We start from the raw sequence: 144,179 nt of genomic DNA on the forward strand, positions 1-144,179 counted from the left end.
AGAGTAAAACATCTCTGTCCGTGAAGCGGGCTCTTTTCTTTGCTTGATTAATAAGTCTTTTGGTGTATCCTCTATCTGCAAGACGAGAGCCTCATTTTTCAGATTGATCGTAAAAGTCACGTATATCTGTGCAATTCCTTCATATACGAAGGAACTGGCCATAGGGTAAATTGCCCCTAAGATGTTGGGGGTGATTGCTGGAATAATGTAGCAATGTATTTCTCGCAGAGGTTTTTTGATGAAGGCTACATTTGAGGTGACCTGTTCTGTGTGAAATAGTAAGGTCTAAAAATGTGATAACTTCAGCACTGAATTCCATAGTAAACTGGATATTCCTGTCAATATTTTTTAACCAGACTCGCAATGTTTTAATGATGACTCAGGACCTTGCCATATGAAATAATGTCATCAATGTAATATTTCCAATTTATTATGTTAGTTCTGTGGGGATTTTTTTTTCAGACAGTATGTTAGTTGCTTCGAAGTCAGACATAAAGGGAATTGCTGGCTAGGGGCAAATGCTGTCCCCATGGCAGTTCCTTTAGTCTGCAAATAGAATTGGTGGTTAAATTCAAAAATGTTTTTACACAGGGCTAAGGTCATAAGTTCCATGATGAAATTGTGTGGGACACATTCTTGTAAACCAGATTTTGCTTATATCTCTCGCATACACGTGAGTGCCTGATCTTGAGGTATGCTTGTGTAAAGGGATTTGATATCCATAGTAACTAGCCTCTGAGTTCGAGGGTCAAAAGTATGGTTCTCAAAAATTTGAATAGTGTGGGTGCTGTGCCTTAAGTATGTCTCAGTTTTTACACTTAATGGTTTTAGAAAAGTGTCAATAAATTTACACAGAGGTTCGAGTATGGAGCCACAACCTGATATTATTGGGCAGCCTGGGGGTTTCTCTGAATTTTTGTGTATTTTGGGTAGGGCGTACATGGTGGGTGTACGTCCTTGACTTCCCATGTGGGACAAAGACTGATATGCAAATGGGTATTTCCCATCTGTGAAAGGTACAGTGGGCAAAAAGTGATGACTACAAACTCTCAAAGTGGGAAAAAACCACGGAACAGGTTATCATGCCATGCTCTTTCTGGAGAGGGGTGCCTGCTACCATTTTTGACAGTATTTATTTTATTAAACATAATAAATGAGGACTGCGCAGAGGCATTCTGTTGCTCAATCATTTTATGTAATTGCAAGTTACTTGGTACACTATCTCCATGTGTATTCTCCTTCAACGTTGGTTGTAATGCTCCTAATACAGGTGTAAGTGTCTCTGTGATGGCTGGATCAAGTGTTATTACCTTCATTTGCTTAGTATTGCCATTTGTAGTTACGGGAGTCTCAGCAGAATATGTGGCAGTGTTACTTGGCAATGCCTCTTGAGCCAGACATTCCGTTTGAGTCCTAGCAGTTATCAAAATACGATTCTGGTAGTATTCCTGATATTTTACTATTGGATTCATGTTATCATTAAATATCACTTGTTCTTATTGTTGTTCAGGTTCATCAAGATATCAGTTAGATGATTTATTTTCTGATCTAGCATCTTCAAATAGTCTAGCTATCGCCATTTAAGCTGTATTCATAGCAGCTATTGTGTTGTTCAGATTGCTATTCTCACCTTTCGGGATGCCATCATTTTGTTGTTCGCAGGCAAGTCGGTGAACACCTGCCGGCATTGACTTAAGATTTGCCCGTCGTGGAGTGGGTGCCTTGAAAGACAGCGAATGAACAGAAGACTTCTGTGCGGACTGATCAAATATCGCACGAGAGTTAGATAGATTGTGTTCATTGAATGTCTTATTATCATTCCCATGCCCATCATGCTTCTCAGGCGAAACAAATGAGGATTCTTGAAGTGCCTGTTTTGCAGCCATATTGTCATCATCATGTAATTGTATTAAATCGCCTGTGTTTGAATGAATAAACAGAATCTCTTGTGAATCAGAGCAGATGCTGTTTTCCATGTTCATGAAGGCAAGGGCATCAGAGTCTACTTGCCCAGTCACAGTTAAAGCATTATATGCATCTCGTAGTTTCTTCTGGGCAGCAACAGTACAGAGTGCTGGATCGTTATTTGTTATTACAGAATCTGATGCGACAGTACTCATGTTTTCAAATGGTAATTCACAATTTAAATATACAGCCTCTGTTGCCGAGTCAGCAATTTCCTGAACAAGGTCAGGACAGTGGGGGAACACAAAATGTGGGGGCCCCCCTGCGAGTCATGCTAAGGCGGCCCCCCCAAACTCAGGGCCGGCCTAGATTATCACGCTTGCAAAATACAAACAAATGTGCTGTTGAAGGGGTATGCCGCACACTGCACTAGGAGAAAGATATAAATATGTGTTTTAATGCAATATACAGCACACTTTCTGAGAAAAATCATCTAAAAAGCCAGAGTGTTTGCAATTTTTTTGTAGGGTAACACCAATCCAATACATGCAAGTCACCAACAGTGCACAGGAACATTAATGCTTTGCTATTAAAAATGCCATGCCACAATGAAAACATGTCCAACTGTTTGCACAATGTAGACCAATGTAGACACATGTTAACATTACAGTAAAGCATGCCAGGCCACATTTAGACATACCTAGACTGTTTGCACAAAAATGCCAGTCGAAGCAATAACACTCATCAAGAAGAGAACACACATTCAATCCCGCGTTTCTGTGGCCTCTAACAACACGGCCAAACTCTTTAAAATCTGAAAGTAACTGGTCAACCCTGTTGCAATCTTTACCTCACCTGTTCCCTCCCTGGTCCTCTGTATGGCTCTGTTCTCTCACGTCTCCGCTAAAACTCAGGACATCCCTCCATCTCCTCTTCCTCTCCTTCTTCCACTCTCGGCCCCCCTTTGGCCATCTCTACTTTTCTTCCTCCTTTCTCCTCTTTCTCTCTGACAATACCTGATGAGGTTTCTAGACAATTCCGATCTATGAAAGTGTTGTCCAAACAGGTGCTCCCCTGCTCCTCTAGAACCATCAAGGACCATATTGACACCATCGCTCCACCGTTGGCCGATTTCTGTAATCACTTTTTCACCACCGGAACATTCCCCTCCTCTTTAAGCACTCCCTTGTGCACCCACTCCTCAAGAAGCCGTCTGCCTTTCCTGCCTGTCTGGCAAACTATCACCCAATCTCCATCACCATTTTCCTGGACAAACTGTTAGAAAAAACTGGCCATCTCCCATCTTACTCTCCACACTGAATCTGTTGGTTGTCTCCATGACCATCAGTCTGGCATCAGAGCTGCCAGAGGCATAGAAACTGCTCTCCTGAACACCTGTGAAGATCTGCTCTCTAACCTTGATTACAGCATTCCTTTTGTCCTCATCCTCCTTAATATTTCCTCTGCTTTCAACATGATCAACCACACCATCCCGATCAATAGACTCCATGGGAATCTAGGCATCACGGATCAGGCCCTTGAGTGGCTGACCTCCTTCCTCTTGGATCGCCCCTCCAAAGTGCATCTTGGTCCCTTTCTCTCTGCCACATTTCTCTATAACTGTGGCGTTCCCCATGGCTCCATCCTCTCACCCTCTCAACCTCTCCTTGGCCCCTTTGGCCCACCTGATCCCTACCTTCTCCTCTGATACGGATGACACTCATCTTTCCTTCAGGCTCCCCTCAGAGTCCTCTCCTCTCTCTCTCATTCGTGACTGTCTATCCGCAATTCACGATTGGTGCGCCTCCAACGATCTCTCCCTTAATGCCACTAAGATGGAGATCCTTCTCATTGGGACCCCTGCCTCTGCTTTCCCTCTCGCACTCTGGCCGCCCGTCTTGGGCCCTCTTCCTTCACCTTCCTTTGAGGCAAAAAACGTAGTCATCTTTGACTCCACTCTCTCTTTCTCTCCTCACATCTCAGACATCGCCAAAAAGTCCCACTACCAGCTGCTCCTCCTCACTTTCCCCCAGAAGCTCACTGTCTCCAGAGCCCTGGTTCTCTCTAGGATGGACTACTGCAACAGACTCTTTCACAACCTGCATTCCTCTACTCTCCGCCCTCTGCACCTAATCCAGAACAGGACTGTAAGACTTATCCTTGGCCTCAAGCCCAGGGATCATATCTCTCCAGCCCTGAAATCTCTCCACTGGCTCCCGGTTGCTGCAAGGATCAAGTCCAAGACCCTTTGCATTGTCCACAAAGCTTTCTGGGCCCGGGCCCACACTCCAACCAACACTCTCTTCCAAAATACCTTCCTTCTCAAGCCTTTCGCTCAGCTACCTTCAACTCTCTAAGAGTTATACACTTCTCCAGGCAGAGAGTTGGGAGGGGGGTAGATCTCTCTCCTATGCAGGTGCCTCCCTCTGGAAAAGCCTCCCAGCCCCACTTAAGCTTGAGCCGGACCACCTGAAGATCTGGAAGCAGCTCAAAACCTTCCTCTTCTCCTCTGCTTTCTCTCTCACCCTCCCCTGCTGACTTACCTGACCCACCTGTCTGCTGTACCGACTGGTTGCTTGGCTACCCTCAGAGTGCCACTGGGTCTAGGCTCTTTCTTGATCAGTCCCAGTTGCACTGCCTCTGGGCCTACCATGCACTTAGAGGCTGTAACTGTAACCCTACAGTCCCTTTTTCTTCTTGCACTACCTAGAGCCGCGCTGACCTGGCTGCACTTACTCAGAGCATTGCTGCCCTGTTTTTCCCACCCCTCTCCCTTGCACTTCCCTCCTCACTTTACGCTTGCACTTCTCGCACCTGCACGATCTGAATGACACACGGCCTAGTAAGATTGTTTGTCTTGTTCTCCCTCTATCTTCCCTCCCTTGTTTGTCGCGCCTAGAAACATTTGTGTACAGGCACGTTATAAATGACTTGTATTATCACAGATGCCCAGAAAAATATGCAATGCCGCAGTAAGAAACGGCTAATCTGGCAGCACCCAAATGCCAGTCTAGCCAGGTAATTACACTTAGCAGGACTGCTTTATCAGAAATGCCCAGTTATAAAAAAAAGCCATACCAAACTGAGGAATGACTAGACTGGCTGCACAAAAATGCCTCTCTAGCCACTAATATGATATGATATGATATGGCATTTATAACACACCTATATACAAGTGTTTCATGATAATACCACATATCATGCCTGCTTAACCTGGACATGGACAACCATTATGATTTGTCACACAATCCCCCCCATACACATCCCCTCTCCCTCAAACCCCTACCCCAACCTCCAAAATCAGCTAATTGGCCCAGAATTACCTCCACGTCCCTCTTCCTTGTCCCAGAGCTTACGTATGAGGCTCCTGGCCTCTTAGTAAGTACTGGGATGAGGAAGAGTGCGACTAGGAGTAATGATGATTACATGTAGCTAAGTCAGGCATTCCCTCCATGTACCTCTACCTCATTCCAGTACTTCTATATGAGGCAGCGTGCTTCACACACAAGTACTGGGACGAGGAAGAATAGGGCTAGGAGTAATGAAAATTACCAATAAGTAATCATGGCATGAATCACAGTGGTGCAGCACCATTGAGTTGACTGGGATTCAGCACTCCACCCCCTTTGAAATGTTGGGCTATGTTGACTCGACCTGGTTGACCTTTAGAGCAGTTGCCGGACAGAACAGGACAGAGATGTTAAACGGCACCTGTGTTTTGCTGTTACCAAGAGCCCAGCAATTACTTACATAAAGCATTTCACTGTTAATACCTGCATTCAAATGCCACATTTTTTAGGCAATTGAAATTGTGATGTGGGTTTAGTACTTGCATGCCAGGGGAGTGATTGGAAGCGTAGAGAGGGAACAGGAGACCACTCATTCTCGCAGCAGTCCATAAGTGGGAGCTTTCAACCTTAAAGGAGAAAGTTAACTGCTTGTAACATTGAAGCTGCACTAGAATGTTCTCATTAAAATGTGTAAAGAAATTAGAAGCCCCCACACAAATATGTTTGCACCTGCCCCACCGCCCATGAAGTTAGCACCTCTCCCAACATTTGAAGGGTTAACCCCCCCGTAGGTTTTGTTGCACCCATGAACGCAAGCACACACACCATTCACCATATAAACACATGTACACCTAGCAATCCACACATTTAAGTGTGCACCCTTTCACCAAACAGGCACACCCAGGCAGCCACGCATACATTTAAGTGTGCACCACTCAACCATACACTCACACACGCACACGTCATAGGGGTGAGGGCAGCCCTATTACTTCAAAAAGAAATTGTTTCTTTTAGAATTCGCTCTGACTTCATAAAGAAATTATTTCCGTTGATGACGGAACCATAAGGCAAATAATTTCTTTATGAATGCAGAGTGACTTCAAAAATAAACTTTCCTTTTGAAGTCATAGGGCTCCCTGCACCCCATGGCATGGAGGCCTCCAGCATAGGTTCTTCCATGTCATGGGGTGCGGTGATCCCTAGACTTCAAAAATAAAGCTTCTTATTGTATCTGCTTTTTGCTCACTGTACCTGTCACAGATTGGAAATATCCATTTGCATATCAGTCTTTGTCCCGCCCACATGAGCAGTCCAGCACTGAAATGCTATGGCAATTCCCTTCTGAACAAGAGTACCAACAGCAACCCCATGCACATGTTTCAGCCTTGTTGGGCCTCATCAGTGAGGTGAAGCTGTGCCTCTCTGAGCACAGTGAGCAGGGAGTCCACGTCTGGTTGCCCCCAGGTAACTTAAGGTGACCAACCCCAAGTTCCTTCCAAAAATACAAAAAAGGTAGCAGGCGCCCCTCTCTTGAAAGAACACAGCATGATAACCTGTTCAGTGGTTGTTAACCACTTTGAGAGTTTGCATCCATCTGATTTTTTCTCACTGTACCTTTCACAGATGGGAAATATTCATTTGCATATCAGTCTTTGTCCTGCCCACATGAGCAGTCCAGCACCGAAATGCCATTGCAATTCCCTTCTGAACAAGAGTACCAACAGCAACCCCATACACATGTTTCAGCCTTGTTGGGCCTCATCAGTGAGGTGAAGCTGTGCCTCTCTGAGCACAGTGAGAAGGGAGTCCACGTATGGTTGCCCCCAGGTAACTTAGGGTGAACAACCCCAAGTTCCTTCCAAAAATACAAAAAAGGTAGCAGGCTGATATGCAAATGGATATTTTCCATCTGTGAAAGGTACAGTGAGCAAAAAGCAGATGGCTGCAAACTCTCAAAGTGGTTAATAGTAGTCTCCCATAGCGACCCAGGGAGAGCGTTCCACAGAGAAGGAGCCTCAAATGAGAACAAGTGTCCCCCCCAGGTGCGCTCTTTGATAACGGGGAATATTTACCTGGTTTTGAGAGGCAGAGCACAGGGTCCTCATAGGCTGCTATCGGGATACCTTGTCCTACAGGTAGTCTGCTCAAACCTTGTGCATTGCCTGAGGAGTCATGCACAGAACCTTAAATTGGATCAGAGAATTCACTGGAAGCCAGGGAAGCTGATATAGCATGGCCTGAGGTCTTGAGAGGCGCGGAGTGAGGGAAGCTAATATAGCATGGCCTGAGGTCATGAGAAGCACGGCGTGAGGGAAGCTGATATAGCATGGCCTGAGTTCATGAGAGGCACGGTGTGAGGGAAGCTGATATAGCATGGCCTGAGGTCTTGAGAGGCGCAGTGTGAGGGAAGCTGATATATCATGGCCTGAGGTCTTGAGAGGTGCGGAGTGAGGGAAGCTGATATAGCATGGGCTGAGGTCATGAGAGGTGCGGAGTGAGGGAAGCTGATATAGCATGGCCTGAGGTCATGAGAGGCACGGCGTGAGGGAAGCTGATATAGCATGGCCTGAGGTCATGAGAGGCACGGCGTGAGGGAAGCTGATATAGCATGGCCTGAGGTCTTGAGAGGCGCAGTGTGAGGTAAGCTGATATAGCATGGCCTGAGGTCTTGAGAGGCGCGGAGTGAGGGAAGCTGATATAGCATGGGCTGAGGTCATGAGAGGCGCGGAGTGAGGGAAGCTGATATAGCATGGGCTGAGGCATTGAGAGGCGCGGAGTGGGGGAAGCTGATATAGCATGGCCTGAGGTCTTGAGAGGCGCAGAGTGAGGGAAGCCGATATAGCATGGCCTGAGGTCATGAGAGGCGCGGAGTAAGGGAAGCGGATATAGCATGGCTTGAGTTGATGAGAGGCGCGGAGCATCAAGCGTCAACTGTCCTGCCGTGTTCTGCAGAACCTGCAGATGCTAGATTTGGAATACGGCTGTCCTAAGTATATCCATTTACAGCAGTCAATCGACTCCATAATGGAGGCCATGAATACTTTTCTTCTGCCGTCCGGGGGAGGAGGGGAGGGAGAATCTTCCCGATAGTTCCCAATTTGACGAACTCGGCAGCACACACTGTGGAAATCTGAGCCTCTCTAGAGCCTGAGAGCAGTAACTGCACCCCTAGGCTCTTTACTGAACAATGCAGAACGGGGCATGGTCCAAGCATCCCAAATTATGGTCCCATGGTCAATCATCAACTGATTCTGAGCAGGTGGCACCTTCCACCAAAGCCTGCGTCCCAAGGCTTCCCTTTTGAAATGAGCTAGTGGACGGATAAATCAGTTGTTATTTTGAATTTAATAATATGTTTAGAATGTTCTTTATGCAAAGGAAGCAATGTTGTCTAAAGCTGTGGAGATAGCCTTGCCGAGCATGGTCAGTAGGTTTCTGGGGTGGACGAGTTTGCGGTTCATATGGAGGTGGATGAAAATGATGAGAGAACAGGTCTTTGGTTACTTCCTTCCTGGGTCTGAAGGTGATGGCCTAGTAAAGCCACGGCGACCCATAGTTGGTGTCTTCAGGATGCTTTAGATGAGGTGGTGGTTTCAACAGAAGAGGGGGAGATATCTGTCATGGAGCAGTTCCAGGTAACGATGATGTCCACGTGTGGTGGAGCAGGGGAGTTGCTAGGTCTGGAAAAGACCCGGGGCTAAACTGATGTCGGAACTGTTGGCACTGGGGGCTAGCTAGTCTTTTGGCTGTAGCTCCTGAGATTCTATCCGGGGCTACAACCAAAAGATCAGGGGCTATAGGCCCCTTAGCCCCCCCCTAGCAACGCCCCTGTGGTGGAGTATGTAAATGATCCCTGGATCAGTTGAATGGAGCCTGGAAGGGTCATGTTGTGCAGGTGTTCCAATGCAGCATCGTTATTTGGGTCATCCAGGAAAGTGTTACCGTCTCCGACTACTATGATCTGGTGTGAGATGTTGGCGGCTAGGATTGTGCACATGTATTATAGGATGAATTTAAGGCCAGGCCTGCGCAGCTCCATCAGTCTATGTGAGGACCGTAGATTCTCAAAGATAGAATCGCATAGGATGCGATGGAATTCAGCAAAAAACCAACATAAAGTCATGTGTTTGAACCACAACGCTCTCAACGGTGTTATAAAGGTTGAGGGACTTTGACTCTGCACACAATCCCATCTGGGGTTATGTGCTAGACAAGTCTCGGCTTGAAAAATACTCAAGGTCAGAGAGGGGATACCTGCCACCCCATATTCCGAGTTGAGCAATGGTTAAGTCAGCTGCCATGATAGTGAGCGTGGGGTCAGTCCTGGGACGAGCCCTGAGGTTTTGCGGTCAAACCTGTCTCTGAAGCACACACCACAAGCTTGTTGCACATCTGATGCCGGCTGGGCTGACACTCCTCAATGTGCCTAAAAAAGGGACCTTGGCCATGAAGCCAGCGGTGTGGCCTGCACTCCCAAATACCACGGATGTGGTATAATTATCTTTATATAATCTTTCAGATACATTTCTCAAACATTTGTCTCCATTTCGGGTGGTTTTTCAAAGTATGCTTATGTATCTTCACATCAGAGTTCCACAGTTGAGAATCACTGTTTAGGCAGATGCACCAGATGAGCTGCAAATGGCCTATGGATTTCAGATGTGCCTGTCAGCAACAACATCCACGTGGAACTATACACAGCAGACAACTTCTCTTTCTTGCCCCAGTGCCAGCCGGAGCACAGTTCAGAACGGTGGTCCGCCAGGACACTCCAAACCCCTGCACACTTTGTTACTGGCCTATCTCAGAATAATGTCTGTGCGATACGGGTTGGGGTGGAACCCTGCTGTGGAATGTGGGTGTGTGAGTGGAAGGTGAGCATGCGTGTATTCCAGAGGGTGGTGGTTAGTGGTGAGAGAGAGAGAGAAGAGAGGAAGCTGCTCGGTTCTTCTGTTTCCCTTCATGGGAGCCCCTTTCTTCACGAAAGTCTTCATCTTAACTGCCTGTTGACCTTGTCGTCCTGCCCAGCAGCAGGCTTGTGTTGGCATGGAGGATACGATGTACCGTCAGGTGTTGAAAAGACCAGTTTGTTCTTCAATCTATGGAGAAACATTCAAATATTATGGGATGGATCCAGGCTAAGCCACCTTCTGTCTTGGATGTTTGATCCTCAACAAGTATTCTGAAATCCTCTGAGCTGAGGGTGACTAATAAGGAATGCTACCTTGTGTGACTCCAGTATGGTTTTAATGTTATCTGTGTTTTTCTCAAACAGAACACTCTGTCACGCTCACCTGGTCTCCACAGGGGCACCGAACGAACCTGGACTGCAGCGGTCTCCACCAGCGTGACTCGTAGTGAAGTGATGAATGACTGCACTTTCCCACTTAGTTTCGTCTTTCTGGCACGAAGGAAGATTTGCCTAAAATGTTGAAATGATATGTTAACTAGCCGTAAGGAGGAGGACCGACTTCCACCTCCTGTGACCTCCTTGTGCCCCCTTCTACTATGTCTCACCTTAACGTTATGAAAGGCGGGCTCTCCATCCTGCGACTGTATGCAGGGGTGCTGTCATGATCTATGCTTCCAAAAGGTCAGGGTTTTTCCAACTCCCTTGGAAGCAGATCCATAAGCCAGGTTCCGAGTGCCAACCAGTCCCAATTGGGACCTTTTGGACCCAGTCCTGGCGCCAGTGGCACCAGGCTCATAAATATGCCCAGTCCCAGCGCTGGAAGCGCCGGGCTCATAATGCTTGGGTGGACTTACCTGCAGCAGACCATGCTGCTTACTTGCCTGCCAGTTGAGCCTCTGATCCTCTTCTGTTTGGAACTACTTTTCCTGTTGGGTGGGGCAGGAGCCACTCCCTAGATTCAGAACACTGGAACTCTTCTGGAAAGCAGGAACTCTTTTCTTACCAGGGCGTGGCTGTGGAAGGAGAGACCTAAGCACTACAGGAGGCTATTTAAACCACACCCGATGGATGAATCTTGCTTTGCGTTATTCTGCATCCTCTGCAGCAGAACGCTCATCGTGTCTTCTGCATCTGATCCTGGGCCTAAGGAAAAAGGCTTACCATCCTGAATCCAGTCTTCAGCAACACCTATAAGACAAGAAAGAACAGGTTAGAATTACGGTCTTCAGTGACAGCTCTTCACTTACCTGGTCCATCGGCTGTCACCAACGCCTCGCGCTGCATTCCGGCATCTGAAAGACAAAGGCTTACCTACTCTTCGTGCGCTCCGGAGGTCTTCACACTGCATTCCGGCATCTGAAAGACAAAAGCTTACCAACTCTTTGCACGCTCCGGAGGCCTTCGGCGCTGCATCCCGCATCTGAAAGACAAAACAAGGTGCGTTTAAAGACATTGGGGAACTTTAATACTCACGTGCCATTACTCCTTTCCACATCTAACCCAGTGGGTATTCCGGCACCCTGCAGCCGCTCCGAACTTGTACCTGCAAAATAAAAAGACAGTTAGAGCGCATCGTGAAGCAGGCAACAAGCGCTTACTTACGTGCTTCCAGGCGCTTCTATTCATCACACGGGCTCCATCTTCAATTCACTTCAGCCCGTCATCCGCCATCGCCGGAACCCTGCAAAACAAGAAACCTCATTACTAAAGACTTTAAAGACATTAGAATTACTCGAAACTTACCGTTCGTGCAGTAAACGACGGACAGCAGTCCTCTGAAGTCAAGAGGCCTGCTCCCCTTATCCAGTGAAGAAACTGGTTACAGCACCCTGCCCCGAGGCAGATGGAGAGCACAGCGTTCACTTACCTAAGGTGAGAGTGTTAACCTTTGGGGTTCTACAGGAGAAGAGAAAGGGAAGAAGAGAGAGACATTCAATAACCCAGTTCCTTAATCCCATATTTTCTATCTGCAGACATCTTACCCTTCAAGTCAGGCATACAGTGCACAGAGGTCCAGCCCAAAGAGCCAGCCGTGTGTTACACATCACCTTTGAAGATACGGTATACGCCCAGTCAAGACCGGCGCCTCTACGGGAATCAGGTGAGCGTTACAGGTGCGTCGAGATTCAGGGATCCAGTTAACTTCACTGATCCTGTAGCTTTATGGCAGAGTTCCAGACAACGATGACTATGGGGTAAGTCTTTATGCCAATACTAGATAGCATGGATTGCTTTAGAGTTCAGGTTGCCCAAAGTTCACTCCTCTGCCTTTTCTTTGCAGATTCCCCTTTGGGATGCACCAGATGGAAAGCGACTCCACTCCGGAAATGGTTAATAGAATGCCAAGGTAAGTTTCTATACTTGCACGATGCAGTGATGTCTAAACATGCGATATTGTTCTACTGTGCAACTAATCTGCTGTCCCTTTTCTATTCTGCAGGTGCGGTTCCTCCGGAGCGAAGATCGTGTGATGGTAACTCGTGGAACCGCAAGCAAATGCAGCTTCAGGTGAGTATTTATGCTGCATGAGATTGAATGTCTTTAGAGAGGCACAGCTCACCTGCTGTTTTCTTTTCCTTTCAGCAAGTGCGGCAGCTCCGGGACGGCGATCGCGTGCGTGTGCCTCGTTGGATCGCAAGAACGAACCGCATTCAGGTGAGTATCATGCTGCGCAATGCTCAATGTCTTTAAAGAAGTTCTCACTCTGCGCGGTTAACCTGGTGTTCCTTTTCTGCAGATGCGGAGACTCCCAGACGATCGAGATGGAGAATCAGGTAAGGGTCTTGTTCTATTCTTTACTCTCTCCTTCCTTTGCAGGCACGGATCGCGATGACCAGGATGGGCGTTGCTGACGACAGGACTGGAGCTTGCAGACACGGTGAGCGTTACGCTGCAGGAGTGCAGAATAACGCGAAGCGTGTTCTGTTCTGCAGGCGTGGTTTAAATAGCTTCCCAGACGTAGTTCCCAGGTAAAGTAGTCCCTTCAAGCACACCCTATCAAATAGTCCCCAGGTAAAGTAGTCCCTTCAACCAGCCTCAGACTGGGCTGCACGTGGTTCTGTTACTCGGAAACCTGCCTTGCCTGAGAAGGCAGTATGAGCCTGGCTCCAACGGCGCTAGGACTGAGTCCCGGAAGCCCTTAGGCAATCCTTTTGGGGCCTTAAAGGTCCCCATGGGTGCCAGTACCCTGGGCAGGCTGGTCTGCTCCTGATGTCTGGGGGCAAGCACCATGACACACTCTTTCATTGATGTTGCAAGCAAGGGTTGTAGGGGTCATGAAGGGAATTGGTGTTGGCGAGTTCAGAGCTGTCGCGTGGCATGGTTGGAGATCTGGGTGAGAGAAGCTGTATGGGGGAGGGAACAGAGTTTTGCAATATAGGTTTCTGGGTTTCTCAGGTGTTGTTGGAAGACCTTTGAGATGTCTTCCCTGGAATGCAGCAACCAAAGGAGGGTTGTTCAGGGTAGTGTCTGGATAATCATGTGTGGGTGCGTTTGAAAGGTTTTGTTAGGATGCAGATCAAGGATGGGCGGCATTGAGGCCCAGAGTAGAGATTTGATGTTTCTGTAACAAACTGTCAATGATATCATTAGGAAACTACTCACACCAGACCAACGCACGAAGACCCTACGGTCATCAGATTACAACTGCATCACACCTCCAAAGTTCAAAAGATGGCAACAAGGGGGAAACCCTTTGCAATTTTTGGGCCTCACAGGTTTGGTGGCATTTCAGAGGTAAATCTGCTGAAATACCTCCAAACAGATTTACAGCCAACAAAACTTAGTTTGGCGGAATTACGGCCAGATTACAAGTGGTGGTAGGTGGTGTTAGTCCCCATATATTGGAGTCAATAAGACTTCAGGGGATTTTGATGGAATTACCATGATGGTAATTCCACTGATTTGGCAATTTCTGTGTGGTAAAGTGGAGGAATTACCTCCAGCATTCTGGCAGAGGTTATTCCTCCACCTTACCTCCAAACCCATAGGTTGGCAGTTCTGTATTGCAGTGTTAAAGCCTAGGTAACTCCGTTAGCACTGCATTAGCACTCCATTACCACGGTTTATGGCCACACCGTCAAACTCATAATGAGGCCCAAAGTATCTACAAATTGGAATGAGCTACCCAAATCTCTGAGACTAGGAAAGAGCTTTACCAAGAGGAGACTAAACTTCCATAATTAGGAGAGCTTTCCTAGATACCAGCTAACACCAACGGGGAACGCCAACTAGCTTCCTAGACACCACCTTTAACATACTCTCAGCAATACAAGTGCTAACCTACTCTCAAAGTCTAGAAACGTACTCCATCTTAACTATGTAGCCCAAGGTTGGTTCCCTGGAACTTGCACCAATTGATTTATGAATAGACCACATCTCCTTTACATCTCTGTACTGCTCCGATCTCTATGCGCTTAAGATCAGAAGATGTTACGCTCCGATTTATTCCTGCTCTTATCAGAACCTCCCTGGCCTAGAACCTTTAGACTTTGCTTGAAGAATACACCACCTTCCCATGACATTTCTGTATCTCTGCAGCCTCTAAGCATTCTGGATCAAAAGCTGATTCAGGTCTTTAACTGTCCAGTTTAGGCATTCTCTTATGGGCCACTTTTCCAGCTTTATTGTTTTCAGCTTTCATGGACTTTTGTAATATGCGGGATATTGTTTGTACTCAGACCTACAATTGATGGCATTCAGCATTACCTGCTCTCACCCTGGTTTTGAACACCTCCCACCTTTCCTGTGTATCTTCCCCCTTGTGCTCTTTGGGAAAACGTGTTTGTGATTTTGCGCTAAACAAAACAAAAATTATATAAATAAATAAAAATGTAGACATAGAAAGTGGTTTTGAGTGTTGTTTATATCTGGTTTATCATTAAAAGGAGTACAGTTGCATAACAATTTACTATTATTGCCTTGTGCCATCAAAGGATGCATTTCTGCAGGACTGCTGAGAATATGGGTGGTGCGTGAGAGAGTGTTTCAATTGTTGATATCATCAGGAGAAAGAGCTTTCACTGTAATAGAAGCTCTCTAAATGAGAGCCTGGTACCCTTGCTACAACACTATGTTCACACAGTACAAACCAGCATATGGGGTGACGTCAGGACAACAAAATAATGCTCATTGCTGCTCTAATGGGAACAACACAGAGTCCTCTTCCTGGGTCGCCCTCAATTTCCATACAAACTATTGCCTTTTTCTGCGCATGTCTGCACAAAATAAGGGTAACGAAACACACGTTGAAGGTGAACATTTCCATTTTTATTGATTGGCACGGAAACAAATATTTTGATCATACGTATTAACAGTGAATGCATAGCAGGCACTTGAATCAAATGATGGTAGTTTGAATTAGTGGTCCTTGATCTGGAAATAGCAGAACAATTGAGATATGAAGAATACATTGGTTCAGTCGAAGTCATACATACATCAATTACAGATGGAAGCTAATGATAAGATATGTTAATTTCTTTGATTGCCTTTTCATCAACGTCATCTTATTATACCGGCTGTCCAAAGACCTGTACTTCACACAATGTGAGGAACTCCTGTCTGCCTCGTATGGCAATGTTCACATAGCGGCCGACCAGTGCACAGTAAAATGTCTGGGTAGCACCAGCTGCCATTGAGGAAATGTAAGCACACCTGGAGAAAGCCAAGAAGAGGAAAACAATATAAATACATTGAAGTGCCACAAATAGCTTCCCTTCATTGTCTCGTCTGATTGATCCACTGCTCCTGCATTTATTTTTGCATTTATTTTAAGAACAGTGATGTCAATTTCAAACAGTCCTGACTTACAATATCACATTTACAGATGGCACAGGCATTCCCTCGCAGGGTCCCCGTACAATAGGAAAAATGTGAGAACAAGTGGTGAGCCAGTTTATGAGAGTGTAAAAATGGCGGACATATCCCAGGGACAAGACAAACAGAAACACATAAATATTAAACGGCCTGCGGTAGCGGCCGCGTAGTTATGGATAAGTTGCTCAACTCATAGGAAGAGCACTTTTTGGGCGGCTTATAACTTCGCTCCCCGTGGACGAATCCTCATCAAACTTTGCAATGTATATGGCCCACTCTGAATTTTTTGCCAAGTTTGGTGAGGTTTCGTCAAGGGGGGGAAAAGTTATAGGGGGGTCACAAAATTGACAGACATAATGGGAAAAAACTTTGCGCAGGCCTACAGCCCAAAGCGCTGGACGTATTTTCACCAAATTTGCGGCAGGAGCGGCGGATTGGTCCCAAAAGCGTGCTTTTCTTACTTTGGTGATCAAAAAGTAAGTAAAAAAAATGTGTGATATCTGTGTCCGGTCTGCAGACTCATTTCCCGGACTCTGATTGGCTTAGGAGGCAATGTGGTGTCTGCGGACATCAGATGAGCCCACTGATTGGATGGTGAAAAGCATGAAGTGCGTCAGATTTTTGGAAACGCCCGCCATCTTGGATTCAATGGCAGCAGCCAGTGTCCGCGGACATCGCAGTAAAAACATATTAAAAAACACAATGTTGCTGTTGTCAAACCTATCAAATAATCTCTGGTGAGCTGAGGAGTGATGAGGATGGGATGGGATATGGCTGCAAGAAGCAAAAAACAGGTGTTTTCCTCCGTAAAAAGTCAGCGAACATTCATGTTAAGTTTGCGGACACCACTGCATTACAGGGTTGGTGAAAAGCAGTTCTTGGATGGCTTATAACTTTGGTTCCACTTAATGAAACTGCATGAGATTTTGCAATTATATTCTCGACCTGATTCTGAATGAGTCTGCAAAGTTTGGTGGGATTCTGTCAAGAGGGGGCAAAATTAGAGGGGGTCCCAAAATAATGTAAAGGCTTATAAATGAGGTGCCATTTGACGAATCTACACTTACGTTGGCAAACTGATAATAGATCTAGATATAAATGTTTTTGTGAAGTTTGGTGGGATTCTGTCAAGAGGGGGCAAAATTAGAGAGGGGTCCCAAAATATTGTAAAGGCTTATAAATGTGGTGCCATTTGACAAATCTACACAAAGGTCTGCAAAAAGATTATAGATCTAGATATAAATGTTTTTGCAAAGTTTGGTGGGATTCTGTCAAGAGGTGGGGGGGTCTAAAAATATTACAAAAGCTCATAAATGTGGTGCAATTTGACGAGTCTACACAAAAGTTTGCAAAAAGAGTTTATATCTAGATATAAATGTTTTTGTAAAGTCAGAATGGATTTTGTCAAGAGGGGGCTACGTTATATGACTATTGTATGTGCATACATTTGATACTTTTGAAAAAATAAACCATGGGTGGATTTACAGCAAACTTGTGTAAGGAGCATTGGCAAAGACCTAAAAGCATGGTTTTGCAAACGTGCCTGTGTTTTATTTTTTGACAAGTTTCACAATGGAGGTACAGAAAATAGTGATATACCTGTGGTGACTGAGGTATAGTATAGCCTGTGGCCATGGGCAATGGCCAGATTGTCCGGGTCATGGTATAAGGTCAAGACTTGCACAATCTGGCTACTGGTATTGACGGCAAGGGATGAAAAATGGTGTTAAAGTGGCCATGTCAACCTGGGACCGGGTATGTGATAAAGTTATTTGAATGAAGGATAGATTTGAAAGGGAAAAAAAAATGTGCACATGGTAATATGGTCATAGGGTTCTGACTTTGCCTTCTGCAGGCTGCCATGTAAAGGGAAGAGGGGCTCTGTACTCGGCGTCCCGCTGTAGGAAGAAAAATCTATTTTTTAGCACCCCGGGTTCCCGCTTTGGGAACCAGGGGTACTAATGGCGTTTATCCCTCATTACAGGTGCTGCAATAGAGGATAATGGTCCAGAGCCCTCATTATTTATTAATTTATTTATAATGCGCCGAAGCCCGCGAGCATCAGGCGCACACAGACACACTTCACTTTATTTTTTTACAAGTTTCATAATGTAGGTACAAAAAAAGAGTGATATAACTTTGGTGACTAAGGCATAGCCCATAGCCATGGGCAGTGGCCAGATTGTCCGGGTTATGGTATAAGGTCATGACCCGGACAATTTGGCTACTGGCCTTGACCGCGAGGGATGAAAAATTGTGTTAAAGTGGCCATGTTCACCTGGGTCCGGCTATGTGATAAAGTTATTCGAGGGTAGGATGGGTTTGAAAGGGAAAAAATATGTGCTTCCGGTAATATGGTCATATAGGGTTCTGACTTTGCCTTCTGCAGGCTGCCATCTTGGAAAAGGAATTTCCTTCCTGCAGCGCGACTTCGAATGCGTCCCACTGTAGGAAGAAAAATCTATATTTAGCTCTCCTGGTTCTCGCTTTGGGAACCAGGGTTGCTAATGGCCTTTATCCGCCATTGCAGGGGCTGCAATGGAGGAGGATAATGGTCTGGAACCCTTGTTATTTATTTATAATGCGCCAACGCCCGCAGGCATCATGGCACACACAGACACACTTCGCTTGGGCCGATAACTTGGGCTGCCGGGCCGTTATCCCACGTTTCAGTCCCTGGAACGGGGGATTAATGCCATATTATTCCAATTAGCAAAAAACAAAATGCTACTGGAAATGTTGGAAAAATGTATTGAGTCTATGTATGGTCACGTGGCACTGTCCGGAAGGTCCACAGTGACGTCAGATGTTCGCGGACATTGACAAACAAAAACTGTGGAAAAAATATAGAAGTGTTAAAAATCATGCCAGCAGGTGGGAAATGGCAGAGTGTTAAGTTGAAATGTTGGAAATTGGACAGACATGTTGCTATATTGGGGTAAGTATGATATTAGTAAGTTGTAGGAAAATAGCATGCAGTGGTAAAAACCCATGGAATTCTCTGACAAAAACTTTGTTTAAGAGACGTTATGGTTAAGTTGCACCAATACAAACCTATGCAATTCAATTAAAACATTTGTTAAAGGGACTTTATGGTTAGTTTGCACTAATAAAAACCTATGAAATTCAATGGAAAAACATTGTTAAAGGGATGCTATGGTTAAGTTGCACCAATAAAAATGTTACAATTCAATGAAAAAACTTTGTTAAAGGAAATTTCTGGTTAAGTTGCACTAATAAAAACCTATGAAATTCAATGGAAAAACATTGTTACAGGGACGTTATGGTTACAGCTAAAACCGAAAAACCTCAGAAATTTGCTAGTTATGGTAACCTAAGCAACCATAACTAGCTCCACCACCGTGCACTGCTAAAACTAGCACCCAGGACATCAAATATGACATCACAAATGTCATTGATGACATCACATGTGAAATAAATTCTGATGAAAAGTCCTGACAAGGGGTTGTGTTTATAATGTTGGTAACAAGATGTCAGGGGTGATTGTTTAATGTTCAACATGTAATAACTAGCTAACAATTCAAGACTTATTACACACTTGTGCTATTACAAACAATACATATGATGACCCACAATTCATACAAATCAGCGGCACATACAGAGAAGCTAAAGGAAGAAAGAAACAGGATCATCATAAAATTTAGGTCAGAAAATTGTCTCACATGGGGGTGCTATTTTAGTCATACCTTCTTCAACACAAGACAGTCCTCAAGGCTGCAAACAACTGCATACTGGTTTCACGCTCATTAGCGCCCATCAGTGCATACTAGTCTGACAGCCTTGTGGTTGGGGCGTCGGTGCATGTGCAGCAAACACTGAATACTGGATTCACCCGTAGTAGGGCTCATCAGTGCAGACTAGTCTGACAGCCTTGTGGTTGGGGCGTCGGTGCATGTGCAGCAAATACTGCGTACTTGTTTCACCCTTATTAGGGCTCATCAGTGCAGACTAGTGTGACAGCCTTGTGGTTGGATAATCGGTGCATGTGCAGCAAACACTGCATACTTGTTTCACCCTTATTAGGGCTCATCAGTGCAGACTAGTGTGACAGCCTTGTGGTTGGATAATCGGTGCATGTGCAGCAAACACTGCGTACTTGTTTCACCCTTATTAGGGCTCATCAGTGCAGACTATTGTGACAGCCTTGTGGTTGGTGTGTCCGTGCATGTGCAGCAAACACTGCGTACTTGTTTCACCCTTATTAGGGCTCATCAGTGCATACTAGTCCGACAGCCTTGTGGTTGGGGCGTCGGTGCATGTGCAGCAAACACAACGTATTGGTTTTACCCATATTAGGGCTCATCAGTGCATACTAGTCCGACAGCCTTGTGGTTGGAGCATTGGTGCATGTGCCGCAAACACTACGTACTGGTTTCACCCTTATTAGGGCTCATCACTGCAGACTAGTCTGACAACCTTCCTTGTGGTTCGGGCGGCGGTGCATGTGCAGCAAACACTGTGTACTGGTTTCACCCTTATTAGGGCTCATCAGTCTAGTGTAGTCTGACAGCCATGTGGCTGGGGCGTCGGTGCATGCTCAACAAACACTGCGTACTGGTTTAACCCTTATTAGGGCTCATCAGTGCAGTGTGATCTCACATCCTTGTGGTTGGGGCGTCGGTGCATGTGCATCAAACACAACGTACTGGTTTCACCCATATTAGGGCTTATCAGTGCAGACTAGTCTGAAAGACTTGTAGTTGGAGCATTGGTGCATGTGCCGCAAACACTATGCACTGGTTTCACCCATATTAGGGCTCATCAGTGCAGACTAGTCTGAAAGCCTTGTAGTTGGAGCATTGGTGCATGTGCCGCAAACACTACGTACTGGTTTCACCCTTATTAGGGCTCATCTCTGCAGACTAGTCTGACAACCTTGTGGTTCGGGCGTCGGTGCATGTGCAGCAAACACTGTGTACTGGTTTCACCCTTGTTAGGGCTCATCAGTGCAGTTTAGTCTGACAGCCTTGTGGTTGGGGCATTGGTGCATGTACAGCACGCACCGTTTACTGGTTTCACCCTTATTAGGGCTCATCAGTGCAGACTAGTCTGGCAGCCTTGTGGTTGGGGCGACAGTGCATGTGCAGCAAACACTGTGTACAGGTTTCACCCTTATTAGGGCTCATCAGTGCAGTCTAGTCTGACAGCCTTCAGGTTGGGGCGTCAGTGCATGCTCAACAATCACTGCATACTGGTTTAACCCTTATTAGGGCTCATCAGTGCAGAGTAGTCTGGCAGCCTTGTGGTTGGGGAGACAGTGCATGTGAAGCAAACACTATGTACCGGTTTCACCAGGGCTCATCAGTGCAGACTATCCCGAAAGCCTTGTGGTTGAGGAATCAGTGTATATGCAGCAAACACTGAATACTGGATTCACCGATAGTAGGGTTCATCAGTGCAGACTAGTCTGACAGCTTTGTGGTTGGGACGTTGGTGTATGTGCAGCAAACACTGCAAACTAGTTTCACCTTTATTAGGGCTCATCCGTGCACACTAGTCTGACAGCCTTGTGGTTGGAGCATCAGTGCATTTGCAGCAAACACTGCACACTGGTTTCGCCCCTATTAGGACTCATCAGTGCAGACTAGTCTGACAGCCTTGTTTTTGGGCATTGGTGCATGTGCGCAAACACTGCATACTGGTTTCACACTTATAAACAAGCCCATAGTTATTCACAGAAGGAGTATCACCTCTCAGGACCGGCCCCTGATTCGTCACTCCTACTCAGAGCTGCTTGAGTCTGTCCTGGCCAGTCCCCACCCAGGCCAGCAGTACTGCATACTCCCATTAGGCCCTTCTCCAAATCAGGCCACAGTCCCTATCAAACACCTGATCTTTGGTGGTACCACTTCAGGATCCAGATTGGGTGAAACAGGGACAGGTCAGTTGTGGCTCAGACCCAATTACTGAAAACAGACCACTGATGGGCCTTTTTCCCATCCTATCTGCTCTCACAGGACCAATCCCCAGTCTGTAGTGATACTTGGCAGTCCATAACAGAGTACTGCCAAGGGCTGCCTCTTAGCCTTTGGGGTGCTAGTGAAGGCTGGGCCTGGTATTAGACTGCATGGAATATCTATGTGTCCTGGGTGTGCAGGATTAGTAAAAGTTATTAGTAGTATTTCCTGGTCAGGCCAGAAATTGACCCCGATAATGTAGAACATGACATGTCAATATTTACCTAACAAGGGCGATGGGAAACTGCTATGGTCATAAGAAAGTTAAGATCATTATTTTCTACAGGCACTGTGGAAATCAGGCGTGAACGTATGCACTGAATGGGGAAATGTGAAGCTAGCACAGTGCTATGGAACTGGCACAGTCATTTCTTGGGGCAATGCAGATTCTTTCATGGTAATATTTGCTCTTTTTGTGGAAATGTGAAACTGGTTTGCCAATGTGGAAACAGTTAGAAAATGTAGAGATTGAAAGTATGCTTATGTAGTATTCTTTCAATTGAATAAAATATGCTTTCAAATATCATCTCATAGAAATTATGTTGTGCTTTCTGCGCAGCTTCCAAACAATATTTCGTATCCTGAGGTTACAACTATATCCTTTCTGACAAGACATACATGATTCACATGTATAAAGACATGCACTAAAGGACATCCAAAAATCACAGAAACCCTAACTCCAAAGTACAACGATTGAATTCTTGTATATCTTTGGCCATGCAAGGCTTTACATGAAGCAGCTTTACCTAAGGGCATTTACTGTCTCCAGATTTGCTATATATTGCTATTCTGTGCAAACTTGACAGTTGTCTTCATTTCCCAGAGTGATGGTAACACAGTGCATTTTCCTAATAATGTATTCATAACATTGTTGTGCTAGAATTGTAATGTGCTCCATATCTCTAGAAAAAGGACTTACCTTCTGCAATACACAATGTGGAAACATGCATGACATATTTCTGTTGGGCAAATAAAATGGCAATGGACAATGTAGGACTAAGCATATGTGAGAGCATCTAGGTTAATGTAATGTTGGAAAGAAAATACAGAAAGGCCCTGCCATTGAGGACCCTAACATGGCAGGTGAAATTGGCATGCTCATTTTCTGGGCAAAATATTGAAACTGCCACGCATATAATTACTTCCTTGGGAAATGTAAAACTGGCATTATCATGTGCTGGCGCAAAAAGATACTCCAAGATGAAGCACGCCTATATGTCCTTTACCGAATTGGCGTACAGCTGTTCTTGTAAAGTTGACTCGGGAATGGCAATTTTCTGCGGACAATGTAGGAAGGGCATTATAATATTCCCTTAAATGTGATTTTGTAAAACTGGCATTGGAAAATGGAATTTGTCATTACAATCTATAAAGAATGTGCTGAAATCTAGCCCCTTTCAAAGCACACTGAGCAATATCTCAGCGGGTAGCACCCTGGCATTGTTAGTGACCCCTAGATAGTCATTGGTGCCAGGACATATAACAGAAATTCTAATGCTATTGTATTTTTGTCCACGTTAATTTTCATGGGTTATAAACTGAGACCAGAGAAAATGTTGTGCAGTTTATCTCCTGGTACAGTATTAAAAAACAGGTGTACTCTTTACTGGCAGATGCTTCATGATTGCCATTTATCCCATGTTTTTCTTTTAGGGAATTGTCCCTCTATATCAGACACTGATTCAATGATGTCATGATATTTGGTTGGGTTCATATGTAACTCTTTGAGTCTGAGAGGGGAAAAATAATGCTTTTGTGGCAGCCCAGTCTCTAAAGTACTGACACATATCAAGTGGCTCGCTTTCAAATTACTTGGAAAATCAATTATTTTCTTTAGACTTTAGTGATGCAAGATACACCTTTCTGTTCTTTTTTTCATGTTGTCATTTCATGTGGAGTGCGCTTGATCAAGGCCTCCTAGTGATGGGGAGGGGGTAGTCCACTTTGCTTCAATTTCCTGGTCAGAGAAATCTGGAAACCTTTGCCCACATGCACAATGGCATGAGTATATCTGCTACCGCAGGTGAGCAATAATCCTGGCCTGACAAATAGAACAGGGCGTTGCATAGCCTTGAAGGAAACAATCATGAAATATTGCAGTACAGATGAAGAGGGCCATCAGTGCTGTCCCAGAGGCAGTGTTCTATGCATCAAACACAGAATACCAAATCATCCAAGTCTTCACAATTTCTCCAAATTCACAATGTAACACTTCTGGTCATTTTGGTAGGAAAATACCTCAATGGCTATTCGGGACCTGCACCCAATGGATGCAGGACTCATGTACCCTGCTTACAGGAGGTAAACGGCTTGTCTTGATGGATCAGTCCATGCACATAGTAAATCTGCACATTATTTGCCATGTGCAGTGGTGTGGATACGCACACAGAAGAGAGACACAGTCTAAGTCCCTTTTCCTGTCTACTGCCTCCCTCTGCCCACATCTGCGACCCACCTCATACCCTGAAAACCTATAATGCTCATTTGTGATGATCAATAGGCCTCAGAAATAATATTTCTCATTCCAAGATAGCCTCTCGCAGCTCGCCCCCGGCCCAAATGAAGTGTGAATTTAGCAGTCCTTACATCCCCCAGCCTGTAGATAAACACACAGGGAGTGCAGGCACCCTTCCCTTGGCAGCCGGAAAAACAGTGACACTGCGGAAGCCCGAACAGTGGAGCAGGTGGCCGGCAGCGCCGGTGCTGACATGGGGCAGTGTGGCGTTGCCCGATGACGGGCTAACGCGGCGGCGTGACACGTCACGCCGCCGCGTGCTGTTTAAATAAAGGGGGCGTTCCCGGCCGCGGCAGAGCGACCGGGAAGCCCGAACTAGCAACACCGTGTCTCCGTGTGCTATGTGTGGCGGGGCTTGCGGGACCGCATCAGGGGCGTGGAAAGAGCCCCACAACAGTGGCGACGAGGTGTAGAGGAGACCCGGGCCCGGCGGTGAATGACTTCACAATATTTTTCGTAACGGAGCGGATCGAAGATTCGCTCCGATCAAGGCCGGGTCGCGAGGACGCACACGCGGCCGGCGGCCATTTTGTCTCGAGGCCATAAATCTTTCTCAGGCTCCGGTTTGGAGCAGAAACGTTTTATGAGCCTAATTTTTGGACACATTAAGAGCGGGTAGCTCAATCTGCACGCCCATATCCTTGTTATGGATTTTTGAGTTTTTCTGGGACTCGTACGTCGTGTGGAAGCTCGGAGAAGGATTGGTATGACTGGGCCTGCCTGAAACCAGTCCATGCTCCAGGCTTAATTTTTGGAACTTCCTAAATTCGGATGGACAGTCAATAGTGGTTGCATGTCTGCTTCTTCATCACCTTCATCATCAGGGTGCGGTGCATCTCTTTCTTCATCTCCTTCATCATCAGGTACACCTGGCGTGGTGGGTCTTGCCGGATTTAACCCATGGGGACTGCTGGTGTGCTGGGGTGACCAGATTGAGGCTGCTGCATGAACGCCTGAATGATCGTGGGTTTGAGTTGCGGCCCCCAACGCAGTAGGTGGGGGTGCCTGTGCGCTCAAGTCCATGGACGGATCTGACGGTTCAGACGACGACACTTCATCAACGTCGCAACCCCAGGATCGTGGCCAGGGGGCTGCCCCGCGGACCGCCCAACAGCCGGCTGCTGCACCCCCAGGGACTCAGGCTCCTCCAGGTCTGCTGCTGGGCCAACCTGCACCCCCCCATCATGGCTCAACAACCAGTGCCCACCGCTCACGCAGCTCTGCAGCCCATTCCAGAGTTTGACGCGTCAGGTCCACCCTCAAGCATGGGGCCTCGATGGAGGAGATGGGTGAGTCGTCTTGATATGTACTTCAGAGCGGCACACGTGACGGATGATGACAGCAGAATCGCCACTATGCTGTATTCGGCTGGATCCGCAGTCCAAGACATTTTTGAGTCCCTTACGCCTGCCAACAACACGTATGATGCGGCCAAGGCGGCACTCCTTACTCATTTTCTCCCTCTTGCGAACACGGACTATGAGAGGTTTGTCATGCTCTCGGCCAAGCAAAAGGAGGAGGAGACGCTGGACACTTTCTATGGTCGCCTACGGCGTCTTTCTCTGGGATGTGCATGGGGGGATGCGGACGACATGATCCGCACCATGCTCATTCAAGCATGTTCGTCGGGGAAACTCAGGAGACAAGTCCTCAGGGAGCCTGGCATCACGCTGCCACGCATATTGGAGCTAGGCCGGTGCCATGAGGTAGCTGAAGCCCGGGCTGTCAAGATGGAGTCTGGGTCTCGTTCAGTGAGGTCGGAGGAGGTGTGCGTCGTGTGGCGAGGTGGCCGAGGAGCGAGGCGTCCGGGCGGAGGGCCCCGAGACAGGGCAGGAAGAGCCGGTGAGTCATGCCAAAAGTGCGGCTATGACCTCCCTCACACAGCGGAGTGCCCGGCGGCTGGAAAGGTCTGTGGGAGGTGTGGACTGGCAGACCACTTCTCGAGGGTGTGCCGTGCAGCCCTGCCCGTGATGGTACCGAGAGGTCAGGCTCGGATATGGGCCCCTCGCCAATACCAGCAGCCCAGCGTGGCCCAGGTGGAACAGGGTGAGGGTGATCCGCAGGCGGAGGTGGCTGATGAAGTGGACGAGGAAAACATATTTTTTGTCTCGAGTGTGGAGATGCTCAAAGCGAAGAGCAGAAGGCAGCCACGGTGTATCGTTGAGATCAACAACGCCCCGGTCCCAGTCCTGGTGGACACAGGTGCCTCTGTTAATGTGATGGCCAGAGAACATTATGACTCTCTTAGACCCCCCCCAAGTTTGGTAGCGCCGAAAGCCCGTATATTTGCATTCGGTGGTCAAGATCCCATACCACTGGATGGGGCGTTTGTAGCGAAGGTGGAGCATGATGGGTCGCACATCAAGGCTCGATTTTACGTAACCCCAGTCAGTAGCAATACCCTGATCAGTTGTGCGGCTGCGGAAGCTTTGGGGATCGTAAGATTTGCATACGCCGTGCACCGAGAGGACATAAATGACCTCCTTGAACGTTACGCTAAACTCTTCAATGGGATCGGGAAGATGACAGGAGAACCGATCCGACTGCATATTGATGAGTCCGTGCAACCTGTTGCGCTGAAACACCGCAGAGTGCCCTTCCATCTAAGAGAACTGGTGGACAAAGAACTGGACAATTTGGTGCACCTCGATATCATCGAGAAAGTGGAGGGCCCGACACCCTGGGTGTCCCCGATTGTGGTTGCCAGAAAACCTAAGCAACCTGACTCAGTACGCATATGTGTGGACATGAGGCTCCCCAATAAAGCCATCCGGAGGGAGCGACACCTCACACCGACCATCGATGACATTATTGCTGAGGTCCAAGGGGCTCGTGTGTTCTCCAAGCTGGACCTCCGAGCTGGCTATCATCAGGTCGTACTCCACCCTGAGTCCCGGTACATTACAACCTTCACTACTCATCGGGGGTTGTATCGGTACAAGCGGCTGAGCTTTGGAGTGTCGTCGGCCGCCGAGGTATTCCAGAATATCATCAGGGGCGCCCTGGCAGATCTGGAAGGCGTCCTTAATATCAGCGATGATATTCTGGTGTTTGCCAAGACCGAGGTGGACCATATGCAGAGACTGGGAAAGACTCTAGACCGCCTTCTGTCGCTGGGCCTCACCCTTCACAGGGAGAAATGTGAGTTCCTGCGCTCGTCTATCGAGTTCTTTGGGTTCATTTTTAAGGAGGGCGGGGTGTCGCCAGATCCGAAGAAGGTCCAAGACATTAAGGTGGCGAAAGCACCTGAGTCGGTAACGGAGGTGAGGAGTTTCCTAGGGATGGTCACGTACTGTGGGCGTTTCATCCAGAATCTGGCCGCAAGGTCGGAACCTCTTCGGGCGCTCACCAAGAAGGATACGCTGTGGCACTGGGGCCCCCTGGAACAAGCTGCCTTCGAAGACATCAAAGGTGCTCTCACCATGGAGGACACTATGGCATTCTTCGACCCAGCGCTGGAGTCGGAAATTGTGGTCGATGCGAGCCCTTTCGGGCTGGGTGCTGTGTTGACCCAAATAGACATCACGGGGACCATTCGACCGTTGGCGTATGCCAGCAAGGCTCTCACAGACACAGAACAGAGATACTCCCAAATTGAACGGGAGGCTTTGGCGGTGTTATGGGGCTGCCGCCACTTCCGGCTCTACGTGTTGGGGCACCCGGTGACCGTGGTCACAGACCATAAACCACTGATTCCAATACTGGCAGGGTCCTCATCTAAACCCCCGGCAAGAATCGAGAGATGGATGCTTGCCCTACTTGAATACTCCGTCACCCTTGTCTACAGACCAGGAGTCAACAATGCGGCGGACTACTTATCCCGCCATCCTGGAGCGAGTGGGGGAGAGGGGTATGATACCTGTGAAGAGGAAGCGGACAGTCATATAAGCATGGTTGTGGAGGCGGCAACACCCAATGCGATGTCCATAGAGGAACTGGAGGTGGCAGCAGCAGGAGATGAGTGTTTTCAGATATTGAAACAATCGATGCACAACGGATCCTGGAAGTCCATTCTGGAGGCAGTGGCCGGACGCACACCAGAGGCTAGAGCATCGCTGGAACAGTTGTGGAAGGTCAAGGAAGAGTTATCATTCTCTAACTCCGGGCTGCTGCTCCGGGGGGACCGCATTGTTGTTCCACAATCAAAGGTCCTCGAGGTGATCAGGCTCGCCCACCACGGACACCAAGGGGCCGCAAAGACCAAGGCGCGACTCCGCTCGAAGGTTTGGTTTCCCGAGCTGGAGAGAAAGGTCGACGAGTTCGTGGCAGCATGTGTGTGGTGTCAAGCGGCCTCCCCTCTCCAACGGGAGCCTGCCATCGAGGCCATGCCTAGGGGCACGAGGCCGTGGGAGATCGTTCATGCGGACTTTGGCTCGACGTCAGTGGGGACTCATTTCCTGGTGATAATAGATGAATACTCCAGATATCCAGAGGTTGAGTTTGTGGAGTCCGTGGCATTCGAGCATGTGGTGATCGCTGTTGAGAAGATCTTTGCGGCCCATGGTTTTCCCCACACACTCTGTTCCGACAATGGTTCGCCGTTTCAAAGCGAGAGATTCTCTGAGCTGATGGAGAGCTGTGGAGTACATCATAGGAAGGTGTCCCCTCTGTGGCCCCGGGCAAATGGAGATGCCGAGAGACTGATGCGGACATTGAATAAAACATTCCGAATTGCTCAGGGACAAGGCCAGTCCCTACAACGGGCCCTTTATCAATTTCTCCGTGTGTACCGTACCACTCCACATGCCGCCACCGGAGTGGCCCCGGCGGAGGTGCTGTTCCGGAGATGCCCCCGAGGACTGCTGCCGGAAGCGGGGGACAGGGAACCCGGGGTCATTGATGATCAGCGAGTTGAGGTTGAGAGACGGCTTCGGATCGAGCAGGAAAATCTTCGACGGGGCCTTCAACCTCAGAGGCTTGAACCAGGGGATGAGGTTCTAATCCGGAATAGACATCCCCAGGGTAAACTATCACTACCCTACGAACCCGAACCATTGGACGTTGTGGCGGTGAAAGGTTCCATGGTCACGGCCTCTGATGGCAGGTCGGCCGTCACCCGGAACGTCAGCTTCTTCAAGAAGTTGGGGGATTCGCGAACTGAAACCCCCCCTGAACCTGATCCTCCCTACACATCGTTCAACGACAGCTTCCAGGACGAGGTGCCGGAGTCTCCCCTCCGAGGTGAAGCAACCGAGGGACATCGATTGCCGGAGGTAGGCCGGAGGTACCCCCAGCGATCTGGGCGTGGGAAGCCCGCCTACCTCAGTGACTATGTTGTTGGACAGATGGCCAGTGAGTTTGGGGATTCCAATGGGGGTGGCTGCAATTAAAGGGGTTCTGTTTTCTGGGTGTGCAGTGAAGTTTTCATAAGTGTGGTTATTGGGTTAATAAAGTTGAAAGGTTTGTGTTGCTTGTTGATCGTCCCGGAAAAGGAGGAGTGTGGCGTTGCCCGATGACGGGCTAACGCGGCGGCGTGACACGTCACGCCGCCGCGTGCTGTTTAAATAAAGGGGGCGTTCCCGGCCGCGGCAGAGCGACCGGGAAGCCCGAACTAGCAACACCGTGTCTCCGTGTGCTATGTGTGGCGGGGCTTGCGGGACCGCATCAGGGGCGTGGAAAGAGCCCCACAACAGGCAGGAGAAAGAACAGGAGCTGCCGGTCCCGGAGAGTGACCAGGTCGGCTCCCGTCAGACTGGAAAGGGGAGTGCAGTGCCCGCTGTCAGCGAATAAGCGAAGAGCCGGAGAAGTGCCCGGAGGGCTTCCCGGATGAAGGTGCCGCCTCTCCAGAGCAGGAGCAGCAGGAGGGACTCAGCCGCGGTGATGACCGGCGGCAAGCCGTGACACGGTGCAGTGCCCAAGGAGAAAAGGGAAAGGAGCACCTGGTGGGAAAGGTGGCCTGCATGGCGAGCTGTGATGGCGGGCCCTGGCTGAGCCTGTCAACGGGGTTGAGAGGAGGAGTCAGCTTCTCCCACCAGAGCCGTGCTCGCAGCTGGAGTGAGAAACGGCAGCAGGGAACACCGCAGTGAGCCCTAGGTGAAGCAGAGAAGGTGTCAACTGAGCGGAGACACCGCTGGCAGGTGAGGAGTGGCGGGGTTCCCCGAACACTGCAGCTGTAGCACAAAGAAGGGATGCCTGGAGGAGTGCCCCCACTGTCCGAGCCTTAAAGTGTTCTTTGGCCCCACCAGCAAGAAGGAAGACCCACAATACAAGAGTAGCCTGGAGGGGTATAGGTAGTGGGGCTCCCTGACTGGAAGGAGCCCTCTGCCAGCAGCAGAGAAAGGAGAGCAGCCCGCCTGGTGGAAGTGTGCAGGGGCCTGGACAGTTCAGGGCCCACATCCCAGCACACTGGGTCCGCCTCAGGCACAGGAGACCTGGGTACACAGTGTCCATTGGAGTAGAAGTGACATGAACCTAGGCCATCTGCGGAAGGCTGTGTGGCAGGAGAGAGAGCAAGCCACATTGTACCTTGGAAGAGCAGACGCCAGCTTCGAGATGTGCAGTGCCTCGGTATGGCAAGCTGGGGGGTAGCCCTCCGAGGGGAACATGTCTAAAAACAAGAGCAGAAGAAGGAACAAGGAAACCCCGGCTCACCCACTGGCACTCTCCCAGGAGGCAGAGGGCACTTAAACAGGTGTTGGCAGCTGGACAAGCAGTGGGCCCTAAGGCTCACATCACCCTCTGACGCGGTCGCAGAGGGAGGAAGACCTCTTCTTCATCGAGCCCCATAGCAGTCAACAGGGAGGATTTTGTACAGTGCCTGGCAGACCTCCAGACGTGGATCACAAACTCCTTTCAGGAACAGTTCTCCTCCTTAAAGTCTGACTTCAAGGGAGCGGTGCAAGAGATCAAGGGGGAGCTCTCGAAGCTATGGAACATATAGACACCGAATGAACGGGCTCTTCAAGGATTGGCTAAGGACTCCAGGAAAAATTACAAAGCTCTGGAAGAACTAACACTGATGTCACACAACCTTGCACTCCAGTCCGAAGATCTTGAGAATAGATCCCAGCGATCAAACATAAACCTTAAGAATGTCCCGGAGGAGGTCACAAATAGAGACTTTAGAATGACAGTTCAATCTTTCTTTGCGGAACTCCTCCTGGAGGTTCCCCAGATGGTATCCACCTAGACAGAATCCACAGAGTGGGCCCTACGAGAAGGGAACCCGGCTGAGAGATGCCCTAGCTGCATTTGCGTCCTATGGTCAAAAAGGACATTTCTTGAAGCCTGCCCGCATGGCCACCTCAATGAAAATTAACGGGTCAGAGGTCAACTCTTACAAGATTTGGTACAAACCACTCTGCTTAAGATTGTTTAAAATCCTCAACCAAAAGAAGATCGACACAAGTAGACCTTTACGTTCAGCTTGCTTTTCACATGGAAAGGGAGGCAATGCAGGGTGACAACTTGTGAGGAAGGTCTCAGCGTGGTATCACCCGAGAGCTGTGATGGGGCGCCTGCACCGGATGACACGGGTCTCGGCCCCCATAGGAGGTGGAAATGGGAATGGTCAATGGTGGTGAGAGAAAATAAACATGTGCCCAAAGGCTGGAACAAGTCTAAGCACATGCCACAGGAGGAGGGAAAATAAAGAGATGAAGAGGTGACATTAGAACACGGCTGGCTGAAAATACAGGGACAGATGGGCAAGGAGAGAAAGGGAGGAGGGGATAGTATGTGATGAAGGAAAAAGGTGGGCACCACTGGATGACTTAAATCAAGATTGTGAACTGAAGTAATAACAACATTCCAAGTTAGTTAACATGTGTTCCTAGGAGCAGACTGGTAAAAAAGATCCAGGGACACCAGGATCCAAACGTCTATAATGTAAGTGAAACTGTGTGGGAACTACACAGTAAGCCAGTCGCTCTCACTCTGCTCTCCTAAAAGGTGCTGCTTGTAAGTTCCAGTATGTTTAAAAACAAGTGATAGTTCGAGAGGAACTTCAATGTATCTGATACGTTCTCAAATGGAAACTTTAATAATCAATTACAGGATCCTCTTGCATAGAGAATATGATTTTTTATCAATAAAACATGTGAGGCCAGCTGTTGCCTCGTCAGTAAGGGCTCATCAGCCAATGCGTTTCGGAGTTTACTATACACAATTATAAGTAATCATTTCAGCATTGCAGTTTGGGCAGATCAACATCAATTCAATTGTGAAAATAATACAGAAAATAATTCAATGCCAACTATTAATGGGAAATAATAAAGAGGTAAAATAGATAAATACCCAGTTGGGCAGGCAAGCATGTACATGTAAATATGAAAAAAAGAAAAAAATGAACAGGAAAATGGCAGACAGTGTCATAAATGAAACATGCGGCGCAACAGTGAAAAACACCCAAAAGGAATACCTAAATGAACAGTCTAGCTGGTGTGATCTGAAAGGACCAATGTGAAAGTATTTAAATCAGTCATGCAGGTCAAAATATAAGTGCACCAAAGTTTGCGGTGTGCGATCGTGGGGAAATGAAAGTTACCTCTTGAAAATGAGCAGAAGGGCTCTGTTCTCGGTGGCTGTACCACTTCTGAAAAGAAATGTGCATGGGGCGATTAGGAAAGCCCTTTGTAATTTAATAATAGAAATGTGCCATGGCGCATAGTGTTAATGCTTACCTGCTGCTAGTCTGTATGCCGACGTGACAACGGAAATGCGTGCAGGCAAGCGCCAGCAAATATATACAATCATTGCTAAGGGGACCGTATGGACACCAAGGAGGGGATAGTAGAACAGTGATCCCAAGGTCACTATTTAGGAGAGTGCAGTAGGGATCGCACTGGAGGGCTCTGGGTGGAGGAGGCACTAGTGGGTAGGGGCGGGGAACTGGTTGTTGTTGGGGGTATCTCCATGACCCAGTAGGCGGTTCCCGTGAGCCCCCAACCCCACAGACTCAGACACACACACACGTCTATTTAGCTCAAGCTCCCCGGTTGCACTGTTGCGGCCGGGAACGCCTCCTTTATTTATAATGCACGCGGTGGCGTGCAACGTCACGCAGCCGTGTGCACGTCCCTCAAGGGGGCAGCACCACACTCCTCCTTTTCCATGAGGACAAACAACAGTCTCAAAGAACAATAACAACAAACAGTGCAATGGAAAAAACTCCCCACACACCCCTTTGTTCACAACCACCCTGGATCCCTGTAACTATCACATGGGGCCCACGGGCCAACTATGACACATGTCCCAGCACGTAATCATTGAGGTAAGTGGGTTTCCCTCGCCCAGCCCTCTGGGGGTACCTCCCGCTTACCTCCTGCATGGGCAGTCCATCTGGTGGCACTCCCCGGGCTGGGGATGCGGGCGTGAGGGGATCGCCTCCGCCCTCGTCCGGTACTTCCATCCTGTCAGGTTCGAGGGGAGGCTCAGTTCTGGGGTTACCTAGCTTCTTAAAGAAACTCACGTTCTGGGTGACGGCCGACCTCCCGTCTGAGGCCGTCACCATGGACCCCTTGACGGCCACCACATCAAGTGGTTCAGGTTCATATGGGAGAGAGAGCTTTCCATGGGGGTGTCTGTTCCTTATGAGCACCTCATCTCCCGGTTCCAGACGTTGCCGGCAGAACCCCCTCCTCGTGTTCTCTTGTTCCATCCGCAGCCGGCGATCCAGCTCCACCTGCTGATCATCGATCACTCCGGGCTCTTTATCCCCCACCTGGGGCAGCAGCCCTCTGGGGCACCATTTGAACAGGGCCTCGGCTGGGGCGACTCCCATGGAAGCGTGGGGGGTAGCGCGATAGACTCATAGGAACTGGTATAGAGCCCTCTGCAGGCACTGCCCCTGGCCTTGCGCTATCCGGAAAGTCTTATAAAGAGTTCTCATCAGCCTCTCAGCCTCACCGTTGGCCCGCGGCCAGAGCGTCCCATTGTCAGAGCACAGGGTGTGGGGGAAACCGTGGGAGGCAAACACTTTCTCAATGGCCACCACCACGTGCTCAAAGGCCACTGAGTCCACAAACTCGACCTCCAGATATCGGGAGTATTCGTCCACGATTACTAGGAAATGTGTGCCCAGTGTGGTGGATCCAATATCTGCATGCACCACCTCCCCACCTCCCATGGCCGCGTACCCAGAGCATTGCTTTGATCGGCGGCTCTCTTTGCAGTGGGGCGGCTGCCTGGCACCAGACACATGCAGCAACAAAGTCATCGACCTTCCATTCCAGCTCAGGGAACCACACTTTGAGGCGTAGCCGGGCCTTGGTCTTGGCAGCGCCTTCGTGTCCATGGTGGGCCAGAGTGATCACCTCCTTGATCTTAGCTTGGGGCACAACTATCCGGTCACCCCTTAATAGGAGGCCAGACGCCGAGAACGATAGCTCTTCCCTTACCTTCCACAGTTGTTCTAGCCCCACCTTGGCTTATTGCGTGTGCCCGGCCAGGGACTCCAGCACAGTCTTCCATGAGCCCTGTTGCATCGCGTGCTTCAGTATTTGAAAACACTCATCCTGAGCTGCCGCCGGCTCCAGGTCTTCGAGGGGCATGGCGTTGGGGGTTGCCGCTTCAACCACCATTCGAACGTGGGCATCCGCTTCCTCGACACATGTGTCCTGCTCCTCCTTGCTGTCCACCCTGGGATGCCTGGACAGATAGTCCGCCGCATTGTTTGCACCAGGCCTGTACACTAGGGTGACACCATACTCGAGGAGGGCAAGCATCCATCGTTCAATCCTCGCCGGTGGTTTGGACGAGGACCCCGCCAGTATGGGCAGCAGGGGTTTGTGGTCCATCACGACAGTCACCAGACAGCCCACGGCGTAGAGCCTGAAGTGCCTGCACCCCCACAGTACTGCTAGGGCCTCGCGCTATATTTGCGAGTACCGCTGCTCGGTGTCGGACAGCGCCTTGCTGGCGTAGGCCACAGGGTGAACACCGTCCTCCCGATCAATTTGCGTCAACACGGCCCCTGGGCCAAACGGGCTGGCGTCCACAATGATTTCTGACTGAAGCGTGGGGTCAAAGAACTCCATGGTGTCCTCAGCCATGAGGGCACTCTTGATGTCTTTGAATGCCGCCTGTTCGAGAGGGCCCCAGTGCAGGTTGTTTCTTTCTTTGTGAGGGCCCTCAGGGGCTCCGATCTGGATGCTAGGTTTTGTATGAATCGACCACAGTACGTTACCATTCCGAGAAAACTCCTCACATCCGACACAGACTCAGGTGGTTGGGCCTTCTTAATGTCCTGTACTTTCCTCGGATCTGGCGACACACCTCCTTCCTTGAACACAAATCCAAAGAATTAGATGTTTGGGTGCAAACACTCCCACTTCTCCCTGTGAAGCGTGAGGCCCAGTGATTGCAGTCTCTCAAAGGTCCTGGCCTACTTGCGCAGATGGTCTACCTCAGTCTTGGCAAATACTAGGATGTCGTCACTTCCCTCCAGGTCAGCGAGGGCGCCTCTAATGATGTTTTGAAACACCTCTGCTGTCAATGCCAAAACTGAGTCTCTTGTGCCTATAGAGTCCACAATGAGTGGTGAATGTGGTTATGTATCTTGACTCCGGGTGCGACTTGGTGGTAGCCGGCCCACAGGTCCAACTTAGAAAAGAAGCAAGTATCTTGTACCTCCGCAATGATGTCGTCGATGGTTGGGGTCAAATGTCTCTCCCTTTTAATGGCCTTGTTGGGTAGCCTCATGTCGACGCATATTCGGACAGAGTCGGGTTGCTTCGGCTTCCTTGCCACCACGATTGGTGAGACCCATGGTGTGGGACCCTCAATCTTCTCGATGATATCTAGATTCACTAGATTGTCCAACTCCTTGTCCACCTGCTCGCGCAGATGGAACGGCATCCTCCGATGTTTCAGGGCTATGGACTGCACAGATTCGTCAATGTGCAGCCTCACCGGGTCACGGGCCATTTGGCCAATTCCTTGGAACAAGGCAGAGTATTTTTTTTTTTTTATTATTTTTTTTTTTTATTTGATTCAACTGTTTTCACAGTTTTAACAAAGTTTGTTGTTCAAAGAGTTTGTGATCCCAGAGGAATTCTGATCTATTGCGCTTCTGTGTCTAGACAGGTGAAAATGTGCTTGTCAGATTGGATCTTCTTTCTTCAAGTTTATATTCTGGAAGAACTGGCCGACTGCGATTACTGATTTTACATTTCGACCTGACATCAGGATATTCCACCAATATTCCTCCTCCCCGCAACTGCTGTTTTTGGATAAGTGGCCCATATGTATCATTCTTTTGGCCGCTAGTCCCGGGCATGAAAGCAGCAGATGCCTCAAGGTTTCTTTTGTTTCGGGTTTGTTGCAAAATCTGCAGAGGTTATTAGCCGCAGAGCCTCTGATGAATAGGATTTCTTTCGTGTGTAAAAGATTCAGCCTGGCCCTTAGAAAGGTGTTTCTAATTTGCTTACTTGGACCTTGTAGTAAATAGCTCATGGGTTCATTTTGTTTTTGGCAGTTGACTGGTAGGTCCGCGGCCAGTTTGTAATTGGCGGCCTCTTCCAGCGTTTTGATCCAGTCCATTTGTTTGAATTTTTTTACTGTTTTAGCGGGGTTGCTTTCTAATTCTTCCCATGAGCTTCCAATTTCCTCAAGGGTTTCTGTGTTTCTTTGCTCCCAGGAGGCTAAGATGTTATTCTCTCCTGTTTTGAGTTCTTCCTTTATAAACTTGAAGATCTTCACAGAGGATAGTCTGATTTTCCGGTTCAGCATTAAGATGTTTAGCTTGACTCTTCCTTTTAAAGAGATGACGTTGATTTCTCTGCGAATAGATGCCATCGGAGTAGAATTTGGGAGCATTAGAATTTTCCTCCAAAATAAGCCTTCTAGCTTCTGCCAGGTCAGTTCTGGAATCATAGGCATCGCTTCTGCACCGTAGGTGATAGCAGGTACCGCTTTCGCTGTGTAGAAGTTCAACACTGGTTTCAGTGAGAATCTTCCGTATTTTTTGTCCATGAGTCGGGCTTGTGTTATCATGATTTTGGTCTTGGCTATCAAGGATTCCTGCATAGGGGTTTCAAAGCGATTTGCGCTTATTGTGACTCCCAGGTATCGGAATGATTTTACTTTCTCCAAATTCTCTCCAGCCAAGAACCATTTAGATTTTTCTTTTTGTGTGGTGGATTTTTCCAGAATCATTATTTTTGTTTTTGATGAGTTTAGAATCAGATCATTGGTCTCAAGATATTCTGCGAGTGAAGTGAGTTTGCGTTGTAGCCCTATGGCAGTTTGGTCCAGTAATAAGATATCGTCGGCGTAGAGTAGTCTGCCAACCGTTTCGCCTCCAATTCTAGGCGGAAATGTTCTAATGGTGGGGTCCCAGTGTTGGTAGTCTCCAATGAACGCGTTGTACAGTGCGGGGGCCAGTGGGCAGCCTTGTTTCACGCCTCTGTAAGTGTTGATCTCCTCTGAAAGTTGTCCTTTTCCATTAAGTCTGACTCTCATGGATGTTCCAGAGTACAGCTCCATGATTGGGTTCAGGATTGATGTCGGGCAGTGCCCAGTCCTCAATTTAGTCCAGAGGCACTCTCTATTCACCGTGTCGAATGCGTGTGAGAGGTCTATGAACGCCAGGTGTATCTTTGGTCGTCCCTCTAGCACCTTGGCTTTCAGTACACTGAGTAGCATTATGTTAGCCAGTGTTCCGATGTTTTTTACAAATCCTGTCTGAAATTCATCATGTAGTTCGGAAGTGACTGCCCAGTTCTTGAATTTATCCAGAAGAAAGGCTCCAAACAATTTCCCAATGGTGTCCAGTAAGGCTATTGGGCGGTAATTTGCTGGGTTGCCTTTATCGCCTTTCTTGAAAATTGGGACTATGTTTGCTGATTTCCAAGATTTCGGGATGGATTGGGTGTCCGCGCATTGTTGGAATATTCGGGCTATGAGTCCGCCCCATACTTCGATGTTCGTTTTGAGATCCGTGTTAGAGATTCCGTCGGGTCCAGGTGCCCTTGAGTTGTTCAGTTTCCTTATTTTTTCGCAGATTTCCTTTTCATCCTTTTCAATGTCCCATCGATTTTTTTTGGGCCGTATTGTTTCTTGGGTGTTGCCCTTTGGTGGGGCGAACATATCCGAGAAGAATGATCTCCAGTGATTCTCTCCGATTGAGTTAGCTAGGGCCTCATTTGAGTTATTTCCTTTCGGGTTGATCAAGGCCCAGAAAGTTTTAGATTGTTTCCCACTTAGGGTCTTTAGCATAGCCTCAGAGTCTTCCTGGTACAAAGTGACACGGTGCGATTTAAGCCAGTTTTTATAAGACTTTTTCGCGGATATTGCTGCCTCCTCTGTTTGTTTTGAGGGGCAAGATTTCGCTTTGCGTAAGATTCTTCTCATTTCCCTTCTTTTCTCCACCAGTGGTTTATTGTATATATGATTTGGCTTTTTTACTGCAGATTGAGCTTTCCTTTGTTGTTGATATGGGATCAGCAGGGGATAGTAGTCAGGTGGATTTGCTTCCCCTGGCACCGCAATAGTTCTTTCGAAGTTCCTTGTAATGGTTCTTATTGCTTCATCAGAGAGTCTTCATGTATGTCCTCAAGGTATACCGAGTAGGCAAAGCTGACAATGCCTAAGGCCTCCGCCGCAGCACAACTCAGGAGGGTATTTGTGCTCACTGGTGGGACGTAGAAGCGGGCCATGATCCTCGAGCCGTCATGCTCCACCTTTGCCACAAAAGCATCGTCCAGGGGAATTGGTTCCAACCCACCAAAAACAAAGATGCAGGCCTTCGGACTGACCAGTTTGGGTGGTGTGTCCATCGCATCATAGTGTCCACGGGCCATCCCGTTGACCAATGCCCCCGTGTCACTTCTACCACACACCTTGGTTGACATCTGTTCTTTGACTTGAGAGCCCCCAACTGGACACAAAGAAAATTTTCTCCTCCTCTTCCTCCACCTCTTTTTCTGCGGGGGCACCCTCTTTGCCCTGGTTGACCTGGGCCACGTTCGGGGGGCGATTTTGACAGAGGAACCCGACTGAACTGGGCCTCTAGGCACCATCACTGGCAGGGCCGCCTTACACACGTGGGAATAGTGATCCGCCAGACCACACCTCCCACACATTCTCCCCGTCGCTGGGCACTGAGCAGGGTGGGGCAAGTCATATCCACACTTCTGGCACGACTCGCCAGCTCTCCCGCACCTGTCACAGAGGCTGGTACCTGGTCTTCTGACACCTCTGCCACCCCGCCACATGGCACATACCTCTTCCGTCTTCACCAGGCGCGACCCAGCTTCCATCCTGGATGCCCGGGCTTCTGACACCTCATGGCAGCGGCCCAGTTCAAGGATGCGGGCAAGTGTAGTGCCTGGTTCTCTCAGCACCTGCCGTCTCAGTTTTCCTGACAAACAGGCCTGAATCCGCATAGTCCTAATCATGACCTCTGCATCACCCCAGGCACATGCCAAGGACAGGCATCTGAGACGGCCATAGAAGGTGTGCAGCGTCTCGTCCTCCTTCTGCCGTGCTGACAGCATTACGAACCTTTCATAATCCGCATTGGCGAGAAGCAAGAAGTGATCTTGAAGAGCAGTCTTTGCCGCCGCATAGGAGGCGTTAGCTGGTTGGAGGGACTCGAAGATCTCTTGTACTGCAGGTCCAGCCACATACAGCAGGGTTGCCAGTTTGCTGTCATCATCTGTCTCCATAGTGGCCCTGAAGTACTTGTCCAAACGGTCCACCCACCGCTTCCACCTGGGCCCCAGGCTGGATGGGGGGCCTGAGACATCGAACTCCGGAATAGGCTGTAGCGCCGCAGGGGCACGCCTCTGTGCCATGACCAGAGGGGCCGGCTGCATGACAGGTTGTGCCACAGGCTGGGCTTGAGGCTGTGGTTGGTCTTGAGGCTGTGCCACAGGCTGGGGCTGAGCTTGAGGCTGTGGCTGGGCTTGAGGCTGTGCCGCAGGCTGGGTCTGAGCTTGAGGCTGTGGCTGGGCTTGAGGCTGCTGTAGGTCTGCGGGCTGCCCACCGTCCTGGTTGCCAGGCGCATTCATGGGGTAGACCGCACAGGCACCCCCAGGGTGAACTGGGGGCCGCAACTCACCAGGGGCCTTGGAGTGCACCAGTCCAGACACACACAGGAAGCACAAGTTCAGATCTGATGATGATGATGATGATGGGTAGCAGAAGATCTCCAAACCAACAGTGTGCCTCACACACATACACAGCAGCTGGGCATGATGATGAAGGCGACAATGAAGATGGAAGTCCTCAGCTGCAGGATGTTGTGATCCAGCATGGATGTCCCAAAAATGGAGCCAGGAAGGTGTAAGGGTTAAGCAAGCATCTTTCTCCCCTTTCCTCGCCTTCACTCGACGTAACTCACCCAAAAATAATAAAAAATCCAAAATCTGGGCATATGTGGGCAGGTACAGCTGCCCGCTATCAAATGTTCCAGAAATTAGGCATGGATGCCCTGCATGGGCCCTACCGGAGCCCCGTGAGTATCTCCTGCCTGGGATTCAAAATGGCCGCTCGCTGTGTGGCATCTGCTCGGCCTACAGCGTGGAACTAATTTCATGCAGTAATCCGATCCGGATCAAAAATTGAAATTCACATCACCGCCGGGCCCGGGCAACACACCAACCTCATCGCCACTGTTGGTGGTCTCTCCATGACCCACTAGACAGTTCACGTGAGCCCCCAACCCCACAGACTCAGACACACACGTCTATTCAGCTAGGGCTCCCCGGCCGCACTGTCGCTGCTGGGAATACCCCCTTTATTTATTTAAAATGCATGCAGCGGCATGCAACGTCACGCCGCCGCGTGCGCGTCCCTCAAGGGCGCAGCACCACAGTTGTGGGGAGTTTGCTATATTGGAATCTCGTGGAGAAGATTACCAATATCTCTCCACAGTTCTAGGACCCAAGTGGATTACCGGTACATGCTAGGGTATTTGTCCCGAGGTTGTCACTAGGACCCATGGGCCGGTCTGGGTTGTTGCTGGGGGGTTGGGCATTAAGGGAGGATGGGAGGTGGACCTGCTGTACACTCAATTTGGCTCTCAGTGAGGGAACTGGGGGGGGGTGAAAGGTTCAAGAGGGGTAGATGGGGGTCAACATCAACGCACCAGTCCTGAAAATGCAGGTCCAAGTAAAGACAAAGTGAAGAGGAGGTACGGGTGAGGGTATGGAGGAGGTTGGTGGGCAGAATGCACAGTAGTTTCAGAGTACTCATGTATAACATTAGGGGATTGAATTCCCCCGGTAAAGTGGCGCAAGGTGAAACACTTCTTGAGGCATGAGAAACCAGACTTTCTCACACTCCAAGAGACCTACATTCGAAAGAGTGAAAAATTGAGCCTCCGACTGCAGATGTATCCACATATCTTTCATGATAATTTGACTGATAAAACATTCTGGACACAAAGGGAGATGAACCGGGATGATTTATTTTTGTTAAATTCCATATCAACTCTGACACATTCACCCTAGCGATGGTGTACACGCCGATCTCCTGGGCTGAGCAGAGCTGGGCTTGAAGGGGTGGCCAAGGGGCATGTTATATTGACATGAGATCTAAATGTGGCATGGGTGCTGGGGGAATATTGCAGTGGGGCGAGACATACAACCCAGGGTACACCGTCTCAGAAGCGCAAAGAGAAATTTAAGGGGTTAGGGCTGGTGGATGTGTGTGCACATGCAGGTCCTCAGTAGCAGGGCACACATACTACTCACATGTTCATAGGACACTATCCTGCATAGACTACATCTGGGTGTTGGCTCAACTGGCGGGGCGCATGCAGAGGTGACACTTGGAGCGATTGCACTATCCGACCACGCTCCTTTCGGTGGGATGGTCGACCGGAGGCTCTGGCAATTATCCCTACCGGAATGAATACTTGCAGACACTGTCCTATCAGCAACTGTGGGGGAAAAATACAGACCTATTTTTGGGAAAATGCCATGTCCAACACCTCCACGGGTCACTGGTAGGATTCCTTCAAGGGGGTAATCAGAGGAGAGCTGATTGCCCTCAAGGCCTCCAGGGGCAAACACCCGTTGAAACTGGAAGAAGACTTAGAATTACAACAACAAAAAATGATGCCCAAATGGTAAACTGCCCAACGAGAGCCACGCTGAAAAGCTACAGGGCAATCAGGGGCCAACTGGAACTGCTGAGGGCCAATAAGGTGGAGCAGAGCCTCCTTAACACAAAGCTGAGATTCTGTGTGAGGGTGAACAGAGTGGATAAGCTACTAACAAGGCAGCTTAGACAGAGGGGTGCGACCAAGACTATCGTGAGAATCTGGGATGACACAGAGGAGGACGTGGTAGACATGGAGAGAACGTGTCAGGTGCTTTGAATGCTTTTATGGCACTCTCTATGCCTCATACAGGCCTCAATAAGACCCACAGAAAGCATACTTTAACGCAGTAGCATTAACAACTTTGTCAGAGATTAATAGAATGGTTCTAGAAGGAGATATCACAGAGGAGTAGATTGTGAGGCCCAATGCCTTTTAAAAAGGGAAATGTTAAACTAAGGTTTTGTGCTTGCATAGAAATGTGAGGGTTTTTTTTTACGTTCACCTGGTCTCTGCGGAGGCGTTGGGGCACGGTTGCAGCCCTCCCTGAATTTGAATCACCCCCTTCAGGCCTCGCCCTCAGTAGAAAAGCTGTGAGCGGTGGTACATGGTGATACTGCTCCTGCGTGGAGTGTGAGTGCGCCAATCTGTGATTGTTGTACCTCTCGAACCCTTCACCCCGAAGTACGGTTTCTGTGAGCATACGCCGGCCCATAAAGCTCACCTGTGAATTATGGAAGATAAGCTGTCCGTCCTGCTACTTCTGGCCAGAGCGCGTCAAATGGGATCTAGTTCCTTCACTGATCCCTGATAAGGATTAGTCCAGTCTAGCTGCGACTATGCTTCTCCTTATGATTGGTAAGTCTTTGAGCTCTTGTGATGCTGTTCGTTCTGTTTAATGTCTTTATATGTTGCTCCTATTTATGCCCGCAATAATGTCTCTCTTCTGTTTTCTTCACTTAGATGGAAATGCGGCCTCAATGCAGCTGTGAGATGCGAGACGTGGCCGGATGGAAGATGGATGCTACCGCAATTTTCGACAGCAGGTAAGTGATGGTTTAAGGAAAAGCGCGAAGTATGGCAAAGCGCAACCTTAAACTGACTGTTTTTTCGATGTCTAACCTTGTCTTCTGTTTTTCCTTGCAGGCGCTGCTGTCGACGATGGGGAGTGTCATGCTGTGGTGTCAAGATGAAGGTTTCGACGTTCCGGAAAGTGTAAAGATGAATACTTGGTTCGCCAAAGAGATGTATAGGTAAGAACAGCTTCCCCCAGTTGGTAAGTATGCTGACTGGAAGCAGGATCTTCAAAAGGTAAGTCAGACCTCAGGTGACGGTGAGAGTTACGCTGCTTGCAAGTGCAGAATAATGCGAAGCATCTGTCTTGAGGATCGGGGCAGCTTATATAGCTGAGATCGTGGGCACGCCCATTAGGGCCGGTTTACCAGCCACACCCTGCCACTCCTAGAGAGTGAGCATGTGGAAAGCCAATCCATTAGCAGCCACACCCAAGAATACATTTGGGGCTGCTTCATGGATGGAATGTTCAAGGTTAATGCATCCTGCATAATGGATGGAATGTTCAAGGTTAATGCATCTGAAGTGATATGCCCATAATAAAAGCTTTTTGGTGTTAAATTGATGTTCTTGTTTACTTTTGTTCATGTGCCTGGCACCAAAGGCGCCAGGACAGTGTCCACCCAGGTCTCCTGTGCATGCAACCTCTGCATGCCCGTGTCCCTGACTTCATGACCATGACAGCACTCCCCCTCAAGGCCCCTCTCAAGGGTGGTCCTCCTCCTGGTCCTGGTTTGGTGGGATTATTGCGATGGAACTGTCTGATTAAACACAGAGTTCACTGGGTTCCCAAGTTCGGTCGGAGGTCCGTAACCTTTCCAGTCAATTAGGTAATACAATTTTGATCGAACCACCTAGGAGTCCAGGATGGATTTGACTTCATATTCTGGTTATCCATCTATTACTTCGAGCTCTGGCGGAGAACTAAGCCTTGTATTGGATTTCATTGGTTTGAAGAGAGAGACATGAAATACGGGGTGAATTTGCATGTGAGATGGTAACTCCAGTTTCATGGCGACAGGATTGATTATGGACTTTATAGTATAGGGGCCTAGGTATCTTGGGCGGAAAGCTCTTGGCCCCTTCAGGGGAATATATTTGGATGCTAACCACACCTTTTCTCCAATCTGGTAGGCGGGAGCTTCCTTCCGATGTCGATCAGCAAATAGTTGTTGTCTTTCCTTAGCCTTGGTCAGATGCTCTGTCGCCTCCTTAAGAACCTAAGTGATGGTTTTATGGCTGGCATTTCCAGGGTATCGGGTGGATCAAATACTGATGTCCTCGTATGTCTTCCGTGCACAGCGTAGAATGGCGTTTGCCCTGTGCTTGTGTGAACTGAGTTGTTGTATGCATACTCAGCTATCCAGAGTATATTTTTCCAAGAATCCTCGGACTGTTGCAACATACACCTGAGATATTGCTCTAAAGTTTGGTTGGTTCATTCAGTTTGCCCATCAGTTTGAGGGTGATGGTTTGTGGACAACCGGAGATCGATTTTGGCAATCATACAACACTTTCTCCAAAAGGCAGAAACAAATTGAGTTCCGCGATCGGATACTAATATTGATGGAAATCCATGCAATCGAACAATTTGCTCTAGAAACACAGAGCAAGGGTTGACACTGTTGGGAGTCCCTTCAGAGGGATGAAATGGGCCATTTTGGAGAATAAATCCACAACGACTAATATGGTGTTGTATTCATTGCAGGGTGGAAGATCTGTGATGAAGTCCATCGACGGGGTATGCCAAGGTGCTGGCGGTAGGTACTGTTAGGGGATGTAGTAAGCCAGCGGGGTTCTGTTTCTGAGACTTGTGTTGTGCCTAGACACCAAAGGTTTCAATAAATTGGACGATGTCTTTTCGCCACGTTGGCCACCAGTAGTATTTTTTACCTTAGCCTGAGTTTTGGGTATTCCTGGGTGTGCTTCCACTAATGAATCGTGGTAATTTGTGATGATTTGCTTTTGCAGTTCTTGGTCTTAGACACATAATCGTCCTTGGAAATACAGTAAATTGTCTTTGATGGTGTACTGGTCACCTTTTAACAGTAATTCCTGTTGTGTTGATTGATCCATCGGGGATTGCAAACTGGTTCTTGGCTCATCCACACATGTGGTGGCAGCTATTCTGGTTTGAATCCTTTCCTATGGAATTATGGCCACGGGGTCGGATGCAGGTCTATAAGTGACAATGAAATCGTATTCCGTGAAAAAGAGAGCCCAACAAAGTTGACGCAAGGATTGTGCTTTGGCGGTTTTCAAATATTGCAAGTTACGGTGGTCTGTGATGACAGTAACAGTATGTCTCGCCCCAAGAAGGTAATTGGGGCGAGACATACTGCTGAATCCTGGCCTTGAATCCTGCTTTAATTGCCAGTAATTCCATATCTGTAATTGCGTAGTTCAACTTGGGGCCTGAAAATTTGCAGGACCAGAATGCGACGGGGTGTGGTTGTCCTGTTTCAGGGTCTTCTTGTGACAATACTGCTCCCATGGCTATTCTTGAAGCATCTGTCTCAACTATGTAAGGTAGGTCTGGTTGTGGGTTTCAACGGACTGTTGCTGCAGTGAATGCTAGTTTCAACTTCTGGAAGGCTTCTTCAGCTTCTGTCGACCAGAACTTTTGATTTTTCTTTAACAATGAGGTAATTGGATGTACAATTTGTGAAAACCCAGGTATAAACCGACGGTAAAAGTTGGTGAATCCGAACATGCTTTGCACTCCTTTCGTGGATGTTGGTGAGGGTGATTGGAGGATTGCATCCATGTATCCATATGTACGCCTTGTAGTGTGAGCATGAAACCAAGAAACTCGACCTCGGTTACATGGAAAAAAAGAATTCCAACTTGGCATACAATTGGTGTTGTCGAAGCTTCTGTAAGACTGCCCAGACATGGCCTACATGTTCTTCCATGGAATTTGAGTAGATAAGAATGTTGTCAATGTAAACAAGAGTGCAAACGTCCAGTAGTTCACAGAGTACATCATTCATAAAGAATTGGAACGCCGTGGGGGCATTGCATAGCCCAAAGGGCATGACCTGGTATTCAAAGAGGCCGTACTTTGTGCGGAAGGCCGTTTTCCACTCGTCTCCCTCTTTTACTCTTACAAGATGGTATACTCCTCTTAAATCCAGTTTTGTGTAGATTTGAGCATGTTTCACTTGGTCCAGGGTCTCTGGTATAAGTGGTAAAGGATATCGATTTTTTACTGTGATCTGATTGATGACTCTATAGTCGATGCAAGTTCTTAACTCCCCCTCCTTTTTAGGCACACCGAATAAGGGCGAGGAGACAGGTGACTTGGACGGGCGAATGACACCTTTTCGCCAGGTACTGACCCAGGTAAGTTCTAAGGTGCTGATTATCCGGTTCTGTCAGAGCATAAATTCGGCTGCAAGGGATCTGGGCTCCGGGTACAAGATCTATGTGACCATCGTAGGGTCTGTGCGGGGGCAGAACGTTGGCTTGCTCTTTTTTGAAGACATCCTGGTAATTTTGGTATTCAAGCGGCAAGGAGCTCATGAGGCCCAACAGGATTCCTTTCTTCGGTTTCAGATTGGTGTCATCTTTTTTGTAACATTTGTCGGCAAAATCATGAGGAAGTGTCAGAACTCGTTTTCGCCAGTCGATCCTAGGATTGTGGGTCTCCAGCCAGGGCATTCCCAATATCATCTGGAACGGAGGAGCACCGATGAGATCGAAAGTAATGTCCTCTTGATGCCCGTCCTGACACAGAAGCTTGACTTTCTCAGTGTATTGTGTCACCGGGGGCCGGATGATAGCTGAGAACCATCCATAGCAGTTACGTTTTCCGATTTCTGCTTCTGTCTGAGAGGAAGGCCTATTTGGAGAGCCAAATCTTGGTCAATGTAGTTACCCACAGCTCCACAATCAATATATGCCTCCAAGGCATGTATTTTTTATGGTTGCTTGTGATTCACCAAAAGCACTGGAAGGACTAGATGTGAGGTCTGTACGGATTCCTCTGTCATGCTCGACAAGCGGACCCCTACACTTGCCGGGCATTGGCGTTTCCCCGAGTTCTGTTCTTCTTCTTCATCAGTTGTGCCTGTTGCCCAAAGCGCTTTCTTGGATGGTTTTACCAGGCAGTCACGGAGGAAGAGACCTGCTTGTCCACAATATAAGCAAAGCTGTTGTTGTCTTCTTTTTTCCCTTTCTGCTTTGGTAAGGGGACTTCGTAATCCACCAATTTGCATTGGCTCAGACTGTTCATGTGGTTTAGTGTGATTCTCACAAAGTCGTACGTAAACTGACCATCCCTCTGATCTAGCTCGATCCATTTTCCGATTCTGCAACCTATGATCGAGTTGCACCGTCAGGTCTATGTAGTTCGCACACCTCTCAGGGGGATTCATCACTTGCGCCAACACATCCTTAAGTTCTCGATGTAACCCTTGGTAAAAGAGTGTAGTCCTCTTCTCTTCTGGTCAGTTGGTCTGGGCTATGAAGCGATTGAAGGTTGCAATATAGGTTAATAGATCTTGACTCCCTTGTATGAGTGACAACAACTCGTTGTCCAGAGCTTGTCTTTGAGTATGACTGGAAAACAATTTCTCCATCTCATGTTGGAAGTTCCCAAAGTTCCAGAGTAAAGGGTCATCTTGATTGACCAAAGTTATAGACCAGTCTGCCGCACTACCTCCTAAATACAAGAGTACAAATGCCACTTTGGGTTGGTCATTAGGAAAGGCTCAGGGTCTGCACAAGAAATGAAGGCGACATTGGTTCATAAATACAGCAAACTTGTTTGGGTCGCTGATGAAGCGTTCGGGAGGGGCTAGAGGCACTGCTCCTGGAAGAACCACCTGAACCGGTGTTCATTGTTGTGGTGTGGAAGAATGAGAAGAATGGATCACTCCAGGCAGTGGAACCTGTCCTGCTTGTGCTTGTAGCATTTGTCTTGCCAATTCGTCAGTTCTTTCTCAAGTTACAATAAGATCCCTCCGTAATGAATTGGTTTCCTGTCTTAAAGCATGTACTTAATAATTCCCCTAGTAAGAGCGCTAAATGAACTGTTTCTGAAGTTTCCATAACGCCCAGGCAGAGAGTATTAGAGGCTTCACGTTCTGTTATGCTCACCTGGTCTCTACGGAGGCATTGGGGCACGGTTGCAGCCCTCCCTGAACTTGAATCACCCCCTTCAGGCCTCTCCCTCAGTAGAAAAGCTGTGAGCGGTGGTACGTGGTGATACTGCTCCTGAGTGGAGATAAGAGTTTGCCAGTGTGCCAATCTGTGATTGTTGTACCTCTTGAACCCTTCACCCCAAAGTATGGTTTCTGTGAGCATACGCCGGCCCATAAAGCTCACCTGTGAATTATGGAAGATAACCTCTCCGTCCTGCTACTTTTGGCAGGGGCGCTTCGAATGGGATCTAGTTCCTTCACTGATCCCTGATAAGGATTAGTCCATTTCAGCTGCGACTATGCTTCTCTTTATGATTGGTAAGTCCTTCTTGAGCTCTTGTGATGCTGTTCGTTCTGTTTAATATATTTATATGTTGCTCCTATTTATGCCCGCAATAATGTCTCTCTTCTGTTTTCTTCCCTTAGATGGAAATGCGGCCTCAATGCAGCTGTGAGACGTGAGGCGCGGCCGGATGGAAGATGGATGCTACCGCAATGTTCAAAAGCAGGTAAGCAGGTTTAAGGAAAAGTGCAACGTATGGCAAAGCGCAACCTTAAACTGACTTTTTTTTCGATGTCTAACCTTGTCTTCTGTTTTTTCCTTGCAGTACCTGCTGTCGACGATGGGGAGTGTAGTGCTGCGGTGCCAAGATGAAGATTTCGGTGTTCCAGAAAGTGTAGAGATGAATACTTGGTTCGCCGAAGAGATGTACCGGTAAGAACAGCTTCCCCCAGTTGGTAAGTATGCTGGCAGGAAGCAGGATGTCCAAGAAGCAGGATCTTCAAAGGTAAGTCTGACCTCAGGGGACGGTGAGCGTTACGCTGCTTGCAAGTGCAGAATAACGCGAAGCGTCTGTCTTGAGGATCGGGGCAGCTTATATAACTGAGATCGTGGGAACGCCCTTTAGGGTCGGCTTTCCAGCCACACCATGGCACTCCTAGAGAGTGAGCACGTGCGAAGGCAATCCATTAGGGGCCACACCCAAGAATACACTTGGGGCTGCTTAATGGATGGAATGTTCAAGGTTAATGCATCCTGCTTAATGGATGGAATGTTCAAGGTTAAAGCATCTGAAGTGCTATGTCCATAATCAAAGCTTTTTGGTGTTAAATGGATGTTCTTGTTTACTTTTTGTTCAAAAGCCTGGCGCCAAAGGCGCCAGGACAGTGTCCACCCAGGTCTCCTGTGAATGCGACCCCTGCATGCCTGTGCCCCTGACTTCATGACCATGACAGGTTTGCTTTAAAATACATTTAGGATATTAATTCCCAAAAGACTTGCTTTTTGGTTTCAAGAAAGAAAAATAAATGAAAAAATAAAAGTACTTTGAGGCCAGCAGAACCGGTTTGGCAGACACTGGCTTCAAAGTGCCCTGCCTTTCCTGGGAACAGAATCACCTTCCCCCAAGTGCACCCTCATCAGACGAAGCGGCACTGCTATAGCCTGAGACAATGGACTGTCAGGGCACATAGGTGTGAATTCCTGGTGACACCTCCCCTCAACTCAAACTGAAGGGCTTCAAAGGCGAATCCATGCCAACACTGGTCTAAACTTACCAGAGCCTGACATTTGGCTGTGGGCTGCAATGCCCATATTTGGAAAACAAACAAAGCCAGCCCAGTTGATTTCAGAGACTATTCAGTTTATTAAATTTTTTTTAAAACTCTTTATTTAGGATTTTCACTAAATAATGAAATCATGTAACAACCAAACATTGAGCTTGAACTATGTACAGTTACAGTAGCCAATGTGTACAAGCAAAAGCACAGCACAGCAGTATATCCACTATTAATAAAAAATCAAAACCAAACTCAAATACTTTTAAAGGTACAACTTGACTTAACAAAACAGACAACATAAAGAGACAAGACGAGCCGAAAGACAACAAATACATACCCATACCCCTAGCCGTCCCCCTCATATTATAAGGCAAAATGTTTAATTCACACCCCAATATTCATTTGTCTATTTCTATAAAATTCATTGAAAGGACCCCAAAGACCTTCATAAAACTATTTCCTTGTGTTGTTTATAAAACAAACATTTTTCATATTTCGAAAGAATCTTTATTTCATAGAGCCATTCCTCAGCTAGAGGCTTTTTCCTTGTTTTCAAAACTTTGAATACCTGCTTAATTGCCACAAGCACACCTCTACAAATCCAGATTCTTGTTAGATAATCAATATTGTGCCGCACTTTAGGGATTGCAGGATCACCGACGAAGAATTTTGTGAAAAGTTAATGCTCCAAACCGCATCAATTCTGTCTAGCACATCTTTCCAGTATTCCTTCAGACTATCACAGTTCCATAACATGTGTAACAGAGTACCTCTTTCCTTCCGACAACCCCAGCAATATTCACTTCCTATCAGCCCTAAGCCACACATGCGGACAGGGGTCCAATAAACCCTACCCAACATTCTCTGGTGAATGTAACGTAAGTTCAAGTCAAGCATTGCCTTTATCGGGGCTCTCCAAATATGTTCCCATTCCTTCACCGAAATCTCCTCTCCCAACTCCTCAGACCAGGTCATTCTTAGTTTCTCCCATGATGTTAACCAGGGACTTGCCAAAGGCCTAAGCTTCATGAAACTAGACACCTTCTGCTGCATCAAATCCTGCAAGATTTTATATCTTCTCAATTCCCGCCTATTCAGTCAATATTTTTCAATCAGATACTCAAAGGAAATAATTTCATCATCATTCCATAGGTCACCAATCAGTAGAATACCCTTATTACTCCAACTCTTCCAATTCAACATCCTATTATTCACCTGTGGCCTCGATTACCCCAGAGCGACGCATCTTTATAAATATATAGCCCTTGGCCATTGTTTATTATCAGTGAAACTAGTGCATCTTTTGTGACAACAATTGATTTCAAGTTCATAGCTTGACGCAATAGCTTTCCAAGGGAATATAAACTCTTTATATGGTATGGCTACAACATTTTCTTTTCTATTTGTACCCACCAAGGCACCGGATCCCAATCATCATTAGAAAAGATAAACTATTTTTTAAGAGGAAACCCTTACAGTAATTCCCTAGGATGGGGTAGTCAAATCCACCTTCTTGAACTCCTCGAACTATAATATACTGTGGAATCCTAGCTCTTTTTCCAGCACCCGATAAGAATTCTTGAAAAAGGTTATCAACTCGTCCTACGATCTTTTTCGTAAACTTCAAAAGGATTGATTGTAAATTATATAATACCTTCGGAGGTAACATCTTTTTAATTGCGTTAAATTTCGCACAGATACTTAAGCAAGTACAACGCCATTTCCTAATATCTTTTAGGAGAATCTCAATTATTTCATTCACATTATATTTACCAAGTTTATTAATATCACAAATCAAATAAATTTGCAAATACTTAACACATTCATTTTCCCACTTACAATCCCAACCTAACAAATGATTTTGATTCGGGGCAATCCTTGCTGGAAAAACAACATATTTCCCCCAATTGATCTTGTATCCCAACAACCTCCCCACTTCCTCTATCATATTCTTCAAAACAGGGCCACCCTCTACTGAATTATTCAGGACTACCACAACATCATCAGCGTAAGCCAATACCTTAACTTCACCCCCTCCTACAAATAACCCTCTTATCTTCATATTCTGTCGAATATAGGCTAATAGGGGTTCCAGTGCCACATTAAAATGGAAGGGAGACAAAGGACAGCCCTGCCTTGTACCTCTATGCAGTTTGAAAGGATCTGAAAACCTCCCATTTACCCAGACCCTGGCTGATATATCAGATTGCAAAGCCCCTATGGCATTAACAAACAGTGGCCCAAATCCCATCTTTAGTAGAGTGTAATTCAGAAACGTCCAATTTACTCTATTGAAAGCCTTTTCGGCATCTAAAAAAATCAACAATGTACCCCTTATTTTCAGATCTGCCAAACTCATGATGTTCAAGAGAGTTCTGATATTATCATATCTATATCGTTGATTAAAACAAAACGGTTTGTGTCCTGTCAATCAACACTCGTATATATTTATCTAACCTACTTGTCGAAATCTTAGTAAAAATCTTCATATCTACATTCAAAATGATATAGGATGATAATTACAGCATTTATTTGCATCTTTTCCCGGCTTTGGCAAAACAGTAATTACAGCCTCTCTCACTGAATGACATTAAGTCCCACCCATTAAGAATCGATTATACAATTCACACAATTCCGGTGCTAATTGAGCATCAAAATGTTTATAGAATTCAGCTGGCAAACCATCCATACCTGGAGATTTCCCATCTTTTAATTCACTTATTGCCAACAGAACCTCTGATACAGCAACTGGTGCGTCCATGAAGTTCCTACCCTCCTCAGGCAAGGACGGAAGATCAATCTTATCGAAAAAATCATCTAAATCTTGTATCTGAGGAGTAATTTCATCAGTGTATAAATCAGTATAGAACACGCAAAAGCATTCCCCTATCTCTTTCCTGCTTACTGCTACACCCCCAATTCCTTTGTCTATTTTACGGATGTGTGACCTTTCTGAAAAACCCTTCAGTTTGTTAGCTAGTATCTTACCTCCTCGATCTCCCCCCTCCCAATACTTTTGGTTTATATAAAACATCCCTTTCGCTAGCTGAGTATCAACTTCAAGCTTTAGGCTGTAACGCTCACCTGATTCCCGTAGAGGCGCCGGTCTTGACTGGGCGTATACCGTATCTTCAAAGGTGATGTGTAACACACGGCTGGCTCTTTGGGCTGGACCTCTGTGCACTGTATGTCTGACTCGAAGGGTAAGATGTCTGCAGATAGAAAATATGGGATTAATGAACTGGGTTATTGAATGTCTCTCTCTTCTTCCCTTTCTCTTCTCCTGTAGAACCCCAAAGGTTAACGCTCTCATCTTAGGTAAGTGAACGCCGTGCTCTCCATCTGCCTCGGGGCAGGGTGCTGTAACCAGTTTCTTCACTGGATAAGGGGAGCAGGCCTCTTGACTTCAGAGGACTGCTGTCCGTCGTTTACTGCACGAACGGTAAGTTTCGAGTAATTCTAATGTCTTTAAAAGTCTTTAGTAATGATGTCTCTTGTTTTTGGAGGGTTCCGGCGATGGCGGATGACGGGCTGAAGTGAGTTGAAGATGGAGCCCGTGTGATGAATGGAAGCGCCTGGAAGCACGTAAGTAAGCGCTTGTTGCCTGCTTCACGATGCGCTCTAACTGTCTTTTTATTTTGCAGGTACAAGTTCGGAGCGGCTGCAGGGTGCTGGAATACCCACTGGGTTAGATGTGGAAAGGAGTAATGGCACGTGAGTATTAAAGTTCTCCAATGTCTTTAAACGCACCTTGTTTTGTCTTTCAGATGCGGGATGCAGCGCCGAAGGCCTCCGTAGCGTGCGAAGAGCTGGTAAGCTTTTGTCTTTCAGATGCCGGAATGCAGTGCGAAGACCTCCGGAGCGCACGAAGAGTAGGTAAGCCTTTGTCTTTCAGATGCCGGGATGCAGCGCGAGGCGTTGGTGACAGCCGATGGACCAGGTAAGTGAAGCGCTGTCACTGAAGACCGTAATGCTAACCTGTTCTTTCTTGTCTTTATAGGTGTTGCTGAAGACTGGATTCAGGATGGTAAGCCTTTTTCCTTAGGCCCAGGATCAGATGCAGAAGACACGATGAGCGTTCTGCTGCAGAGGATGCAGAATAACGCAAAGCAAGATTCATCCATCGGGTGTGGTTTAAATAGCCTCCTGTAGTGCTTAGTATCTCCTTCCACAGCCACGCCTAGGTAAGAAAAGAGTTCCTGCTTTCCAGAAGAGTTCCAGTGTTCTGAACCTAGGGAGTGGCTCCTGCCCCACCCAACAGGAAAAGTAGTTCCAAACAGAAGAGGATCAGAGGCTTACTGGCAGGCAAGTAAGCAGCATGGTCTGCTGCAGGTAAGTCCACCCAAGCATTATGAGCCCGGCGCTTCCAGCGCTGGGACTGGGCATATTTATGAGCCTGGTGCCACTGGCGCCAGGACTGGGTCCAAAAGGTCCCAATTGGGACTGGTTGGCACTCGGAACCTGGGTTATGGATCTGCTTCCAAGGGAGTTGGGAAAACCCTGACCTTTTGGAAGCACAGATCATGACAGTACCCCCCCTCAAGGCCCCTCCCAAACCGGGCTTCTCCGGGGGTTTTGGCTTGTCAGGAAATGTTCGGTGAAATCTTTTGATTAGGCGAGGAGCGTGGACATATTCAGCAGGTTCCCAGGATCTCTCTTGGGGGCCGTAGCCTTTCCAGTCAATTAGGTAAAATAGTTTAGATTTGGAGATCTTGGAGTCCAGAATGCTTTTGACTTCAAACTCGAGTTCTCCATCAACTAGGATGGGTTTTGGAGATTTAGTTAGTCGGGTTTGAGGTTGCACAGGTTTTAATAGAGAGACGTGGAAGACCGGATGTATCTTCATGTGCGGGGGCAAGTCCAACTTGACCGCTACTGGGTTTACTATGGTAGTGATGGAATAGGGACCAAGGTATCTTGGGTTGAATGTGCGTGGCCCTTTTAGAGGTAGATATTTGGTGGATAACCAGACTTGATCCCCTACTTGATATTGAGGGGCTTCCTTCCGATGTTGATCTGCTCCTTTCTTGTATTGTTCTTTAGCCCTTTGAAGGTGAGAAACAGCTTCCTTAAAGGCTTGGGTGATTGTAGAATGCAGGTAGTCTACTGCTGGTGTTTCAAGATCTTGGAGGGGATCCAACTCCGAGGTTCGAGGGTGACTGCCGTATAAAAGAAAAAACGGGGTTTTCCCAGTTCCCGAATGGACAGAGTTATTGTAGGCATATTCGGCTATCCAAAGGATGTCTTTCCAAGTTTTTTCAGTTTGTTGCAGCATGCAGCGTAAATACTGTTCCAGAGTTTGATTGGTCCTCTTGGTTTGTCCGTCGGTCTGAGGGTGGTGACTGGTCAATAGTCTCACATCAATTTGAGCCGACCGACAGCAACTTCGCCAAAAATGAGAAATAAATTGACTACCTCGATCCGAAATTAGAACCGAAGGAAAACCGTGCAGTCGGACGATGTTTTCGAGAAATTCTCGGGCCAGAGTTGCTGCTGTTGGCAAGCCTTTGAGCGGAATGAAATGCACCATCTTGGAGAATAAGTCCACGATTACTAGAATCGTATTATATCCGGAGCATGGAGGTAGATCGGTGATGAAGTCCATAGAAAGCGTATGCCAAGGGCGAGGTGGGATGTCAATAGGGCGTAAGAGGCCTGCTGGTCTTTCCTTTTGACTCTTGTTTTGGGCGCATACTCCACAGGACATTATAAAGTCTCTGATATCTTTTTTCCAAGACGGCCACCAGAAGTAGCGCTTGATCTTTTCTGAGGTCTTGGCTATACCGGGATGTCCTTCCATTAAAGCATCGTGATAACAAGAGATTACTTTTTTCTGTAAATCTGTGCTGGGCAGGTATAATCGTTCTTGGAAATACAATAAGTTGTCCTTTACTGCAAAGTCCTTTCCCTGCAGATGCCAATTCTGTATGTCTGCGGGAGTTACAAGTCGCCTGGCTTTATCCTTAACTTCCTCTATGGATTGTGTGGTGATTACACCTAGAATTCTTTGTTCGGGAATGATTGGTACAGGTTTAGGGTTGATCAAGTGTTCTTCCACTCCCATCCGAGAAAGGGCATCAGCTTTACCGTTTTTTGTACCAGGTCGATAGGTAATTATGAAGTCAAACTCGGCAAAGAATAATGCCCAACGGAGTTGTCTAGAGGATTGGGCTTTTGCGGTTTTCAAATATTGCAGGTTTCGGTGATCCGTAATCACAGTAACGGTGTGTCGGGCCCCCAGCAGATAATGCCGCCAAGCCTTAAAGGCAGACTTGATAGCCAGAAGTTCCTTGTCAGTAATCGTGTAATTGATTTCAGGAGGCGAGAATTTGCGGGACCAAAATGCCACGGGATGCAACTGATTGGTTACCGGGTCCTTTTGTGATAGAACTGCCCCCATGGCAAGGCTTGAAGCATCAGTTTCCACGATGTAGGGGAGTTCGGGGCGAGGGTGTTTTAAGATTGGTGCAGAGATAAATTTAGTCTTCAAATCCTGGAAAGCTTGTTCCGCCTCGGTAGACCATTCAAAACGTTTGTTTTTCTTTAACAAGGAAGTGATGGGCTGGACTATTCGAGAAAATTTGGGGATAAACCTGCGGTAAAAGTTAGCGAAGCCTAACATGCTTTGCACACCTTTTACGGAGGATGGTGATGGCCATTTGAGAACTGCATCGACCTTCTTTGAATCCATACGCACTCCGCCAGATGATAATATGAATCCCAAGAATTCAACTTCAGGCACGTTGAAAACACATTTTTCCAACTTAGCGAAAAGTTTGTGTTGACGCAATCTTTCGAGGACCATTTTCACATGTTTCCGATGTTCAGATTCCGATGAAGAATAAACGAGGATGTCGTCAATGTAAACAACAACACACACATCTATGAGCTCGCTGAGGACATCGTTCATAAAATATTGAAAGGCGGCAGGGGCATTGCAAAGTCCGAAGGGCATGACCTGATATTCAAATAGCCCATATTTGTTGCGGAAGGCCGTCTTCCATTCATCGCCCTCTTTTACTCGTACCAAGTGGTAGGCTCCTCTAAGATCCAGCTTTGTATATATGCATGCTTTTCTGACTTGGTCCAGGAGTTCAGGGATCAAAGGTAACGGATATCTATTCTTGACGGTGATCTGGTTCAGGGAGCGATAATCTATACAAGTTCTAAGGTCTCCTTCCTTTTTTGGAACGAAGAATAAAGCTGAAGAAGCAGGGGACTTGGAAGGACGAATAAACCCATTTGCCAGGTATTGATCCAGGTATTGTCGAAGGTGAAGGTTCTCAGGCTCGGTGAGGGCATAAATTCTACTACAAGGAGGAGTAGATCCAGGTATCAGGTCTATCTGGCAGTTATAAGACCTATGAGGAGGTAGAGAGTTAGCCTGGTCCTTCCGGAAAACATCTTGGTATTCTAGGTATTCGGGAGGTAACTGGGGAGTCTCTGAAGAAATTGCTGCCAGTGCAACACCAGGTGGAGGGTGACAAGTAGAGACACATTCTGGAAACTGGACCGTTCTTGCTCGCCAATCGATCAGAGGATTGTGTTTCTCTAACCAAGGTATTCCTAGAATAATCTGAAACTGAGGAGCCTTGATCACATCGAACACGATCTTCTCATGGTGTCCATCTTGACTTACTAGCGTCACTTCTTGAGTGGTATGCGTTACTGGTCCGGAGGCTATCTCCGTTCCATCCACCGTAGTAATGACGTCCTTTACAGCCTTGGGACAAAGAGTTAGATTCATCCTCAAAACCATTTCATGATCCACATAATTGCCGATGGCACCGCTGTCGACGTAAGCTTCAATTGCATGTAATCGATCCGGATTATCAGGGCTAATGAGGACCATAGGTATCACGAAATGCGAGTTCATGGAACTGGTTTTCACGCTCGGCAAGAGGACCTCTATTCTTGTCAGGCGAGGTCGTTTCCCTGCTCAGAGTTTGTAACTTTGGTAACTGCAGCTCCTACTGCCTTCTTGGCAGGTTTCACCGGACAGTCTCGAAGAAAGTGCCCTGAGTTTCCACAATAGAGGCATAATTGCAACTGTTTTCTCCTTTCCCGCTCCTTTTGTGTTAGAGGACCTTTCAGGCCCCCTATCTGCATGGGTTCCCCGGAGTCTACTCCTTTGGAAGGAGTTGGCGGTTTGGAAAATACTCGAGCATCAAACTTGGAACGATCGGCCTTCCTGTTCTGCAGTCTGTGATCTATTTGAACGACTAAGTCTATATAGTCCGAACAATCTTGTGGGGGATTCACTACTTGGGCTAACATCTTTGAGCTCTCCACGTAGACCTCTATAAAACAGCGTAATCCTTTTGTCCTCAGGCCATTGAGTTTCCACTATCAGTCTGTTGAAAGACGCAATATAAGCCAAAAGGTCTTGATTACCTTGTTGCAACGAAAGAAGCTCATTGTCCAAGGCCTGCCCCTGTGAATGTCTTGCGAACAGTTTTTCCATACTGAGCTGAAAAGCTTGAAAATCATGGAGGACCGGATCATCTTGATTTACTAGAGGGATCGACCAGTCTGCCGCATTGCCACTAAGGTACGAAAGCACGAAAGCTACTTTAGCTTGATCAGTTGGAAAGGCTGCTGGCCGGCATAAGAAATGCAACCGGCACTGATTGATAAATACTGCAAACCTCTTTGGGTCACCAGAAAATCGTTCGGGCGGAGCCAGAGGTACATTCCCAGGTAGGTTGATCTGCACTGGATTCATAGAGGATGTAGAAGGAAGATTTCCCCCAGATGCGGGTAACGGGGTCTGTCCGGCTTGTGACTGCAGCAATTGTCTAGCGAGATCATCTGTTCACTCCTTGGAAATAATCAGTTCCCTTCTTAGAGCGTTCGTTTCCTGACAGGCTGTATGCACTTCTGCCCTTAGTTCCCCAAGTAACTGGGCTAGCTGGTCGGTATCCGAGGCTTCCATAGCGCCTGGACGGGAGTTTTGCTGTAGGCTTTGCGTTCTGTAACGCTCACCTGATTCCCGTAGAGGCGCCGGTCTTGACTGGGCGTATACCGTATCTTCAAAGGTGATGTGTAACACACGGCTGGCTCTTTGGGCTGGACCTCTGTGCACTGTATGTCTGACTCGAAGGGTAAGATGTCTGCAGATAGAAAATATGGGATTAATGAACTGGGTTATTGAATGTCTCTCTCTTCTTCCCTTTCTCTTCTCCTGTAGAACCCCAAAGGTTAACGCTCTCACCTTAGGTAAGTGAACGCCGTGCTCTCCATCTGCCTCGGGGCAGGGTGCTGTAACCAGTTTCTTCACTGGATAAGGGGAGCAGGCCTCTTGACTTCAGAGGACTGCTGTCCGTCGTTTACTGCACGAACGGTAAGTTTCGAGTAATTCTAATGTCTTTAAAAGTCTTTAGTAATGATGTCTCTTGTTTTTGCAGGGTTCCGGCGATGGCGGATGACGGGCTGAAGTGAGTTGAAGATGGAGCCCGTGTGATGAATGGAAGCGCCTGGAAGCACGTAAGTAAGCGCTTGTTGCCTGCTTCACGATGCGCTCTAACTGTCTTTTTATTTTGCAGGTACAAGTTCGGAGCGGCTGCAGGGTGCCGGAATACCCACTGGGTTAGATGTGGAAAGGAGTAATGGCACGTGAGTATTAAAGTTCTCCAATGTCTTTAAACGCACCTTGTTTTGTCTTTCAGATGCGGGATGCAGCGCCGAAGGCCTCCGTAGCGTGCGAAGAGCTGGTAAGCTTTTGTCTTTCAGATGCCGGAATGCAGTGCGAAGACCTCCGGAGCGCACGAAGAGTAGGTAAGCCTTTGTCTTTCAGATGCCGGAATGCAGCGCGAGGCGTTGGTGACAGCCGATGGACCAGGTAAGTGAAGCGCTGTCACTGAAGACCGTAATGCTAACCTGTTCTTTCTTGTCTTTATAGGTGTTGCTGAAGACTGGATTCAGGATGGTAAGCCTTTTTCCTTGGGCCCAGGATCAGATGCAGAAGACACGATGAGCGTTCTGCTGCAGAGGATGCAGAATAACGCAAAGCAAGATTCATCCATCGGGTGTGGTTTAAATAGCCTCCTGTAGTGCTTAGGTGTCTCCTTCCACAGCCACGCCTAGGTAAGAAAAGAGTTCCTGCTTTCCAGAAGAGTTCCAGCGTTCTGAACCTAGGGAGTGGCTCCTGCCCGACCCAACAGGAAAAGTAGTTCCAAACAGAAGAGGATCAGAGGCTCAACTGGCAGGCAAGTAAGCAGCATGGTCTGCTGCAGGTAAGTCCACCCAAGCATTATGAGCCCGGCGCTTCCAGCGCTGGGACTGGGCATATTTATGAGCCTGGTGCCACTGGCGCCAGGACTGGGTCCAAAAGGTCCCAATTGGAACTGGTTGGCACTCAGAACCTGGGTTATGGATCTGCTTCCAAGGGAGTTGGGAAAACCCTGACCTTTTGGAAGCAGAGATCATGACATAGGCTTTCGTTTACCATGTTCAATTTTGCTTTATCTCTATTATTCTTAGTTGAGGCATACTTCCTTTGGAGCTCTCCCAATTCCACCTCAAGGTCTAATAACTTTGTCTCCCTTTTTTCCTTGCCCTAGCAATCCAATTTGTCAAGTTCCCCTAATGAAAGCTTTGAAGCAATCCCAAACCACCAACTCATCTGACAATTCTTAATTTTCATTAAAATAATTTACAATGGAATTACTCAAAGCTTTAGAAGCACTCTCCCCTTTTAGAATGAAGGGTTTAAGGCGCCACCTGCATATTCCTTTCCTTTCTGTGTTGAAGTCTACCTTAATCCTCACAATTGAGTGGTCAGAGAGATTACGTTCCCCTATGTTTGCCTTCACCACTGATTCAACCAACATGCCAGATACCAAATTATAATCTAAACTTGAGTATGAATCATGTACAGGGGGAAAAAAGAGAAACCCACATCTCTCAAATGTAGGTTCCTCCAAGTATCCACAAGATCAAAAACATCTAAAAATTCATTAAACGCCCTACTTGATTTTTGCCCTGTGAAGTTACATGCAGAAGATCTATCTATTATATAATCCAAGCACAATTAAAATCCCCTCTCAATATCATAGATTCTCCTCTCATGCCATGCAACATTGTTTCCAAGGACTCAAAAAACAGTCACTTCTAACTCAAGGGCCGTATACAGAACCAACTGTGAGTAACTTACCCTCATACTTTAAATCTACTAATATAAGGCAACCTTCCGCATACATACTTACTCTATCCACCCTATATTCAAAATCCTTCTCAACAGAATTCCTACACCTCTTGAATTTGAAGTGTGTATTTTGAGTTAGTCAACAGACCCTCAGAACCCTCCAACAAGTGTGTCTCTTGGAGAAAAACTGTATCTTATCCCTCCATAGTTTTGACAACACCTTCCTCCTTTTCCTCGGACAATTCAGACCCTTTACATTCCAGGTACCAACAGATAAAGTCCCCATTAGGAATTATACCTTCCTGTTTTCTTCAACCACCTTCCATCTCATCACAACCTCGGTCATACTTTTGAATACCAAGTTTGTTTTCTCATCATTTGACATTCCTTTCATATCCAATATTAGATCTTTCTACCTTATGATAATGTAAGGTGTGACATAACTCAATCCCTCCCACACAAGCAGACATAAAACAACACAGAAACACAAAAAACATAAATAGATGCATTGTTTGATCAAAGTCCACCTATCTATGGACTCAACAATTAGCCCATTATATACAATATAAACACTACTCCTAACTATACTCCCAGGGAATTGTACCACATATCTTTGAACTATCCTTCCTCTAATTATTTCCAAAAAGAACATTAAAACTCTTATATTATACATCAACATAAACTCTATAATAATACAATATTTAGGTTATTCTAGAAATTTCAGAACAATCCGAAAGTCCTTCCAGGTTTCTGTATTACACCTGGAACCTAAGTATCCACAGTCTCCTATAAGCACAGATCACACCACAAGTATACTGTGGCTTCTTTTCTGCATATTCTCAATTATAACATGTACATATATTTCCTCATCGCAAACATTGAACTAACACTGTATATATTACATACATACACACACATATACATACATACATACATATTGCTTATTAGTAACACTCCTAACCATGTCACAACCGTTTAACTAGAACTCAAGTGCCCTCACTAATATATCTACTTAAGACTGACATATTTATACATTGCCCCTGTCTATGGTCAATTCCATGCCATTAGATTAATAGTTAAATGCACCTGAAGTCTCAGTGTCATACATTTTCAGTTGATCCAGTAAATATTCATCCATACAGAACCGTTCACCCCATAGGCACTATTCATATAAATTTCCAATATAAGTTTGAATCATATGTCCAATTGTCCAGTTTTGACACCACCCATATACTTCCATGTCTTCATAAAAGACACAATAATCAACCTGACCCAGGATTCCATTACACATTACTAATATTCCAATTATGCTCAACTTCCGACAAATCAGGATATTAAAGTTCAGATGGATTTATAATCCAACCAGGCGTCTTGCGCATTACACCTTGTGTTTGACTGCACATAAAGAGTGTTTCTATATTTTCATACACAAAGTTGCCAGCTATTACGGTCTCAAAAGCACTGTAGGCATAACATGGGGGTCTCGATTACTATGACAACTCCCACATTTTCGATGTGCACTGTCCTCCATGCCTCGTTTCCAAAACAAAGCATGGTGTCGCCGCCAGTAAAGTCACAATTGCGCGCTGATCATAAGTAAGATTCAAATCCATAAGGTTCTAGGTAAGCCCCCACAAATGGCCTGCATCCCCTTCTTGGAATTCAGATGCAGTACATAGAGCAGTCTGTATGGAATTCCTTTTCCATGGCAGTTTCCAGATTATTCCATTGTATTTGTTTGAAGTGGAACCGGACCGCGGTGTCATCTATTCTATATTTATCACACATGGCATAACTTTCATTTTGTAGTTAGGCAATACCAATCATGGTTTCCCGTGGTGTACTATATCATTATTGCGGGGCAGTATGCAGGCTCGGGCTCAGGACAAGGTTAGGGGGTGAGAGTCAACACGGAAACACAATTGGTATACTGGTGTTCAAAGAAGACCCCAGAAAGGTTCACAATCGAACAGAACTGGTACTCCATATGCACAATCCGACATGCTTTGTGCATTCTAAAAACAACAATGGATGGATGCATTGATATCTCATCATGAAAAGCTGGAAAACGGGCGTGGCTTGGACAGTGTTTTATTACCTCAAATAATTAACATATGGCGAATGCAAGATTTTTATTTCTACCTTCATACTGCATACTGGATCGTGTAAAAAAAAAAACCTTGTGTAATAAGCGTACATCTCAGCACTTAGCAATCCAAATGCAGTCTTAATGGCCTTTGCAATCACATGCCAACGTATAAGACATGTTGTCTCACTCCCGCATACACATATAGGAGACAACAAGTAGAAGCAGTCATGTCACGTCACACCTCACCTCACGATCAGCACCAACATCCGCTGTTCAATTTTTGCACCTGTGGGCATCAGGTAGCTGAACTAATGCAAATCCACCAAAATGTGCATATGCTGTAGGCAGCGGCATCCAGTAATTGATCAGCATTTGCGCTCAGTCGCCACACAACCTTCTTCAGCCCGGAAGAACAGCAGGAAACGCGGGCACATACGTTACGTGAACCACGCATGAGAGAGGTCCTTTCCTCAAACCAAGGGTTACCGAGCGCATCAAAAAATGCCTGAACCGTTAGAATAACGGAAACTGGATCAAGTTAAAAAAACAATAAACCTAAATGAAATGCATTAAATGGATTAAAAGATATTATTATAACAAAATAAAAGTGAAAGTAAATCAAAACAAAGAAAACACGCTGTCCACAAGCTCATCTTTTCTTCTTTGTTTGTGTAGACCTCTGGAAACAAGGCAAGGCTGTTTCCATAAGCTCCAGATCTAAATCAGACAAAAAGGCTTCTGCATTATTAGAATCTTTAAATGAATGAACGTGGCCTTCTACCACAACCCGTAGTATTGCAGGATGCACCATGTAATATGTGAGTTTCTTCATCCTAGCTTTCTCTTTAGCAGTGTTGAAGCATTTCTTTCCATAACATCCCTGCTTAAGTCAGCAAAAATCATGATTTTGGTGCCACCCCAGGAGAGATCTCCAATTTCACAAGCCTTTCTGAGAATTAATTCTCCCATGGGGAATCTTAGGAATTTAATAATGTAATACCTGGGTCTCTGACCAATGGCTGGTTTTTGGCCCAAAGATATATGCGCTCTTTCTTTTTCCATTGACAACTTCGGATCCAAGTTAAGCATGGTAGTAGGGCCTTTTCCAAAAACACAATAGGGTTGCCCCTCTCCACATTTTCTGGAAATTCAGCTACCCTCACATTATTCCTCCGAGAAAAGTTTTCCTGCTCTGACAGCTTGAGAGACATCTTCTCATTTTGAAGCTCCAGCTGTCTCATCTGTTTAGCAAGTCACAGTGTTTTGTCATCAACTGATGTGAAGTGGTCCTCCACAGCTACAACTTTAGTCAGTAGACCCAAGTACTTTTCTTCAGCGCTTATCATTTTTGCCCTAATATCAGCGATATCTGCAGTTACTTGGATGAGCAACTCAAGCAGTTTGTCATCTCTTCTGCCACTGTCACTGTCATCTTTTCCCTTTTGCCTCTTAGCAGGCTGGGTGGCTTCAGTAGAACAGGGAGTCTCAGCCATCATTAGGAAGTTATATCTCCACAGGTGCAGGAGCTCAGCACTTAAGATGCCATCCCTGGCGCTGACAGTTACGAAATCCAGTTTATGACATTTATTTCAGTAATCAAAAGACATATTAATGTGAAGTTATGACCATTTAAATGTCAGGTTTGCGCCATTAAAATATAATATTGTAAGTTTTCCTAGCATGTTGGGGGCGCAAATGCCAAGAAAATGTCAATTCTGAGGAAAACATACCTGGTACAACTTAATTAAATAGAACATGACCAGTGATATTATTTTAGGTGAAATATTTTCCATGGAAATGGCGAAAGATTCCCAGAATGACTAAACAGCATTGCACCGTCTTGGGATTTTGATCAGCATGTGTCTTGCAAAATATGTAATCTGCCCGTATAAGTTTCCTGATTATGACATTTGTAAATATGAGTGTTTTGTTCCATAACTGATTTTGGCAAAAGTAACTTTGGTAGAACAAAGCACATTGTAAAAAACACCCACCATACAACTGAGTCACCTCCTCCAGTCCAATCTGCTTCAAGAGAGCCGGTTACATCCACAGCTGACCTATCCAATTTTAAGAGTTGTGTCCAGCTTGAGTCTGCCTCATAGTAAAATCCTGTGGTGTCATGCTGCTTATATAAAGGGGAGGCATAGGGAGCTCTGAACTCTCTTCTGACTTTTCCAGCTCCCACACATCCGGAGATGCAGACATTCCAGATTCACCCTGCAAGATTCCAGATTCCACTGCCAGGCCAGAGCTAGCTGACCCTATCTAGGCATAACCTCTGATCTAGAATTAAAACCCTCTAAAAATCCCACTAATTCAGGGAGAAAGGGGGACTAGGCCCAGCTGTCCCTTTCTAGGAGAGACCGCCACTGCACAGTGACCAAATCTTGCCTCGCTGTCCAGAAACCCGGTCCGCTGTCCAAGCTACCCCATTCAAGTGCTTGTTGTGAGTATTTCCCTTCCCCAGTAATCACAAACTGCGTCCCTTACTTTGTTACCCTGTATTAAGTCCAATCCCATAGAGATCCTATAACTGCCCTAGCAAAATCCTTGTCAGAATTCTCTGTGTATCCTGTCCTTTTATCTCCATGTGTTAGCGCCATTCTTTCCAATCCTTTTAGTCCGTTGTATAAGTCCTTAGTACTTTTTGGAATACATTCATTAATTCCCATATGAAGAGACACACGGCGTGAGGGGGTTAAAACTTCAGTTTAACCCTGTTCATGGGCAGCATTTCTCTTTTTGACAACCTACTCACTAAAATATAGTTTCTGTAAAAGAAATCACTTTACTAACAAAACCGAGTTGTCCCGTGAAATGATTCCTGTTTAAAAACCGAGTTACCTTTCCCATTAAGAATCTCATACTGTCATCCCTCCAGAGTTACCCTTTCATTTCCATATTATACCTGTGATGTGCCTTTGTCCCGTAGCATCAAAACCGCATTCCAATTTTGTCTGCTTAACCCATTTTCCAAGCTGTTTTGCCATTTTAACCCCTTAAGTGCCAAGGACGAGGGACAGGAACGAGGTATCTCGTCCTTGGCATTCCCTCCAGGTTTCCAAGGACGAGATAGCTCTTCCTTTTAGGCACGTTTCAGAAATTTTGCTCAAGCGCACACCATACAGATTTGGGGCTAGGGTGTCCAAGCCACCAAGGAAAACTGGGAACCCCATGCATTTCTGAAAAGAAGACACCTGTGGAAATCCACAGAGGTCTGACGTGCACAAATCGGCCCATAATTTATTACCCAGATCCCCCGGCAAAGTCCAAATTTGATGGAAATAAACACAATTTCCTCATATTTCACTCTGTCTGCCACCCACCGAAACACGCCGCCAACAACACATGGCCTATCGTCCCACGTTCCCACAAGTGTCCCGACAAAAATGGTACCTCACATGTGTGAGCGCACTGTTAGGCAGAATCACATGCAGTACCCTTGGGGAACACTACATGTAATTAAGACTACAAGTGTAAGTACAATTTCACCTTTTGTCGGGATTACGGGTTTGGGCCAAAGGAGCTTTAGAATAGGGGGCCATCAAGGGTCTTCATAACCGCCAACCGCCCGTGCTCTGGTGCAGGTAATTAACGTTGGACAGCACGGCGGTTTTGCAGGTCAAGGAGGAGAAATGCCGTGAACGTTTGGCAGGCCGAAGAATCGCCGGCGGCAGGTGTATTTCGCTTTCCAGTACGTGCAGCGACTGACTCGCTCGTAGAAGTTTATTTTCCCAGGCTGTGGCAGTGAAAGGAGGCAGCTTGGTGGAGTTCCGCGTCATCCTTATGGGTCCGGGCGGCCTTGCAAGGCGTCCGGACATTCAGTTAAGTGGCCACAGACTGTTTGTGTTGATCGTGTCATGCAAACCCCTAACACATAGGGATTTATGAGGCGCATGTGGGGAGTAGTAGCAAAAAGGACGCTTACTTTCTTTTCTTGACGGATTGTGAATCCCCTAAAGAACTATGGCACATGTTATTTGGGGAATGTTACCTGCCAGGCCAGGAGAGTTCTGGCAACGCTTGCTAGGAACGCAGCTGAATGTGTAATGTCATGTTGTTTGTTGCTTATGCTTGCCCAAAGGGCCATGTGTTACGTTTCATTCACTGAAGGGAATTTCCTTTTGTTTCGTGCCATCCAGCTTTTGCAAATCAATGTTATGTGTATGGTGGTCTTGGTCGTAAGAGCTGGTGATAAATGTTTGTACCCTTTAAGTGACAAGAACTAACCCATATGTGATATGTGAATTCATGTGGAAACCTTCTATTGTGTCAAGTACAGTATTTGGATTTGGGCAACAGGGATCAGTAGGATGTCAGGAAAAGGCGGGGGGTGTAGGACTGCTTATAGGAGGTCAGGTTGTGGAGTATAGGTTCTAAGGTACTAGTGTGATGGTTATTGAAATAAGTATAGTAGGATATGTGTATGTTTCTTCCGCTACCTTTCGTTTTTCATTCCATCCCCTTTCCCTAACTCCGTCTTCCCCCCATTGGCTGCCACGTGGTTACCTGTGTTATTATTATTCAGGCACCCGTGCCAACCACAGTGGAAGGGTCGATCATTTCGGCTTCTGTGGTTTGGGATAGGGGATTGATACCCTATCCCTTTTTTAGAGTTTTGACACCTTTGACACAAGCCTGTACTACACAGTAATGTGGTAGCAGTAGCTGAGCAGCCAGCCTTATATCAAGAGTTGAATGAGCAGTAGAACAAGTTACACAAAGGACCAACAAATGCAGTGATTCAAACAAACACTTACTCAAGGTTTCTTGGTAAAAGAATATACATTTATTTACACAGCCAGTTGGAAAACTTTACCCTAGCAAGATCAGCTGAATATCATATACAAATATACCACAAATACACAACCAATAAGTTACTGAACAAGTTTAGCTCCCCTGAAGTGGGAGCAAAATGGCACTTCAGTTACTTTTAAAAAGAGGTAAAAAGACAAGGTTATAAGAAATAAAGGACAAATACTTTCATAGGCAGGTTAAAGGGTTTCAGTTAACTACAACCAGCAATTCAATTCATTCGCCTGGGCCAAAGTCAATGGTTCAGAGTCTTTGTATAGGATAGCACAGTTCTGGTAGTAAACGGTTAAGTCTTTGCCACAGTTTTTAGAAGAATTTGGTCAGATGAAAAGTTAGATGAATGTTTAGGGAAGGACAAGCCTTCGAAGTCAGGAAACTTTCACAAACTTTCTCTGTGGCCGAAAAGATTTTCGGACAGCGTTTGGACAGTACCTTTAAAGTGAAGAAGAGCTGTAGCTGAGGCAGTTGTTCCTGGCAGTTCGAGCAGATCTTGCTGTTCCTGTGCTTCAGTCGTGGGTATAAGAAGGAGGATGTCAGGAGGTTCCTGCACTGCCCAGGGAAGAGACCACAAGCTTGGCAAAACATTGGTTTAAGGTGTGACTGCCTTAAAGACCACAAGCTGGTATCCTTCCCACTGGCTATCTGGTTTTCCACAGCACTCTGCAGAAAATTCGACCAGGAGGGGACAGTGTCCAGGCGGCTTACAAGTTGGTTGTTCCCACCAAACTGAATGGAAGAAGTTAACCTTGAAGGGCTTCTCTGTCGATGGAGTTTCAGGCAATTCGGACCTGCAGCAGGGGTTCACCGGTCATCTAGGAGTTGCAGCAGTCGTCTTCCTTCAGTTCGTCTTCGGTTCTTTCGTTCCAGTGGTCGACTCTGCTTTCCAAGTCCCATAGACCTGCTTTTAAACAGTTTTACCCCATTCATTCCAGCCTGGCTGTCACTCATACAGCAGGGTGTCTGTCGTTTCCGGACAGCCAGCCGGCCAATCACTTCAGAGTGCATTCAGGTCTCCTCTTTTAGCTACTGTTGTTCGCAGTCGGGAAAAATCATGGTAGTTTGATCTAAACCACTGCCACCAGCCATTTCAAGTAGGAAAGGGTAACATTTGACTGTTACCTGAGTGTTATCTCTATAAGAAGATAGTGGGTGCTGGGTCTGTAAATTTAAAGAAACTAGTAAAGGCAATTTAACTTTACATGCTCTGTGAGACAGTAGTCAGTCCCAGAAAAGGTATTTAAACCTTGGGAAGTCTGAAAGATATCCCTGTGCCACTGCACTGAAGGTGCTGTGTGACACACAGAGAAAGATAATGCTGATGGAGTTGTTTTAAAACTCCACAACCAAAACACACAAAAGTAAAACACACATCAAAATACATGAAAGAGTGGGAAAAAAAGGCTCACACTCTTTCCAGGTAAAAAATCAAATCCTAGTAATCCAGCAAAGTTGCTGGGGTTCTCAAAAGGAAATTAGCACATTCTTTAGAATTCTCCCTAACACACACCTCTTGCCAGAAATGCATGGGGTTCCCAATTTTCCTTGGTGGCTTGGACACCTTAGACCAAAATCTGTATGGCGCTTGAACAAAATTCCTGAAATTCTGCTGTGCCAAAAGACTTGGGGTTAGCCATGTTTTAGGATTTCCCCTTTGCACCCAGGTAGGTGCACCCACACATGTGAGGTACCGGTTTTGACGGGTCACCTGTGGGAATGTGGGAAGGTACGACATTTGTTGTGTTTGCGTGGTTTTCATAACGTTTCGACCCATTTGCTGCTGCCCTTTGTCACAGAACCCTTTCATTTCCCAAATGTGACCTACATTTAGTTGCTGCTTTAGGCCCTTTACACTTTTGTAATCTGCACAAGTTACCTACCCTTCATAAGGTCTTCCTGTGCTCTTTCTAAGAATGTATGCTTGCCCTTCCTAACCACATTTGTTTTCTTTATTTACACATACTAAGTACGTCTGTCCAGGCCGTAAGCATAAAACTCCTGTGTACCATGGCTCCGTTTTTGGCTTGTGGTATTGCTCGTTTTGTGAAACATTCCAAAAAATGTGTGATTTCCTAACTGCGAGAGTCGGGGAAATGTAGTGAAGCATTGTGTTTCTCAAAATTCATACAATCCTTTGCCGTACCAGGTCAACCATGTCCACCACATACCTTTATTTCTGTCATTTTCCCCCTTTTTCCCCAAACTATGTAATTTTTCCCTACACCCCAGAGAGACTAGTGTCCATGTACCTGGGGGCATCACCTGACTGCTGGAGAGGCTGCAAGGGGCGAGGGGATTGGGCTCACATATGGTGGTGGGGCTCAGTTTGACTACCTTTCTGGGAGTGGGTGCAAGAGCCATCAAAGAAATGATGAATCTAGACCTACCGCTGGGATGGAGGTGTGCACACTGGGTCTATGGGAAAGGGACATGGCGCTGCAGGGGAGGGCACACTTTAACGGCTGTACGGTTATGCTGCCGGCGGCGCATCTGGCGGTTGCCCGGAAATGGAAAAGCAATGAAGCCCCAACACTCCATGAATGGCTACTTAAGATCTAGCACTTCCTAGCAATGGAGTGAGTCACGTATAACATCCACTGGGATTACACAAAATTCTGGGAAGATTGGGGAATGGAACTGACATATCTCTGGGAGGACTATCTGCTTCAAATGTGCCTGCAGAACAATTAGGATTTTGGACATTACCTGATATCTCTATTGAGACTGTGGGCCTCATCACTAGTTGGGTGGTAGCCCTCAAATACGGTGGTAACAGTATTATTGCCACATTTAAAGGCTGGTCCTATCATGAGTTTGGCGTTAAATGGGCTGTTTAACCTCCAGCTTTTTTATGGAGGTGAAAATCCCATTTAGCGCTCTGTATCACTGCTGGCTGTATAAGCACAAGATTTTAGCGCCAAGAAATTTCCCATTGGGTCGAATGGGGATTTACGGTTAACGTCCAACCCGTGATTCGGCAGTTATACCGCCGGACCAGAGGGTGCTAACGCTATTACAGTTGGGCGGTATTACAGCCGGGATACCGCCCAACTCGTGATGAGGCAAAATGTAGCAGTAACCGTATTACCGCTGCATTTAAGAGCTGGCACTATCATAGCTTTTTCATCCCCTGTAATGAGAATAAGGATGTTACCTGGCCATGTTAAGACATCCCACTTTCCCATTTGGGCATGATAAAACACACATAGCATGCACATGGTCTTTATGGCAGCACTCCTCAGTGTTTCTGGTAAACACAATCTTGGTACCATTTCTTGGGCCGCAAGTGCTTTCTAGCTACCTGTGCATTCCCTTTTTTTTCAGCGGTAGGAAAACTAACGGGACACTTTCTGCAATGAGCGCTGATGTCCTAAACAGGCCTCAGAGGATGGAGAGAACATGTGACATGCATGGAAAGCAACGCAGGCAATAGCTGTCCTCATGCATCTGTCAATGGCCATGAGTTCAGCACCATTGGACATGTACCTTGGATTATTATTTCCCTGATTAGCCAGGGAATTTCCAATGAGAATTTCCGCCCCGTTCAGTCTTTCAGGCACACTATTTCTGTTAGTAATGATGATGGCATTAATTCTGTACGGCTTCAGCAGATCAACCCTCCACCATGGAGCATATTCACTATTAGTACAAGAACAGGAACCATGCACGAAATTAGGATCTTGGTTTCCATCGATTGCGTTGATTGCGTCAGAAAGGGAACCTTCATCTCCTCTAAGGATACTGGACTGTGTTGCGCGACCGCTCAATGCCACATTTTCACCTGGAAGTAAAGAGAACATTAGGTGAGAGTGCACCCAGCTGAGGTTGCAGCACATTTGCGATCTATGCTTCAATAACAAATCCATGAAAATAACAGCTTGAGACATCAGCAACTGTTGCTGCTTTTAAAAAGTCATTTTGGTTTCATCAAAGCAGTGCCCAATAATTCAGTTCAGTTCAATTCATTTTGACACTTGTAAGCAGGGCTCTTGAATGTGTTATGATTTTGGATCCACTGCCTCGCATACAAAGGCTTCGGGTCTGCAGCCGGCCAACTCTATGATGCTTATGGCTAACATGAAGCTGTACTACACATTTACTTCAGCTCAGGTCGGTTGCGCAGCGATGTTCACAGCAAGTGTAGCTTCAAAACAAACACTTATAGGAGTTTAATTGGGACACTAGCACATAGGTGCGCTGATATAATGTAGGAGGTATTGTATTCAGGGAGAGTCTGGAGTTTGGCTCCCTTCACGTAGGTGCAGCATTGCACTAAATGAAAGGTGTGAAAATCCTCATTAATGAAGTCATATATTCTTTTGCTGTGTGCATTGGTCGCAATCTATTTATATAAGATGATAAAATGGGGGCAGCGGGTAAACAGGATCGGGGTTTACTGAAGTGTCTTATTAGTGTGCATCTCCTGTGTCCACCTCGCCGCTGCTACTACTATTTTATTTTATTTTTATTTTTTATTAAGAGTATATGGTTAAATACTGTGCAATATGTAAAATATAACAACACTGCCACAGAGACTATGAAATAATAAAATAGCATACATCCAATCTATGAATGAAAAAACCCTTTCCAAACATTATTTATAATGCATTCAAATTCATAAAATACACTTTCAACTTTAAGATCCATTGAGCACATAGGATTAAAATTGTCATTCAATTCTTTATGAAATCTTATACAAATGGAACATTTAATTCCTTATCAAGTCTTATAAAGGCAATACAAAATTGAAATAGCACAAGTGGCCGAGGCTCTAAACCATCAAGCCAATATACTTTATAAATCTACCAACAGCCAAAGTAATGTTCACATACTGTCTGCTATACAGTAAAGTCCAGCCTTTCCACTCAGATAACAATCTCCACTGACTTAGACATTTTCCCAAGAATAGGGCACGAGCCTCAGCCAGCGATGGACAGGATAATAGCAAATAGAAAATGTGTCAGAGTTTCAATTTCTAATAGATTATTGCAGTAGCAACAACTCCTCTCCTCTCTTCCATTTCTGGCAGGAGCCGAAATCTTCTCTGGTAGGTAACAGATTCAACCGTAATCTAAGGAAATTGGCTCTATAAATAGCTAACTAACTTCACCCATGAAATTTAAAAAAGCTTTATACTCTGTACATTGTAAGCACGTATCAATCTAATTGTAAATACAGAGTTTACCTCTGGCTTTCATCAGGATGTTATGAAGCAGGTCTAAATCAATCTCAGCAGATTTCAGGCCCTCACAGCAATCCTTAACCCTTAACGCTAAAATAGGATCTGTTTTCTACTGAATCGCTTCCCTAAGGAATGGAAATAAAGAGTTCTGCTGTGCCAATAAACACTTCCTCAGAAAAGCCAATGCTTTCCATTTAACCATAATAGCCAAGCACAAGACGCCCAGCTCATAGCACACCATGTGACAACACGGTGTCATGATGCCTACCCCTGGGGATCCAGGTCAAGTCCAGCAACCCCGGAAGCAGGCATCAAGTTATTCCAAGCAAGCCCAACAACCCCTGCTAGGGGCCATTTGGGTGCAGTGCTGGCGTCTATGGCGCCAGGCTCATATGGAGAGTCAGTCCTGGCGCCATAGGCGCCAGGCTCATAGATTAAAACTTACCTGATGCAGACCATGCTGCAAACTTACCTGATGCAGACCATGCTGCAAGAGCTCCAAGCCAAAGAAGGCTTGGAAGGGACTACGTTACCTAGGGACTATTTCTTACTCGGGTTAGGGTCGAGGAGGAATACTTACCTGGGACTACTTTGGAGGCTATTTAAACCACGCTCGAAGAGCAGCACACGCTTCGCGTTATTCTGCATCCAGCAGCGTAATGCTCACCGTGCCTGCAAGTCAGCATCCAGTCTTCTGCCACGCCCGCCTCGAGTGCGGAGCTCCTAGAAAGAGGGAGAAAGAAGGAGAAAAGGTTAGAACAAGAGCAGTACCTTTGATCCTTACCTGAATTCCCGATCCACCGCACCTTCGAGCTGGAAGAAAGAAGTTGTTTTATGCGCGTCACCTCGCAGGCTGCAGCGCTGCGCTGAACTCACTGGCCTTCGCAGCATCTTCACTATCCACCGCATCCTTCTGCATGTTCCCGCCGCACTCCGGCACCTAAGGGGAACACAAGAACAGCAAGGTGAGCCAAGGGAATAAACAGAGGCAATATTAGTTACCCCCCATAGACCTATCTGATTTTACCGCCGTGGGTACCATTCCTCTTCACGGGTCAGCACAGCCTCCACCGCATCTTCGCCGTACCCCGGCCCCTAAGGGGAACAAAAGGACAGCAAGGTGAAACAAAGGGACAAACAAGGGGAATCCTTCTCACTACCTATGACTACCTAATTTTACCGCCGGAGGCATTATTCCCTGACACTTCATAATTTCTCTCAGCACCTGAATAAGGGAGAAAGCAACAGGTTACATACTGATATTATTTTATAGAACTGTGTTGGATAATACACATCCTTACCTGAATGTTACCGGTTACCACGAGGAACTCTTCGCTAGGGTCAAGCTGCAACCTGCAAGGAATCGGACAAGAGTGAAAGTCAGACATTTGAACTCTTACGAACTATATACTTACCGCATCTCGCCGGAAATCTCAGAGTCAATATTGTGCTGGAAATCACCAATTCCTTCGAACCAGTGAAGCAACTGGTTATCTACGCGCCCCTGCGCTCAATGCAGGATGCAGAGCTAATTTTTCCAAACAATCAGGTGAGACTATAAGAGGGGACATTAAAGGTGATCAGTTGGAAGAACAGCGGCGGTGGGGGTTAACACTCAACTCCACGGGTGGTTAATTCCCTTTCTCCATTTGCAGAAGAATACTCCTACGGGCCAAGCAAACAAAGCTAGGTGGGCCAGTCCAGTCTGTCATCTCAGCACTACGCGTCACATTGGTGGAGACCGCAGTTGTCCAGTTCAGATCGACGCCCCTGTGGGAGCCAGGTGAGCGTAACACACGGACACTCTTTGGCAACAGCAGAACTCTTTTCCAGAAAGGACCGGACCCTCTAATACCTTCCAGAACTTGCTGCAGAAATCTACCGTACATTCTGCACCATAGGTTAACATTGTCACAACTTCCTGTTTATAAAAGGTCAAAACTCAACACTGAGAATAGAGGCCATATCTACTTGAAAAAATAAGCAGACCTTGTGCCGGAGCCAGTCGCGCCTTTGTTGTGTTGAGGATGAACTATATTGGGCCTATCCCTACGATTGCTGCTTACACAGACACCCAAAACACTGTACTCGTTCACAACAGCCATAGGGGTTTTGTAAAGATGCCATTTAAAAGATGCCTTTTGCAAGTACTTTTTCAATGGAATTTTAAAATATAAGACGTGGCGACGTTAATTCTAAAACCATTTTCATCTGCATAAAATTCGAATGCCACAAGTTGGCTTTGAAGTCCAACCAGTGTCGGGATGTCCACTTAATCTGGGTGGAAAAGCTCTGGCTGTATTTAAAACAAGGTGTGCAATAAATAAATTAAAAAGAGCGGAGGCCAGAGTACATCTCTGCTTCAGACCGTGAAACGTTTGGATTGATTGCGTGAGCTTGCCAGAAAGATTCAATCAAACCTTTAGGGAAGTATTGCTGTATAGTTCTTGCATAATAGTTACCAAATATAAAGGACAGTTCTTGGCAAGCAGCTTTTTCTAGAGAAGATCTCTGTCAATGCAATCAAAGGCGGTCTGAAAATCAATAAAAGCAAGATAAAGTGACGATCCCTGTAGCTGGTTTCTTCTCTTAAAAAGATTTAAGATAAAAGTGTTTAAGGAAGTGCTCAATGCAGCAACAAACTCCAATTGGTTTCGATCAAAAGCAAAACTCTCCTTCACCCACCAAAGCAGTTCCCTTAAGATAATTGAGGCAAGCAGCTTTCTCGGCACATCAAGAAGGGCGATCGGACGAAAGTTGTTAGGAGATGTCTGATCCCCTCCTTGAATATAGGCACAATAATTGACCATCGCCAGGAAATTGGGATATGTCTGGTCTTAATCACATGCCGAAAAATATTAAATAGAATATCGGCCCACACTTCAGGGTGTGTTTTTCAACATGATATGCGTAAGGCCTTCCGGGCCCGGTGCACCTGACCTGCTGCATCTAGAGATCAACTCAATTATAACATCCTTATCTATCAGCACCAACCACTCAACCTCTCGATACACAACAGGTGCAGAAGAACTTGGACAGGGCAAGGCAAACAAAGTTTTAACATAGCCTAACCAAACATCCTCAGAATTAGTGGTAAGGTGAAGTGGGAACTGCTGCGAGCTATCATTCTTCAAATGCTGCCAAATATGAAGCACATTTTTTCTGGCTATAGCTGACAACATTTGCTCTGCATCACATTGGACCATTATAGTTGTGTGGCCTCTAAGCTAATTCTTAAACTTTTGTTTCCATTTCTTAATCAGCAGCCGGTCTTTCACTTGGTCCAATTGGGAAAGGTACCTAATGCCTGCTCTCAGTTTACGTGTTTGTTCTTGAATAATCCCATCAAAAGAATGCTTAAGCCTAAAGGTAAACTTGTTGTGATCAATTTCTTTTGATGAAATACACGAAGTGCAGGAGCAGAATTATCAAGGAGGTGCCCGTCAGTTATTCCAAGTTTACTAAATACTTCTAAAATTTTGGTGTGATAGTGTCTTAACGTTTCATACCAAGTGATTCGCCCTGCCCCCCATTCATTTCCACCCCAGGGACATATACATCCCTTTTCTCTGGAGAGGTCCTAATACCGCACTCCCCCATTAGAGCAAGCCCCTGCCTCCCCCGATGTTGAGACCCAGAATGCTCATTATCAAGGGAGGAGGCTGGGCCTGCTGGATACAAGCACATGCAATTTAAATCACCTGCAATATTAATAGCAGTGATATCCTGATCCACACACATCTAAAAGATCAGCCACTGCATCTAAAAACTCCTCATTGGAAATACCCGCGGGATTCCAATAGGTGTTAATTAAAGCAAAGGTGCCCAAATTGCTCAAAGTGGACTCACTCCATGAGAGCTTAGTTTCTTGGAAACAACGGATAGGAGTCTTCCAATTGATGAGCCTGAGACCCATACCATTACATGCAACTGTACGCATGCCGATGAGGGGTAGCCCTTCGGACCTTGAAGCCCAAGGGAAGCTATAATTGAATAACCCTACATAACTGGAGTAGAGGTGAGCCATGTCTCTTGTAGCAAAAACACATTGAGGGTATTTAATATATTGCCATCCACCTGTAAGAGATGCTTAAACCCTTGAGTGTTCCTAGAGCCCAACTTCAAGTTTTCTGGATCCTCCCCTTTATCTAGTTATCTATATTTTGCCTCTGGGGCTAGGGCTCTGGGGAGCCAGGACCAGTTATTGTGGTCTAGCACCTTGAAGTGTATTGTGTGCTGGGGCTAGGGCTCTGGGGAGCCAGGACCAGTTATTGTGGTCTAGCACCTTGAAGTGTATTGTGTGCTAGATGGAATTACAAATAACAATCTCAGACCCAAATAACTGGACAGACTCAGAGAATATGGAAAAGTACTACTTTGTTATCAGCATTTAATAAAGTAGGTCAATATGGTGAACAACAAGCTGTAGTCCACACACTCATCCAAATTTGATTATACAAAGGTTTTATACCTCGATATGCGTCATTTATGACATCATCCTACGTGGCAAACTGTAAAACCTATTGAAGGGAGGGACTGGTTAAAGGAACATATATACCTACATATCATGTAAGTATTAGTAATATTACTGGATGCCCCTTATCTGATGGGTACGCCTTGAACCACCTCTAAATACCGTTTAATACTGATTATAACAGAATAAAGCAATGGGTTGGCATTTGTAACATTGTATAGCATGTTGCTACATAGACCCTCTGATTGGTTGGCATGCTTTCCCAACCTTGGACTTTCGGCTTGTTAGCAGCTGGTAAGCAAAATGGACCCCAGATGCCGAGAGTTATGTCAGACTACTACCCACTTGCCCAATTAGTCCTTTATCTCTCATCAGTTCAGACCCAAGCCAAGGCTTCTCGTCTGTAGTTGACCTTGCAGCGTGTTTTCTGTTCTGCGACTTTTAATGGAGTGTAGGTACATCATTATCTTCATCTGGAGTTTAATAAATAGCCCTTGTTTTCGACTTCTGAATCACATGTGAGGAGACACTGAATTTGTCAATTTCAACCTTTTATTTACTGCTATTTGATTAAATTGTGCTAGGTGTTATTACTCCTCTTGGCCACTAGAGACTTGCTCACTCCACCTTGTGTAGGCTTTTTGCATCTTTAATTGTCCGATACGTGGCTCTTGCAGATGTTTTCCCCTTTACCTAAGCTAAGAGAAATATTTCTTACGTAGATGGCTTATCTTTTTGACTCCCCTTGTGCCTTACATTTATTCCTTGAAGTAGCATCCTTGATCCCAGGGCCAACAGACTCCTCTTTATTCCTCACACAAAGCTATTTTTCCAGCGTCTCCTGACTCTGCATCCATGGTCTGGTTTTGAGGTAGCCTGATTGGTTTTACTACGAGCCCGATGTCCATCCTTCCATCATGGCTGACCTAGCCATGTTATGTTTTCCTCTGCAGCAAGCTTCTATATGTCTCATCTACCCAGTGGAGAAACTTTGATGAAAATGTTGGGGGGGATATGACCTCTGAAGAAAAGATGCCCCATTCAAATGAATGGGGACAAAATAGTGTGCCATGAAAGTTGGGGGGACAAACACCCCCGCCCCCCCCTAAAATTACGCCCATGCATCTACCTTCTATTTCTGCATATATGCACTTATTAGTCAGCAGGTTACTTTATCTTCTTTGCGTATATGATTTCTTTATTTTCGAGTACATGTTTCTTTTGTTACTTCAGCTTTTTCAATCGCGAATGCAGCAGCAGCTAAAGCTTGTTCACAAGGGTAATCCTCTATCAGAACTGGATCTAAAATCCCACTATATTAAGCCAATGTTTTTTATCCTCGTCCTAATGTTGTTTTCTGTGTAAGGATTGCTGTCATTACTTCTCCATTTGAATGGGAAAATAAGTAAAATATGATATTCTGGAATTCCTAACACAGGGGCTGCACTGATTGCCTTTTTTCATTCCTCAAATCCTTTGGTCATCTCATCTGTCCATGTTATCTTACTCTTGTCCACCTGTGCTTCTTTAAATCCTTTTAAAAGTGGTTGAATATATGTGCTGCAATCGAAAACCCAGGTCCTGCAATAGTTTCATCTGCCTTTCCCTCACTGTTTTAGGTTTTGAAGTCTTCATATTTGCTTCTGCTCTTTCAGGTGTCACTTTCCTCCCTTCTTGAGAGATTAACTGTCCTATACACAAGACCTCTTTCTGACAATATTGTAAGTGTTCTCTGCATTTTTATTCTATCTCACTATACACCAAAATGTCATCCACGTACTGAATTATTGCACTCTCAAGCTGGACATTACCAAGATCCACCTGGAGGACCCTGTTAAAGATTGGGGGGGGACTCACAATACCCCTGGAGAAAACAAGTATGTTTTAGGTGGATATTTCCATACAAAAATGAGATCAAATCTTGTGAGTCCTCATGAAGGGGAATTGAAAAGAGCACATTTTTTAAATCTATAACTGTGAAATATTTGGCCTTAAATGGGATGCTACATAATATTCTCCTGGGATTTGGAACTAAAAGAAACTCTGCTTCAACAATATTATTTAGATGGTGAAGATCCTGAATAAATCTCCACGACCCCACAGTTGATTTCTTCACTCGGTACACATCCGTGTTACATGGGGACTCGGATGGTACCAATATTCTTTGTTTCATTAAAGCAGAAAAGTTCTCTAATATACCTTCATCTGCTTCACTGGACATGGGATATTGTTTTGCTCGTGGTAAAATGGCTCCTAGTTTAAGCTTGATTTTAACTTCTCCTACTCATTTCAATAGACCCACGTCATATGGACTTTTAATCCATACAATATTTCGCACTTTCTCTAAATCTTCATGAAATAATTACTTTTTTATTTTATACCATCGACATTCTCTGCAGTATTTCTCTATTCTCCACTTTAATCCAAAAATTGAGACTTATGAAAAATACTAATTCATCATCTTAATAATCAACCCTAAAAAGCACCTCCTCTGCCAAGTCTGTGAGCCTATATCCTTCACTGAGGGCTATCACTGCTCTCCATCCTCCCCCCTCATCATCTGTTCCATGGACAACTACCCTTTCCTCTCTGACTACTGCTGCTTCTAACTCTATGGGGATAACCTGTCCTTCTTCATCATCCAGAGGTATTACTGGTCTGAACAAAAACACATCAGGTATTCTCAATATTTTTCCTACCGTTTTGGGTAACCATAATAATAAAACAGTCACTCCATACACAAATACTTCTGTATCTTTTTGTAATGCCTTCTGGCTTGTAAAGGCTAATATAAACTCCTTCACATTCATGGAGGTGGAGCACACTAATACTTCATCAGTAAAAGATATTAGGCCTCATTCCGAGTACGGCGCTAACCAATGGCGCTATTAACGCCTTGGTTGACGCCGTACCCGGACCGGCAGCGCCTTGGTGGATGGCGGAATTACCGCCCCATTCCAAGGTCGGCGGGGCGGTAATTCCCCATTCACCAAGGCTCTTCCCCATTCCCAAATGAGCCCCCATAGGGCTCAATGGGAATGGGGAAGATGCAAATAACAGTGACCGTTCATTACGGTCACCGTTATTGGCTTGGAGGCCCCTTTGCGCCCTCGACTTTAACACCTGCCTAAAGCAGGCGTTAAGGGCGAAGGCGCAAAGGGAACTCGGAGTATGGCGGTAAGGGATTACCGCCACCGGTCTCGTTACCGGTGGCCGCTATCCCTTACCGCCATACTCGGAATGAGGCCCATTGTCATATTAAATTTTGTCATCAGGTCACACCCTAATATGTTAACTGGTGTCTGCTGAGAGCATAACAAGGGCATAGACATATCATGTTCTCCTATAGAGATTCATAATTTGTCTGTAAAAGGAACTAGGCTCATCACCCCAGAGAATCCATGCAACCTCATGGCAATGCCTGACATTGGGTATTTCCCTCACGGACTCAGGAACAAGTTGCTCCCATGTCTATAAGGAATGAAAATGCTTTGCCTCCTATCGTTACCTTGACCCTTGGTTCCAATTGGGGGTCCGGTGTCACTGATAGTACTGAACACATCAGGTCGCAATGTGGACTGTCCTATGGTGGATATACATTCATCCCTGTACCTGTGGAAGGATTTCCTCCTACCACGGTCACACTTCACTTGCAAGCCTGTGTGTGGGTGCTTGCGGGACTCCTGCATCTGTGTTCCATTGTGGTACCATGGCCTGTTGTGCCTGCACTTGCTGGTTTTGTATCTGTTGTGTTTACATAGGTACTTGGCTCTGGTTGCTCTTGTGGCGGTTGCATTTGTAGCAGAGCTAGCTGTGTTTGCTGTAATTGTGCCACATGTGTTTGATTGTGTGTGTAATCTTGCGTATAATACTCCTGTGGTTCTGTATTATATTGTGGAAGATAGCCCATCCACCCTCTTGGAGCTTGCTAATATTGCTGCATGTCCCTACACTCCTACATGTTCTACAAACGAATACCAAAATAACTAATTTCGTTTTCGTTGTTTTTGAGGGGATCCCCCAAACTCACCTTTTTTTGTTTAATAGTTTTCCCCAGCCCCATTTTCGTTTTTTCAAAAATGTGTTATTTTGGTATTAGTTGTTTTTTCATTTGATGTAATTTCATTAGTTGTTTTCTTTTCAATATAATCACTGCATACCGTTCTGGCTACATGTCCCATTCTCGCAATTCCAACATTGTTGCGGCTGTCTGCCATTAAATCCTCCGACTCCTGGAGGGTTTTAAAATCCACCTTGCCCTCCTCCCCTAGATCCATTCCCTCTTCCTGTTGGACAAAAATGATACCCACTCTGAGCCATAGGGTACAATACGTTGTTTTGCTGCACTGGTCGCATCGCTTGTGTCGCCACACCTTCACATTCGTCAATACCGCTCTCTCTAAGGCTAATTTTGTCAATTTCTTCTGAACTAACTTCGCTTCCTCCTGCTTTCTACTCTCAGCTTTTTTCTTATTCCTCTCTTGAAACAATCATCAATGATGTACAATAGTCAACTGTATTTTTAGCCATAGCTTCGCCTCTATTCCTACCTGTTTCTTCATCTGCCATTGCACAGGCTCGGGCAGTCCCTGATATAAAATGTGGTAAAATAATGCCATTGTTTTATCCAATGGTTCTCTCGTCACAGGACGCCATTGCTCTTGAATATCTTGCATAAAGCCAACAGGATCTTCATCCTCACCCATTTTCCTGGTCGTAATCGCACCCATATCTGATGTAGCAGGATAATGTGCTCTGAAAGCCCGCCATACATCTGCCCTGAAATTATTAAATGGCGATTTATCATGTATCGTGTTTTGAGTAGTCACACCCACATACCCTGCTTTTTTCCAAATGTCATCAGCCCTGATATGATATGATATGATAAGTCATTTATAACACGCCTGTACACAAGTGTTTCTAGGTGTGACAAGACAAGGGAGGGTAGGCAGAGGGAGGACAAAACAAAATATCTTACTAGGCCTTATGTCATTCAGATTGTGCAAGTGCAACAGCGCAAACTGCAGAGGGAGGGAGAAGGGGAAGTGCCAGGGAGAGGGAAGGGGGATGTGCAATCAGGGCTGCATTGCTCTGAGGACTAGCAGCCAGGAAAGCGTGGTTCTGGGTAAGTGCAAGGAGGCCGGGGACTGTAGGGTAACAGTTACAGCCCCTAAGTGCTTGGTAGGCCCAGAGGTAGTGCAAGAGAGACTAGTCATGGAGGAGCCTGGTACTCTGATGGTAGCCAGGCAACCAGTCAGCACAGCAGACAGGGAGGTCAGCAGGGGAGAGAGAGAGAGAAAGCAGAGGTGAAAAAGAAGGTCTTGAGCTGCTTGCGGAACTTCAGGTGGTCCGGCTCAAGTTTGAGGGGGGAGGCAGGGATGTCATTCCAGAGGAAGGCACCTACAGAGGAGAGAGATCTACCCCCCACTCTCTGCCCGGAGAAGCGCCTGACCCTCAGAGAGTTATAGGTGGCTGAGCAAAGGGCTTGAGAAGGAAGGTGTTTTGGAAGAAAGAGTTGGATGTAGTGTGGGCCCCGGCCCCAGAAAGCCTTGTGGACGATGCAGAGGGTCTTCAACTTGATCCTTGCTGCCACCAGGAGCCAGTGGAAGGATTTCAGGGATGGAAAGATAGGGTCTGGACCTGAGGCCAAGGACAAGTCTCACAGTCCTGTTCTGGATTAGTTGCAGAGGGCGAAGAGTAGAGGAAGGTAGATTGAGAAAGAGGCTCTTGCAGTAGTCCAGCTCTGGAAGGACCAGGGCTCTGGAGACAGTGAGCTTCTGGGGGAAAGTGAGAAAAGGAAGAATACATCTGAGGAGGTGCAGCTGGTAGTGGGCCTTCCCGGGAAGGTCTGTGATGTGGAATAAAGCCTTTTTGATGATGTCTTCATCGTCCTTTCAGCGCCTCTCCCTACTTCTTTCCTCGTCTTGTTGTCTTTCTCTCTCTCTCTCTTCCTCCTGTGTTATTTCTCTTTCCCTCTCTGGGTCTCTTCATTTTTCCCTTTTCCTTTATTCTTCTTGTACCTTCTCCCTCTCTCTTTCTGCTTCTCATCTGTTTTCCCTCTCCCTCTCTTCTTTGTTCCTTTTTTCATTCTCTCTCTCTTCTCTTCTTCACTCTCTTTTTCTCTCTTCATCCATACTTTTCACTTCTTTCTCTGGCTTCCCTTACTTTCCCCCTAGAATCATCAATACATTTTTCATCCAAATTAAGCATTATTTGCCCTCATACCCATCCATTTGGTACAAGTGCTGTCTTCCCCCTGTTGTCTTGCCTGCCTCTTTGTCTCTGAACCGTTTCCTTGGCTTCTGTTAACTTCGCTTGCAAGCCGCAGCACTCATCATATTCTATATGTGTGGCCATGCCAATTGTTTTCTTCTTTTCCCTCCACTTACAATGGGCCTCATTCCGAGTACAGCGGTAGCGGGTTAACAGCACCGGTAAGTATGCCAGTGCTGTTAACCCCCTACCGCCGCATTCCGAGGTCCCTTAGCGGGTCCCACTAGGGCCGGCTGGTTTTACTAGCCACCCTTAGCGGGAGCCGATAAGGGACCAAGGAGTTCATAACGGGCCCGCTATTTATGGGGGCTCGAATGGGAATGGGGAATGGTATTCAGAATGAGGACTTACTGGGTCCGGCAAAGTCAGAATGTCCCAGTAAGTCCCCATTCCGACACCACGGACCCGGACACGGGTTTGGAGGCAGCCATGGTGCTAATAGCAGGGTCTTCAGGTGTAGACAGGAATTCAAGAGTCAAGGGGCCGGAGTACTTTGATAGCTCTAAATGCATATATTACCTGTTGTACGTGCAGGGTCGGATTGGCTCATCAGCCGTTCGGCCCGTGGTCAGGCCGAAATTGTCTTGGAGGCGGGCAAGGGGCTAAGGGCTGGTTTGAAGCCCACGCCTTGAAGGGATGGAAGTCTTGCACCCGGGAATCTCGGCTCTCTGACCCCCTCACCCCAGGTTCGCATTTTCAGCGCAGTTTAGCATCCACCTGCCTCACTTTAACCTGAACAAGGGGGTCCGGGTATGGGCCACCGCCACCTGCGGGGAAGAGGAGGGACCTGTAATGCAAGCTGGTCGGGGGGCCAGAGGGCTGCTTTAAAAGCCCCACTGCAGCCTGAGCTCAGACAGGTCGTGCTGGGGGAGGCAGGTGCCATATGTGGACCACATCGCTCCGCCAGCCATGTCCTGAACCGAGCTGAAGTGTCAACTGGGGATGTCCTGCTCCTGTCTCGCTGTGTTTCCCTCGGCATATCAGCTGCACGGCAGGGCAGCAACACACGGGACTGCTGAGCGAACCAAGGAATCTATATAACCTTCAGCATTTGCTGCTTCCGCTAACCCTCCGGCTCTTGGCATTAAACAGAGGAGATGCACCTGCACTTTGTTGTCGGGCACTGAAGCACTTGGATGATGACAGGACAGCGTGCTATACAAAAGTAATAACTCAATCAGATGGACTTGGGTCCTGATTAGATCCTGCTGTAGGAAGTGCTGTGTTGGCAGTAGTGCTGACTGAGTGTCTTCTCCCAGTGCTGTTTCTGGTGGGAGTCCCCTGCTGTCACCTCCCCGACTCCAGGATAGCCGCACCGCGGAAGCCACACTGAGGAGGACCAGGGAGGTGCCGGGGGCACACCCCAGAAGCACTCCATGGCCGAGACGCCCGACAGCAGCGCGACCCTACGGGGCGCTGGATGGGGAATACTCCGACCCAACAATTTTGACTTGTGTATAAGCATTAAACATTTGCCAGGCACTGCTATTAGATGCCCTGATACTGGCACCATTTTGCAGATGCTACCATCAATGGCCAGTTAATACCACTACGGCGGTGCCTGGCAGGTGCCTTTCCCATGCCTACACAAGAGCCTAAACTGTTGGCATTGCCAATGCTTGTACTGTCATCATAAGAGCACTTCTATCCCTAAACAGCAATGAGCATGATAATAAAGTGTGGGTCCCTCTGGCAGTCATCCCATCTTTACAACAGGATACACAAAGTTACAGAAGGAGTTTCTACACTCCAGAGATTGTCTGGCTAGTTGGTACTTGAACCTGGATACCGTTAGTGTATACTGTATTGACAAGTGTAGCTGTGCCCCTGTTGTGTTGGAAGGATTGAACATTTCAGAAGGCAGGCAAATATACAGACGTGCTATTGTGGAGATAATGTGCACACATGATGATGTGTTCTGAAATTTCAGACCTCATCAAAACAACAACAGGCCTGTGCACCCCATCTCACCCAGTGTCCCCCTCGGGCTTATCTTGTGTCAGGGTGTTAGGCAGAATTCCGTGCAGTGCCCTTAGGAAACACTACACACAACTAAGACTACAGGTGGCAATACAAGTTTTACCTTTGGTACAAGCCTGTACTACTAGGTTATAGTGGTAGCAGTAGCAGAGCAGCCAGGCATATCTCAAGAGTATATGAGCTGTAGCAGAGATTACACAAAGGGACCACAATTACTGTGACTCAAGCAAACACTGACTCAAGGTTTCAGGTAAAAAATTATAAGTACATTTATTTTTAAACCATTTGTTATTAACACAACACTTCTATTAATTAAAAAACCACACGTAAAATATACTACAACTAACCAATTCACTTTGTACAGTATTATTCAAGGTAAGTACCCTGTGTTTGAATGGACCGGTGTTATGAAACAGAACACTTTGCCGTGAATACAATTGCGATCACTTTTTGACAGTTCGGTCTACTAGATAAACGCGTATCCGCGGCAAGAAATGCTACGTGGGTAAAAACACACTTAGCACCCGAAATACACAGAGAGAGTTGGGGGCAAAAATCACAGGCAATATGTTGGTTAGGCAGACAGAATCGAAGAACACACATAGACAGGAATTCAAGAGTCAAGGGGCCGGAGCCAAAGTCAAATGACGCCGGGTGCCTGTTGTCGAGGATCACACAGTCGGACAGTTCAAGACTCAACGTTGCTAAGAGTACTTTGATATTGTCAATGTTCGGAAGCAAAAGTTATAAGAAGGAGGGAAAAGCAAGGACGAGCCTTAAAGTAGAGAAATAGGGATTTCACCCAAAATTCCTCAAACAGGACACAGTACCTTTCTCAAAGAACGAAGCTGGTGCCACGGCAGTTGTTCCTGTTGGTTTCCCGCAGACCCACGCTTTCCTGCAGCTTCAGCACGAAGAAGGACGATGAGGGGGTCTGCACCACACAGGGATGAGGCCGGCAGCAGCCACAATGAGTAAAAGGTGCGCTCCTTAAAAACAGGAGAGGTTCTTCAGGTGGCTATCCGGTTCACTACAGCAGTGTGCAGCGATTTCGATCACGAATGCGACCTCTCGCTGAAGAAGATGAGCTGGTTATCCCCACCAGGCTCAAGGGAAGAAGACTTTGGACTGGATCTCCTCTTAGTTGTTGAAGGGTAGATAGCTCAGGACTGCAGCAGGGCTTCACCGGTACGGGGTAGTTGCAGCAGTCGACCTCTCCTCCACTTCTCATTGGTTCCTTGAAGTTCCAGTGGTGACTCTCTGACTTCCAGCTCAATAGACCTGGCTTTTTTGCGCAAAACCCCCATTCACACAGCCTGGCTGTCAATCACCCAGCAGGGGGGTTGTCCAACCCGGACAACCACCTTGTCCAATCAGGTGAAAGTGCGACTTGGGTTTCCTAGGATACCCTGTGCAGGGGGTGACTACACCCCTCCCTCACTCTAGATAGAAGCCCGCCAAAAGACAGTGAACAAAGGAGGCACACCTGGTTTGCCGCGCAAAGTAAAACACAATAAGGAGTTTAACAAAAAGAAATGGCAAATAAACCGCATCGGAGCCAAACGAAAAAGGATTTGGTCAAGCGGGTTTAAGTCTGAGGCTAACACAATAGCCTACAATATTACCACGGTTATATAAGATAACCGCAGTAGAAATTTAGGGTAGATACCACTGCCACCAGCCATGTCTAAATGCTAAAAGAGCAAAACAATGCTCTAGGAGGTACAGATAAAGAGAGTTAAGAGTTAACCCTCCCAGCACTCCATGTAAGATGGTGTGTACTGGATCTGTGGTTAAATGTGACTAAGTAAAGTTAATGGTAACTCTACCCTTTTCAGGGGGACGGTAGTCACCTCAGAAATGGAGTCGGGGGAGTCTGAATGACAACCCTGTGCCACTGTACAGAAGGTGCTGTGTGACACACACAAAGAGGGGGCTACTGAAGTGGTGTACTCCAGAGCCCACCATCACAAAAACAGGTCACAACACATAGCAAAATACCAGTAAGAGTGGGGGAAAAGCTCACACTCTTACCAAGTGGAAAGAAACAACTCCAGAGATCCAGCAAAGCTGCTGAGGGACTCACTAGGTAAGGGAAATTAGCCATGAAATGAGAATTCTCCCTAACACAGGGTCTTCCTCAAGGCAGGGCCGCCCGGCTGCCCTTCCATCCCTAGCACAACTAATGTGACTGTGTAATGGGCAGTACATGTGCGCAAAAAAGATCTGCAAACAGGAAAATACGCTTCCTCCTGCACACCGGCTGCTGCCAGACATGACGCTTCCTTCTGTGCTGGCACATCCTCTTTTGCCTGGCACATCGCCTGACCCGCTCACTAATGCACCTGAGAGTAGCAAGGGAACTTAAAGCAGTGCAGCGAACATCCAATCTTTTTTTATTTTTTAAATAATACGTGTATTGGCGATAGTCAGCCGGGCAGGAGGGGTCGGCAGAGGGTTTCTTAAGAGAGGGTGCACAAGGGAGTGCTTGAGGGGGGATGGGAAGACTCCAGAGGCGAAGGAGAGGTTGCAAAAGTCAGCCAGGGCAGGAGCCAGGGAGTCGATGTGGTCCTTGATAGTTTTGGAGGAACTGGGGGTGAACCTTTTTAGACGAGACTTTCATAGATCGGACTTGTCTGGAAACTTCGTCAGCAGAGAAAAGGGGAAAGGCAGAGAAGGAGGGAGGAGGGGTGGCTGCAGAAGGGCCGGAGGAAGAGCAGGGAAGCGAGGGAGGGAGGTGATAGGAGGAGATTGAGGACAGGATGTCCTGAGTTTTAGAGATGAAGTGAGAGGCCAGTGCAGTAATATGGGGCAGACTCAACTGATGGAGATCCAAGGGGAGGCCCCTCAGGATGAAAAGAACCTATGGAAGCATCAAGGGTGTTCTTTAAACCCCTCTGATGGCTTGTGGCGGCAAGACAGCACTGGTAAACCAGTAATGCCTGCAGCCCTACTAAAAATAGCTTTGGAACAGTTGCATTCCCCATTTCACATGTCAAAAGTGAATCTAGCAGCACCGCTCGCAGAAGACTGGTTCATACCAAATTTGGCAGAGCATGTTGCATTCTTTATGGTGAACTGCATAGTCTGCCAGCAATTCACCATTCACCATCCCAGTTCAGTGGCATGACAACATATGGACATTTTTAAAGCTGAGGCTATTAGAAAGTTATTGCTCCGGCTCTAATAATTCAAGCATGTTCTCATCTATGCTATGTTAGCTGAAAGAGTTGTTCCGGACTTTTGATACCCAGGATTTGGAGATGACAGGCTATTCTACATATGCATGTGTGCATTAAAGCCCTGCTTTGCTGTCATTCCCTCACCTATTAAAGCGTTCTTCTGCATGCAGCAGCAGGCAACACCCAGGAATATCAACAAGAACAGATTACAGTTCTAATGCATTCAACAAAAGAGTTCCAGAGTCTACACTAGAGTCTAAGAGGGTGCAGCCTGCCAGTCTTAACAAGCATTGGCAATGGCAAGAGATTTTTCTGGATTTTTTGTACTCATGGGAAAGGCCTTTGCCAGGCACTCCTGTAGTGGTATTAACTGGCTATCGATGGCAGCACCTACAAAATGGTGTGAGTACCTGGTTATCTAATAGCAGTGCCTGGCAAATGCCTAATACTCATAAACAAGCTCAACCTGCTGGCTTTGCTAATGCTTGTTTTTAACCAGACTTCATTGAAGGACACACAGAGTGGTTATAAATCGAGCGGCTGAAGGCAGATCTGGTTAAGACATTTGTATTACACCAGTGGCCCGTTTACAGCTCCAATTATGTCATTGACTCTCAGAAGAATGCTTAAAAAAAAAACACTGGCAGGCACTTTAAGTGCAAAGTTTGATGGTAAGGCTTGAGAACAGAGTTCAAAGAGTTCCAATGAGGAGGTGTTCTAGGCGGGGAGGGGCAGGAAGTGGGTGGGAATTGCCACTGGGATCAGCATGGCCATGGGCAGTCAAAGGGTGGGCCAATAACCAAACAGTACCTCGAAGCTTTGTTTCGCTCCTCACATGCCATTTCTCTCTAGCTGTACTCTGAAGCAAAAGTCTCGGCTTATAGGAGGAAAACGCGTCACCTAATAGACCAAAGTAAAAATGGGTGGGATGTGGGTCAGCATTCCTGACCTATGAGAAAGACCATCAATTTCCACAAAGACGCCTGTTGCTGAATTTCTGGTAGGGGTTGGAGGGGTCGCGTTTATCCAACACTTACACGCTCCTAGAGGCACCGCTATCTAGGAAAATTGTATGGTATGTTTTCTGTTTTCATAGTGCTTGATGTCAGTGTTATACCATGTGAAGAAAGGTGTAGTAGGAGAAGTAAAGAGAAGGGGAAGAAGTAGACTAAAGCAGACAACGGCCCTCATTACGACCCTGGCGGAAAGGGGTTTACGCCGGCGTAAACCATGGCGCCCCTTTCCGCCTGAGTACGAGTTCCCTTAGCGCCATGGTAATTTTAACGCCTGCTTTTAGCAGGCGGTAAAATCCATGGCGCTAAGGGACCTTGTTGTTAATTACGCCACCGTAATTTACGGTGGCGTAATTAACGCCTTCCCCACTCCCATTATACCCTATGGGGCAAAAATGGGAATGGGGAAGGGTAAATGGGGATTGGGGACTTACCGCCCCGCCAAGGTCGGAATGGGGCGGTAAGTCCGCCAACCACCATGGCGGAGTTGGCAGTTTAGCGCCATGGACCATGGTGCAAATAGCACCATGGTTCTCCGCCAAGGTCGTAATGAGGCCAGCATAATGTTGTGTTAGGTCATGAGAGAGATGAGAGAGACAGAGGCAGAGAGAGAGAGAGCGAGAAAGAGAGAGAGAGAGAGAGAGAGAGAGCGAGAGAGAGAGCGAGAGAGAGAGAGAGATTGGCCACAGTCCTGTAGATCCTTGCCCTGCCCATTCGCCCACCAGCAACCCCCTTTTCACGCCTATAACCAGGGACGGTGTCAGGCCTTTCAACCTTTTCAAATGAAAGGGGCCTCAAGCCTCAGGGGGGCCCCCAGCAACTGCCTCCATATTGCCAGTCAGCAGTCTAAAAACACGACAATATATTCCTTTATATATCAAATACGTTCTGGGGCTTACAGTCTGCTCTTTGCAGTGCTCGCCTTACACGCTGCGTAAGCTTGAGCCCGTCAGGCCATCATTTCCATTGGGGAAAACAAGAGTGTTACCTTTCAACACTGGTTCCTCCACGTCAGCCACTTGCTTACAAAGATGGATTGATTATTCAGTAGGCATTCAGTGTTTCAGCTCCCTGCTGGCTCGCCGTCTCATGACAATTGGCGGCTCATAACTTTATCTTTACCTACATTGTAATGTGTGCCCCCCCAAGGGTACCTTTGACTGCTTTCCACTCGAAACATGGGGGGCAACATCATGTTGAAATGGGACCCCACACATCTTCCGCCGGCCTGTCATAACAATGTTAGCAGAAACCCAATGTACCATCATATAGGGTCAGCAGGCCAGTCCTGTGCTGCACTGGCAGCTCATACCCAAACTGGGAAAAGGGGGCATCATACTTCAATGTTTCTGTACCTTTCCAAATGTAGGGGCCTTAATGCCAGAGCCCGGCCTTTAAAATAGATGAATGTCCAGTGCTGAATATTTACTTTTTTACTCGGGGATACCAGCCAGCAGAGAGGTGGGGGTGTAGGACAGCAGGTATTTTACTCACCCCCACAAACATTTGCCTCTCAGCCCCTTAGAAGATTAACCACGAACACCTTGAAAATAGCCCAGTTTCTTATAATGTCAGCAAAGTATAAAACGTGCACACCTTTTAAAGCTAAAAAATGTACTTTGTCACATTCTGTGACATATTTCGATGGCCCATGTTAATAACTCCCCCATGTTTCTTTTTCTTAAGACTTGCCCTGCCACGTACTCATGTGCATCAGTCATCAAACATTGGATCCAACAAACCTTCTTAGCGCCATTTTTCTAGGAAATTGTGTGGTCTTGATAAGCTGTAAGTAATTCTTTATTGCCCTTAGCCTTGAAACATCTTCGTTTCCAACAATACCTTCAGGCTTGATCATCTAATATTACCATTGATAGCAAAGCCTGCTGAGGAGGCCCAGCTGTTTCCAGTTAGTCAGACCCCTAAACACAGGTAACTGTAATAAAGACAACTTTAAATAAAAAAGCTTTTTCTGGAAGGTTCGCCATTTTGCACTTATAACCACAATTAACTCTGCTCACCATAAGCTCTGCCCCTTGACCTGCCCACCTAGGGCTCTTTGTCAGGTGCTGCCCACTGGGCCCTTTTCCTTAGATCTGGCACTGCAGGAGCCCCAAGGTACTGAGGGAGAAACCCAAGGACCTTTCTCAAAATATGATGTATTCATAGCTGCCTGCTGCAACACCATACAGCGTACCTAGTCTCCAGATTGGATGTTGCTATTAGTTTATGAACGGGTCATATATACCAGTGTATTTCTGTGACTATCCATGATATCTTGCAGCCCAGCGGTGCCTGGCTGTGTGCTGGGAAGCCACGTCGCTCACAGGCATCCACCTCGATGCAGCAATTCCTGAATGTGATGAGAGTGGAAAAATCTATTCATATTTTTATTTTAGGTAAAGATTTATAAAGCTTTACATTATGGAAAGCGACAGCCTAGTGGTGCTAACAATGGAATGGGTCATCGCCAATGCACGTTACAATCCTTCTAGACTGGCCCAGAAGTCACAGCCTAGCGAATGCGATCCAGTTACACTATTATCCTCTAAGTATTCAACATAAATCAGTGATATGACCTTTGGTGTGGTTGCCCCCAAGAGTCGCCACATGCAATGTGTTTTCTGAGCACTCTGTGGCTTCCCACTATTTGGATGAAGAAGAGCTGGGAACTGTTGAGACGCAAAGCCTAATGGATTAAAGAGGATGTTCATGTGGACGTGGAAACTCTATACCATATGCAATGCAAAAGTAGACAGTCTTACAAACTCTCCTGAATTTGCAAATGATGGTTTCCTCATGGAGGTGGTGGGCGGGCGTTGCAGATGGAGCACCTCTGGGCGTGGAAGGTTTCACCCACAAAGCTCTTCCCCCTGGTTGGGTGGATGTTGAATACGTTTAGGTCACTGGTTGCAGTGGTCTACGATGTCCATTAGGAGTGCAGCCGTGGAAGGATTTGTGAACAAGGCATCAGTCTTAAAGGGATCTCATCCTTTTTACCCCTGTGGGAACCCACAACTGTGACATTGGAAAAGAAGCAGGCTGTTACTGTAGTCTAGTCCGGATGTCACCACTGATGGGGCAGGGTGATATATGGGGGAGCTGCAGAAAAGGAAGTATGCATTTGGGCCAAGGAAAGGTAGAAACCGGTCTTAATGGCCATATTCACTTTACCATCAAATGGGAGGTCGCCCTCAAGAGGTATTTCCGGGGCAGTAAACATTAATGTTGGGTTTTAGCAGCGGCCCAAAGAGTTTGGCCTGATGAAAGGGGGCGGAGGGGGCAGCCAAGAAGGACTTCTATAGGGGGAACATATTTGCTATTGTTCATGGAGTCACAGCCCGTTCTTCATCCTCCAGTGTTGAACCTGTGTCCGGCGGTTGTGTCTGGCAGTTTGTGAGTTGCATGAGATTGTCTGATTCTTCATCCAGTTTCCAATTAAGCGTGGTATTGCCTGCATATGTGACGCAATGAGGCAACCATGTATTGAGGAACATCGGCAAGAGGAAAATATTTGGGAAAATGCACCATTGCAGTTAACAGGCCTGTGGAGATAGGACCCCCCCCCCCACTTGACTTGTGTGATGGGGGAAAAGGTAAAACCCTGTCACAATTAAAAAAAAAACCTGATGTGAATACTGTACATCCCGTGCTGGCTCCAATTATTTTGTAGACAACCGTGTGAACACTTCTGAGCGACCAAGTAGTATTAGTAAGCCCACATTCCTTTGGTCGATGGCTGTGAAAATGCTGTATTGGTAGAATGCTGTCTATGCCACGTAGCGACTTGTATGTGCGTAGACTTCAGTTGCGAGGAGAGATTGGATTAAGCCTGTTTCAAAAGCCTTAGTGATGCACGGTAGGATGGAGATGGAGCAATCGTTTTCCAGGGATCCTGAATCTATATTCTTCATCAGTGAAAGTGTAATGGCAGTATGTGTCAAGGCTTAAGAGACCACACCAAATGTGAGAGACTCATTGACAAAGGCTGTGATGATGGGGCCACAAGCAGAATGGCAGAGGTGAATGTCTCCTGCATTGCACATGTATGGAAGAGTTGATGATATTCAGGGAGAAGCAAACATATGAGAAATGGTTGGTCTGAGGCTGTGATGGGCAACCTGGACCATTTAGAATTCTGTAGTCCATCTTTAAGGGTATGATTTAGTTCTTGAAGGATGCAACTAGATCCAGAACAGATCAGAAGCAAATGGTGGGTTTTGCTGATGCATTAGTTGGGCTCTCAATCCCTTTTGAATACACAAGAGCACTTTGGCAGTGTTCCCAGCATCGTCCATGTAGGTTTGCAAATCCTTCTTTGGCCTAAGGAAAGCCCTGTTGGTGGACTTGGCACCCAGAGCAATCGGCTAATTGTATTTATTGAAGGTTGGGTATCGTTTTCACAAGAAATGGCGTGCATAGGAAGCAACACAGGAGAACAGGCAGCTCCTGGGTCTGGTGCTCTTGTAATAGGTAGAGAATAGGTGACAATGAGAGAACGAGTAATCAGTTGATGAGGGGGACAGATCGTGGGACAACAAAGGCCAGAGGCAGGGACTAGGTAACAGACATAGCAAATAGTTGTTGCACAGGCTAGGGGTCACAATGCTAAGTATAATATTCATTCACATATGTATACATCTATTGCTGGAACATAAGAGCTGGGTCAGGTGGCGATGGTGGAAACGGGGGCTCCTCCACATGTCAGAAGGTGGGTTCTTCAGTTTGGTATTGCACCCTTCAATAGATGCTGTTGTTTACATTGTGTTTGTGTCCATCATCGTTTCAGAATGTGAGCCCTGCTGTCGAAGTTCATTAGCAAATCAATGATTTACTTTACTGTTGTGCTGCTGGGCTTTGAATGTGTGAGTCTTTTGCAGTTCCAACCTGGTGAGAATGGCAGAAAGTTTCGTTTTTGTTGAGCGCGGATGTCCAATGGAATTCTACGAGTGGGATCTTTACTTGAGATGAGTGGCTATGTGAAGGCATCTGTTTTTCATTTCTTCATCGAAGAAGGTCCCCGTAATAGGTGAGCAGGCTTGCATGTGGGATTCAATCCATCTCTTATGGCGAAGTTGCTGAGGGGGTGGTCTGACTATGAGAGAAGCTGGTAGCTCTTGGTTGAGAGCTGAGGGAGTATTAACAAAGGTTGGCTGGGACTTTCTCCCCCTCTGGGTATGTTTAAGTACAAGTGGAAAAAAAGTCTAGATTGCCCAGTTCTTTAATGATTCCTTAAGTGTAGGATTTTGAGGGATTGTCCTCTCAAAGATGTTGTAACTCCCCTCCTCTCACCTCTCCCCACTCAAATCTGTCTACCACTCTGCCATCCACTCCCTATGCCTTCTCTTGCCTCACCACTCCATCTCCTCTTCTCTCACCTCTCTAGGTTGGCTCCCATTTCACTCCCGGCCTAAATTCAAGTTCCTCTGTCTAGTCTTCAAATCCCTCTATGGTCTTTCCCCCTCCTATCTATCCTCCCTCCTCACTTTCTATACTCCTTCTCTCCACCACCCACCGCCCATTTCAGCTTCCGCTCTTTCCAACTGCTCGCTCCGTTCCACTGGAACCGCCTCCCTCTCTCCATCCGCTCTACTCCCTCCTTCCCTACCTTCCGCACCTCTCTAAAATCTTATCTCCTCCATTCACCTCCCTAAAACCCTTTGCTTCCTCTCTTACTTCTGCTAATACTTCTACCAACACCTCCTACTCCCTTTCCTACTTCTGTACTACCTCACCCTCTCCTTTCACTCTACTCCCTCCTACCCCACTTCCTGCACTTCCCTAATTCTCATCTCTTCCATTCTTCTCCCTTAGACCCTCTGCTTCCTCTGTTACTTCTGCTTTCACCACTACTCATACCTTCTACTCCCTCTCACACCTTGGTCCCTCTCTATTCTCACCAATCCTCTTCTATAATGTAAATTGTTTTTTGTACTGTTTTCTGGTTTAATTCAATTGTTATGTAATGCTTGTTGTATCTTGCTTGTTCATCTTGTAAAGCGTTTTGCATTAAAACGCTACATAAATTCAATAAAATACAAATGCAAACAATAAAGACGGGAGGCGGGCCGTCAGCGACCCAGCCCTGGACACAGGACACGTCATTGATGGCAGGTTGAGCCTGGAGAAGTAAACTAACGAGGAAACTGCCCATGGCTGCACCAGTGGCGCTGTTTGCTTTTGTGTTTAATGGTTGCCAGAAAAGATTCTGGCCTGATTCAGAAGTCGGGGTAAACGCCACGAAGGAACACGACATTTCTCCCTCTATTCCTCCCACCTTCATCCTGAGGGTGATGGGAGGAGTGGAGGAGAGATGTCGTGGCAGCAGCCAAGAAAATACATGTAAAACATGCGCAGATGAAGCACTGCCGGGTTACCGTGTACAGAGCCCCTATGGGCAGAATGCAAAGAGCAAGGACACACTTCTGCAGTACAGAAAGTGCTGGCGAGCGTGCAGATCGTCTGTAGCACTTTCTGTACTGTAGAAATGTGGCACTGGTAATCTGATAAGGACACATATTTCAGACCACCCTTGCATTTAGACTGTCTGCTTCCTACGCGTGCAGTCAGACATCTTGTGGCCTTTTAGTGTAATGTCTTTAGAACATATTCTTTGCATACAAACTCTCTTATTAATAAAAAAGCGAAATCTTTGTAATTAATGCCACCTGTTCTCTAAACTAAGGACACCTCCAGGGTGCAGTTAATTAACACCTCTTTAGGCTTGTGCAGAAAGGGTGCTCTAAGCTTCAGAATACAGTCCTTGCCAGCCCCTTAAATGTGAGGCGGTTGGCACCGCTGTTGCTGTGCAGTAAATCACAGCGTTGCAGGAGTGATGGACTGGATTTATTACTGACAATTTGGATTACCTCAGAATCCATTGCTTCATGGAAAAGTGTCTTTTCCATTTTAAAATGCACCTCTGAATCGGGCCCTCAGTGATAACATTCAAGTATGAGGCGTTGTCGTGGAGGTGATCAGGTGTTGGGCCTAACAGAGGGGACCGAGTTGCCTGTGCAAGCTTTTTTTTGGACTGGGCATGCAGTCAGAGCGGGTTGGTGGATTGGCATCTTGGTGGTCCTCCGGCAGGATCCACTGAATTATCCATGAGGAAGCAATGTAAATGCCGAGGCCAACCCCACTCCACCCATTACACATATAACACAGGCACGTCAACAACACTGGAAAGGAAAGCCAAAGGTCTCTAAGCCATGTGATTATTTCCGATTTAGTAGCTTTCAGACATTTGCAGCGGTGGACTAGCCCATCGCCTCTGGCCAAATCAAATTCAGCCTGGGTTTGACCCCTGGGCCAGTTGTATAAACCTAGATGTGGCCCGGATTTTAGACTCGTGCTGCTTTAACTTTTAAGAAACGTTGCCCCTGCCAGCCAGCTCGCTGCACATGGATGGATTCATTTATATGTATTTTACAATGTCAATGCGCACCTGGAGTCAGGTCAGGAAGGATGAACGAGAACAATCACAGCATCAAAAAAAGTGAACACTTATTTACTAAGTGTTTACTTTGCTCTGATGAAAAAATGCACCAACCAATAGCATGCGGCCCCTGTGCTCCGTGTGCTGCACTGCCTGCCAGCCATGCACCAGTGTGGCACGAGGCAGCCGCTGCTCACTCGAATAACAATGTATGTGGGGGTGTTAAAACGTGTTTGCTTTTGCCTGCCCAGGTGGCGGAGCTGGCCCGGAGCTGCTGCTGAGCCTGACTCTGTCATGAGCCTCACCCTCAGGGCAGGGCCAGCCAGCCAGGGGCCTGTTGCTATGGAGCAGCCAGCCAGCCAGTGGTGCTCTTCTCAATCAAAACAGGGGGGGGGGGTCTGGGAAACTCTCTACCAGCACGAACACAGCCCATTGACTTGTTCTTGGGTAGATGGCCCCTGGGAAAGTCTCAACCAAGTCTTTAGCTCACTGTTCTTTTCACAGAGAAGAAATATCCCCACATATCAGTCTTTGTCCTGCCCAGGGCAGTCCAGCACCGAAATGCTAGGCAATTCTCCTCTGAACAGGAGTACCACAGCAACCCCATACACGTGTTTCAGCCTAGTTGGGCATCATCAGTGAGGTGAAGCTGTGTCTCTCTAAGAGCAAGGGGCAGGACAAAGACTGATGTGTGGCGACATTTCTGCTTTGTGAAAAGAACAGTGAGCTAAAGACTTGGTTGAGACTCTCCCAGGTGCCATCCACCCAAGAACAAGTCAATGGGCTGTGTTTGTGCTGGTAGAGAGTTTCCCAGACCCCCACCCCGTTTTGCTTACCAAGCAACTTTGTGTCTAACCCTAAGTTACCAGGGGACTCCAGGCGTGGACCCCTTGCTCACTGCTCTTAGAGAGACACAGCTTCACCTCACTGATGATGCCCAACTAGGCTGAAACATGTGTATGAGGTTGCTGTGGTACTCTTATTCAGAGAAGAATTGCCTAGCATTTCGGTGCTGGACTGCCCCTGGGCAGGACAAAGACTGATATGTGGGGATATTTCTTCTCTGTGAGAAGAACAGTGAGCTAAAGACTTGGTTGAGACTCTCCCAGGGGCCATCCAGCCAAGAACAAGTCAATGGGCTGTGTTCGTGCTGGTACAGAGATTCCCAGACCCCCCCTGTTTTGCATACCAAGTAACTTTGGGTCTCACCCTAACTTACCAGGGGACTCCAAAAGTGGACCCCTTGCTCACTGCTCTTAGAGAGACACAGCTTCACCTCACTGATGATGCCCAACTAGGCTGAAACACGTGTATGGGGTTGCTGTGGTACTCTTGTTCAGAGGAGAATTGCCTAGCATTTCGGTGCTGGACTGCCCTGGGCAGGACAAAGACTGATATGTGGGGATATTTCTTCTCTGTGAAAAGAACAGTGAGCTAAAGACTTGGTTGAGACTCTCGCAGGGGCCATCCACCCAAGAACAAGTCAATGGGCTTCGTTCGTGCTGGTAGAGAGTTTCCCAGACCCCCCCCTGTTTTGCATACCAAATAACTTTGGGTCTCACCCTAAGTTACCAGGGGACTCCAAAAGTGGACCCCTTGCTCACTGCTCTTAGAGAGACACAGCTTCACCTCACTGATGATGCTCAACTAGGCTGAAACACGGGTATGGGGTTGCTGTGGTACTCTTGTTCAGAGGAGAATTGCCTAGCATTTCGGTGCTGGACTTCCCCTGGGCAAGGCAAAGACTGATATGTGGGGATATTACTTCTCTGTGAAAAGAACAGTGAGCTAAAGACTTAGTTGAGAATCTCCCAGGGGCCATCCACCCAAGAACAAGTCAATGGGCTTCGTTCGTGCTGGTAGAGAGTTTCCCAGACCCCCCCTGTTTTGCATACCAAGTATCTTTGGGTCTCACCCTGAGTTACCAGGGGACTCCAGACGTGGACCCCTTGCTCACTGCTCTTAGAGAGACACAGCTTCACCTCACTGATGATGCCCAACTAGGCTGAAACACATGTATGGGGTTGCTGTGGTACTCTTGTTCAGAGGAGAATTGCCTAGCATTTCGGTGCTGGACTGCCCCTGGGCAGGTCACAGACTGATATGTGGGGATATTTCTTCTCTGTGAAAAGAACAGTGAGCTAAAGACTTGGTTGAGACTCTCGCAGGGGCCATCCACCCAAGAACAAGTCAATGGGCTGTGTTCATGCTGGTAGAGAGTTTCCCAGACCCCCCCTGTTTTGCATACCAAGTAACTTTGGGTCTCACCCTAAGTTACCAGGGGACTCCAAAAGTGGACCCCTTGCTCACTGCTCTTAGAGAGACACAGCTTCACCTCACTGATGATGCTCAACTAGGCTGAAACACGTGTATGGGGTTGCTGTGGTACTCTTGTTCAGAGGAGAATTGCCTAGCATTTCGGTGCTGGACTTCCCCTGGGCAGGACAAAGACTGATATGTGGGGATATTACTTCTCTGTGAAAAGAACAGTGAGCTAAAGACTTAGTTGAGAATCTCCCAGGGGCCATCCACCCAAGAACAAGTCAATGGGCTTCGTTCGTGCTGGTAGAGAGTTTCCCAGACCCCCCCTGTTTTGCATACCAAGTAACTTTGGGTCTCACCCTGAGTTACCAGGGGACTCCAGACGTGGACCCCTTGCTCACTGCTCTTAGAGAGACACAGCTTCACCTCACTGATGATGCCCAACTAGGCTGAAACACATGTATGGGGTTGCTGTGGTACTCTTGTTCAGAGGAGAATTGCCTAGCATTTCGGTGCTGGACTGCCCCAGGGCAGGACAAAGACTGATATGTGGGGATATTTCTTCTCTGTGAAAAGAACAGTGAGCTAAAGACTTGGTTGAGACTCTCGCAGGGGCCATCCACCCAAGAACAAGTCAATGGGCTGTGTTCGTGCTGGTAGAGAGTTTCCCAGACCCCCACCCCGTTTTGCATACCAAATAACTTTGGGTCTCACCCTAAGTTACCAGGGGACTCCAGGCGTGGACCCCTTGCTCACTGCTCTTAGAGAGACACAGCTTCACCTCACTGATGATGCTCAACTAGGCTGAAACACATGTATGGGGTTGCTGTGGTACTCTTGTTCAGAGGAGAATTGCCTAGCATTTCGGTGCTGGACTTCCCCTGGGCAGGACAAAGACTGATATGTGGGGATATTACTTCTCTGTGAAAAGAACAGTGAGCTAAAGACTTAGTTGAGAATCTCCCAGGGGCCATCCACCCAAGAACAAGTCAATGGGCTTCGTTCGTGCTGGTAGAGAGTTTCCCAGACCCCCCCTGTTTTGCATACCAAGTATCTTTGGGTCTCACCCTGAGTTACCAGGGGACTCCAGACGTGGACCCCTTGCTCACTGCTCTTAGAGAGACACAGCTTCACCTCACTGATGATGCCCAACTAGGCTGAAACACATGTATGGGGTTGCGGTGGTACTCTTGTTCAGAGGAGAATTGCCTAGCATTTCGGTGCTGGACTGCCCCTGGGCAGGTCACAGACTGATATGTGGGGATATTTCTTCTCTGTGAAAAGAACAGTGAGCTAAAGACTTGGTTGAGACTCTCGCAGGGGCCATCCACCCAAGAACAAGTCAATGGGCTGTGTTCATGCTGGTAGAGAGTTTCCCAGACCCCCCCCTGTTTTGCATACCAAGTAACTTTGGGTCTCACCCTAAGTTACCAGGGGACTCCAAAAGTGGACCCCTTGCTCACTGCTCTTAGAGAGACACAGCTTCACCTCACTGATGATGCTCAACTAGGCTGAAACACGTGTATGGGGTTGCTGTGGTACTCTTGTTCAGAGGAGAATTGCCTAGCATTTCGGTGCTGGACTTCCCCTGGGCAGGACAAAGACTGATATGTGGGGATATTACTTCTCTGTGAAAAGAACAGTGAGCTAAAGACTTAGTTGAGAATCTCCCAGGGGCCATCCACCCAAGAACAAGTCAATGGGCTTCGTTCGTGCTGGTAGAGAGTTTCCCAGACCCCCCCTGTTTTGCATACCAAGTAACTTTGGGTCTCACCCTGAGTTACCAGGGGACTCCAGACGTGGACCCCTTGCTCACTGCTCTTAGAGAGACACAGCTTCACCTCACTGATGATGCCCAACTAGGCTGAAACACATGTATGGGGTTGCTGTGGTACTCTTGTTCAGAGGAGAATTGCCTAGCATTTCGGTGCTGGACTGCCCCTGGGCAGGTCACAGACTGATATGTGGGGATATCTCTTCTCTGTGAAAAGAACAGTGAGCTAAAGACTTGGTTGAGACTCTCGCAGGGGCCATCCACCCAAGAACAAGTCAATGGGCTGTGTTCATGCTGGTAGAGAGTTTCCCAGACCCCCCCCTGTTTTGCATACCAAGTAACTTTGGGTCTCACCCTAAGTTACCAGGGGACTCCAAAAGTGGACCCCTTGCTCACTGCTCTTAGAGAGACACAGCTTCACCTCACTGATGATGCTCAACTAGGCTGAAACACGTGTATGGGGTTGCTGTGGTACTCTTGTTCAGAGGAGAATTGCCTAGCATTTCGGTGCTGGACTTCCCCTGGGCAGGACAAAGACTGATATGTGGGGATATTACTTCTCTGTGAAAAGAACAGTGAGCTAAAGACTTAGTTGAGAATCTCCCAGGGGCCATCCACCCAAGAACAAGTCAATGGGCTTTGTTCGTGCTGGTAGAGAGTTTCCCAGACCCCCCCTGTTTTGCATACCAAGTAACTTTGGGTCTCACCCTGAGTTACCAGGGGACTCCAGACGTGGACCCCTTGCTCACTGCTCTTAGAGAGACACAGCTTCACCTCACTGATGATGCCCAACTAGGCTGAAACACATGTATGGGGTTGCTGTGGTACTCTTGTTCAGAGGAGAATTGCCTAGCATTTCGGTGCTGGACTGCCCCAGGGCAGGACAAAGACTGATATGTGGGGATATTTCTTCTCTGTGAAAAGAACAGTGAGCTAAAGACTTGGTTGAGACTCTCGCAGGGGCCATCCACCCAAGAACAAGTCAATGGGCTGTGTTTGTGCTGGTAGAGTGTTTCCCAGACCCCCCTGTTTTGCTCTTCTCAATCATGCCGTGACCATGTTGATAGTACTGGGTGCCACCAGAGATGACACATCACAGCAGATCAGAGAGAGCGGATTTGGTCGGAGGGAACGTGAGAGGTGTGGTGGAGAAACGGTTCACCTGTAAGATAACTCCTGTCTTGATGCTTCAATAAAGCTTGCTGCTGCATTTGTGACTTCCAGGGTGGGGAAGGGGGAGCCATGCTATGGGGAAGGCCCAGATTGATGAGTGAGGTGGTGGATGCTTACAACTATGGCGGGGGGGGGGGGGGGGGCAGCTGTCCCCGCTAAGAGAGAGTAGAATTGGTTGGAGGAAAGAACGAGCTTGAGACGAGGGAAGGAGCCGGCGACCCCAGGCAAAGGGAGCACACACGACGAGGCATATTCAAGCTGCCTGCTGCCTGGGCCTTGAGCCAAGGAGAGATTACGCATGCGGCCCAGCGTGCTTGCTTACTGTCTGATACTTAAACAAAGCCAAAATTAAAACAGTAAGTAAAATAACATAACATTGAAGTGGGTCGGCCCGGACGGGAAGTCATGATGCTGCTAGTCGGTTTGTTTTTACCAGTTTGTTTTCGAAAAGGATCTTTGAACACGAGGTGAAGAGCAACGTCAGACACGCAACCATACATCTCTCAATTACAGTGTACGCTGGAAAATCAACCTGACAACATATAAGACATCTATATGGAAAGATGACAAGCAAAACAAATATGATGCACTTTTAATAGAGCATATTAAATAATGCATATATGCCCAATAACCAAAAGGCAATTCTTTATTGAACTGTTTGGATTAAAATGCTTTCATGTTGTTCTTCATAGTACAATATTAAAGTTAAAGAAGCAAAAACATTCTGAATTGGCATGTGCATACCAGATTCCAGGTGAGATTTTTAAGTAGGAGCATTTCACTCCCTCGTTTTTGACCTGGAAAAGAAACATTTTTTAGTGAGGAATAAAACATCACGCCCATTCCCAAATTGTGTATATTTTCGACAAGTGAAAAGAAATGTTAAGTCTGAAAGAGATATCATTTCTAAATGCACACTTTTTCCACCTCGAAGTTCATGCAAATTAAAACTTAAAATTCCTCTTTAAATCAGACAGGCAGCATTAATCGCCAAGAACTTCCTGCTGCACTGCTCTGTTGATTTCACTGAGCCTAACATTGAAGAGGTTTTAGAGATTTTCAGATTGAGACAGAGTACTTACTACCGCCTGTGTGGAGGTGTGGGTTGTGAGAGTATGCTTCGTGCCCACTGGGGTACACCCGACTCATAACTAGGGCATGGTTTTGCCTTAGTGATGTGGTTTAGGGCTGGAAGCCTAAAGTTGTCCGAGAGTTTTGTTGAGGTATCGTTTCTTGGTTTGTGTGGTGGCTCTCCTCATCTTGATAGAAAAGGGGAGGGGCATTGATTGCGCCAATTGTCCCACTTTTTGTAAATTGTGAGGACAGTTGTGTTGTACATGAACAAAGAGACACTGCCCCTTTAAGAGCACCAACAGAGAAAGAGCGGGAGGAAAGCGGAAAGGGAGGGGGCTGGAGAGGGAAACGGCAGTTAGTGTTAGGGTGTGAATAAAGGAAGTTCATGGCAGAGCAGGCTCCGTCTCTTCATTGCATGCGTATGAATGAGAGAGAGTGAGAGCCTAACACTGGCGACGAGGCCGACAAACTCTTGCGTGTCGGCAGCAGTGGAGGGCTAAAGCCCAGCAGGTGTGAGGAGCGAGGTGCTCCGGAGTAGAGCAGCAGCCCGTGTGCCCTGTTGGTGGGCCTGCGCGCCCAGCAGTTTGGAAAGGCCCGTGTGCCTTAGCAGTGTGCAGCGGCCCGTGTGCCCTGCCAAAGGGCCGTGTGCCCAGCAAAGTGAGAGAGCAGCCGTGTGCCCGTGGAGGGAGAGGAGGCCCGTGAGCCCTGACACCGGGCAGTGGCCTGTGTGTCCTGCCAGAGGGCCCGTGAGCCGGGCAGTTGGAAGGATCGGGAAGCCCGCAGCAACCTGGCAACCCGAGGAAACCAACGAACCAACGACCAGCAGAAAGCGACCTTGTGAGCCCGAGGGCCCAACGCTGACCGAGAGGCCCGTGCGCCTCCCTGCAGAGAAGGCCCACCAGCGGCGGACCTGCCCGACCGGAGAGCAGGAGAGCGCGACCGCTACACTCCGGCACCACGCAGCAATACCGGAGAGCAGGAGAACGCGCCTGCGACACTCCAGCACTACGCAGCAGGCCTGAGAGCGCCGGAGGATCGAGGGGCCTGTGTGCCCAGGAGAGAAGAGCCGACACCGCGACGTGGAAAGACCCGCTGGACCGCGGCAACCACAACAAGTAAGGTGTCGGGGAAAGGGACCCTCGCGTCTCCCGCACGTGACATTTAGAATATTACGGGAGGAGTACAATACGGAAAAGGGGAATCCCCGTGTCTCCCCACGTGACATCCCAGGGGATATTTAGCTAAGAAGGCCACGACAAAAGGGAATCCCCGTGTCTCCCCACGTGACACTCAAAGTGATAATACGCCGAGAACGCCACGGCAGAAGGGAAACCCTGTGTCCCCCCCCACACGTGACATTTAAAGGGACATAGAGCCAAATCAGCCCACAACACAGGAAAGAAAGCCTGTGCCTCACATGTGAGATCTGCACAGGAAGCCACAGCACCAAGAGTGACTGTGACCAACGCCCACGTGCCACCTACCCAACCAAAGCAAACCAACCGGCAACATCATGTCGGCCCCGGATGCAGCGGACCCCAATGCCCAACCACCGTCACCAGGGGCACCCTGCCCTCACGCAAGCCTAATGAGGAGACCCGCCCCATTCACATTAAACCCACACCATGACCAGGGCCAACGATGGGAAGAGTGGATGGAGGAATTCGAGGACTTTGTGGGTGCCATCGGCACACAAGAACCTCCCAACATACTAAGCATCTTCGCAAACGTCGCAGGGAGGGAAATTAAAAACATCATACGCACGATTCCACTACAGGACCGCACTACATATGCAAAACTCCTGCAAGCCATAAATGAAAAAATTGTCATCTCACCCAATCGTGACTATGAGAGATACACGTTCAACCAATGTGGTCAATTACCACACAAATCAATAGGGGAATTTGTCATTCGCCTTCAAAGAAAAATATCGAAGTGCGATTTCGCAAACTTTAATGACGAAGAAGCCATCAGGTTACGCATAATAGAAGGTTGCGTATCCTCGATGTTCCGGAAACACCTCCTAAAGAAACCCCTATCCCTAAAAGAGGTATTGGACCTAGCCAGAGTTTACGAGAGAGTGGACATTCAGTACGGGGGAGGTGTTGTACATGAACAAAGAGACACTGCCCCTTTAAGAGCACCAACAGAGAAAGAGCGGGAGGAAAGCGGAAAGGGACGGGGCTGGAGAGGGAAATGGCAGTTAGTGTTAGGGTGTGAATAAAGGAAGTTCACGGCAGAGCAGGCACCGTCTCTTCATTGCATGCGTATGAATGAGAGAGAGTGAGAGCCTAACAAGTTGTAGGGTATGTGTTGGGTGCGTTATTGGGAGGAATGAGTTTTGGAAGATGAGGGATGTACATGTGTTGGGCTTGTGTGTGAACGTGTGTCTCTTTCTTCCTGGGATGTTTGTCTTGTGTTGTTAAATGGGGAAGATGTGTTGGATCTTGCCTTTCCCTGCAACCTGCCCGGTATGTGTGGAATGCTAGGGGTGAATGACATGAAGTGTTGTGTGAGAGAATGTTATCTTCTAAATGGTTCTGGGAGTGTCAGTTGGAAAATAGGTTGAATGAGAGAGGGTGCCTGTGAATGTTGTGCCCTTGTTTTAAGGCGTACACCCACAAGGGCATTTGTATCACCTTTCGATTGGTTGCCCTGGGCCTGCATGTGGAATTCTACATTGAAATTATGGCTCCACCTCTGATGGAAGATATGTTTACAAATATTTGGAGTTTCCGGGCGCCACAACGTATGGCAAAGATGGATGCATTGTGCGTTAAATGTAGTTAACAAGAGTCCGCTAGGGGGCGCAGACCGTGATGGCCCTGTAACTCGATGATCCGTTCCACCAATTGAATGAGAGGAAAACAGAGCACTGTAACCCCCCTGCTGAGGGTCTGATTTAGCCACTGATGGAGGCAGGAAGTTGGCCTCAAGTGACCTCGAGGTTAGTTGCTGCCTCCTCCCGCCCCCAGTATGGAGAAGGACTCAGCGGGGCAAAGGCTTCAGAGTACATTAGTGGAAGGTGATACGAGGAAGGCAAGTGCACTGGGCTCAGTTCGGTGGTGGTGGCCCATCGATGTTGTTGGCGCCTTGGGTGTGGTCGTGGAGAGCTGATACCATGACACCGTAAGAAGAGGTACACCCGTGGGCCCAGTGACTATCCGGACTTCAGGAGGGCTCTGAGACCTTGACTGGTGCTTGGCCTGAGCTGGCACCACGGGAGCAGATGTGTCCCCGGTGGTCATTTTGAAAAAGTTTGGAGTGCCACCCCGGGGTTCCACCTGAGATGATGAATGTGTGACTGTAGGAGCAGGGAAAGACGTATAGAGGCAGTGATAGAGGCGGGGCTGATGTGCGGGGAGTGAATTTGAGGCACCAGAGGTGAGGGTCTGGTTGAAGGTCCATTCTGTAGTGAGACTTGCTTGCAACTAGGTTCAGACAGTGTGGAGAGCTGCAGGGGTGGTTGGACGGCCTTGGAATGGTTCTGTGCAAAGTGTTTGGTCAAGGAAATGCCATAGGGAAATAGCAGCTGCTGGAGGGCGCACTGTATTGGTCCTCGGACCTGGTGAATATAAGCCGACAGAAATTCCATAGAGTGCTATATATGGCAACGAGGGAAACGTTTTGGCCAGTAAGGGAGGATGCTGGAACTGCTTTTAAGATGGATTTCTGAACTCTGACCTGGTGGGCAGAGGTCCAGAAGGCCATCCTAGTTTCTTGGAACAGGGTAACCTTCTGGACAAGCCAGACCAATCAAGGTAGAATTGGCCGCGGTCAAGACTAGAACTCAGGAGGTGTGAGGGTGATTGAAAGTCCACAATGAGCAGACAAAGAGAGAGGCAGAGAGAGAGAGAGAAAGAGAGAGAGAGAGAGAGAGAGAGACAGAGAGAGAGAGAGAGAGAGAGAGAGAGAGAGAGAGATTGGCCACAGTCCTGTAGATCCTTGCCCTGCCCATATGTCCACCTGCAACGCCCTTTTCACACCCATAATCAGGGACGGTGTCGGGGCCTTTCAACCTTTTCAAATGAAAGGGGCCTCAAGACTCAGAGGGGCCCCCAGAAACAGCCTCCATATTGCCAGTCAGCAGTCTAAAAACATGACAATATATTCCTTTATATATCAAATACGTTCTGGGGCTTACAGTCTGCGCTTTGCAGCGCTCACCTTACAAACTGCGTTAGCTTGAGCCCGTCAGGCCATCATTTCCATTGGGGAAAACAGAAGTGTTACCTTTCAACACTGGTTCCTCCACGTCAGCCACTTGCTTACAAAGATGTATTAATTGCTATTCAGCGGGCATTCAGTGTGTCAGCTCCCTGCTTGCTCGCCGTCTCATGATAATTGACGTCTGTTAAACTTATTTTTACCTCCATTATAATGTTTGGCCCCCAAGGATACCTCTGACTGTTTTCCACTCTAAACATGGGAGGGCAAGCATCATGTTGAAATGGGCCCCCACACATCTTCTGCCGTGCCTGCCATAACAATCTTAGCAGAAGCCAGATGTACCATCATAGGGGGTCAGCAGGCCAGTCCTGTGCTGCAGGCCAAATGTAGGGGCCTTAATGCCAGAGCCCTGCTTTTAAAATAGATGAATGTCCAGTGCTGGAAATTGCCTTTTTTTACTGGGGGATCCCAGCCAGCAGAGGGGTGGGGTGTAGGACAGCGGGTATTTTACTCACCCCCACAAACATTTGCCTCTCAGCTCCTCCGAAGATTAACCACGAACACCCCGAAAATAGCCCAGTTTCTTATAATGTCAGCAAAGTATAAAACGTGCACACCTTTTAAACCTAAAAAAATGTACTTTGTCACATCCTGTGACATCTTCCCATTGCCCATATTGATAAGGCCTCCATTTTTCTTTTTTTTAAGACTTGCCCTGCCACGTACCCATGTACATCAATCATCACACATTGGATCCAACGAGCCTTCTTAGAGCCATTTTTCTAGGAAATTAGTGTTAAAACATCGTAGTTTCCAACATTAGTTTCAGGCTTGATCATCTAATATTACCATTGATAGCAAAGCCTGTTGAGGAGGCCCAGCTGTTTCCAGTTAGTCAGACCCCTAAACACAGGTAACTGTAATAAAGACAACTTTAAATAACAAAGCTTTTGTCTGGAAGGTTCGCCATTGTGCACTTATGACCGCAATTAACTCTGCCCACCATAAACTCTGCCCCTTGACCCGCCCACCTAAAGCCCTTTGTCAGGTGCTGCCCACTGGGCCCTTTTCCTTAAATCTGGCACTGCAGGAGCCCAAGGTACTGAGGGAGAAACCCAAGGACCTTTCTAAAAAAATGATGTATTCATAGCTACCTGCTGCAACACCATACATCGTACCTAGTCTCCAGATTGGATGTTGCTATTAGTTTATGAACGGGTCATATATACCAGTGTATTTCTGTGACTATCCATGATATCTTGCAGCCTAGCGGTGCCTGGCTGTGTGCTGGGAAGCCACGTCACTCACAGGCATCCACCTCGATGCAGCAATTCCTGAATGTGATGAGAGTGGAAAAATGTATTCATATTTTTATTTTAGGTAAAGATTTATGCAGCTTTACATTATGGAAAGCGGCAGCCTAGTGGTGCTAACAATCGAATGGGGCATCGCCAATGCACGTTACAATCCTTCTGGACTGGCCCAGAAGTCACGGGCTAGTGAATGAGATCCAATTGCACTTTTGTCCTCCTAGTGATCAAAAGAAGTCAGTGATATGACCTTTGGATGCGTTTGCCCCCAAGAGTCACACATGCAATGTGTTTTCTGAGCACTCTGTGGCATTCCACTGTTTGGATGAAGAAGAGATGGGAAATGTTGAGACGCAAAGCCTAATGGATTAAAGAGGATGTCCACGCGGACGTGGAAGCTCTTTAGCATGTGCAATGCAAAAGAAGATGGTCTTCTAAACTATCCTGAATTTGCAAATGATGGTTTCCTTATGAAGGTGGTTGGGGGGCGTTGCAGAGGGAGGACCTCTGGACATGGAAGGTTTCACCCCCAAAGCTCTTCGCCCTGGTTGGGTGGATGTGGAATACATTCAGGGTCGGACTGGGCCATCGGCTATTCCGCCTGGAGCTGGGCCGAAAACACTTGGAGGCGGGCGAGGCCCTTGGGGCTGGTTTCTGAAGCCCACGCCTGGGCCGGTTTGGGTTTAATTACTACTATTTCTAACTTACGTTACTTTAATTAACATAAGTTACAATGCTTTCCTTTGATGAATGCCTCTGCCTGCCAAGTCGGCGACACCATGGCGCCAGTTGAAGACAACAAGTTTTACTATTTTACAAAATACTGGCAGTGACCGGGCGGGGCGGGCCGGGGCTGCCTCAGCCCGGCCCGCTCCCAGTGAATTGTAAGTAACATGAGTCTCGGACCGTGCGCATTTGCAAGTTGTAAATTTCTTGTTCCTCCGAGTGCATTGTGCATTAAGGTTCTGGGGGCTGCGGGTCGGGGGTGGACTGGGTGGGCCGATCTTAAGGCAGGGTGATGTGTGAGCTGCTGAATCTGGGTTACCTCAAGTGAAGGAGGAAAAAAGTGTACCGACATACTGTCTCCTTCAAACATTTCCACTTTCAGTCGCACGGTAGACGCCTGCACGTCTGCATTAGAGGCAGGTAAGAAGTAATCTTTACTTACTTTCTGAAGTTTTCAACTTTCCATGCATATTAAGGGATGACTGTAGTCTGCACAGCTATATGCTGGGGGATTTTTTGTGGGTTACAACTCTTTCACTCTATGTCTATCAAGCGGACCTTGTGGTGATTAAATAGACACTAGGAATACATGGTAACGCCAACAGTTTGGGCTTTTGTGTTTGGTAAGGGAAAGGCCCTGTCATAGTGGTATTAACTGGCCGTTAATGGTAGCAGCAAAATGGTGCGACATGGGAATATAATAGCAATGACTGGCAAATGCCTAATACTTATACATAAGCCAAAACTGTTAGCTTTCCCAATGCCTGTTTTTAACAGGACTTCAGTGAAGGACACAGATAGGGGCTGAAGGCAGACCTGTCTAAGAAATGTTTTATTACACCATTAGCAGGTTTACAGCTCCAATTATGTCCTTAACTCTTGAAGGCTGCTCTGAGAAAACACTGCAAAGTTTGATGGTAAGGCTTGATTAAAGCAAGCTCTAAGAATTCCCATGAAGAGGTGTTTTGGACGGGGAGGAGCAAGATCTGGGTGGATATGGCCATGGGGATTAGCATGGCCATGGGCAGTCAATGGGTGGGCAAAAAAACAAAAAACACCTACATGCTTTGTGTCCCTCCTTATTTACAATTCTCCCTATCTGTACTCTAATGCAATAGTTTGGGCTTACAGCGGCACATAACAGCCAAAAAATAAATACAAAAAAGTGAGCAATCTATTAAGCCATTGTCTGCTGAATGGGGGGTAGATGGATTTGGGCAGGGAAGGCTATTGGTTCTTTAATACTGGCCTGAAGGGACAGGGGTATTAACACTTTGAAAGCAAAGTCATTCACGGTGTGGGCCTCTATGTCCGTTTAGTTCTTGTACCCTAAGGCCTTACTAACTACTTACTCCTGCATGCCCTAACTAGCACTATACCCCTTACCAGAGCCACATGCTGCCCCTACTGTGCATCTTTAGTAGCTATGGACTAAATCTCCTGAATGTGTACATGCACGTGAACAGCAGCCCACAGGCGGCAGTGTTTGATATGTGCACTAATTGTAGCACTCGCTGTAAGCGTGCGCAGTGGTCAAAACCTTACCCTAACATCCCCAACCTATCCATACCTTCTCCCTAAACCTCATTCCAGTTTTCCTACTTCATCCCCTTCCTATCAAACCATCGTCACCCTAACCCTCCTTACCTGCTGGGGTTGCGGAGCCTTCTATAAGCATCGACTTGCAGCAGGTTCCAAAACCGCAGTGGGGGTGGTTGGTTCATGCCACTCCTGCGCCTCGGAGCTGTGGACCCTGTAACAGAACTGTATGCAAAGTTATATTAGAGTTCTGTGGTAATGTAATATTTGAGCATAAATACAACTGACAAGGTACTTTCCAGTGACATCATTTGGCTGTACTGCTTATTAAATCCAACCCTATTTTCATTACTGGTGGCCACGAGTAGACATGCCTCGAGTCTGGTTCTGCAAAATAAGTATTTAGCTATGTGATGATGATGTTTTTTTTAAAAGAACAAAAGGAATGTTTCACTTTGTCAAGCATTTACACAAAACATAACATGTAACAGACACATAAGTAGCATTTTCTATAAAGTCGTGAATTGACGCGATTCACGGATGAGGGTTTGAGGGCCACCTTTTTTGAGGTGAGGGTTGGGCCACTTTATTTTGGGTGTCCGGGCCTATTTCCTGTCCCAATCTGACCCTGAATACATTTAGGTCACTGGTTGCAGTGGTCTACGATGTCCATTGGGAGTGCAGCTGTGGAAGGACTTGTGAACAAGACACCAGTCTTAAAGGGATCTCATCCTTTTTACCCCTGTGGGAACTCAAAACTGGCGATAATGGAAAAGAAGCAGGCTGTTACTGTAGTCTAGTCCGGATGTCACCACTGATGGGGCAGGGTGATATATGGGGGAGCTGCAGAAAAGGACGTATGCATTTGGGCAATGAAAGGTAGAAACTGGTCTTAATGGCCATATTCACTTTACCATCAAATGGGAGGTTGCCCTCAAGAGGTATTTCCGCAGCAGTAAACATTCATGTTGGGTTTTAGCAGCGGCCAAAAGAGTTGGGCATGATGAAAGGTGGCGGAGGGGGCAGCCAAGAAGGACTTCTATAGGGGGAACATATTTGCTATTGTTCATGGAGTCACAGGCCGTTGTTCATCCTCCAGTGTTGAACCTGTGTCCGCTGGTTTGTGAGGTGTACGAGATTGCCCGATTCTTCATCCAGTTGCCAATGAAGCTTGGCATTGCCTGCATATGTGACACAATGAGGCCGACCATGTATTAAGGAACATCGGCAAGAGGAAAATATTTGGGAAAATGCACCATTGTAGATAACAAGCCTATGGAGATAGGACCGCCACTTGACTTGTGTGATGTGGGAAAAAGGAAAAACACCATGTGAATACTGTACCTCCCGCCCTGGCTCCTAATTTTTTGTAGACAACTGTGTGAACACTGCTGAGCGACCAGGTAGTATTAGTTAGCCCACATTCCTTTGGTCGAGGGCTGTGAAAAGGCTGTATTGGTAGAATGCTGTCTATGCCACGTAGCGACTTGTATGTGCGTAGACTGCAGATGCGAGGAGTGATTGGATTAAGCCTGTTTCAAAAGCCTTAGTGGTGCACGGTAGGATGGAGATGGAGCAATCGTTTTCCAGGAATTCTGAATCTGTATTCTTCATCAGTGAAAGTGTAATTGCAGTATGTGTCAAGGCTTAAGAGACCACACCAGATGTCAGAGAAGCATTGACAAGTGCTGTGACGTGTCTCTAACTTTACACATATCTGGAAGAGGTGATGATATTCAGCGAGAAGCACAAACATGAGAAATGGTTGGTATGAGACTGTGATGGGAAATCTGGACCACTTAGAGTTGTGAAGTCCATCTATAAGGGTACGATTTAGTTTTGAAGAATGTCACTAGATCCAGAAGAGATCAGAAGCAAATGGCGGGGTTTGCTGATGCATTAGTTGGACTCTCAATCTTTTTGAATACACAAGAGCACTTTGGCAGTGTTCCCAGCATCGTCCATGTAGGTTTGCAAATCCTTCTTTGGCCTAAGGAAAGCCCTATTGGTGGACTCAGAGCAATCGGATAATTGTATTTATTTAAGGTTGGGTATCGTTTTCACAAGAAAAGGCGTGCATAGGAAGCAATACAGGAGAAAAGGCAGCTCCTGGGTCTGGTGCTCTTGTAATAGGTAGAGAATATGTGAGAATGAGAGAAAGAGTAATCAGTTGATGAGGGAGACAGATCTTGGGACAAAAGAGGCAGGGACTAGGTAACAGACATAACAAATAGTCGTTGCACAGGCCAGGGGTCGTGATGCAAGGTATAATACCCATTCACATATGTATACATCTATAGCTGGAACATAAGAGTGGGTCAGGTGGCGATGGTGGAAAGGGGGGCTCCTTCACGTGTCAGAAGGTGGGTTCTTCAGTTTGGTATTGAACCCGTCAATAGATGCTGTTGTTTTCATTGTGTGTGTGTCCATCATCATTTCAGAATGTGAGCCCTGCTGTCGAAGTTCATTAGCAAATCAATGATTTACTTTACTGTTGTGCTGCTGGGCTTGAATGTATGAGTCTTTTGGGGTTCCAAACAGGTGAGATTGGCAGCGATTTTCGTTTTTGTTGAGCATGGACGTCGAATGGAATTCTACGAGTGGGATCTTTACTTGAGATGAGTGGCTATGTGAAGGCATCTGTTTTTCATTTCTTCATCGAAGCAGGTCCCTGTAATAGGTGAGCAGGCTTGCATGTGGGATTCAATCTATCTCTTATGCCGAAGTCGCTGAGGGGGTGGTCTGACTATGAGAGAAGCTGGTAGCTATTGGTTGAGAGCTGAGGGAGTATTCAGAAAGGTTGGCTGGGATTTTCTCCCCCGCTGGGTAGATTTAAGTACAAGTGGAAAAAAAAGGCTAGATTGTCCAGTTCTTAATGATTATTTAAGTGTAGGATTTTGAGGGATTGTCCTCTCAAATATTTTGTAAAGGATGAAGGGTGGTTTGGAGATTGTTACGGTCCAACACCGTTACAGGGACCGCGTCCCCTTTAAGAGGTCAAGCCCGTACCACGTGGGAGCACGTCACGGGAGCAGGGACGTTATAAAGGGGGAAGGGACAGACGCAAGTCAGTCTATGCATGTAATTGAATAAAGAAAGAGTTTACCTTCCACTCGGTGTGTCTGTCCTCCTTTCACGGGCCCAGTCCGGGCCTAACATCTGGCGACGAGGCGACTTACCAGACCACCGACTCCTCCTCCTTGGCTCATCGTTCCTGCTCTAATCCAGCGCCGCGGGCACCTTCCGGCCCAGCGCACGTGCCTGATCCCAGGCCCGACTCCTCCTTTACACATCGATCGCACTTCCGCGACTTGATTTCCAGCGAGCTATTGGGCCTCCGCTGTCCAGCACGCGCCTGATCCCAGGCCCGACTCCTCCTCCACACATCGACCGGCTCGATTTCCAGCGAGCTACCAGGCCTACGCCTCACAGCACGTTCCACACCTCAAGCAGCTACGAGACGACGCCGAACATCATCCAGAGCCCGCCCTCCGCCCCCTCCGAGCAGGAGTGCTGCACGCAGCCCGCGAAATTGCACACCTACCTCCAGACTACAGTAGTCGCACGAGCCATCCACAGAGGCCCGCGGAACATTAAAGGTGGGTTTACCCATTACGCACCCGCACCGCGCAGACCGCGCCCTACAACCACGAAATGAGCTCGCCGCAGGCCCAGCAGCCTCAGGCCCAACAGCCGCCGAACGCCCCTGCAAGCGGCACAGCAACGACGGCATGGCGCATGCCGCCCCCATTTTCGATGATGCCACAGGCTGACAAAGGCCCACGGTGGGTTGAGTGGCTAGAGGACTTTAACACGTTCATTGATGCAGCGGGGGAAGACAAGTCCCCTCGGCTATGGAGCATGTTCCTAAATCTGGCGGGCAACGACATAAAAGTCCTCACCAAGACCATTCCTCCCGCAGAACAGGCTGACTTTCCGACACTAATTGCAGCCATAAACAGGAGGTTGGTTATTGAACCAAACAGGGACTATGAACGTTACATATTCAACCTATGTACACAGAGAGTTGATGAAACCGTCGACGAATTCATTACCCGACTACGCATAAAAGGGGCCTACTGTCAATTCGAAGCCTTCTCCCTTGACGAAGCCATCCGGTTGAGGGTCATCGAAGGATGTCTGTCTCAAACCTTAAAAAAGCAACTTCTAAAAAAGCCTATCTCCATAGAAGAAGTGAGCCAGATGGCCAGAATTCTAGAGAGAGTGGAGAAGCAGGCAACCCAAATCTCGAACACAGCGTCGACGAGACAAGAGAGAGCAGAAATCGTCGCAGTGATACACACCAGACAAGGGGACAAAGGCGCCAATCCCAACTACGCCATGACGCCGAGGACACAACGCCAATGCTACCGCTGCGGCATGGCTTTCCCACATGCAGGAGCCTGCCCCGCCGTATCACAGAGATGTGGCAACTGTGGCAGGGAAGGACACTTCCAGTCGGTCTGTAGAGAAGGCAGACCATTTCCGACGCAAAAGTTCCCCATCGCCGCACAATTCAAAGCGCCCGTCAGGAACCCCCCACTCCAGACGTACCAACCACGCACATACGCCCAGAACCCACGGAGATACGTTAGAGTGGTCGAAGAAGGATACCCCATGGACGACGGGCAAGAGCATGAAGGCGAAGAGCAAGTATCCCACATCAGAGACGAGTACGACGGACCTCCGGATCATTTCTCACAGTATGAAGGGGACTCACAAGGGAATCCACAGGAACTGGATCAATTTCACCTGAATACACACGACGAATACGTGAATCTCATCATGGACGAAAGCGAGGCACGTGAAGCTCCCAAAATACCCGTCGACATAGCAGGCCGGCAATTCTGTTTCCTTGTAGACTCGGGAGCCACCGTCAACATAATGGGCGAAAAAGAGTTCAACCAGATCACCAAAAAACCGCCCCTGACACCCTCGGCCTCCAAGATCTACCAATGGGGCGCTGCAACCCCCCTGCAGTCGATTGGATTTTTCAGCCGCCGGCTCATCCGTGACAACCAGTCCACTACGACAGACATACATGTCATTCGCAGCCCCACCAAAGGCAGATGCCTACTTAGCTACAAGACGGCGTCATGCCTAGGACTCATTGACATACATGTCGGCGAAAGGGACAGAATACGCTCGACTGACCCAGCATCAGAAACGAGGGACTCAATACTGTTTCTCTCCTCGGCACTCACCAAACCTGGAATGATGTCGAGTGCTGCCATCCTAAAAGAATTTCCTCTCATCTGCAAGGGTCTGGGTCAACTGAAAGGTCCGCCGGTGAAACTCCACATTGATCCCACGATTCGACCGGTCCCTCAACACCCGAGAAGGGTTGGTTTCCATCTGCAGGAGGCAGTGTCAGCAGAACTCAATCAACTCCTGACCGACGGCATAATTGAACCAGCCACGGGCCCGACCCCATGGGTGTCCCCACTGGTCATAGTACCTAAAGAAGGTGGGCGCCTGAGACTCTGCGTTGACATGCGCGTGGCCAATACAGCAATTCAGCGCGAAAGACATCCAGGGCCACGCATCGAAGATATGATAGTGCAGCTGAATAAGTCCACCCTCTTCTCGAAATTGGACTTGAACCAAGGCTACCACCAGATGGTACTCCACCCAGAATCCAGAGGAATCACCACGTTTGCCACCCATGATGGCCTATTCAGATACAAACGCCTAAACTTCGGCATTTCATCGGCGGCGGAAATTTTTCACGAAGCCATCAGACAGATCATACGCCCAATCAAGGGCACGCTGAACTACAGCGATGACATTCTAGTGTTTGGCCGCACCCGAGAAGAGCACGACACCGCCCTTCGAGCCACGTGCAAAGCCATTCAGGATGCAGGCCTCACGTTGAATGTGGAGAAATGCAGATTCAGCAAAAGCAAGTTAAAGTTCTTCGGTCACATCTTCTCGGCTGACGGGATGACGCCGGACCCCGACAAAGTGGCCACCATCTTCGATCTGCAAGCTCCGAAACAGATTGCCGACATCCGCTCGTTCCTGGGTATGGCCGGATACTGCGCCCGATATATCCCCCACTATGCCACCATCACAGAACCCCTCCGGAAATTGCTCCAGAAGGACATGATCTTCGCCTGGACCGTCGAGTGCCAGGAAGCATTTGATTCCATAAAATTGTCCTTGGCCGAGGCACGGAAACTGGCCTACTTCGACCCAGAATGGCACACAGAAATCGTGGTCGACGCGAGCCCGGTAGGTCTCGGGGCCAGTCTCGCCCAGACCAATGGCAAGGACGCTCACCCGCGACATATTGTGGCGTATGCCAGCAGAGCACTCGCGCCCCCTGAGGCAGCATATTCCCAGGCGGAAAAGGAAAGTCTGGCTGCAGTGTGGGCATGTGAACACTTCCATAACTTCGTCATCGGGAAACGGTTCACCCTCATCACAGATCACCAGGCCCTCCTGTCGCTGTTCGGAAACCCAAGGACGAAAATGCCCCCCAGGATAGAACGGTGGGGCATCCGTCTACAAGAGTATGATTATCACATCATTCACCGACCGGGGGGTGAGCATAATCCAGCTGACTATCTGTCGAGACACCCCTCTGGGACGTCAACACCAAGACAAGGTGATATAGAATACATAAACTACGTCACTAACAACGCACTACCTCCGGCGATGTCACTCGAGATGGTAGCGCTCGCAACAGCAGCAGACCCATCCATGGCACTGGCGATTGAACTCACTGAACACAACAAATGGAAAGACTACAAGAGAGCACTATCGTCACACCCAGGAGCAAATCAAGACGAAGTAGAAAGGATAGCAAGGATCCACTCAGAGCTGGCCGTGCATGACGGCGCCATACTTCTCAGAGGGTGCAGAATAATAGTCCCATCGGCCCTGAGATCTGAAATCATCAGGACGGCACATGAAGGCCACAGGGGCGCAGACAACACCAAGCGCCAACTGCGACGACACGTATGGTTTCCCTACCTCGACGCCTTAGTCGACCGGTGGGTGAGAAATTGCATGGCCTGCCAATGCACAGCCAGAGAAGAGGCACCTGCACCTCTACAAATAACACACATCCCAGAGCGCCCATGGGAAAAGCTCGCAGTAGATTTCTACGGGCCTCTCGAAACAGGAGAATACTTACTTCTATTCATCGATGAACACTCACGATTCCCCATCGTCAAAAGATCACCATCCACAGCATTTGCACACGTAGCGGCAATCTTCGATGAAGTAGTGAGCGAGTGGGGCATACCAGACATGATCAAATCCGACAATGGACCCCCCTTCTGTAGTCATGACTTCTCGAAGTTGGCGAAACACTTGGGGTTCAAGCACCAGAAAATAACGCCCCTCTGGCCCCAAGCAAATGGTATGGCAGAGCGGTTCATGTCATCGATCAAAAAGACAGTACAAAGAGCAAAGCTGGAAAACGTGGATCTCCACCAAGCTCTGTGCAGAATGCTCCGAGACTACAGGAACACGCCGCATGAAGCGACAAACAAGACACCAGCGGAACTGATGGTAAAATACCAAGTTCGCACGAGGATCATTCAGCACCCGATGAACAGACCGGACCCCGACATGCAACTCATAGAGAGAGACACACAGAGGAAAGAACGAGCTTGCACCCAAACCAATGAAAGGCGGAGAGCTCAGCAGAAGGACTTTCAAGTAGGAGACGAAGTCTTAGTCCAACAGCCAATGGCGAGAAAGAGTGACTCCCGATTCTCTCCTCAAACGCTCCAAGTCACGGCTGTGAAAGGAACAATGGTGACCGCTGGAAACGAAGAAAGAGAGACGACAAGGAACTGCTCAAAGTTCAAGCTGGCAACAACGACCGGCCTTGAAGAACCTCAAGCCACAGATCCTGAGATGATGTCGGTGGATGCGCGAGACATGTTGTGGACGCCTCCTCGGTTCTTCCCCAGGTCAGGGACCAAGAGAACGGAGAGACCAGAAGAAGATCCTCATGAAGGTACCAGCGCTCGACCACAGCGGGCCATAAAAAAGCCAGCGCGCTTAGTTGAGGAATGTTGATCCGGACGCAAGGACATTTCGTCCGGGGGTGATGTTACGGTCCAACACCGTTACAGGGACCGCGTCCCCTTTAAGAGGTCAAGCCCGTACCACGTGGGAGCACGTCACGGGAGCAGGGACGTTATAAAGGGGGAAGGGACAGACGCAAGTCAGTCTATGCATGTAATTGAATAAAGAAAGAGTTTACCTTCCACTCGGTGTGTCTGTCCTCCTTTCACGGGCCCAGTCCGGGCCTAACAGAGATCACGAGGGTGACCTTGGTAAAGTGAAAGATATATGAAGGTATTTTTGGGTGTGGGGGTGGATCAAAAGTTGTGCAAAGGCAGGAGCAAGCCAGGCCGGTGGAGCATTTGAGTGGTGGATATTTGGAATGGACAAACTCTGGCCCTCCTGAACCTCTTTGTCAGATATTTCATCAAACTATAGAAAGGCAAACCTATTCTTGGTAAGAATAGTGTGTTTGTAAAGGAAACATATTGTTGATGTTTGAGGTAGAGGATTCATTTAACTGAGTTTCTATGATGGCAAACAATAAAGACGGGAGGCGGGCCGTCAGTGACCCAGCCATGGACACAGGACACGTTATTGATGGCAGGTTGAGCCTGGAGAAGTGAACTAACGAGGAAACTGCCCATGGCTGCACCAGTGGCGCTGTTTGCTTTTGTGTTTAATGATTGCCAGAAAAGATTCTGGCCTGATTCAGAAGTCGGGGTAAACGCCACGAAGGAACACAACCTTTCTCCCTCTATTTCTCCCACCTTCATCCTGAGGGTGAATGGGAGGAGTGGAGGAGAGATGTCGTGGCAGCAGCCAAGAAAATACATGTAAAACATGCGCAGATGAAGCACTGCCGGGTTACCGTGTACAGAGCCCCTATGGGCCGAATGCAAAAAGCAAGGACACACTTCTACAGTACAGAAAGTGCTGGCGAGCGTGCAGATCGTCTGTAACACTTTCTGTACTGTAGAAATGTGGCACTGGCAATTTGATAAGGAAACATATTTTAAACCGCCCTTGCATTTAGACTGTCTGCTTACTACGCGTGCAGTCAGACATCTTGTGGCCTTTTAGTATAATGTATTTAGAACATATTCTTTGCATACAAACTCTCTTATTAACAAAAAAGCGAAATCTTTGTAATTAATGCCACCTGTTCTCTAAACTAAGGACACCTCCAGGGTGCAGTTAATTAACACCTCTTTAGGCTTGTGCAGAAAGGGTGCTCTAAGCTTCAGAATACAGTCCTTGCCAGCCCCTTAAATGTGAGGCGGTTGGCACCGCTGTTGCTGTGCAGTAAATCACAGCGTTGCAGGAGTGATGGACTTGATTTATTACTGACAATGTGGATTACCTCAGAATCTATTGCTTCATGGAAAAGTGTCTTTTCCATTTTAAAATGCACCTCTGAATCGGGCCCTCAGTGATAGATGGCTAGATTGCCTTTATCTTTGGCTTCATCCATTTGGATTTTTAATTCCAGGACGACCATTTCTGTACCGTGTCTCGGCCTCAAGCCACATTGGCGGAGGCCTAGTAGGTTATTATCCTCCAGGTGTTTTGGGATTTGGAGATAGGACACTCTATCCAGAATTCTTAAGAGGAACGGGATAGTAGTAATGGGCCTATAATTGGTCGGAATGTTGGGGTCTAGGTTCGTTTTTTTTTAGGAGTGGCATAACCCAGGACTCCTTGAGGTTGTTGGGGACCGAACTGACGTTGAACGAGGAGTTGATCACAGTAGCAATGAATGGGGCCAGGTCTTTGGCGCCTTCCTTAATGACTGGGGCAGGACAGATATCTCCCTGGCACCTTGACGGTTTTAGGCCTAGGATAATATTTAACAATTCCTTCAGTGTGACTGAGGAGAAGAAGGGAGGGCATGCGGTGGCCCGGGGGTCCAGCGGGGTGTTTGTGCTAGGACTTTTAGCCAGATTGGCTTTTTTAGTCTCTATTTTAGATTATAACATTGTAATTTTGTCAGATAAAGCCTACTAAATTTTGGCATGCCAAGCCGCATCCTTGAGGCATTCTTCTGTTGGTGGAGCTGGATACTCCAGTTCTCTCCGAAGGCTGAAAAGCTCCTTGGTACCAAATTTGGCATTTAGGATTCTGTTGTTGCATGTCTGTTTTTTGGTGTTGAAGATGGCCAATTTATAGGCGGCAGCAGTAGTGGCGAACACTGCCCTGTTAGGTGTGGTGGGCGATTTTCTCCACACAACTTCGGCAGCTTTTTTAGCATTGCAGAGGGTTTTTAGCTTGGTCGTGAACCATTTATCAAGGTGGGCTTCTGGTTTAGCTTTTTTTACTTGAACGGAGGCAATGTTGTTTATGGCTAGTTCTAAGGTGTCATTGTATAGGTCAACCAATTTACCTGAGTCTAGGTAGCTGTAGTTAGGAGGATCCAGGATAGCATGGAGCTGAGGACGTATGTTTTGAAGCGTTATGGTCTGTTTTTTTCTGGGTAGAATTTGATGGTCAATGGTGGAACTAGGATTGGTGGGTACGTTCTCCTGGATGGAGAAAGAGAAACAATGATGGTCTGACCATGCAGTAGGTTCGTTCTAGATGATGGTAGGGGAACAATTGTGATCTGCCAGCCAGTCCAACGTTCTGCTCTTGTTATGCGTGGGCCCCAGAATACGGTGTTTAAAGCCCAGCTGGGATAAAAAAAAATCCACAGAAGTGACGTTAGTGTTGTTAGGGTCCTGCAGGCCTAAATTTAAATCTTCAAGCAGGATAATTTGAGAGCCTGGCATGGTATTTTGAGTTAGAAGGTCTGTAATGTCTCCTCAAAGGATGAGCTGGAATCCGGAGGTCGATAGATTGGATGCAATAGGATTGTTCGGGTTACTGAGATAGGAAGTTTAGCTGGCAGGAGTTCCGCGGAGGGGAGGCAGGCATGGGAAACAGCTCTAAGGCCAAGGTGGGTTTTGGCTATGAAGGCTACTCCCCCTCCTTTACCAGTGACTTTGTCTGACCTGATGATGGTGTAACCATCAGGGAGAGCTAGAGAAAGGGCAGGGCCTGCTGCCTGGTCCAGCCGGCTTACGGTAATGGCCAGGAAGTGTAGGCAGTTGGTGGAGACTAGATCAGCAATATCGAGCGCATGTGCAAACAGCGACCGTGCATTGATGAGGGCTCCTTTGATGGTGGGAGAGGCTAGATGAGGAGCTTCCAAGTGCTGGGATGTAGGTAGCGAAAGGCTGGAGTTTTCATTGGGCTCAGTAGTCTCAACCAGAGTAAAAGTGGGTAGAGTTGGGGTGGTTTTGGTTATAGGTGGCCGACCAGTAGGCGAGGGCCTTGAAGTTAAAGAAGCGAGACCCTAGTCTCTCGTTTCTGGCGCTTACTGGGCAAGGTATCATCGGCGTGGTTGGCGGGGCGGAGTGTTGGATCCATTCCACGGGACTGAAGGTGATGGTAGGGGTGTCAGTGTTATCAAAGCGACAGGCCGTAGTGGTTGTTTTGTGTGATGTGTATGGGAGGAAGGAGGGTAGAAAGTTTGTTGGTGCGATGGAATGGAACAGAGGGAGGATAGAAGCCATGGTGAGCGTGACTCTACGTAACACTGCTAAATTTCAGAACTAAAAGTTACAGGCAAAATAACACTGCTAAATTTGAAAGCTAAAAGTTATAGCAAAATAACAATGCTAAATTTCAGAGCTAAAAGTTATAGCAAAATAACACTGCTAAATTTCAGGGCTAAAAGTTATAGCGAAGTAGCACTGTTAAATTTCGAAATTTCACAAATTAAGTGCCACAGCTAGGTAGCACTGCTCAATAACACAGCAGAATATCACAGCTGGTAACGCTAATAACACTAATACATTTCACAGATATCATTTTGTAACGCACACTTTTTCCACCTAGAAGTTCTTGCAAAGTGAAAGATTCATTTTTAACTTAAAATTCTTCTTTAAATTAGACAGGCAGAATGAATTACCGAGAACTTCCTGCTGCACTGCTCTGTTGATATGACTGAGAATAACATTGAAGTGGTTGTAGAGATGTTCAGATTGGGATAGAACACTTACTACCTCTACTTGCCTGTGTGGAGGTGTGGGTTGTGAGAGTATGCTTCGTGCCCGCTGCGGTACACCTGACTCATAAGTAGGACTTGGTTTTGCCTTAGTGATGTGGTTTGGGGCTGGAAGTCTAAAGTTGTCTGAGAGTTTTTCTGAGGTATGCTTTCTTTGTTTGTGTGGTGGTTCTCCTCCACTTGGTAGAAAAGGGGAGGGGCATCGATTGCGCCGGTTGTCCCACTTTTTGTAAATTGTGAGGACGGTTGTATGGTGTGTGTTGGGTGTGTTGTTTGGAGGAATTACTTTTGGAAGTTGAGGGATGTACATTTGTTGGGCTTGTGTGAGTACGTATGTCTCTTTCTTCCTGGGGTGTTTGTCTTGTGTTGTTAAAGGGGGATGATGTGTTGGATCTTGCCTTTTCCCTGCAACCTTCCCGGTATGCGTGGAATGTTAGGGGTGACTGACATGGAGTGTTGTGTGAGAGAATGTTATCTTCTAAATGGTTCGGGAAGATGGGTTTACTGAGAGAGGGTGCCAGTGAATGTTGTGTCCTCGTTACTTACCTGTTGTCCCTATGTTGTATTTGTAACCTGTACCTGAGACTGGAACCGAAGTAAAGATGTTTCCTGTTTCTACACCAGTGTCAGTGTCATCGCTGACCAAGACCTTGTTACAATAGTAAGTTTAACTGTTTTTCCACCAATATGCTTAAGAATTGTCACTTTTTGTTTGAGAGTATCCAGTTCATTGTTAAACACGGTGCACTTTTCATAGGTGTTGATATTTTTCAAGATGTGGGGGGCAGTAAATCAAGATTTCTTACATTTTCTTGATTAAAGGTGTCCACCCACAAGGGCATTTGTATCACCTTTCGATTGTTTGCCCTGGGCCTGCACGTGGAATGCTTCAATGAAATTATGGCTCCACCTCTGATGGAAGATGTGTTTACAATTATTTGGAGATTCCGGGTGCCACAATGTATGGCAAAGATGGATGTATTGTGCGTTAAATGTGGTTAACAAGAGTCCGCTAGGTGGGGCAGACCGCGATGGCCGTGTAACTCGATGCTCCGTTCCAGCAACTGAATGAGAGGAAAGCAGAGCGCTGCAACCCCCGCTGAGGGTCTGATTTGGCCACTGAAGGACGCAGGAAGTTGACCTCAAGGAGTTTTGTTGGGCCCCCCGGTATGGAGAAGGACTCAAGGGGGCAAAGGCTTCAGAGTACAGCAGCGGAAGGTGATACGAGGAACACAAGTGCACTGGGCTCAGTCCGGTGGTGGTGGCCCATCCATTTTGTCGGCACTTTGGGTGTGGTCATGGAGAGCTGATACCATGACACAGTGAGAAGGGGTACACTCCTGGGCCCAGTGACTATCCGGACTTGAGGAGGGCTTCGAGACCTTGACTGGTGCTTGGCCTGAGTTGGCACGTCCGGAGCAGATGTGTCCCGTGTGGTCATTTTGAAAAAGCTTGGAGTGCAACCCCGGAGGATCCACATGAGATGATGGAGGTGTGACTATAGAAGCATGGAGAGACGTATAGAGGTGGTGATAGAGGCGGGGCTGATGTGTGGGCAGTGAATTTGAGGCACCAGAGGTGAGGGTCTGATCAAAGGTACATCCTGCACATCAGAAGATTAACCACAAACACCTCAAAAATATCCCAGTTTCATATAATGTCAGCAAAGTATAAAACGTGCACACCTTTTAAACCTAAAGAATGTACTTTTTTTTTATTTGTTTATAGTTCAAATACAAAATTGTAGAACTTTTACAAAACAAAATTTGAAAGAACAATAAAATATTTACATTTAGAAACAAAATTTGCATCTTCTTATAACACATATTATGACGGAGGATATATCTAACACTTTGTATCCTCTAGTTCTTAAAACTTAGCAGCTCTTTTTCAATGTACTTACACAGGCTAACCAATTCAAATACCAGGGGTTTATGCATACCTTGCATCATTCGTGCCCAAAGAAATTGCAGACAGTCTTCAAAATCAATGTTTAAACATTTTGCAAGTCGATTAGTCCTCATTGATTCGAAGTGTAAGATGTTTCATGGACTCAATCGGTTCTTTACATTAGGGGAAACGGCATCTAGTTACTTTAGGTTCCCCTTTGTTGATCCAACTGGCAGTTCTTTCTCTAGTATAATATAGGTTCAGTCTGTACCATATATACGCTTGTCCGGTATGGTTGCATGGGAATAAAATAACATGATCAAATCTAGGGATACGTTGTTTAAGAAAAGCACCATACTCTTTGTACATTTTATATGCTGATATTCTTTCAATTATAATCAGCCAATCCTGCTCAAAGAGCTTCCTTTTTGCCAAGCCTGGGTGCAGATACACATCTTCAATAGTAATACGTAAAGAATATAAAAGATGCTGCATACTAAGATGATATTTGTTAAAGGAGGCTGAAGTGGATGAATCCAACATACATTTCAGGTCTTCGTACAAAGAGTTTTTAGGTGGAAAGTGAATTTTTACATAGCGAGATAGCTGTCGCCATTTCCAGCATGTAGATAGTGCAACCAGGCCAAACTCATGGCGTATTACTGCATTAGGTGTGCACATTGGGAGGTGAGGTGCATAGCAGATTTTAACAATGAACCCTGCGTGGAATCAAGGATTGTACTCATATCACACAGGCACAGATCCATGGAATACAGAATGCCACTTTCTATTTTTAACGTTAAGAATTCAATCATGGGGATTAATGAAAATGTACAATATTTTGAATAAATCCTTTTTAGCTGGGATAATAGAGGACCATACTCGTCTTTAATCAATTCTGTCCATGCATTAATGGAATCTTGAGCAGTGAGATTGTATCCCAAATAGATCGCGCTGGAAGTGCATGGGATTTTAGTTTTCATAATCTCCCATTTAAATCCCTTACTATTTTGTTTCTTAGCGAATTTCAAAATAGCCGTTTTTGCGGGATTTGGGGTCAAATTATGAGCCACTGCAAATTCCTCAAAAAGCAATAGTTTAGTTTGTAACCCGGCCGGTGTAGGGTCAAAGATAGTGATGTCATCTGCGAACGCGATCCATTTCATCCATAGCGAAACAATTTTAACAGAGAACAGATTGCTATGATCCCATTCCTTATCGAGGTCAGAAAGATATAAATTAAAAAAAGGTTGCCGCTAAATTGCAGCCTTGCTTAAGACCAATAGATGTACGAATGGGGTCAGTTGTTCTTCCGTCTGCAGAAATTTTTATTTTATAGGAGGTGTTAGTATGGAGTTTGATAAACCAATAAAGTAATACTGTAGGGATTCCCATAGTCCTAATTTTATCCCACAAGAGATTTCGTACAACGTTGTCAAAAGCTGATGACATATCTATCATGGCTATGTATACAGAATGCAGATTCTTTCCCTTAGTGCCAGCGATCAAATGTGACATGATAGCCACTTTCAGAGAGGCACTCATGCCCTTCCTAAAGCCTGTTTTCTTTTTTGAGTAAAGTTTATTTTCCTCAATAAACTTTTCAAGGTCATGTAACAGAAGAATGGCGAACAGTTTCGCGTCCGTGTCGATCAAAGAGATTGGCCTGTAATTTTGTGGGAGAGAAGGATCGCCCTTTTTAAATATTGGGACAATATTCGCTGAGGTCCATGAGGGGGGAATATGACCAGTACTGATAATAAAGTCAAATTTAGTTTTCAAAATTCCGACCCAAAACTCGGGGTCAGCTTTATAAAGGCAAGGAGGGAGGCCATCAGGGCCTGCTGCTTTAGAGTAAGATATTTTTGAAATTGCCCATTTGAGATCTTCCAGTGACCATTCCAAACGTGCGATCCTGCTGTAACACAGCTGTATATTTGGCACAGACTCAAACCTCGTTGGAACAAGGAACTTCGCTGTTATATAGTCACACCATACTCGGTCAGATATACAGAAAGACGTTGCCAGAGGAGTGCTTTTATCATCACTTTTGATAGTACTCCATATTGTTCTAGTATCATGTGATGAAATAGCTCTTATAAGGTCGCAATTCTCTCTATTATACTTGAGAATACGAGCATGTATGAGATTCCGCTTAAATACCTTCTTTTTTTTTTTTTTTTTTATTTTACTTGTGTATAATCAAAGAAAATGATTTTTACAAGAAGTTGATGGTTATAGTAGATGAAAATCATAAGAAAATCAAAAGAAAGGTTCGCCAAGTTAAGACCCAGTGACTCAGCTGCACAGTAGTTTTTTAGAAGTAGCAGAAAACCATCAGTTAAACATCCATGGTCTGCAGGCCACTAGCTATGCCGCCAATTTTAGTGAAGGCTGCTTCTAATATTTTGGCCGTGACAACCGCCCAACGAGACTTCTCGCCAGATATTAAGCGGCACCACCATGTGTGCTCGTCGATTAAGACCGAGTCTGACCGAAGCGGAGACAGAAATGGGGCGCGAATGTCGTCCAAAGCCGGGCAGGTTAGGAGCAGGTGGCGGATGTTCTCCACAGAGTCAGGGTCTTCACACAGTCTGCAAGTAGTTGAAGTGGTCTGCAGTCTTCTTCCCAAGGTTTCGCGGGTGTGGAGCAGATTTAAACGAGCCCTTAGAAAAGTTGAGCGCAGTTTTTTATCTGGAAATCGCAGACAGTACGTCATAGGAGATTTCAGTTTATTGTAGGTTGGAGGAAGATGGTTTAAGCACTTGATGGAAGCTGCTTTGTCCACAGTGGTGATCCAGTCCTGCAGTTTTAGTTTTTCACTTACTCTTTGTGGGTTCGTTATCAGGTCAGTAAGTGAACATTGCAGGCCTTCCAATTTGGTTTTTTGAAGATCCACCCACTTTTGGACCGACTTGGTAGTGGTTGATTCAAGTTCCTGCCCAATTGTTTTAAAAATTGGGAGACTGTCTTTAATTAAGGTTTTCCTGAATAGGGCAAGAGCAGCCCCACTGACAGTGGCGCCTAGAGACAAAAGGCCCAGATCTCGTCTGATTGCTTCTATGGGAATAGCGTTCGGCAGACCTAAAAGGGACTTCCATATGTAGGCCTCTAGTTTACGCCATAGTTGGGGCGGTATGGTGAACATGGCATCCATGCCGTAGGTCAGAGAGGGTACCATTTTACCCTTGTAGAAATTGATGGCCGGCATTAATGAAAATTTGCCAAACTTCCTGTCGAGTGCTCGTAATTGGGAAGTCAGTTGCCTTGTTCTGGACCAGAGGTGTTGCTGCATTTTGATTTCATGTGGCGACCCGTCTAAGAGCACACCTAGATATTTAAATTGTTGAACCACTTCGATTCTGGTTTTGCAAACTGACCAAGACCCGGTGGTTTTTGGCGGGTGGCGTGAAGAGGACAAGATCATAATTTTAGTTTTGGTCTGGTTTATTTGAAGATTGTTGGTGGTCATGTAGGTTGCCAGATTGTCCAGCTGCCTTTGGAGGCCGATCGGAGTTTGGTCAAACAGGATCATATCGTCGGCATATAAGAGGCGAGACAGAGGGAGATTGCCAAACTTTGGGGGGAAGCAGCGCACCAATGCTTCCGAGTCTTTGAAGTCCCCCAAAAAAGCCACGAAAAGTGCCGGAGCTAGAGGACAGCCTTGTTTGACACCTCTGAACGTCTGAATATTTCTGGACAGGGCCCCCTGTCTGTTTAGACGGACGTTAAGAGAGGTATTGGTGTGCAGGGCTATTATAGGGTGTAATATGGCCGGTGGACAGTTCCAGTTTGCCAGCTTTCTCCATAGTCTAGGTCGGTCCACTTTGTCGAACGCCTGAGAAAGGTCGATAAAAGCCACGTACACCGCAGGAGATCCCTGTTTTATTTTGGCTTTTAGAATTGAAAGTATGAAGATGTTCACTGTGGTGCTACCGTTTTTCTTGAAGCCTAGTTGGTAAGGATCGCTGCAGGGAGCTGTTTTCTCCCAGCGGTGGAAATGATCTAAAAGAAGGGAGGCAAATATTTTTCCCATTATGTCCAATAGGGCAATCGGACGGTAGTTTTCCGGTGCTTCTCTGGTTCCACGTTTGAAAATAGGGATGATGATTGCTTTGCACCATGATGATGGGATCTGTCTGGTAGATCTGCAGTGGTCGAGCAGAATGCTCATAAAGGCAGCCCATTCCGCGTGGTACTTTTTTAGATCTATGTTCGACAGGCCGTCCGGGCCTGGGGCTCTGGAAGATTTTAACTTTTGGATGGCAGTACTTATGGTTGATGTTAGAGAGAGGTCGATCCAGGGTGCTCCGGTGGTGACAAAGGACGGATTCGTATCTCGCGCTAAGCTGGCGAAAAGATCAGTGTAGAACGTGACCCAAACTTGTTCTGGGACAGAATTACTCATGTTATAGGTTGTGGATCCTTGCGAGGCGTTTACCAAGTCCCAGAAATCTGCCGTTTTTTTTTCGTGTAGAACTTTCATCATAGCCTCTGCGTCCTGTTGGTATAAAACAGCATGACGTGTCCTGATCCATGATTTGTAGGCTTTTTTTTCAGATCTCCAGCAGTCCCATGCCTCTTCGGTGTTGGTGGTCTTTGCACGTCTTCTGAGATTTCTCAGGCCGTTTTTTTTCCCCGCAGTTTCCAGGTCATACTGGTGGGTGCAAGATTTGGGGGTGGATAGACCCACTGCCGGGTGACTCGTATATTTTAAAAGCATGGGATAGTAGTCCGGCCTGGACGATGGCACGGAAGGTTGGTCGATCCCAAATTCAGCCACGTACTGATCGGTGATAGCTCTAATGTTGGTCCGGGTCAGTCGCAGGCGTGATTGTTTGGGATTTGTTTCAATCGATGGTAAATAGGAAGTTGAATTCCTCGCTAGGGAGCTCCAAGAAGTGGTGAGCATGTTATGGTCGCTGGCGGCCGTTTTAACCACCTTAAAGTCTTGAATTACAGCACACAAAGCTTGAGACTCAAAAATATAATCCAATGTGGCTGTCAGTCGGCCCCTCTCCCAGGTCGGGAGAAGCGTCTGCCCTTCGCGGATCCAGGCAACGTTGTGTAGGTTCCGGGATGCCATGAGGGTCATCCATGCTTGTCCTCTGTGCTCTGCTTCAGTTGCGTCGGATGATTTTTTTCGGTCTGTCTTCTGCTGGCTGCACTTCGCATTGAGATCACCGCATACCAGTATGAAGGGAGTGTTCCATTCAATAAGGATCTCATCCAGGACCTCTGCCATATTTTGGCAGAAAAGTTGCGTTGTGGTTCTTTGCGGATTCCAGTACTTGGTGATCACAGCGAGTGGTGGGGATGAAGGTTGCTTTGACCGGCGATTTAGAGGTCCCGAAGCAGGGTTCCAATCAATTAGGACTGCCAATACTCCGTATGAACTAGCTGTGGTCCTGAGCATTTTTAGATTTTGGTCTGACCGTACACCGATGAGCAGACCCGCTGAGGGACGGCCTAGAGGCCCTTTTGTCGCCGGCGAAATCACAATGTCATACCCGTCCATAGAGGGTGTTCATACCTTCATAATTTGCAACCGCATAACACGACCGTGCAATGCTCCTAGGCATGATGTTTTAAGTTGTCTGAGGGCCTTATTTTTCTCTCTTTTTAGAAGTTTGCAAGTGGAGTCAAACGAGTGATGATGATCCCTCTTAGTATACCTTTTTCTAAAGATGGTAAGAGCGTTAGTAATCACATCAGAGTAGCATTTAATCAATGAAAATTCAGTTTCGTTGTTAAGCGGACCAAATAAACATATTTTGTGCAATACATGCTTAACAATTGCTAGCACAGTCCCTGACTCCATCTAATAGAAATTTGAGGGCAATCGGGCTCTACTAGGGCCAAGGCTGGATCAATGACTAGTAGATTACATTCAAGTTTCAGATTACAGGAAATCCGTGCATGGTCGCTAGAAAGTATGCAACTGCATTTCAAGGGTGAAGTGAAAGCGGAAAGGTTATGAGTAACGAATGCGAAGTCAATCATCGATGATTTAGATCCTCGGGACCATGTAATTTGCGACTTCATATCGTTACTTACAACAATATCCATATCCCAATCTCCCAGTAGCTCTCTGAATTTCGCCCCTTTTCCATGTGATAGAAGGGAAGGTTTTGGTGATCCACATTCACTCAGGTCCCTACAATCACAATTGAAGTCGCCCCCGATGATGATTTCTAAAGATTGATATTTACTGGATATGTTTTCTAAGCAGTCGTTGAGTTCATCCAGCATTGCATCAATCGAGGTAACAGCAAGATTGCAGTATAGGGTAATGATTAATATTGGTGGATATTTTGATGCGTTAATCTCCACGAGTACCCCCAGCAGGCTTGCTGATTCCCAAACCCACTTTGACTGTAAGTTAACCGAGTTGTGAATAGCAATTGCAAGGCCCCCACTTGGACGACCTAAAAGGGACTTCTTTGCAAAGCTGCAAAAAGTGGAAAAACCTGGTATCGTAAATGAGGTCAATTTCATTGACTCCTGTACTATTATAATGGTTGGTTGGTTCTCTAACAATAATGATGCGGGCCAGCTTATAAAATTAGCATAACCACAAGTATTCCATGAGAGAACCCTTAAAGAAGTGTTTTCAGAATGCTATGAGGTAGTAGGTGAAATTTTAGACCCCAAAATGGTGTTTATCATTGGTTCAAGCCATGGAATATCTTTTGTTATAGCTACATGAGTTAGTAGCGCATGCAAGTCTACATCAACACAACCATTTGTTTTTTGCACGAGCTCACCACTCTCCGCTTTCACAGCAACGGTAGGATCAATGTAAGCTAAGAAATCGTTGGCTGTTGATTCCAGTTCAAAAGTAGCTAGATTTAATCCTTGATTTCTAATCTCATCGCGATTAAACCAAAGAAACTTTAAGATGGTTTCAGAGCTCAGATAACATATGGCTCTGCAGTTGTCAGTCTGGGCTACAGAAACTCTCAAGAGGTCCTCAGGTTTAACCATTCTCAATTGAGGAATGCGTGAGAAAAGAGACAAGATAAAGGATCGATTGATCCGCTTCCCAGCAGTCGAGATCTCATTACCTTCAAGACCAACAAGATAGAGTTTGTTGTCTGTCTTAGGTGGGTTCCCTAAATTTTTCTCTTCAGTTTGTGTAGGGACGATAACTTCCAACTGTACCATTTGCACTGCAGATGCTGGTAACACATTTCTTTGGAGTTCAAGATTCCAGGGACCCTCATATAAGGCCTTTCTCAAAGTTTCAAGTATTTCATAGTGGTGATTCTCAGTACTTTTTTGTACCATTGGAGGGGGCGGCAATATTTCCTCCTTATTCGTCTTCAGTGACAAAGAAGGGTGCGCCTTCATTAGAGTTTCAGCACTCAACGAGCCATCCTCAAAAGCTTTTTTCAAGATTTCAAGAGAGTCCTGTTGGGACTTCACAAGGTTCTTGATGTTAATCTCGGGAACAGATCTACTAAGTGCAGGGCCATGTATAGAAATACAGTTAGGGGCAAAGGAAGTTTTTATCACCTCATTACCAGAAGTATTGTTCTTTTTAGGTGAGGCAGAGAAAGTCTTATCCTTACCATGTATGGTACTTGAAAGTTTGGGATTACATTGATCAAATTCAATGTCTAATTTTGTAACTTTGCCCTTACCGTTTATCGTGTTTGAAAAATGGCTATTACTAGCCTCATTTTTTTTTATTTTTCCCCGAAACGGTCCCTGGACAGCATGGTATCTCAGTGCACACGTCACTATATGATTTTCTTTTGGGCTAATTTAAGTCATCAATGATTTTTAAATCATTATTAGATATAGATTGTTCAAGAGTAACATCTTTCCTAGTAGTGCAGCTTCTACCCACAATCGCAAAATAGCTATTCAAGTTTAATTTCAGTTTTGGAAATGAGATCTCTTCAATCACCTTAAACTCATTTCTGGTTACTCTTGACTCGGAAGTACCCAAAAAGCTTTTGACGGAAGTGGCAGCAGAAATAGTCTTAATATTGGTCAATTTAACAGATTCCCTGGGTGCTTTAGGAGTGGGCTCACTCTTTTGGTTTTTTAATTGCGTTTTTTGTTTTGAACTCAGGGTTTGTATAGCGTTTTGGTGTAAAGCGTTCAGCGCTTTGGTGTAAAGCGTTCAATAAATAAATAAATAAATAAATACATAAAAATAAGTGCCTCCTGACTTTCCTTTGAAAGTTGCTGTAAATCAATGCTTTCCTCGTCAGAAATTACAATCACCGTTTCTTGTTCAGAAATATGAGAGTCATCAGGTATCAACGACACAGAATTATTGACCACGTTGTTCATGGATTTTCTGGCTATAGCTTCCTTTCTCCTCTTAGCATTTCTTTTTGTTGCTCTTAAGTGCATCTTTTTTGCACGACGGGACATAAAGGAGAAGTTCTCTTTAGCGTTAGAGCATTCCTGTTCTTTCAGCTGCTGTTCGTCGAGTACCTTCACCAAAGTCGAAGGACTTACCGGACAATCAGCTGAAAGAACTAGCTTAGCTAATTGGGATAAGATTGTATCATGCATTACCTCCACTGAAGCTTCAGTTCTTTTATTTCAAAAGTGCGATTGCACGGCAGAGAGACAGTGGGGATACATGTCGGCTGGGTGGGAAGAGAACCCACCTCCTCACAAGATTGGCTACCTTTTTCAAGTTGGACAGGGGCAGAGTGTATGGGCTGTCTATTGATAGCTCGTAATGTTTCAGCAGAAATAATGAACGCTTCTATTTTGTCCATTTGGGAGCATAGGTGATGCAAAGTACCTTTTACCCCTTTTAGTTCTAAGTGGGTCAAGTCATGTCCCTTATCAAGTAGATCCAGTATTTTAATAATCACTGGAAAGGTACATGGAGATTGTAGATCTTTCTCACTAGAAACAGTAGCGCCCACTCAGAGGATCAATTTGCGAGGGCCTAATAAAGACATCTCCCGAATCAGGAGAATATGAAAGACGCAATGGTGGTAATTCATACTTAACCTCTTGAAGGGAGTCTCTATCATGCTCATTTGGAACATTTTGATCACACAGTGATTGAGATTGTGCCATAAGAGACTTTTTTGAGGGACCATAGACGAGCGGAGTTAACGTGCCTATAGCACGAGACACCTGGTCATCTAGGGCAACCACATTTTTTATGGTGAAGTCATGCTGATCATAGGGCGATGTTTTGGACAGTGGGACTTCAGGACAGCTTCCGCATCCTTCGTCTGAAGACAAGGCTGCAGAGATGTTAGTATTCCCATTACCAAGATGGGATGCATGGTAGAGAGTCGATGGTAGAGTCCTGTCATTAGCATGGATCATAACCAGAGATACCTGAGGTCGGTGCTTCTAGGACAGCAGGTTCAGTATAGGATGTACGGCCTCGACAGACAAGTAAATCAATATTGGAAGATGTAAGTGCCATAGTGCCTAATTCATTAAATTTACTACGGAGTCCAGCAGCCATGACTAAAATAGTATGGTTGAAACTCCCAGCGTCAGATTTCGAACTCAAGTATATGAGGATGGTTGGAAGGTTGCAATTCTGACTTATTGGAGTAAAAACGTGTGCAAACAAAGGTGCACATGAGCAAACTAAGACTTAAAAGCTCACCATACAGGAAAGAAGAAAGGAAAAAGGAGGGCAGAGGAGACCACCCACCGTGCAATGTTACTGCTTATGGCCCTATTCTAATTTCCTCTAATCATTCCAAAGAACAGGTTAAAAATATAATTAAACAAATATATGTCATTATATCACCATCAGCGAACAGCAAACAGCGTACTTGCATGTATTTGCATGTGCGCGCGCGAGGGGCGCTGCACACGCTGTTTTTGAAAAAGGAGTGGGCGGGGTCAGAGGCGGGATTCGGAGCGCAGGCCCAATCAAATAATAGTTCACTTAATTAGGTCAGGCAGCTTCCGTGTGCCCGCGAAGGACGTCCGCTTCGTTGTGGGCTCGCTGAGCGGCAAAGAAGGTCCTTGCAGGCTGGAAAATGAAGGCTGAAGGTCTGTGACAGCGAGCAAGTCCAAAAAGAGTCTTTTCCAGCAAACAACGTACTTGCATGTACTTCCGTGTGTCACATCCTGTGACGTCTTCCGATGGCCCATGTTAAAAGGAGGAACCAGCAAACTCTAAGTATGAAGAGGCACCTGATAAACAGGACTGGAGCTGGCTAACTTTATCCTTAAGGGATTTGATTAATACACTGAAACAGCTAGTGAAACCACTCTAGCATGCAGGAATAATTGCCGATTAGTATGTTGGAATTCCAGAGGGTGTTATCATCTATTGAACAACGAAAACCTCATGGAGGAGCTCTTATCCTATGATTTTATTCTAATTCAGGAAACCTGGTCTACGGTAAAGTTTGGCTGGGAGGGCTTCTCAGTGGAGGAAATATGTGCATTGGGTGGTTCGAAGGGCCGTCCAAAAGGAGGCCTAATCTTAGCTTCTAAAAACATTTTACAGATTGTAAAAACGGGGGGATGGAGCTACACACAGTCATTCCTAGTAGTAACCTTCAATGTTGGGTTTGGTGAAGATGAATACCCTTTGTTAATAGGGAATGTATATTTGAATGCTAATGTACTTACTGATCAACAGCTGGAGACCGAATTAATCAGGCTTGGGAAAGACATCGACCTATGGCTCCTTGACAATCTAGCGGGTCAAATAATAATTGCGGGTGATTTGAATGCCGACTGCTTGTTGGATATGGTGGCCGGGGATGATCTATAGTCTAATAGGGACTCCCCATCTCCGATGGGTGGCAATTCTAAATTGAGGGGTATCATTTGGTTATACTTTTGCGATCTATGGGGTTGGAATTGATACATAATGAACACTTTACCTGGAAAGCCAGGGGTTATACATCTATAATAGATTAAATTTTCCTTTCGGCTAAACTGAGCAATAGTCTTTCCAAGTTTGAAGTCAGTGACCATTGTATGTTAATAATGGAGATTGAGACTAACGTCCAACATAAACAAATTCATGTGTATAATGAAGGAATCCTGATAAGCCCTAGAGGGAACAGAATTAAATGGTCTTTTAATACAACACAGAGATTTACAGCCACCATGATATGGAATTACGATAGTTCTATGCTGAGTTAATGTATGTATAAATATTCATTGAATAATTTCCAAGGAAATATTAGCAATTGTATTCAGATCGTGGAAGGCCAAATGGTAAAAAGGCGAGGTTTAAACAAATCCCACAAACATGGTTCAGACTAAGAGGTCCATGAACAGAAATCTGGTATGCAAAAAGAGGTACGTAGACTTCTAAAACAAGGTAGCCAGGATCCCGGAACTTTGAAAAGAATAAAAAAATGTAAGCAGTACTACAAAAATTGGCTGATTGGTCATCGGAGTAGGACAGCCCAACTAGATGGGGAAGAGATGCTGAAGGCATTGAGGCGTAACAATTCATCACATTTTTGGCAACTTATCAGTAGCCTAGAACGAACACAGAAAGATTTAGCATTGAACCCTATTCCTGAGGAGGTGTGGCTGGGTCACTTTTGAAGTTTATATAAAGTGTGGGATCAGACTTATGTGCCTATAGGTGAGGCAAACCCTGTCTGGTCTATTAAATGTTCGGTTGAGACAGTCAGGGGACTTATGATCAAATCTAAGAACTCAGGTGCACCAGGCCCTAATTGTCTGTCCAACATAATTTTGAAATCTAATCCATTGTACTGGTACAATGATGTATTGCTAACCAAAACCATTCCTCAATCATGGAGGGTTTTTATTGTTTTGCCTATTTTTAAAAAAGGTTCTCACCTATCTCCTACAAGTTATAGACCAATAGCAATTGCGGATCCTGAATCCAAAATGTTTGCTTCAATGGTATTGGTCTATATTCACGAGTGGATTTCGAATAATCGAATTTTGGATTGCAAACAAATCGTTTTTAAAAAAAAGTGTGGATATGACTGCGGGGTCCTCATTCTCGGATGTTAACAAAGTAAATCAATGCTAAAAGGAGTGAGACCTACTTGTGTGGCATCAATGGACCTCAGTATGGCCTTTGATTTGGTTGAATAACCTTATTGAGATTGTGATAGCATTATACACGGATACTCAGCTTGTAATACGGCTAAATTCTGAGGGGCGGTTGTCATCTAAAATGGCAACCATGAATGGTCTTCGCCAAGGCTGTATGTTAGCACCTACCATTTCTTTTTTTAAAATTTGTTTTTATTTGATTTTAAGTCAAACAGGTTACAGCATTTCCGTCAGAAATGATCAAGCATCAAAACAGAGAAGAAAAAGATGGTGCCGTCACCAAACAAGAACAAAGTCTACATTTCAATGTTGCTTTCGTGAGCTATCCATTCGCATGTAACATTCACTTGAAGTAACAATAGTTGTCAACAATAGTCCCTATTTTCCCTTCCCTCCCTTCCCTCCCCCCAGCCACCCTACAGGGTTCCGTCTACTGCCGGCGAGGAATATGCTTTCTGTTGCGTGATGGGTTACATGTTAGATGTGACAGGTTTTGGGGAGCACCTTGTCTAGAGAGTTAGTGTGGGTTTTCGTCATCTTGGATCGTACATTCCATCAACAGGTGCTTTCCCAAAGTGTGAGGCTATGGGGTCGGTGGACCCGTGGGTCTTAATGTGTCCTTTCCGGCATGTATTTGTTAAGGAACCCCATCCACAGGATGTCACATTGTGCAGATTTTCCATGTATGGATGACGTGATCTTTTCCATGGTGCACATGTTAGAGGCAACATTGACCCATTCTCTTTCGGTTGGGACTGTGGGACATTTCCATTTTGTGGCCAAGAGAGCCCTCGCGGCTAGTAACAGCAGTGCGGCTATATCTGTAACCCTCCTCCACTCATCCTCTATATTTTCAAAGCCAAATAGTACTAAGAGGGGGTTCCCTATCCTCTGGATCCCATCCAGGTCCTTAATCCATCCCAGGACTTCGTTCCAGTACATTTGGATTCAGGGGCAGGTCCACCACATGTGCCAATAGTCCGCAGTGGATCCGCAACCCCTCCAACATAGTGGGCTAGATGATTGGTACATTTTGGAGAGCCTGTGCGGGTCATATTGCCATCTATTAAGTAATTTAATCGCGTGCAGTTTAAATTGACAAGAGATCGAAGCTTTGGATGCAGCCCGACATATTTTGTCCCACATCTCTGGATCAATACTGTCCCCTATGTCCTTCTCCCATTTCAATCTAAGATGTTCTGTTGATCCCTCCCCTGCCTCTATGAGCGTTCTATATAGGGTTGAGATTAGTCCCTTCGTTTCAGTTCTCGAATCTAATATTGTCTCGAATGGGGTGAGGTCCCTTTCAAACTTATCCTTCCATTCGGGCTTCGTCAGGACACCCTTGATTTGCAGGAAGTGGAATACCGATAATTTGCCAATTCCGAGCGCCTCCTCCAGTTCGGGGAGTGTAATAAATGAGCCCTTTTTTAAGAGCTGTCCCACCCTCTCCGGGCCCGCCTCATACCAGGACTGAAATCTCTCTACGTTAGGAATCTGGTCATTGATGCCAGGGGACCACAGGTGACTTAGAGGCGATGGCCACGTGGTGATATTTTTCATGTCCCTGCCTTCTCTCCATATTTCCCATATGGTTTCAAACATCGGGTGTGCTTTAGATTTCTTTAATACTCTCCTTCTGGGAGACCATAGCCACTCTGAGATTGTCGCCGGGGACAGATAGTGATTGTCCATGGCAATCCATTGGCGTGTTTTCTGATCACGGAGATGGGGAATGAGGATTCGTAACTGGGTCGCTTCATAATATTTCTGAATATCCGGGAGGCCCACCCCACTTTTGTCTTTAGGCAGCGTCAAGTTAGCGTACGCAACTCTTGGTTTTTTCCCCTGCCACAGGAACTTTAAGATCGCTTTCTTGACTTCAGTAAAGAATTGACGCGGCATTTGGAAGGGGAGCATTTGAAACGGATATAAAAATCTCGGGAGACAAGTCATTTTGATTGCATTTAGGTGTCCCAGCCAGGATATGGTTAATTTATCCCACCTGGTGAGGTCGGCATGGAATTTCTGGAGAAGTGCCAGGAAATTGGCCTCGTATAGATCTCGGAGTGATCTTGTGACATGTATCCCTAAGTATTTTAATTTCTCATGCTCTATTGTAAGGCCCAGGGGAGAATATTTTTCATTGTTCAGTTCCTTTGAACCCAGTAGAGGGAAAAGTATCGACTTGTACCTATTGATTTTAAAACCTGATATTCGGCCGTAAGCGTCTATTAGGCTTAGTGTTCTGGGGATGGATGTGTTGGGGTTTATCACATGAAGAAGTAGGTCATCAGCGTACAACGCCACCTTATACTCCACCTGGCCCAATCTCATTCCCTGATTTTGGGTGTCTTTCCTAATTTTCTGTGCCAAAGGCTCTACAGAAAGGGCAAAAAGTATGGCCGAGAGGGGACATCCCTGTCGGGTACCACGTTTTAACTCGAACCATCTCGAGTACTCCCCATTGACTGACACTGCGGCTTTAGGTGCGGTGTACACCGCTTTTATCCCTTTTCTAAATCTTGGCCCTATACCCACGGCACTGAGGACTGCTGCAAGGAATTCCCATTCAACCCTGTCAAATGCTTTCTCAGCATCGATGGAAAGCAAGGCGGGTTCATGGTTCATGGTTTGGGAGGCTGCGACCAAATGAAGTCTTCCGCATGGTGTCTGCCCCTTGACGTCCAATTATAAATCCGACCTAGTCAGGGTGAATAAGATGGGGCATGTGAGTCTCCAGCCTGGCTGCGAGCACCCTCGTGTAAATTTTCGCATCGAGGTTCAACAGGGATATAGGGCGGTATGAGCCGCAACATTTAGGGTCCCTACCTTCCTTGGGGATGACTGAAATGAGTGCTTGGACGAAGGAATCGGGAGCGGTTCCTGAGTCCAGGATCTCATTGAATAATTCAGTCAGGAATGGGGCTAGGAGGGTGCCGAAGCTTTTATAGACGCCGGCCGTATATCCATCCTCCCCCGGGGATTAGCCCAACGTTAGCTTTTTGATCGCCTTATGTACTTCCTCTTCCGTAATGGAGGACTCGAGGTGGGCCGAGTCCTCCTCAGCTAGTGTGGGAAGGTCGATGTCAGCGAGGTAGTTATCTATCTCTTGCGAGTTTGGGTCTGTTTCAGAAGAGTATAAGGATTCATAAAAGTCTGTGAAGAGTTCAGGGATGGATGGTTTGTCTTGCCCTTGGACTGGAGTGTTATTTGTTATTTCTTTTACCCTTCGTTCAGCCCGTTGCATCCTGAGTCTAGCAGCTAGCAGTGCATCAGCTTTATCCCCCTTTTCGTAGAACTTTTGTTTTAATAAATGCAATTTGCGTGTTATCTGACCTCGTTCCAGGTGGCGAAGTTCCTCCCGTTTCATTTTAGCTTCTTGGATCTTATCAAGGTCTGTGGTGTCCCCTTCCCTGGCCTCCCTATCCACTCGGCAGATTTCGTTCCAAAGCTTATTTTCTATGAGGGTCCTCTCCCTTTTCTTCCGCGCCCCCTCCCGTATGAGGATCCCCCTCCAGGTTGCTTTGGCCACTTCCCACACCCCCTGTTTGGAGATCTACCCCGTGTCGTTAGTTTTGAAATATTCTCTAATCTCCGTCTCAAACTCTTCTCTAAAGACAGGGTCCCTCCACAGGGTCTAGTTGCACCTCCATTTCCCGCCCCTGATCGGTAAGTGTTCCCATTGTATAGCAACTGTGACCATGTCATGATCGGACCATGTTATTGGGGTGATCTCAGAGTACGATGTGTTATCGTACAGCTCCCGTAAGAGGTAGATATAATCTATTTGAGTAAAAGTATTGTGTGGGGGGGAGTAAAATGTGTATCCCCTTGCGTCAGGGTGCATTTCCCTCCATGCATCAACCAGCATATATACCTGCATCATGCTTACATAATCATTATGGTCCCCTCTTATTTTATTGTTGACAGTTGGGTTACCCGCCCTACGATCTAAGCAGGGGTCAGCCCATAGATTGAAGTCCCCACCTAGTACAACATGTACCCTCCCTCCCATTGTGTGTTCTCCCCCCCCTTTCACTCCCTTGCTCCCCCTCCCCCATTTGACGGCGTCCGAGCGGGTCTAGTTAGCTTCACTGAACCAGCAACGAACCACCAGTAGGGACCATCGTCCCGCGGTCCCTTGATTCACAATAAGCATCACATTAGTCTGAGCCTCCACCCCGACCCCCACCTTCAGCTACTACATACAGCCATCATCAATTTCTTTTTTGCATTGGACCAGCAGCAGCCTCTGGCTAAATTGCTCCCATAGTATCAAGATAGTTGCTGCTGGTTTAGTTCACTTGCCCCCCTCCGGGGAATTGTTACCTCGCCGGAACTTTCTCGATCCTTTAACTCTCTGTCTCTTAGGTCCTCCAGGTTTCCACTCACACCCTTCGGCCCTGGGGGCGTCTCCATCTTCCCCTCATTCACGGGGATCAACAAGATCGGCTATGCATGCCTTTATCTCCCTCTCTGATTGCAATCTAATTCTCGTGCCCTCGTGTTCGAAAGAGAGCGAGAAGGGGTATCCCCACCTGTATCGGGTGTCCTGCTCTTTCAGCCATTTCGTCAGAGGGCTACACATCCTTCGTAGCGCCAATGTCATAGCAGATAGGTCTTGATATATGGTTACCTGGACTCCGTTCAGCGTGATCACACCCCCACGTCTCGCCTTTGAGAATTTTCGCCTTGTCCTGGTATCTGTGGAAGCGGGCGAGGACCGATCTTGGGCCTCCCGGTGGACCGCCCACTCTGTGGATCCGTTCAGTTCTTGGTTCGTCAATTTCGTCATCTGCAGCCAAGATTTTGATGATGTCGTGAAGCGTTGTTTTTAGTCCTTCCTCCGTCTCCCCGTCTTGTTCTGGAATCCCGAAAAAAACGTAGGTTGTTTCGCCTCTGTCGATTTTCCAAATCGTCCATTTTCAATCTGTGCTCCTCCTCTCGCCGCTCAAGATCCGTGATTCTATGTTCGAGTTGTGTTTCCAGAGTATCTATGGAAGCCTGGTTATTCTCCACTCCCTCCAGTCTGTCCTCAATCTTATCTATGCGTTGGGTGATTTTATCAATCTTGCCCCCTATATTGGCACCCATATTCTTTATCTCCGTGAGAAGGGCTGCTATGTCACCCTTTGTGGCCGCTGTTTCACCGTGTGCCAAAGATTTGGTCGCCATCTCGGGGGTGGTGGGTGCGCGGTTGGAGGGGGCGTAAGCGTACGTGGATAACTTTATTTTGGCAAGCATATATTTGGGAGTTGTGCCTCGTTGTCTCAGGTTCGGACGTGGTGTGGGTAGGACGCTTGGGCCCCACACTCGGGTCGCTCCACGTGCGTCCAGAGTATGTAGTCGTTTACATGCACACTGTTATACTGCTCACCTTGGTTTCTGAGGTCAGTAGGATTGGAGTGTAGGCGTGTCTGGCCACTTACACCTTAGCGTTCATTAAGTGGTTACTTGTGGCAGAGGAGGCACACGTCCCTGATCCGGGGGCTCTACCCTCTGCACTACAGGGCACACCGTTGGTTTCAAAGTGATTCCAGATATTGGGCGGCTTTCAGGGTCACTCAGAGGTAGGTGTGGGGTGCCCAGGTCCTGGTGGACCACGTTGGGGACTGTTTGTGGCCCCTGTGTTAAGGTTCCAGTTGTGCAGCCTTCTCCCGAATGGATCGGAGGGGGGTCTGTGGCAATCACTCGAGACCCACGATCAATGGAATGTTGCCAGTACAGTTCTGGTTGCTGGGGGCCTTCCAAGGCCAGGAATGCTCCCCCCAATGCTTCTGGTGATCTTTACTTCACTCTTGCGAGCCACCTGCTCTTTATGACTCCTTTCCCCTCACTTCTTTCTCCTCTCTCTTGGGCTCGTCCCCTAGTTCAATGTCCGAAGGGTTATTGTGTGTATATGGGGCTCACAGTTCACTCTAGCGGCAGACAAGGCCTTCTGTGTTACCATGCACCTGTATTTCAAAGCACTGGACCCGTTTAGGAGGGCACCTCTGACGTGGACAAGTCCTCGTCGTCTCACCATGCAGTTAATGACAACTATTCACCCTTCAGGAGCCAGTAGACCTCACCTGTCCCCCACCTACGTTTTAGGATACCTGTGGGGTGAGCCGCCGTGCCTCCAACCCGCGCACTTCACAGCGCACACTTGTTCATATCACTGCAGTGTGATTCCGAGTGGAGGTATTAAGAAGCGGACTGTTAGCCTTGCTGATTGAAAAATTGTCAGAGGCTATGTGCGTTGATTCCTTGGTTGGGGCAGGAGTGGAAGTGGGCCCAGGGCTTTCCTGATGTGCCCAGTGATATTTCCCAGGGGCAGGGGTGGGCCTGCAAAGGTATCCACGCGTTCGTGGTGCGGGCAACGGTGCCCGTGCTTGCTATGGCTTGCTATGGCTGC

At 46.9% G+C, this 144,179-nt stretch overlaps 1 protein-coding gene across 1 annotated transcript; it reads right to left on the minus strand.

The window, feature by feature from the left end:
- Positions 1-15,353: 15,353 nt before the first annotated feature.
- Positions 15,354-115,417, minus strand: LOC138452792 (fucolectin-like). The gene is made up of 4 exons (XM_069605135.1): positions 115,349-115,417; positions 74,587-74,641; positions 71,721-72,015; positions 15,354-15,759 (listed from the first exon to the last, which is right to left on the minus strand). The coding sequence occupies exons 1-4, from the start codon at positions 115,415-115,417 to the stop codon at positions 15,615-15,617; spliced, it is 564 nt and encodes a 187-aa protein (XP_069461236.1). The 3' UTR covers positions 15,354-15,614.
- Between the last annotated feature and the right edge of the window lie 28,762 nt (positions 115,418-144,179).

This window comes from Ambystoma mexicanum, chromosome 4p, assembly GCF_040938575.1.
Source record: "Ambystoma mexicanum isolate Mex_15411 chromosome 4p, UKY_AmexF1_1, whole genome shotgun sequence".
NCBI classification, from domain to species: Eukaryota; Metazoa; Chordata; class Amphibia; order Caudata; family Ambystomatidae; genus Ambystoma; species Ambystoma mexicanum.

Bases quoted from the DNA above. Each gene is read 5' to 3' on its own strand.
- LOC138452792 (XM_069605135.1), bottom strand. From the start codon at position 115,417: ATGGGTAAACCCACCTTTAATGTTCCGCGGGCCTCTGTGGATGGCTCG. The intron at 74,642-115,348 runs GTAGGTGTGCAA...TCCCTTATTCAG, and splicing joins GCGACTACTGTAGTCTGGAG to GTGCTGAGAGAAATTATGAA. The intron at 15,760-71,720 runs GTACATGTCCAA...GGCTTTCTCCAG, and splicing joins CAGGGAAATAATAATCCAAG to GTGTGCTTACATTTCCTCAA.